Raw genomic sequence first — 127,914 nt, 5'->3', positions numbered from 1 at the left:
CACAGTCTAATTTATCTGTGAAAGAAATAATTAGAAAAAGATTAAGAAATGATTGTAAGATAGTGATTAAGAAGATTGTGTGTGAAAATGTAAAATTGGATAGCAGGAGTACAAAATGTGGAATGGAGAAGGTAAAAGGTAAGTTGGATGGGCGTGGGAGTTGGCGTCAGTATGTCATAATTTGTGTTGGGTGATTAAATTGGGTTTGTCCGCTAGCTTTTGCGCTCCGTCCAAGCCAACCAAACCAAACCTTGCTCTGTTTCCACTCCCACACTCGTCACTTTCACTCCTTCACACTTTTCAAGATAAACACACTGTGCATTCCTTCTGGATTTACAATGGCTAGATGCACATAAAAGCTTTTTACGCTAACTTCAATATTAAAACATTATTTAAATTGGTTTCAAAAATATGTTAACTTTAAATCATTTTTTAAGTCAGATTTTTAAAAGTATGTAAAAAAAACTGTTATTTTTTTATTTCAAATAAAATATGTGTAATATGTTTGATAATGAAAACAATACGGATGTAATTATTTTTAAAATGAAATTTGAGAGATTAGAGATATAAAAGTTGGATTGTTTAAATTAAGAGAAAGATGATAAGAAATGAAAGAAATTAAAAATAAAATATATGAAACTTTTGTGAATGATATGATGATTTTGATAAATTAAAAAAAGATATTTGAATTATTAAAATTAGAGTAATATTATTTTACTCTTAGTCATAAAGTATACACTATAATAAAATAAAATGTGAATTATTATTTGAAATACAAAAAATAAAATGATAAAATTATATTAAAATAAAATGAGATTGGTAAAACTTAAATTCAAAATAAAATTGTGGGCGAGTGATTGGTTTAAATAAAATATTTATTATTAAATGTGAGTGAAAAAGCATAGTTTAGGAAGTTGTAAAAAAGATGGTCATTCGAGTAATTTAATATAAAATTATATGATTTTCTCTTAAGTCAATTTTGTTAATCATTTCATCTAAACAATTTTGACACCAATTTTTCTTTTTTTTATTACAGTACATCATTCTAAACAAACACCATATAAATTAGAATACAAAATTTATTTCACTAATATTTAATTGTTTCATACGAAACATTTATTTGGGCATGTCTAGTTTTGCATGTAATATAAATTCAACAAATTTATGTATAGAGGTTTTTGCCAACTGATTCTCTAAATAATAAATAGGTAAATACTTAAATTCAATTGTTTAACTTTTTTATTTATCTTTCAAATGGTGGATAAAAACTATTTGGGTTAGATATATGGTAAATGTATGCATTAAGCCATTTCTTAATCTTGCATCTTATTATGCGCATATTAATCAATATAATTTATATAAAAAAACATATATATGTTATTTAATTATATAATTATAGCTCTCAACGAAAATAATTTGAATGATAAGTTAACTTAATTTAAAACAATATCATATGAGTAATATATTACACACATATATATAATATCATATGACTCTGAGCATACAGAACAATACAAGTTATATTAATATATTATTATTATCATTTATATGAAAGAATTATTTTTAATAATCAATAATAAATATTGAAACATTCTTGATAAGATATAACGTATGAAAACTCTCAATCACATCTCCAATATTTTTTAATGGATAGTGTAATCGTCTTTAAAAATATTCACATATATTAAACATGTTTGATCCGTACACGTTTAAAGAGAAGGTAACTTATGCACCTACTAGCTAAATTATATATAATTTCAGCTTCTCATTATATGATAATATAATCTATATAATTAGAATATCAATAAATTTATAATATAGAAATAATATAGTTAATATTATCACCCAAGTAAATGTTAGAAAAGAGGTGAAAAAAATTGAGAAATATTTTATATGAGATTAGAATAAAGACAGCAACATATCATGGATAAAAATAAAAAGGTCTGATACCTATTTTAGTCTATCGATTTTTAGAGTGTGTTTAAAGTTGTCTTTTTTTTTTTTTGAAAATTCATTAATATCTTATATTTTTAAAAACTGTTCACACTGGTCTTTTTTTACTTCCAATATTAATGACTGACAATAAATAATAATTTCGTGAACTTTGAAAAAAAAAGAACAACTTAAAACATACTTTTGGACTAAAATAGATATTAAACCAAATAAAAGAGATGAATAGAAAAAATTTAAAAATTACCAAACTTTATTATTACTTATATTATTAGTATTTATATTATTTTTAATATTATTATTATTATCTATATTTTTATTATTTGTATTTATTATTATTGTTTGGATTATTATTATAATAATAATAATTACTACTATTATTAGTTATATTTCAATCTATTTGTATTATGCTCCTTTCCATTCACACACACCTATTATGGACCCAACTTCTCCTTCCTTTGTTTTTTTTTTCTTTTGTCTCATAAGAGGACAATTTTGTCTTTCATTAATTGCGAGCTGGTTTTCCTTCTAAATATTCACACAATAACAAGGAAATCCTTATATTTCTAGAGTAAATTTTTCTTGAAAATCAACGTATACAAACAACTCTCTCCCTTTCAAATCCATCTACCTACTCATCCAAACGTAGATGGTGGCAATTATCAAATGAGATTTTATCCTTTTTTATGCAGGTCATTTCAAGGGCAATAAGAGTGTAATTATCAAATGACCCTTAACTTTTTTTCTAAAATTTACAATCATTTATTTATAATAACTAATAATCATAATAACAAAATTAAAAATACAATAATAACAATAATAATGAAATATAAAGTATTTAAAAATAATATTAATGGAGAAAATAATACATGATTAAAATAAAATACCAATAAAAGTTATCATGATTGATTAATAATAATATTAATTTTTTTATAATTCAATATTTAATTAAAATTATTTTTAACCAATTACATTTTATTTTAAATTAATTACACCTGTTAATTTTTTTTTTTAAATTCATTGAGATTTTATTTTAAATTAATAATAACTAATTACATTTTATTTTCTATTAATTTTAATCACGAGGACAAATATATAATCTTACGTGTTAATTTATTCAATCATTTCTTTTATTTCTCACATCTATCAAATAGTTCACAAACTTATATAAATTTTATCTTTAAATCTCTTTACTTTTTCACCTTCAAATTTTCTTAAAACGAACAATATCACTTTATCTTATATTCTTCCCTAAATATATTCAGCTACGTTGTGATGGAATAAATTTGGGCAAAGATTTTTTATCCATAGGGTTGAGCTCAAATATATTTATGATCTTTTCCTGAAAGTATATGTGAAGAATAATGGTAAGATATGTTGGTTTAATTTTTACTCCCTTTGTTGTAGGTGGAATGACAAATCTGTATCGCTATGACAAAATCTAGAAAAAAATTTAGGTATTAGATGTATGATACAAAATCTCAAATGATGATCATTAACAAAATCTCAAATGATGATTGTAACATCTCAAAAATACAGTATAAACCATATAAGAAAATAATCACATAGTAATAATATGACATGTCAGTCTTACAAAAGATCGGAAGCACAGTTATGACTGAACGATCTTACAAAATACTACAGAATTTAAAACTTTACAAATTCTACCGCCTAAAACAAACGGTTTCCAAAAATGCCAATAACGAACGGTACTACAGAACATAAGTAGCAATAATAACCGAACGTTCCTAAGGTTCGGCCTTCACTTCCACCTCTTCCAGTGCTTCTTCCAGCAACTCTTCTCCTTATGCTCACATCCACACGGATGATCATTGCAATAGGACAAACAATCGAACGCACAACACAGACAAGACAATAAATAGGGTAAGCTTATGTAATTTAATTAATTCAATAAAACATACAATTTTCATGATTAAATCAAACAACAACCAAATCATAATTCATACATCATGGCATGCAAGGACCGACCACTTGACTCTGAGTGTCCGGACTGTATGAATCATGTGTAGCTACGACGTTTGTGCACTCGGGTGATATAGTAACTGGGATACCCTCAACAACTGCCATCCGAGGTTAATCCGTTCCGTCCAAGTTAACCTTATGAACTAAGACCTCCTGTCATTCTCACACATGACTTACTCCTCTCTACGTGAGAATGAGTAATCACGGAATATCAGGATAAACGCCCGCTAAGCTTTGTCCACATTCATACTTTACCATTCAATAACCACTTTCTAAGATATTCCTCCCTGGAATACTCTTTTATAACCAAACTATTTCATTCGCATCACATTTCAAATTCCTTTATACTTCATCATCAATATATTCAACTGAAATAAAATCACACTTTCTCATCATAGCACAAGTCCGAATGGAATAACACTTCTTAGAAACTAACATGACCGAGCGCTATTTACAAATTTTTCCGCTTCAATGAACTGACCCTTAAGAGTTCAAACCGGACGCCACGAAGACTAGGCCGAGTACTAAGACTCTAGGCCGAACACCATTTATAGACCAATACTGTTTGACACCAAATATTAATAACTGATGAGATACTATGAAGAAAAAGAACGCTATTTATACTTAGCTTTTTGTATGAGACTAACATTAAAGAGACCGAGTGCTAGTCTTAGACTGAACACTATCAACTTAGTACAAGTAAGATATTGAGTACTAGTATAAGAACGAACACTCATAAGAGACCACACAACTCAATAATACCGATCGCTATTACTAACATAAATACTAATACAAAACCGAGCACCATATTGGATGAGCGTTGATCTAAGACCAAACACTTACCAAGAACGAGCGCTTAGTACAGTAGAAGCACTACGGAGACCGAACGCCCATTTACATATATTTAATAATATAAAACTGATCATCATTAACTAAATTCTCTATAGAAGAAGAATTTAGTTTAGACGGACGCTCAAAGGAAAACCGAACGGTCAATACTGACTCTCGGTTACAATTTACATAATTCTGCAGAGTATTACAAAGTGACTCTTAGACAATATCTCTAAAGCATGAGAATCCAGTTAAGACCCTACACTTTCATGAAGAATCTAACGATCACGAATGACGCTCGACCACAATTACAGAATTTACTCAGAATACTGCAGTTTGAAGATCAAACCCTATTTCAACTCAGTTCACACCATTTATCAATCATCCATCCACACATCCAAACATGCAGTAACACGAATATTTCATATTCATGAAATAATCAAATAAAGTATCATACAAACATACAACCATTCAAAACAAGAATCTTAATCAAATTATATAAGTTTCCCTTATCTCTAAACGTAACCGAACGCTCACAAATGCATAATATAGCTCACCACTACCAGAGACCTTAGTGTTCGACAGTCACGCTTTAAGAAACTAAAAATCAAACAGAAGACCATAAATACTCAGAATAAGATGGTCCACTCATGCAACCAGAAATCTAGGTTTGCATGTGAAATGAAACGAACCTGCTAAGGAGAAAGTAACTCATCGGCTTAGAACCACAACTCGATCGGTTTAAATGAAAGTCCTTGACGCCGGGATAGTTCAAACGGTGCCTGAGTGGTGATTGAAAGAAGAAAAGATGAGATTTTCTTAGAGAGAAGAAGGAGATTCAAAAGGTTGAAGATGAATGGTGCATGCAGAGAAGTGCACAAAAATTTGAAAGTTTAAGTTTTACTCCTACAGTCAAAACCGTTCGTCCAATCTGCATCACACATCTATCTTTTACTTTCTGAATTTCAAACACTCCTTTCACTTACACATATACTCCACTAAGTTGAGGTTTTAAGGGTTCTGACAATGATCTTGTCATATCTTTTGCTTATCGATCAGCCATCTCACTTGAAGAAGAGGAGATTTTATTTAATCTTTTTTAGCCCGTTACTCCTTTAATTTATAATTTTTTATTATTGACAAAAAAAAATATTACTCACAAAGATCATAATCTAAAGACTACCACGTATCAATATTAGTATACTTGAACAATATATACATTTTGCCGGACATTCAAAATTGATTAAACCACATAATGATACGTTTAAACATAGACTAAATTTTTATGTAAATTACTTAAATACTTGTTAATTTATATAAACAAAGGCAGAAGAATAATCATGATTAAATAATGAAAATAGTGGATAGTGTATATGAAGAAATATATCATCTAATTTTTAAATTATTAAAAATTAACTTTTGTTTTTATACTTTTCTGAAAGAAAATCATCTAAACTGACTGTTTATTTACTGCAACATGTAAATAGCAGGAAATCTGTCTTACTCTACGTTAAACTCAGAAGAACATTAAATATAAGAAAAAGGTGCATTTTACTGAAGACAGCATAAGAGTTTTTTATGAAGAAATAAAAGGCGAAATTGAACAGGTAAGAAAAGGATAAGACTAGAGTGAAGAAGAAGAAGGTAACATGGTCCAACTGTGTTTTCTTTGTTTTTGTTTACTTGAATGGCATTTGATGTAGCAGGAAATGAAGCATTGGATCTCCTCGGGGCGAGGGAAGATTTTCAGATGTACCGTGTTGTTTTCTATGTCACGTCGTAATCTTTCTTCTTCACCCTTCTCAGTTATGGCTTCGTTATCATCACCACATAGATACCTTCATTTTTCGCCAAATAAATTCTTGCAGTTCTTGCTGTGAGATGCAGAAGGTGTCTGGTTTCTTATATATGTTTTCTTTGAATTAAAGTTTTGATAATCTCATTTAATGAGTTTTAAAATAGTAGTTTTGGATGTGGTAAAAAGGAGCTGGCGAAAGAGAAAGAGATGATGCGTGTGGGTTTGCAATGCATGAGTTACGGTTAGGGTGGGAAGCTTGAAAGCTTCGTCATTGTCTCACTGCAGAAGGAAGATTCTTCCATTTCTGGCCAAATATTGCATTACTTCTCACGCCACGGAAAGTGCTGTGCCGTTAACACTTGGTATTATTTTATCATCAGGTGCTCTGCCTCCTCTTTTTTATAATAATAATTAATAACAGTAATAATTTCTCTGCTAAAAGACAGATCATGTGTCTGCTCTTGTTTTCTCTACTGCCATTTTGTTTGGTTTTTCAAAAATCATTAAGAAAAAAGGTGAACAATTTTATTCTTCAATGTTGAGAATTTAACCTTCATAGAAATAATAAACAAGGGATACTGGTAACTTTTTTTTGACGTTTCAAGTGATAATTATTTACTAATTTCAACTACGATAAATGTTATTGATTGTTTTATGACAAGAGAAACCTATTTTGAACAATAAATTTATAAGAATAATACAGTGATTGGATAAAAAGCTCATTAAATTGGATTTTCATAAACTAAAAATAATGCAATAATATATATAACATACTTTTATTGCAACAAAATCGGATAAGATGAAGATGAAGTCTATCTGGCCATACATGAGTGAAGCATTCTTAATATCAAAACATTTCTCAAAATATGCTCTGAATCAATATTAAATATAAGTATTAATTAGTGTAATTGATCAAATCTGAATCATGATTAGAATTTTATTAATCTTATATTCATTTTAAAAACTATAAATAAAAATAAAAAATAAGAAATAGATTATTGTATTTATTGTAAATTTAAAACTTTATTCTGTTGAATTTATTACTGACTTAAGGGAGTATCTTTGACTGTACCCGATCGGATTGGAGAATTAATGAAAGAAGACTTGAGCTTAAAACGGATAAAACAAAAGAGTAAAAACATAAAAACGTATTTTGTGGAGTCACTCGAGCCTTCTCCCGAAACAATTTTTTTTTTTAAATCTCAGAGATCATCCTAAACTATCCTTCAATCTTTTTCAAATATTCATTTCCCTGGGCAATAATCTAAAAAAAACAAATAACATTTAACTTTAAAGAAAAAAAAAGTTATCATCGTTGTTGGCAATTTTCGTTTCTAATATTATAAACAAATTGACCTATTAGAGCAAAATACTTTCCGTTCGCAATTTTCGTTTTTCACATCATAAATAAATTGACATGTGTTCTCTTAACAAATAGATGGAGTGGGTAGATTCACTTTTATATATATCTCACATGATATGTGATTAAAATAGTAGTTTTAGTAGAATGAGTATTAATATGTTTTTTTTTAATGAAACAAATTAAAATTTTAGCATAGCAATTTAATTATATTTTGGTATTTGAACTTCATTAATATTTAATATAATTGAGTATATTAAATATATTGTTTAAAATTGATATAAAAAGTGTCATTTTTATATCAGTTATAAAAGGATATAATATAGAAAGTGAAATATTCATTATCTATTTTAGAGTTGGTATAAATTGAATATCATAAAAAAAAATCAAGACTCGTGAATTTATTAATTTTATGGTTGAATAATATTATATCTCCATCAATGTCTTCTGAATTTTACAGTACACATAAATTAGTGTTGAGTGAAAAAAAAATTATATAAAAACAACTTTAGATAATAATGTGTTATGTTTTTAAATATAATTAATTATGTAAACATAATAAATAATATTGAAAAAGACAATCAATTATCACTCAACATTGTATTTATACATTGGATAAATAAATACATTGTTAATATCAAATTAAATTTGTCCTTTCACGTTACTGAAACTAAAAGTGGATTGTGTATTGAATATTAACATGGATAATCATACTTTGACAATATATTTTCACAACATTTTAACATTATTTATGTGTTTTTCTATGATTGGTCCATGTTGATGTTTATAATTATTATTATTGACTGTGAAGTAATTTTAGACCAAACACAGAATTACACATAAATAATGTTAAAATGTTGTCAAAAAATGTTGTCAAAAATATCATTATCCTATTAATATTTAACATTGTGTTCACTTCCACATATTTATTGTTCAAGAAGATGAAATGACAAGTGGATCTTGTTTTCCTTTAAGCAAATTTGCTCATGTTTGAGGGTGTTGATTTCAGGGATGGATGGGAGAAAACATCTTTGATGTGAGAAGGTTATTTAAAGGTAAATACTGTATATGGTAGGTGTTTTTACTAAAGTGACCATGCTCCAGGTAAGGGAATCGATTATGGCATAGGTGAAATCAATTATGGTATGTAGGAAACTTAGAGCTGTCAAAACGGGTAATCCGGCCTGACCCGACCCGACCCACCACGGGTTGATCACTTAGTGAGTCAACCCAACCCGGCTCATTTATTAGTGAGCCAAAAAAATTCAAACCCGACCCGACCCACCACGGATTGGTGGGTTAAACGGGTTGGCTCATTGGCTCACTTAATTAACTTTTTTTTCACCTTCTTCTTCTTAGATTCTTATAACATGTTACTTTGATCGATCAAATTGAAACAGTAATAATTGAACCAATTGATATAAAAGAAAATGAAACAAAAGAAATATATTGTTATATATATTCTAAGCTATCAAGCGTAAAATTTTGCCAATTTAATTTAGTGAGACATAGAAGAAACTACATATAGACGTTAACAAAAATATATAGTTGTCATGCTTGTAGATAGGTCTAAAAACAAGATAAAACAAATGATATATTCCCAAATTATCCAATGTATAATATTATCCATCTATTAAATTGGAGTTCTGAATGGATAAATCCACAACTCTTGAAAGATCTTCTTCTTTATCTCCATCTATAATATTATCCAATCTATAATCTTAGGGTTTTATTTGCTTTTGGAAAGACAGCAACGCGAAAGTAAAGGTTGTGCATTTTGAATAATTAATTTAATTAATTTGATTTCAATAAAAAAAAATAGGATTTGAATAATTAATTTAATTAATTTAATTTAATTAAAAAAATAGGTGGGTTGGTGAGCCAACCCGACCCACCACGGGTTCAACTCGTGTGAGCCGAGTTCTTAGTGAGCCGGGTCAAAATTGGCTCGCATAAAAAATTTTGCATTTTTTTCCAACCCAACCCGGCTCAAACCCGTGGTGAGCCGGGTTGGCTCACGGGTTTCAACCCATTTTGACGGCACTAAGGAAACTGATCCTTCTTATATTAAATCTATTTTTTTTATAGCGTTGTGTGTTATGATGTAGTTATTACGAAAGAGAAATGTGTAATATTTTATTTTTATATATATTTTTTTTATCTATCACATTAATTAAAATTTTCGCAGACTTTTCTTTTTAAATTTATTAAAATTATTCATTTGAATGACTTTACTCTTCACAGTTAGAAAAAACTTCAATCTTTTAATTAAAGAAACCTGTATCATTGTAACAAAATACGTAAAGAAAACATAATTGGTTATATCTCTTCTCTATTCAAACATTCATTTTGACGTTTAAGTACTCATTGCTAGAGATCGTTCTTGTAATCTTGGAGTAATGTATTTGTTGGACCTCTTCAATCAAGTTATATAACATGAAACGAAACGCAGCTTGAATGTCGTAATGTAATTGTATGGTCATTCATATCAATACTATTACTTGAACAACAATGAACAATAAAAACAGTCACTATACATCACTTAAAAGGGGTGAGTCATTTCTAAAAAGTAATATATGAATTTGTTACTGAAAAATAGAAAACTTTTTCTTAAACTTTGTTATGCTTGATAAAACGATATCCATGAAAAAGGTTAAAATTGGTGGGCGAAAGATATCGCTATCAAGTGGAAGAGTAATGGTATGATTTAGTTTCTTAAAATGTGTACCCGGCCAAGTCCAGAATCAGAAAACGAGAAATACAATGGGCCTATAAGGACCACTTTGCATACCGGGCCTTATTTTGCAGACCTAACACCAATTATTTTTCACTCTATTTTCTTTAAAACAAATATGACAGCACAAAAATTTAGCATTACGATGCCATGATCCTGCAACAACACAAAAACACTCGTAACAGAATAATGAAGGAAAAAAAATAAGTTCGAATAATACAAAAAAAAAATCTAACTCAATTAGTCCTGAATCACACAACTTACGTCACATGCTTTTAATTAAATTTCAGTTGTGAATTCTGGCACTGTACCATAGGCCTGCTGCACCTGCATAAAGATTCATATCTTATGCTTCACCTTTTCCCTTTTCAATTAATCAACTTCACTTTTATACTACTCACGTCACTGTGATGCATTAATTATTACTTTTAAACATTCTTAATTATTATTTTTAACTAATATAATTATTTTTTTAGAGTATAAATTAATTGATAGAATTTTATGAGGAAAAACACTCACCTACAATTACTCTAAATACGATGATATCGTTGAAGCATCATAATTAGAACATTTTTAGGTAACTTTTTATAAACTCGTGCATGCTTTCTGTCTATGGGTTACTGCTTTGCCTTCTGAACAGGAGACAGCGTCGTCCCGTCAATAAAAAAATGTTTACACTTGATATTAATGCTGTTGTTTGGATGCGTCGTAAGTTTTTAAATTTCTTGAATCTTGACTTGTTTAACAATTCATACTGATAATCGTTAAAAAAAATTATATTAACGATGGTGTTTTATCTATTATTCTAAAGATTTAGTTTATAAATAACTAATGTTTAAACAAAGTTAAAATCTCAAATACATGCTTTATAAATAAAAAAGGTTTAATTTAAAGATCCCTATTTTTGTACAGAATTTTAAATAGGTTCTTTTTTTTTTTGGCGTTTCAATTGGATCTTTAATTTTTTAAAATTGAATCAAATAGAGGTTTTCCGTCAAATTCAGAAGACGCGTTAAGGAGATGTTACATGGCATGCTAATAATATAGTTTTAAATGACGTGGCCATTAACACCCTTGACACATCATCATCTCCTCCAAACAATAGAAACTATAATTTCATCATCTCACCATGTCGCGTTGTCGCACCATTGTCGAAAAGTTGCCGCTGCAGAGTCGCCCAGCCACACTCCACGGTCAATCACCATTTGAGTAATCTTCGTCGCAACCACATTTCACGGCCTGCCACCATCATCCTTCGCGCAACCTGCAGAGAAGAATAATTCCAAAATAGAAATAGGAAAAACCCACAATCTCATCGTAGCCACACTCCACGGCCTGCCACCATCATTCTCACACATCTCCTTCGCGCAATCTGCAGAGAAGAAGAATTCCAAAACAGAAATAGGGAAAACCCACAATCTCGCGAGCTCCATCTTCTTCGCATCGCAACAGCGCCATTTAAATTACCACCCTGAGGGCAGGACATCAACCATGGAAGCATCTCCATTCTCACGTCTTCATCATCAACCTGAAACTCAGAAAAACCTGAAACTCAGAAAAACCAGAAACAACAGGGAACCCTAAATCAATTTCACCAGAAATCGCGAACTCCATAGACGCACAAAGCTTCAACCTCCATCGTAGTTTGGTCATCTTCATCGAGATGTCCTCTCGCGCCTCCATGGGAACTGGCCGTGGAGTGTGGTTATGCGACTCTACAGCGACAACTTTTCAACAGTGGCGGCCTTCGGCGGCGCAACATGGTCAGATGATGAAATTAAGGTCTACAATTTGGAGGAGATGATGATGTGTGAAGGCTGTTTAATGCCACGTGTGCTTAGTGAATACATTGATCATGCCGCGTAACCCATACTTAAACGACCGTTTACCCAATTTGACGGCAGACCTCTAATTGCTTCAATTTTATAAAAACAAGGACCCAATTGAAACGCAAAAAAGAAATAGGACCTATATGAGATTTCGAACCAAAATAAGGATCTGCCGAGAGATTAAACCAATACAAAATATAAGTCTCGTTGAAAAATTCTCAAACTTGAATTAATCATCAGTTATAACATTTTTAGAGGTAAAAATTCTAAATTTAATTTCATTAATGAATTTGGAGGTGTAATCAGTATTTTTTAAATATAATCCCTTCCTCTCACCATAACTTTTTAATTAATTCACTATTAATTTCCAATCACTTTTTTATTCTCAGTATAAGTAACAATTTATATCAAGTAAAAACATCATTATTATCTTTTAGTTTACTGTAAACGGCTATACTCAATAATTACATTATACTAAATCTTTCGCTAAGCATCTTAAATCACATAAATAATTATATAAATATAATTATCTTTACCGTGTTTTATCAATATTACTTTTCTTTTTTAAATACAATCTAAATTCACTCAGAGGAAATAAACATATATATATATATATATATATATATATATATATATATATATATATATATATATATAATAATAATAATAATTACATAATTATAGTCCTTTATTATTAAATATTTTCATCCACAACATCTTTTATTAGCGTGTAATACATTATTATAAATGACTTTTTTTTATGAAACAAGTTAATTTATTTTAAAAATTACGGATATTGTTTGAAAAATATTACAAAAGAGATTAAATCGTCCTACTTAATAGACATTGTTTGAAAGAAGTGTCAAAAGAATGTATGAGTTTTGATCATCGTAATGAAGTCGCAATATTTGATAACGACATGAAAGTTTAAGTAAGTTTTTCTCCACATACACAAACTTATGTGCGTGTATGTATTTTAAATTCGTTTTATAAAAGAAATAGTGTAAGACCATTTAGACGAAATCTCTTTATTGTTTTTTCTCATTCTCATTTTGCATGAAAGTTCTCTTAGCGATGAAGCTTAATCTTTAATCTGTTTCACTCTATGTTAATGTTGTGGTGATGGTTTGTGCTCAAGCTTTCATTCTCTTCTATTGTATTTTGCAAAGGTTGGCGTTTTCTCATATTCTTTTCCATTTTTAGGGTTTTTGTAAAACAACTAGAGTGTTCACATATTACATAGTCTCTGATTTAGAGTTATGGTGGTAAAAACTTCAGAAGGTCATAACTTTTGTTATGAACGTCAGATATAGAGACACTCCAAAAATGAAAGTTGTTAGAAATGTAGTGGGAAACACATTGACAAGTTCTCTAACATGCGAGATAGCTCAACCTGCTCTAAAAATACAAATCTATCTTCAGACTCACAAAATATAATTTTTTTAAAACATTTTTAATGTAATAATTAATGAATTTTAAAATAACAACCTAACTTAGATGTTAAAAATCATAATAATGTCTAACATAATGTTATTTTATTGTGAACAATATTTTTTTTATTAAGTTGTAATACTATTTTCACTACAAAATTTACCCATGAGTTATGTTTTAATTAGTGAAAAAAAACTGTTACATGAGTTTCGGTTTCTGGCAACTTAACGATGCATATAACTTAACCAATGGTTGATTTTTTATTGTTTGAAAGTGAATTCAACAAATATAAATTCAACTTGAGAACATGAATTATGCATATGCTACTTCAAAATACAATTTACTAAAATCCGTAAATATAATTAAGATCTATATCTATATGAAACTGAACAGAAGCTTTTAAGTTAAAAGATGTGTTGTGATAAATATATTATAGATGAGGATATTTGGACATCTATCAAACAAAACACATCTATTAATATCTCAAAATAATAATAATGTTTTCATCAAATTTATTTCATTTTTAATTTAAAATTCTAATATATGTTATATTATTAAAATGGGTGGTAAGATGAATGTAAATTTTGTCTAAAGTTTTTAAACTGTTATTATCTCATTTTCATCTTTAAAGTAAAAATTACATTCATCTCATTTTTATGTTTAGTGGACATAAAACTTTTGTTTCATCTCATCCCTACTACATAATGAGTGTCGCATCCCAAATATATAATAACCACAATCATATAATTTAGACGTCCACATTCCAATAAAGAGAACAGTCAGAGTAGAATAGTAGTTCAGTAGCTGATATTACTGTCATCCACAAAAGGACAGAACTTAAAACTTAAACAGTTTAGAGTACTTCAAAATAACACCAACTTAAATTTAGAAATCCTAAAAATACTATACTGCATCATCAGCATCCTCCAACTCTTGCTCCAAGGAAACCTCCTCAACAACATATGCTCCCATCCAAGTAGATGATCATCGCAAAGGAAAACATACACAAGCAGCACACAACAAAGAAGCAAGGGTGAACTAGATAAACAAGCAGTAATCATATAGTTCAATCAATAAATATCGTCGTGCTTAGATACATATAAAGAACAATCAAGGCATACCACTTTAAACCATGACTCAAACACTCACACGACTCATCCGGATTGGTATAACTGTCGAACTATTGGTCGTCTTTCCACTTACGTAGTTCAACTGGCACTCCCCAACACTATGCAAGGTAAATCCCCTATTTGTCTATGTTTAAACTCTAAGACTATAAACGAGAACCTCCCTCTACTCTCACCACTTACACTGCTCTCCTCTATTTGAGCATGAACAGTGCTTCGAGTGTAAGGATAGACATACCAGTTCAAAGCTCCATACAGTTATATAGAACAACCACAACACCCCACACATCACTTTCAATCATCTCACCCTGAGATGTCCACTTCATACTCAATTACATCATTGTAGTTCACATTCATATGCTTTACAACCACTCAACAACACCATACATACATCCTGGCAGTCAAACAACATCAATCAATCCAAACAGAAGAAGAAAAATGAGTGAGATCCCCTCCATGCACCAGTTTCCGTTCATATATATATATATATATATATTATGATAACAATTTATATCATACGTTTCATATGTTAATATAATATATATAACTTATATTTCCATAACATTTAATAATATACATACATATATATATATATATATATATATATATATATATATATATATATATATATATATATATATATTATATATCACGGTTCTTATTTGGTAAACTACTTGTCTAATTTTCATCATAGTAGAGATCTTACTTTCCCTCAATTGGTCACCAGAGAGGGTTCAGATGTCTGAATGCATCAGACTCACCTTCGGTGCTAGCACATATGACTAGTCACAACGTACTGGACCAATCAGGTTTTTAAGTCCCCTCTATCCTACCAACAAAGAAAGGCTTTTAACAAGTTATGATTTAATTATCTAAGTTATTAAAACTGTCCTACAGTGTTCTAGACATCAAATACTCAATTATATATATCACCCTTCCCCTCACAGTAACCATAAACAATACTTAACCATATACATGCTATCACAGAGCCCTTACTCCAAACCCTCCAACCAGAACAATTTCAACCAAAACAGATTAATTTCAACAGAGACACTTACAAACATAATTGCCAGGATCAGTTATAATTATCCAATAAAAATTAACATCTTAGAACAACTTCACAAGAACACACCAGTTCAACATTCAACCTGCATAGATTTGTATAAAATAAATTCATACAAAAATAATTAGCTCCCCTTACGTGGAAAACTTCACAGTTTACTTGACAGGGATGATCTAAATAGTGCTTCTCACAACAAAATTCAAAGACACCCTATAAATCACCCAATGGTGATAGAATTAACTTTTTAGGCTAGAAATTATCACAAATTTGAAGTAGAACACTTCTAGTGGCATGCATTCAGTAAAATAGCAATGCCCTAGGTGTTAGACACGGTGGAAAAAAGGAGAAAGTGACTTACCAGTTGGAACAAGAACCCGTTTCATCCGTTACAGAGCCCTTGACGCGGTGAACGTTTGAGCACCACCTATTCAAAAATTGAACGGTTTAACGGGGTGGTATTTTAGAGAGAAGGCAGAGCAATATTTAGAAGATGAGTTTTTAGAGAGAGAAGGAAAAAGTTGGCAAAGTGGAAAGCTGACTTACGAGAAAGACCCCTGCTAAGGTCATGTGCCTTTGATTTGATGGGCCTGCCTGGCCCACATAAGGCCCAAAGGCCCCTTTATTAATTTTACAGGCCTTTACAATGAGTATACCTAATTTGTGCATTCATACCTTTTTTTTTTCTTTGAACTATTTTCAAATGATTAAATTAATCAATTTTTAAAAGAAAATAAAAAAATAGAAAAAAACATATTATATCATCAAATATTTTACATATATAATGTAGAATATTTAGAAGAAAAATGATAACAATATAAATTTCAAATCAAGAGTAATTAATAAGAATTGAATAAAAATGAAAGAATTATATAAAAAATTACATAATTTTAAGTAGACAAAATTTTATAACTACCGAAACATTTATTAATATTGAATACATTAATGAAAGAAGGTTCACAAAGTTAAAAAATATTTCTAAGAAAATATAAAAAGAAAACAATTCAAGTTTGTAATATTTCAATTGTCTCTTTACATAATTTTTCCCAAATTATAATGATATATATATATATATATATATATATATATATATATATATATATATATATATATATATATATATATATATATATATATATTAAACTAATAATAACTTGAATATAAATATTGATATGATATTAAATTATTATATGATAGTAAATAAAAGATCTTTATATAATTTAGTTTTGGAATTAAATTTATGAGAATGAATTAGAAAATAAAAATTATTATTACAATATTTTAACTAATGAAAAATAATAAATAAAAATATTAAAGAAAAGGCAAAAATATAAAATGTGTGTTTTATAAACAATTTGATATATCATAAAATTAAGATTTAATCATTCAAATAATTCATATTTTCGGCTATTTTCCTCAAATAAGTTTCTAATTTTTTTTTCTCAATCGAGTTATATTTTTGAAAAATTGAAGCAATTAGGTTCTTGCCATTAGTTTCGTACTAACATCGTTAAAAAGGATGTCACGTGTCAGCCAATGAGTTTTTTGAATTTTTTATTTTTATTTAAAAAAAAATTGCCACTAGTCAAGCTCATATTGTGTCACATGAAATTGACTGCATGACATGGCATTGATGGTGCCACATGTTGTTGCATACTCAATTTGGTTCCTATATTTTTATTTTGTCTTAGTTTGATTTGTGTATTTTTATTTTGTTTCCATTTAGTCATTTTTTTTAACTAAACAATTTTATTACTCTCCAAATTCAAATAAAAATTAATTTTTGTATAAATCTTTACAATTTTTTTTATACAAATTAAAGTTTTATTTATGTTGTACTAACATTAAAAGATTAATAAAAATCACGAGCTGACACATGACACATCTTTAACCATGTTTGTACGAAACTAGCGTCAAGGAGCTTATTCTATTATTTTTCAAAATTTGGGATCCCAGACAAAAAAAAATCCTTATTTAAAAGAAGTTACAAAAAATATAGACATTTGAATAATTAATTCTAAAATTAAATTAAAAAATGTATAACTAAATATATTATAATATAGAAAATATATCAGAGATTTAATAAACCTTTCAAACACATGAATATAGTTAAGTCAATAATAAAAATGGTTTGAATGAAAGAAGAAATTATTCAAAATTATACAATAATTAAAGATCAAATAACAAAGAAGACAACTTTTTTATGTTAAGTAGTAAATAAAGAATTTACATAACTGAACCCTTGAAATTAAACATTCTTATGAGAAAATAAAAATAAATAAAAATAATAAAAAAATGAAAATAATTGAATGTGAGATCTAAAATTAATAAGATACTATTTAAATATAATTATACAAAGAAATATTGTAATTTATATTGTGATGATAAAAAAACCTTAAAAAAACAAATATAGAATAAATCAAATAATTAAAAGAAGAAAGAAAAAATATGTAAAAAAAATTACAAAATAAATACTGAAATAATTAATATATAATATTTTAAATTATCTAATAAATTAAAACAGTGAGGTATTATTCGTATTCATTCCCAATAATCTAAGAAATTTCTGTAAAATAGACTCGAAAAGTACTTACATAGAAATATATGTATTTTGCCATCACATTTTCCATATATTATATTTGAAAACGAAATTATAACATCTCCATGTAATACGAGTGCGATGAATAACATTGGATCCAAACTATTTTCCAATCTTCATTTCATTTTATTTTATTGTTGGCTGACCCTCTCAGAAAATGAAAAGACGTTTACTTATACCTCTGACATGTCTATATCTGCAACACATATAATTTAGTGAATATTTTTTAGGAGATAAATAACAATCATACACTTCATTTCTGGTAGAGAGATGAAAAGGTGAAAAGAAATTAACTGCAATTATTTTTGAAAGAAAAGGATAAATAAATAATCATAATACGAAGAACAGTATAACATGTCTATTTTTATTATTACTTTTAATTTTAGAGTCATAAAGTTTAATTGTAATTATGATTATATAACTTAATATTCAATATGCGATGTAAATGTTGATGCGAGTGATAATATAATGTGAGTTAAATTTTTTAAAATGAATAAAAATGTGAGAAATAAAATACAAAAAAGTACAGAATAAAAATGGAAAATTACTCAAATGAGGGCTTTGTTTGTTTGAAGGAAATTCATACAATTCACCTAGTTGGAACCCACCTATCACAATCATTGTGGAGTTTTGTAGGACCCATGCCCCTACCATTTGGGCCTTTTCCCCTAATACTCAAACAACTTCCATCTCTCTCTCTCTCTCTCACTGTCTTCTTTTTGACTTGGACTTTCTCTCCCACACCAACTCTCTCACGCAATAATCTTTTCTTCACTTCTGCAACAATAATACAACATCGCATACATATCCTCCCTTCAACATCGTCATCCTCCTTCTCGCTCTTCAACTCGTAACTCACATCTCTTTCCTAACCTGCGCACCCCCACCTCGCCCATAGGCGTAATGCGCCACCACCATCACTTCCACTGGTTGAAAGCCTTCACCACCTTCTATTTTCTCTTCTTCTATTCCGCTGCAGCCGTAACAACTCTCACCCCACAACCCAGTAAGGGCTCCCTTCAACAAAGAAAAACCCACCCCACTTCTTTTTTCACGCTTCAGTTCTAACTTCTCACGTATTTTCTTTTTTTTTTTGGTTTTCTCAGGTGGTGGGACTGTGAATCACCTCAGCCGGGAAGAGAAACAAAATGGGTCACCGGCGGTGACGGAGGAGAGACTTGTGGCTGGGGGAAAGAGATTCGGCGGGCCGGGGTCGTCGCCGCCGTCGTGCAGATCCAAGTGCGGTTGGTGCAGTCCTTGCATACCGGTTCACGTTCCAGTCCAACCCGGTTTAATAATTCGCCTCGAGTACTATCCAGAAGCATGGCGTTGCAAGTGTGGGAACAAGCTTTTTATGCCATGACGTTAATAAATTAGCATATATAGTTATGGATTATAAAAATCGTAGTACAAAAGATGAACACAAACGTTGGCAGAAGCGAGCAGGAGAACATTGCAGACACTAGCAGCAGCCGTCTTAAATTTTCCTTTTGGGGTATTTGTTTATTTTTATCTCAGTGTTAGTGCCTTTCATGCACTGATTAATGCTGCTGAGGTTGGGTTGTTTAAGAGTACTATGTTTATAGTATTATTGATGTTTATAGTATTGAATTTTGGATTAACCTTTTGAGGGAAGGAGGGAGGGACAGTCAGGAAGGGAGTGTTGGGAATGTAAGATGTTCAGGTGTGATTACCGAGACGAATATCTTAAACTTTCTCTGCTTTTAACACACTACACACTTCTACTTCTCTCTATCTATTGTTTCCCTTCTCCATGCATCACCCCACAATCCTCTATATATTATTACAAGTCAATGAAGGTTGTAAGCTGTAATTATGACGAGTAGTTTCTCTTCAGATAACCATCATACGGATACATAGCGGAGGACGGAGCTAACATGTATTTGAATGATGCTGGATGGCTACCAGGGTTAACTTGCTCAATTTTTGTTTGTATTTGTAGGGGTTGAACCTTACTGTTTTAAGGCATTTAGGTTTTTGAGGTTGCATTCTTAATTTTTCATTGTTTGGATTTTGTACTTTTGAGGATTTGTTATCACGCGACCTGTCTCATCGCTCTCAGTGATTGCTTCGCCGAGAGTGTTTAATTTGAACTATGTGAGAGTTGTTTATATGCGCACGCGCCGGTTCCCCCTTCTCCCCCCTTTCGTTTTCCATTAAATGTGCACATGCCAACAAGTGGTGTTTTCACCTCTGCAGAAAGCAACGTTTGACACAGCAACAAGTTCAGAGTGATATACTTACCATTATATGGGGAGAATGGACGACGAAGTAACAAAAGAAATACAGTCATATGGGGATGCATTTGTTTGTTTCATTAGTGTCTGATAACGGACGAGAGTTATTGTTTTTTGACCGTACAAGTTGCCATTTTTCCTCATTCTTATCCTTCTTCATATTCCTTTCATTCTCAGGCGACGTAACATTTAACCTAATGAAGGGAATTCCTCCTTTTCTCTTTGTTTGGAAGCATCAGTTTGAGTTTCCCACCGGCCAGAATGACCACTTAAATTCAAACCCTATATTTTAACAATTCCAAGTGCATCTGTTTGTGTAACATGGAAGCCTGGATTAGTTCAATTAAAAATATGAAAGTTTAAAAAGTACGTAATCATGTTTAATATTTACAAGGTGGGTTCTATTCTATATAACTCAAATGAAATTTATGCATAAACACTTGTTATTATGCCCAAAATGCGGGGGTTAGCGTTTTGTATCATAAATATTTTACACGATTATTTCTCGTTGTGTAGTTAACGGGCGAGACGGTAATCTTGTCGTAACCATCGATTCGTCTCCAATATAACGCTCTTATGATTGAAAGTGAGATTTGATTTTAAAAAGGTTTCAATTATTGTGAGATGTTTTAGCGATGAATGGAACCAATATTTCTGATTTTAGCTTGTTCACTTTTTGAACGGGGGTCCATGCTTATACTGAGGAAACCAAACACGAAGCTAGGCCCCATGATTCAAATTGCGTATTTCTGAAAATGCCATGCACATCTTCCTCCACCATTGCGTAACCTGGTTGACAAATGGATTAGTGATGCACATCAAACGGCGGAGAGACACATTATCGCACTCTTTCCTGTTTACTTTTGGGAGCAAATTGAAGTTGATGTGTGTTTTGAATGAACCTAATTCATAAATCCTAGATTAAGATATGTGTGACTTTAAAATTGATGTTTCCTAAAGAAGAATAAAATAATGGGCCAACAATTATGGATAGATGATAGTATTATTGTAGTGGATGACATGTGAGTGACGAGTGTTTCGAAAGAGAAGAAGAGAGAATTGGGGAATTCCCCCTAAAAATGCAGTACACACACGAGGGGTAGAAAGCTCCTTTCTCTGCAATTGGGTTGAACAGAGATACAGAGTTGCTTTGGCTGGGTACCCCTGTGTCAGTGTTGCTTGTATCAATTGAGGTAAAAGTAAAAACTGGCAAAAGGAAAGCCCTCATTCACAAAATAACGCAACAACTCTCTCTACCCACTTAACCCTTCTTTCTTTCAAACCACTATTTCATCTCGAACATTTCCACTCCTAAAACAGCAATCTTTCTGTAGGGATGGATAATAATTACTAACACCCATCAATCCAATAAGTACATACATTTTTTTCTCTATTTGCGTTACTATATTAATCATTTTGTGTATCCATTAACATATATGTATATATATGTAACATTTTTATGGTTTTAAAAAATTAGCTGGCACTGATACCCAGAGAGAAATGTACAGCCCGAGAAATGTGTCTGCTTTTTCACGAGGCCTGGCAGTGTTGTTGTTTTTTGTTTGTTTTTTTTCTTCTCTTTGCACTTATAATATGTCACAGTCCCACAGAAAAACATGTATTTAGTAGTTTTATTTCAGCGTTTGACAAGACAGATTGACAATGAGACGGGTAATGGGTGAAGCAGTTTTGCTCCAAAAATTGACATTCAAAATCCTGAGGCTTAATCAGGATGCCCATTAAACCACACACATGAACATGACAGCACCCCACGTTCTTCAAAGTCTGGTTAAGTTTCTGAAAAAGAGGGAGAGATAACTCGAGATGTGATGTCTGATTAGATTGTATTGTTGGGATTGCCGGTGAACTGGGAAAGTGGTTTTAGCCCTCACCACACTCACTCACTCACATCTTTATTCCCATCTATCAAAATCTATCTTTCAGACAGACCTCTCTTACCCACCACCTTTCCCAGTCCTGTTTGACCATCAAACCCTGATCAGATTCACCACACTTTTTTGGGTATTTCATCTGCTCGTCTTATTTCTAGGAAATTTCATTGTCAATGCAGTGAAACTGAATGCACGTCCTATTGTGTATACGCATGTTTCCTTTGAAATAGATGGTTCTTGCTTGTGCCTCTTTTTATTTCTGTAATTGGATTTTGCTTTGTGGGGTGGTAGTCAATGCAGAGGTCACAGTCTTACAGGACGTAGTATATACAACCATTGCCTTCCGACCCACGAAGAATAATCAGATAACATGTGAAGTGATTCGGATCCATAAAATTTGACAGACACCGAATATATGAGCATTTATGTTATTAGGTATCAATTGGACACCAAAAGATAAAGTTGGTTGAGATCACTGTCTGGAAACATTACATTGAAAATGAAGCATATTATAGTACTCACAAACAACGACTACCATTGCTCCCAAGTCTAAATTATTGAATTCCGAAATAGAAGTATACTTGCCCCTAAAATGATGGTTTAGCAGCACCTCTGGACCCCTACATGTGAGAGGCTTCAAGGTTTAACTCATCTTCCACCAAAGTCTAATGAAAGTCTCATTCCATCTATCATCTTCTGGACCCACATTATCGCAAATTAAAACAATTCTAAATTTGCTTTTATATATATGTATAAATTATAGTGGAAGATGGATTTCTTACAACTGAACTACTCGCAAAATCTCTGTCAGCAACATAATTCAAATTCACGAGTCTGATAATTATGAAGAGATAACATTTTTGAAAACTTCTTTCGTACCTTATTTGATCTATGTGAAACTTCTGACATTTCTTTTTCACGAAGTCTTTCAATTCTAAGAATAAAAACCATAACTTTTATTTAGAATATATATTTTTCTTCTTCTTCAAGCTTCATTTTTTATAAGACTTTTGATGTTTGTTATCAGACTACTAATGCTCCGTGCACTAGCAATTCTTGTGAAATATTTAAAATAATAAAATCAATACAAAATATATAATTTTTCTTTTAAAAAAAATACAAACCTTGTATCGTATAATTTATGCAATGAAAATTAAAATAAATAATTGAATAATAATAATTGTAACATCCAAAATATGAGCTAAATTTTTTAAATCTTTACGGATCAATACTCAAAATATCATACTTATTTATGTAGAATAAGTTTAAAGACTATTACAATATTTAATATTATATTTTAAAATGAAATTTCTTAAACTTATCAAAGTATTTTAAAGTATATGAGAAATAGGTTTGATATAATTTTTTAACGATAAAGATTTAATTTTCTAAACTATCGCTATCCGCAATTAGTGACTCCCGCTCCCAAACTACTTACTCGTCTACTCTTTAAAAGAAATGTGGAAAGAAATACATCATATTATAAAAGGTGTAAGAAATAATTAGAAATTTGTACCATTAAATTGTGTTCAAAATTATTTTTGTTAAATACTCACGCAGTCTTCTTTCTTTTTCATCCACATTACTCAATCACTCATTGAAAGATTTTTATAAAATCTAGCAAAAAACTTAAATGATTCAAAGTATAACATGACTTAAACGAGGAATACATCTAAAAGTTGTTTCTGTAATACTAATATATTAAATGGACTTATGACACTTTGCAGATGCTTGCTTTCAAATTTTAGTGATGTTCTAACAAGATTAATGTTCCCAACCAAGAGATAACATAGTTAACTTCAAATTTTAGTGATGTTCTAACAAGATTAATGTTCCCAACCAAGAGATAACATAGTTAACTTCACTAATGCTGTGTTCACTTTGATGAAAGACACTGTTACAGTTGATTATCGAAGATGGATTTGAAATGAATTGCATGTTTATTTTAACTGATTTGGGAGTAATTGGAAGCGCGGATTTGTGGGAGAAACGAATTTTCTAATCTTCTCTCACCTCTGCAGATTTGCAGGATGCATCACCCATTCTCATTTTTACCCTGCACATACAGTTGCACATGTAACGAATTTACAAAGATGAATAAAAAATAAAATAAAATAATAATAATAATAATAATAAAAATAATATTAATAATAATAATAATTATTATTATTTTAATTTACTCAATTACCATTTTTTTATATTTAAAATTTTTTTTTCTTATAAACATTTTTATAATTATATATAACATTAACAATTATCATTTTATATTACTTTTATAACTAGAGGTATTTTGGTAATCTTTAATTTTTACCAATTAAACAAATTTTTTAAAAGTGTCACATCAATCAAATCTTACACTAATTCTCACAAACTTTACCTCTAAATTCATTCTAAATTACCTTCAAATCCACTCAAGTAAACACAAAAAAATTTACCCTCAAATCCCCTCAAATTCACTCCCCCAAATCATCTCCTCCAATTACCCCAAGTGAACACACCCTAACTTTTTAATTATGATTCTCTTTCATCATTATACAATACAACAAAAACAAAAATATGTCCATAGAGTATAAAAACAAAAAGCACAAACTTACATTCAATTAGACTCCCAGATAATTTAAATATTTTGTATATTATAAACTCTCAATTTAAAATAAGATGATTAGCTTCACCTATTGATGACCTCCTATAATGACTTTAATACACTTCACAATTCAAAGGATCCTACACAAAGAAACATCCATTTCACCATTGGATCATACCATTCAACTTATAAAATAACATAAACTCAATTTAAGCATAAAATAACTATATTCAACCAAAAGAAGTTGCATGCACTAACATATCAAACTGAAACTCAATGAAAAAGAAAAATAAACTTACCCAAATAAAAAAAATTATCGATAACTTTCACAATATTCACCAATAGAAACATTTTTACAGAATGTGATATTCAAAAGAATGAAAAGTGATCAAGCAATTGAGAACAGAAAACCACAGAAAAAAATAGGAAAGGAGTTTCAGACATGGTTGTTTTAAGAGAAGAGAACTCAATTTTTTTTAATCTTTTTATAACTTAAACTTTTAAATATAATTTTATTTTTAGTATTCCTTCTCCAACTTTCCTATTGCTCTTAAACTAAATTCCCGATTTCTAACAATAATAATTCGAATTAATAAATTTGATGGATTATATAAATTTATAGTTCATACAGAACTTCTACTCTTTATAATTATTTTTATGTGTATTTATTGATTTTGTATAAATTAAAACTTGAAATTGTTAGTTTAGATTACAAACTTATTTAACCTTACTTATTTTCAGTTGAAAACAATGTTCGAAAATTTTTATAACAGTTTCCTCATTATTGAGTAATTCTTGGCAAGCCGTTGACCTTTTGGATTATTTTTTTTAATGAATTGTATGAGTTCTCGGAATTATTGACATAACTAATTCCGATTTAACCTACGAAACTAACGTACTGGTCTAATTTTAGAAACTAAACCACATATTATATTTTTGCTGTTTTGATCTAGGTAGTTGTGATCTTGATGATAGTACGTGACCATACAGCAATAAATGAAAGCGTTGTGCTTGCACATACAGTGGGTACCCTCAAGATTCTCTCTGGCAGCAGGTGGGCAGCATCATCATGCCTTGCATTTGGAACTACGCTTAATTAAACACCTTCAAAATACCATCGTTTGCTTTGGGAAAATTTTTTGTTTGAAAAATTAGTTTTTCGCCTCATAAGATCACAAGCAATGTAAAGAGCAAAATGAAATAATTTGGTTATCCGCAAAGGCTGACAATCAAAAGATGATGAACAAGTGTTAATGGTAGTTGTAAGGAAGAAAAGAAAACTACTGAGTGATTAGATGGAATACGATAGGAGCTAAGATGATGGAAGTGTAGTTTGTGTATGGCTATGGAATCTCTGACAGAGTGAAACATGACATTGAACCCACTCCTCATGTTTCTAGCACACTTTTTGTCTGCGAATTGAAGAGGTCATAACCATACCAAAGAAAATTCTGATTCTTTATGGATCGTGACAAAACCCCACCCACATTTTGTCTTCATCAATCTATGTAAATCTTCCTCTACCACAACCCTTCCTTACCCATAATCCAATGCATTATCAGTTGAAAATCCAAATATGAATCTAAGTCCTACGTTAAATAGAAATGAGAAAGTAAAACACTATATAAAGATAAAAGACTCGTTGTCTTAAAATTTTAAGTAAAGAGTGATGTTAATCTTTTATATAGTTCGATTCATATCTCACATTTAGTATTATTGTGTGTAACTCTATCCTAAATTTATTTTCCAATCCCTTCCTCCTAACATTTAAATCCTTCATTGACAATATATGTAGCTGTGCTTATTCAACATTTTTGTGATTTTCATCAATACTTCCAATGGATGTTCTAATGATCATTGCATGTGTCTTTGAATTCTAATACCATTTTTCTAAACGTCTTTTTTCTTTTCAAATAGACAATTTTCTTTTTCACAAGGTAACTATTATCACTAGTAAAAAAAAACAATAGATTTAACATCATCTTTACTTCAGTGGTTGTCCACATTGGCGTTGCCTATATTTGTTGTTTTCTCTTGTCTTCTTTCTTTTGTGTTAGTGTTCATGGTCCTACACAGTGTTCCAGTTATCTCTTTACTTCCTATACGTTATTAGAGTAATATATTTATATTTTGTTGTTAAAATTAATTCCAAAATTTAATTTCAAGATTTCAATTTCGAACAATGAATATAATTGATTGCGGTGAATTACACAAATTCTCTAACATACATCAGGAGCTTTTAAAATATTTTCGAGAAACTCACAACTAGCAAAGAAACTTTAAAACCCAAGATATAACTGAAGAAGAGAAAAAGAGAAGATTGAATCTGCAGCTATCATTTTAATAGCATTTCACTTCAAGTGGGAGGACCAGTTTTTATTTTATTTTTACTTCTAGAAAATGAGTCCTTTATAATTTTGAAACTGTATAGTAATTAGAATTTTTAAAGAATTGTTGATAAAATAGCGTCGATTTTCTTGATGGTTAAATTTCACGAAACATTTATTATATGTTAATTGGAGATTAGTGAGAGAGAAAAAAGAATGAGGAGAAAAATGAAAAAGAGAAAAAGAATATCATTAGATCATTCAAGTTCGAATGACATCAGCTCTTGATAGAAAATAAATAAGGAATTTCACAAATTAAAATAAACTACTCTATAATAATATGATGTGTTAATATAATAGTTATATAAAGGGAGAAACAATTTTTGTAGTGAGAGACATATTCGTGTTCAGCCATATAAAAAAACTCATTACACTAATTATTTTAACACAATAAATTAATCTCTAGTTCAATACTACAAAAATAAAAATAAAAACTATTTATGTAATGCTTAAACCATACAATTATCTGCCTAAAATTTTTAATTGTTTAAAAGGTGTATATAGGAATTTATAAGAAACGAAAAACATCAACACTGTTAAATAATTTAATCATAATTTTGGTTCCCAACCGCGTGAGTTTTATAGGATTCCCATCTTTAAGATATAAGTAGAATTTTATTTTGAAAGAGCTAAATTTAAGTTATAAAAAAGGAATTACAATTACAATTTATTACGATTTTAATGAATTATACTTAAAATTTAAGTATAAAGAGTTTCGGGTGAAAATGAACATGTCTCTCTCTACAAATATTGTTTCCTTCTTTATTTACTTTCTTTTAAAAGGAATTACAATTACAATTGAAGTATAACTAACAGCATGCGTGTGAAACCTCAAAAACTTGCTAGGGAATGTCTGAATGAAATTATTTCTTAATATTGGGCACAGTTGTTACGGTACTTTTTTTGAAAAATATTAATTTCTCTTAAAAATTAATCACTTTCTTAGTCTTCCATGAGTTTGTTTTAGTTTTTCAAAAAAAATTAAAAGCCAACAATAACATGAAATTTGATTAAAATAAAAAATTTATTTTAATTCCTTTCACAATTTTAGTTATAAATTTTTTAATTTGTAGGAAACTGGATCATTTTGGTACAAATGTTCAAATATATTTGTTAACTTAAAATAGTAATTCGTGATTATAGTATTAAAAAAAGAAAATTCGCAAGAAACATAGTGAATAGTGCCTGGTAAGGTTTTCTCTCAAATAAAAGTATTTATAACTTATAACAAAACTCTAACTTGTGTATTTGTATACCTTACAGAAACATGTAATGTTGGATATTAAATTCATCATTTACATATCCTTTTTAAATCGTTAAAAAATATAAAACCTTTGTTTTAGCCCAGAAAAAAACACAATGTTCTTTAAGATATTGTCCACAATTTCAGCATCGTAAATTCTTAGTCAAAGAAGCTTTCTAAAGCCCAATAATCCTTTCTGTACGTTGTCCAGCCCAACAAACTTCAGCATGAATGTTTGGGTTTGACACTTTTTCGTAGTCCATTGGGCCTTTATGATAGCAGTTTTGGGAGTGATGCTCCCTCCACCACCCCATCTTCTCTTCACACCTTCCTAATTTTTTTAATTCCAAATTTACCTTTTCTACTTCTTACTTTTACCAATTTTACTTTTTATTTTTTAAAATTTTAATCCTCTCTCACTTTCACTTTTCTTTTCACTCTCAGCAGCAAGTCCCTACCCCCCTCATTGTCACTTTTTCTTTTTTTCTTAATTTCCACTTTCATTAAGATAACATTTTTCGTTTCCGTTTCTTCTTTCTTTCTTCTCTCCTTTGGTGCGTGGTGCGTCGTTTCGCTATGCATTCAACAAAATACTTCCTGTTGGTATTGTCATAATTGTTTAATTGCACGTGATATTGTACCATGGAACATCAACCATCATCAGAGCTAGAGACATTGAAGCAATGCTAGTGTAGTTGCAGTCATTTATAACAAGGAGCTTTTAGATAGTGCAACAATTGGTATAATTAAAACCTGTTATAATAATAATATTAACGTAAGTGATTACAATAAAATAGGTAGTAGCATCATTATTGTGTTCCCCATTTTAAGGGATCACATGGAGGCCCATGTGGGAGAGAAATTTAGACTTTAGAAAACACAACCAGTGAAAACTCAACTAAGAGAATATTTATTTTATAGCTTATTTAAGTGCAGATTGTTGATTATTGAGATGATTTGAAAAAGAAATAATAAGTTATATGTGGAGAAGAAAGAAAGAAGAAAAGTGGAAGAGAAAAAGTGGCAGTGGAAGGTGAGAGCTTGTTGCTAAGAGTGAAAGGAAAAGTGAAAGTGATAGAGGATTGAGATTAGAGTTTTAAAAAATAAAAAATAAAAAGTAAAAAAAATAAATTTGAAATTTAAAAAAATTGGAGAAGTGTAGGGAGAACATAGGATAGTGGAGGGAGCATCACTCCAGTTTTGGTTAGGCTCTTCTATCTGAGAGTTTCTCCCTACACCACCCACATTTCCTCCTACACCCCATATTTTTTTTAAAATTTCAAAATCATCCTTTAAGGATTCTACATTTCCATTTCATTTTTTTAACTGATTTTGAATTTAAAAAAGAAAATTTCATAGATTTCAAAATTCGTTGAAAGATTTTTCAAACTTTTGACGAATTTCAAAATATTTTGAAGTTTTTGAAAAATCCTTGGATATTTTCTTCAGTGAATTTGAAAATCTGTTGAAATATTTTCTTTTTAAATGAATTTTAAAAGCTGTTGGTATCTTTGGAATGTGGAAATTCAAAGAAAAAGGGTGAAGAGGTGCAGGGAATAACTCTCTCCCATCCATGTTGAATTCAGGAATTGGGCCCTTCATCCCAAGCACTTTCTCTTCGAAGCCCAATATAGCATATGTTGCAAAAGCTGTATTGTTTATTGTTGAAGATGAAATATTATTTTAATTCTCTAAAGTTGTTAGTTTCTTAATTATCGTTAAATAAGAATTTTCAGATATATTATTTACGAAATTTTAAATGAATATTCTTCCACTTTTTTTTTTTAAATTCCATCGGAAATAATGTTTACATGTTTTATATACTGCAATAGCTTTTTCACGTCCACATCTTCTTACATAAATAAAACACGGTAATATAATTGAAAGTTTTATACAATTATCTATACGATTATACAAAATGTTTTTTATTCTGTTTTTTTATCCTTTAAAATTAAAATATCTATATGCAATAAAATTGTAAAAATTATTTACATTTACTATTACAATTATAGTAATAATAATTTTATTATTTTGTTACCATAAAAAAATTGAATACACATAATCTCATATATTTTCTCATAGTTAGGGTAGAAAGCAAATATTCAAACTAAAATAGTAACAACAAAAATTAATTTTATTAGTTGTTATAATTGAGAAATAAAAATATTCAGTTATATTGTAAAACCTAAAATATTTGTTAAGGGATAGAAAGTAGACAATTTTGTACACAGTAGCAGTTATATAGATATAAAAAAAACTAACAAAATTGTTAATTAGAATTAAAAATAAAACAAATTAGGAAAATGTAAATGAAAAGCAGTTATGAAAATTAATCCCATTATTAATAGTTATAGATAAATAAAAATTTGATGTATACACAAATAAACTTCCCATCCAAGATTTCCTTCTCTATTAAACATTTACTCTATTTTTGTTGGCACAGCAAAGGTATACTTTTTTTTGGTTCAGAACAAAGTCACCTTCTTGTTCACATAATAATTTTCATTTTTTATTTTTGTCTGAAACCTACTCATATAATTATGCTATTTTTTAATTGTAAACGGGATGAAACCATAAGATATTCTTAGTTTCCCAAACAGAATGTGAATAACATATGTAATTGCTAAACTAGATAATGTAGTTGATGATTACATAAAATGTGAATTACTGTTGGTTTCGCTAGCCAATTACAATCGGCGGCGTAAAAGATCAGTTCAAACCTCTAAACTAATCAAACTAAGAGCTTAAACTTTTAATCATGGATTAATTTGAACTCTATTAGGATTCAATGAATAAGGTAAATAGACGAGTTAGAAGAGTAAAACAACCAGTCAGCGAGAGGCAAAATCAAGCAGCAATTTGTCCTGGTACCTAACTTCACCCTTTGTTCCAGCAATTCTCTGGTTGTTCTTCCGAGGTTGTTTTATTCTTACGAGATTAAGGCTTTGTTTGGAGGAGATGATTTGGAAGAGAGTGAGTAGATGAATTTAAGAATAAATATTTTGTTATTTATTTGAGTAGATTTGAAGATAAATGATAATATGAAAGTAAAATAAAGTTTATGAAAATTAGTTTAAGATTTGATTGATGTGACATAAAAAAAAATTGTTTAATCGATAGAAATTAAAGATTATCAAAATATCCCTAATTATTAAAATAATATAAAATTATGATTATTAATTGTAAAAATATTTATAAATATAAAAAATTAACATTAATTATTATTATTGTTATTATTATTATTAGTATAAAAACAAATATAAAATTCAATTTAAAAAAATAATTTTATTATATTTAATTATATTTCGTTTATAATTTTATTGAGATTTGAAATTGAAAAAACGAAAGAGACAGAAATTGAATGCATGACTCTCCAAAATGCCATCACGACAAGTGTGAGGATAAAATTGATTTTTACTCAAATCTAAGCAAAGCAAATGAGCGAGATAGAGATCAATAAAAAGCGAGTTATCTCTCATAAATCCCTTCGAATCCTTTTGCACATTTTTTTTGAAACGAAACAAAATTTTCTTCAAATTGCAAAAATACGTAAAGTGAACACCACGTAGGAGAAAATTTCCATTCCAATTTCTCTTACTCTTAATAAATCACTATATATTTTCGGGTGCACTTTAAACATAAAATATAAAAAAAGTTGGGAGTACAATATAATGTTGGTTCTTCTTAATGTAGAAGCCATGATATAGTTAATGTAGAAGAAGCCTATGGCCAGAAATTATCTCTTGTGGATATCACACGAAAATCAAGACTTTTGACCACTTTTTTTATAAAGTCCAAACCCAAATGTACAAACAAGAGGATCAAACAAGGATGCATTTGTCCTCAAACATTATACTTTCCCTCCAAAATGATTCTTTCCTCTTCTTTTTGACTACCCCAACAATCCCAAGTTCAAGGTACTCATTTTCCTTCCAAAACAATCAAAGAGCCAAAGGCCTATTGGCTCACGTTGGACTCACATCGATTCCATGTTTCGCTTTCACATTCAAAACTAAATTACATCCAATTCCCCAAGATTAAAGAAAGAGTGACCCCATTTTGCCTTTAGTTTCACCTTTATACAATAATCAAAACCCACCATGTACAAAAAAGACCTATAATGCTTGCTAGTAGCACCTTCTTTGATCCGCCCATTCCCCACTGCAAAAATTTCTCATCCCTCACATTCAACACAGAAAGAAAGAGATGGCCATGCTCATATTCGGTTTCTGTTGTTCTTTTCTGCTGCAATGGAGAGAAGCCGTGAAACACCCCTAGTCCACACATCATATTCTCTCTGATCTCTGCACTCAAATTCCACAGTTCCACGCATCACTGTTTTTAACCCAAAGTAACGACGATCCTCGCCACCTTCCAGCAAGTGGCGCCCCGGCCAGGCCGGTACATCTTTGATCACTTCGACCACCACATCTGAACCAATTCAAAGGAAGGAATATATAAAAATTAGAGCACCCTTTCGATCTTTCACAACTATAGTAGTTGTAGCACCTACGACTTTCACAAATCCCCAAAACGGAACAAGACCCACCTCCAAATCTGTTGTCAAATAATTAGTTTGGAGCAAGACAAAAGTAATGAAAACTCACTCTTTTTCTTTTTCGTGATGGTCCCAGCGACGTGCCTGCTCTTCATTTTTAGTATAACCTTCACACCAAAAAGTATTTCCAATGAATTAAAGGTTGCAGTTTTCTAAGGAACCAAAGTAAACTAGATACCTTCACTTCATCATAAAAAATGCCCCCACCTCTTCACTTTTCCACACTCATGTTTTAAACACATCGTTAACAGTTTAATACTAATAGATGCCCGGATAATTACGTGATTAGTCATCCTCTGAGATCAAAAAGCTCATCATTCTTGAACGGGGAAACATAATGCCTACCTGATTCATCCGGTTTATATATACAGACACAATTTTCCAATGAAGATCACCTGCATATAAATTACCTCGTCAGAGCATAATTAAATCACAGAATTTATTTCCTCTGTATACAAGACACCATCAGAAAACAACAATATGATAAAACCAAAACTAGATGAAAAATATATTACCTTTCCGAGTGCGTTTCAGGAGCTCAACACCTCTGGCCAGTAATTCTCTACTGCATATACCCAAGAAATTTTCTTCTGGCAAAATTTCACCGCTGAAACTACCATTAGAATTTCCGTTGCTACCACTATTATTATTATTATTAACATTATTAATACTATTGCCTACACCAGCTCCCAAATTTCTCTCCACGGGAATTACCGCTGCAATATTCCAAACTTCTTTCAGGGCCCTCGCTTTCAATGTAGCAGCCCCACGCAAAGCTGCAATAAAAATTCACACCACCAATAAATTAAAATGAGGACAAACAAATCATTAATCAGAACGCATATTTTCCAATTTCCATCAAAATTCACACATTTTTCGTTAGCAGAATGTTCTTCGATATGTCATTCACACTTCATTCTCACAACCCGTACCTGTCGCAGCCCCCGCAGTTAGAGTCGTAATATCGCCGGCGGATCTCACATTCACGGCGGAGCTAACCACCGATGCAAGATGTTCGCGCTCGGCCCCCAGAGCCTCCGCTACCTCCACGCACTGTGCCGCCACCAGTGTCGCCGCCGACGCTACCGCCAGGTCCGTTTTAGCCATCTGGTCGTCTTTCCCAGACCCGGACGAGGCGGCGGTGGCAGCGGCTATCGCTGCGACTGCTGCGGCCACTCCGGCGACCGATACTGCCGCATGGAGCTGAGCATTGTGCGCTCTAGTCTCCTCCTTTTTCTTCTCCTTCCTATCCTTGAGCCACCTTCCAACTGTCTTACCGGAGGCTGCGGGCGTTGTTCTGAAATTAAGACTCAGACTGCTGCTGATATTGTTGGAGCGGTTGTACTGCAGAGATGATCCCACAGAAGCCATTCACATAAAACAAGAGAGAAAAGTACAAGGCATTAATCCTAAGGTAGTGGCCTGTTACGTGCGCCGTTTAAAAGATTGTAACTACGTATTTGTTGAAGGCTAAAGACAGCAGCGGTGAATGCAGCAGAGGGCAGAAAGTCAGAGGCTGTGGCTTGCTAAATTTGGATTTTGCAAAGACGGTTATTAGGTGCTACTCGACGTAGCTATCCCAACCAATTGCACACAGGAAATGGACCAGTTAACCAATTGGAACATACCCTAAAAATAGAGGATCCATTAAAATTTCACACACCTTCTGCTAAATTTATCCATCCCTTAGCGGTAGTAATAAATTGTTTATTATAATAGTAATGTTAGTTTTAGAAAAAAGAAATTTACAATGAGATTGGAGGGAGCTGATTAAATTAAAGGGGCTTTGGGTTTGCCTTGGTTGTAGAGAAAGGTGAGAGACATGTTGGTTATAACTGAGTGATTGTGTTTTTCTCGGATGGCTAAAAGTTAAAGATGCATGATGTATGTACCTTGATATCGTCGATTTCAGAAGGAGAAACAGGAGGGCTATCGGTTAGGGAGCCACAGCTTTGGGTTCCGTTAAGAGGGCCGCTGCTGTGAGAGAGTCTTCCTGAAGTTCGTGGAGACACTTCCTGCTGCGAAATACGCCACAATAAATACGTTAGCATTGGTTCTTTATCACGTTCGAGATAAAGATAACGAAGGATTGACGCACACGAAACCGTTTAAATGGAAACAGAGTGAGGTAAACAATAAACAGAAGAAACAAAAGAGGCGTAGAAGACAAACGAAGCTAGAAACCAAATAGCTTTGTGCGACTGACACAAACAACACTGCAGTCCATTCTTTCAGGTGTTTTCCTTTCCCAGAGACTGCGATATGATTCAAGTCCAACTCTCGCATGGAAAAACAATTACACCATACTATCGTGTTCGGAAGGAAGCCTTACGGATTGTGACATGATTCGTTCCATCACCATTTGAGAAGTCTCCGAGGAGGCAAAGGAGAACGGGTTCCCGGCAACCGTGGCGGACGCTTCCTCACTCTCACCGGCAACGTCCTCGGGTATGGCATCGGCAGCGCCGCTACAGGAGAGGGTGACTTTCGAGAGCGCCGGAGAGACAGCCTTTGAGACTTCGAGGGCGGAGACGCTCCAGGAACGGGAGAGGAACTCCATGGGCTCGCGAGGCGTCTCCGGTGGCCGAAATATGCCGCCGTGAAGCGGGTCGGGTCGCCAGGGTTCGGTTTGAGCTTTGTCCATTGGCAGTGTGAAAGAAAGAGAAATAAGACCGTAAGGATGAGTGGGAGAGAAAGAGAGAGAGAGAGAGTTGAAGCGTAGTGAAAGTGTGGGGTGCGGTGCTTATAAAGAGAGCGGGGTGTGCGTGGAAAAGAAAAAAAAAATGCGATACAAGAGAGACAAAGCAGCCGATTGTATTCTATTTGATGTCAGTCAGAGTTGCTGAGTACTCATAGAAAGGTCAAAATTTTGCATCAAAAAAGAAAGAAACAAAATGAATTAAACCAGAAAACACGAAAGGATCACCATTACATGACATGATTATAGGAATGACAACCAACTAGAGTTCGATATTTGTCTAATACCAGTACACTAATCTTATTATTCTTTCTCAGTAATATTTTCTTATTCCCTTTCTTGTCTTCTTCCTCTCTCTTTGTTATATTTATAAGCAATAATATAGTATGTTCTCCTTTAATGGTCACGTGTTGTTATGATTGTAAGCCTTGTTACTTTAGTGGGAGTAAGGTTCTCATCTCGTGATTCCATCATCCGGATCATCGACGATAAAATTAAAATGGTTTCGCTCTTAAAATACAAGATTAAACAATGATTTCATCTAACTTTTTTTTTTCTGTTGCAATTTAAAATGATTAGTACTCCTAAAAGTGTTAATCGAGTGAGCAAGAAGTGGGTTGGATGGCAATTATGAAAAATAAAAGTAGTGTACGTTTGCATTTTAGCATGAAACGTTTGAAATTGTGAATCGTATGAAAAAAAATATATCTGGAAGAGGCTCAACTCCACTCACACTTCTTTCCCTCTCTGCTTGTTTGTTCTCTTTCCTCTACTTTCTGGCGAATTTATAACCTTCTCGACCCCTCCCTTTCCTCCACCTAAACCCACAACCACCTCCTTCCCTTATTCATATTTCGAACCGAAACACCCTCTTCTTACTGCCAAAATATCATTCCCTGCATTAATTTCTCTTCACTTTACTTTAAAAATCAAAATTTAATCATTGAGAAACCATAAAGCATTAATTTCTCTCAATTTAATCTTGTACAACATTTTCCATTAGTCAATATTCACAATGTTTTAATGTGTCGCGTTATCTTTATTCCTCAAATTATAATTTATTCATGAGTTTGATTGTAAAATTCATATGTGCCTACCATAAATGCGACTTTGTTTAGGTACAGTAAACATAAATATACGCCAAGAGATGCATTCATGGAAATGTCATCATTCCTTGGTAGACAAATTCGTGATATTTGAGTCTACGGCGTCAAAAATACCACTGATTAGTTCGTAAGCCTTTTGAAATTAAGCTCAAAGTTGAATCTTAACCGATTTCCATTGAGATGATTGGTCAAAATGTGATAATTGTAACGAGAAGAAATAAATTGGTTCGAATAAAAAAGGTGTTTAGAAGGAAAAACTAAGATTGATGAAGAATAAGATGAAGGAATTGTTACTATCAAGAATGGTATGCGACTGTTACGTATTGATTTGTGGAAGGTCACAGAGGCCGGGGAGAGCGCATCTTGGTAGATTCATCAGATTCCTCACTGTTCACTCTTTCTAACTTTATTCTCTATGTTGTAATTATTTTCTCCAGACGTACTGTATCATTCCATCCACTAAAAAAGCGATGGATATAATTAAGACGAAGAAAGTTCATGATGAAATGTGTAAGAAAAAGGAAATGAATTGGGATAAATGAAGGAATTTGTACGTACTTGTTTTAAAACCATTATCTGACCGTGGTACAGCTTTAAGTATATGAATGAATGTTTTGGTGGTTGATGATTCTTGTGAGAATTGTTTGAAGTAGTAAGCGTGTGTGAAACTGATATTAGGTGTAGGGAAAATAATGGAAGAAAAATAATGGCGGTGGCATATGATTTGGAAACAAAAGGGAGGGAGTGGTGACTGATGAGTGATCTGTATCCATCTGGAGAATTTAATGAAATGGGCCCTAAGGTTTAGGGACGATACCTTCGAAAGAGATAAACCTATCAATTTAAATTCATCAATGATTGGGACTCACACTTTCCACACACACACGTTACTAACTTTACTCCACCCATCATTTTTCTTACAATTCCCCTCAAATTAATTCACATCAAATTCTTCACATATCTATATATATATATATATATATATATATATATCCTTATATTTTAAACTTATATGTATAATTAATTACCATGTCAAGATGTTTTGGTCAAAGAATTCAGCTTAATGATATAGACAAGAATATCCAATATCAACGTCACATTAGTGTTAGTGCACCGTGTTGTTCCATAGAATTTTTTTATTATATGATATCTAAACTTAAGCCATACTTGCTTCACTGGGAAAATCATTTTCTTTAGAGAAATTAAAAAACAATGTATTGTTGCTTTTTATTAAAGCAAATAGGAAAAATGGAAACATTTTAATTTACGAAATAAGGTGAGACATGTTAAAAGTGTGAGAAAATGTGTTAAATCACGAGAGGAAATATGGAAAAATATATGCCCACAATCAGAAAAAAGAAAATATTTTTTTTTCTATTTAAATTTAGATTGTAGTACATGTATGGGAGGATAGTCTCTATCAATCTCATAGCAGGGTTATGAAAGCTTCATTTTCGTATCATAAATCAAACATTAGTATTTAAAATCTCTACTGAAATGTTATATATGTTTTATGTAGTTATAAATAATTTTGTATCTTTTTATCAGCATCAATTGTATATAGGAAGGTACAGTGATGTCCACATTGTATATGACAGAAAAAGAATGTAAACTTCGTGTATGTACAAAATATACTTATCTTCTATTTAATAAAGGGATAGCTTAAATACTAAATAATAATCTTTTTTACTTCGACCTTTACCATAATATTTAGCACCTCCATCGTTTTTAATAAGCTTCACTAAAAATGTGTAGACTTGTTAATGCAACGATACAAAATATAGAAGAAGAAAAACTCAGCGTTGTATAGGAAAATGAATTTTCTCGATCAACATGCAGCAACTTTAAATAATTAAAGATTCCATGTCAATTAAATAAAAGATAAATTTAATATATAAATTAATGTAAATTTCAAGAATTAAGATATATTTAACATCTATCTCTTATAAGATATCGTAATTATTTAAAACCTTTTGCCACCAACATAAAACTTTATCAAATCACTGATAGTATTCATTTTAATTCTTAGGTATTTTGTTCACTTAAATAAATTTAAGGAAGAGTGATTGAATGGATTTGAAGTTAAATTTTTTATTGTTTATTTGAGTAGATTTGGAGGTAAGTGAGAGTGGTTTTGAAAGTAAAGTTTGGAAGAATTAGTGTGTGATTTGATTGATGTGACAGATTAAAAAAATTTACTTTCAATCTCTAAATCCACTCAAATAAACAACAAAAAAAATTACCTACAAATCTTCTCAAATCCATTTAATCACTCTCTCCCAAATTCATGTAAACAAAGTGTTAAAATCTATTTTTTAAATGGGTCACTACAAATCAAGAACCTAAGTATATGCCCCTCTTCATTCGAAACTAAAAATCTAAATTATATCCAATATATAATACATTAAAAATGAAGACGAGTGATATATTCCATTATTGCATAAACACAAAAAAACAGGTGATTCAGACACATTTTCAGTTCATTTCAAATAATTGAGTTCACAATCTATAAAAAAGTATGCTGAAAATTTATTCGATGGTGGGAGAATTTTGTTTGAATTAGAAAAAGATAAAGAGGAATTATTGCATAAAAAAACGGAATTGTTACCCTTAACTGCAATGGTGATTGATGAAAGAAAAAGTTATTGATATGATCCGATAGAAGTACAGTTGAGTCTAATGGTAGCATTGTGATTGAAATGTACGAGTGTCATATGAGAGTGAAGGTGTTAAATTTGGATGTATCGCACATGGGTACGAGCTATATGAGCAACGCCATGGCCAGATCGACCGTTTGCACATGCTGGTGCTGGTGCTAGGCTACGTAGAACCAACATATATATAGATGCAAGACCATTAGGATCATGACCTTTGAACTACTTTCTACACCCCATAAATTCAAATTATTTCTTCTTTCAAGTAACAAATATGCTAACACACAATCGTCATTTATTGCATGACGTTAAACAATAACAATTATAGCCTCTTTCGTTTCGCTTTCAGAATCACATATGAGGTAGTTTTTCATGTCTTCCTTCAAGCTTTCAATTTAATTTTTTTCTTCTGTTTTAGAATTCCTGTGATATTCTGCCCATCAACGTCTTTCCAAACACTGTTTAATCACGGGACATTCTCTTTGTTTATCTTTTAACCATAACAACGCATTTATTGGAAAACATTAGCATCACAATTAAAAAAAGGCTATACTTTGAAATATTAGCATCACACATTTATATAGTTATTTATAATTAATGTGGTGACTAGATAAAATTTATTTAATATTCCTGTTAAATAAATTCCCGCCATCAAAAGCAGAGTTATATATTGTCATTTTAGTATTGTTATGATGTTATGTTATTGTGAGAAGAAAATAGTGTTGGTAGGAGTGATTTATCATTTTTATCATAAATTTAAAAGGTAGTTAATTTATTTTAATATAAGTTTTTAAAAATAGTGTTGCAGTATAAGGTATTATTTTTGTTGTGGGTGATTTATTACAGAATATACGGCAGTACTTGGTGACCGACATAGTTGGGTGTGCAGCAGCGCGGGTGTCTAGTGCCACACCTATGGACCTACTTAATTTTCTGACATCTGTCAATACTACTCACACTGTACTTTTACCGCAACTTACTCTACACTACAAAATGCTACCATTCTGTCAGTTTTATTTCCAGTTGAAGTAGTTATTTCAGATTAAAAAATGCTGGCTTACGTAAAAAGAAGTCCTCAAAATAGTAATTTTAAATTTTATAAATACAACTTATTTCACCTTCATGCTTGTCCCTTTAGCTAAAACTAACAACATTCTAATTAATTTAAAAGGGAATTATAATAATTTTATAAAGCATTTAATTTTTGTTTTTTTATATATTTAGTAAAATATAATATGTAAAGCTTCAGATTTAATTTTATTAAAAATTGAATGTCAAGAATAAATAATAATCTGAAACATCCATCAATTTCCTTAATTTTTATTATTATTTTCATGTTTTGATGTTATTTTTATTCATCGACTTTTTTTTTAGTTTAAATATTTTTGTGTCAGAAACTTTAATTGTACTAATGAATTTAAAACATTGAAATTTTAACTAAATATTAAATTTGACATTAAGTGATATTTTGGTTTTTAAGTGAATTAGTAGATTTATTTGATTACATGTGCTTTTAATAAACTCACATAAGTTTGACCGATCTATTGGAATACTATAAAAAAACAACATTAATAATATTTTATTTTCATGTTTTTTTTGTATTAATTGAAATTTGACTAACTTGAATGTTTCAGAATTTTTTAGAGTTTTTTGGAAGGATCTTTTCTTATATGGTAGTGTTTAAAATATTGGAACCAAAAACCAAATACTAAAAAGGTCTAAAGATGTAGAGATCAGTCTCAGGAGAAAAAAGTCTTAGCAAAATATATTCATTTATGAGAATAAATTTGATTGTTCAAAGTAAAAACAATATATATATATATATATATATATATATATATATATATATATATATATATATATATATATATATATATATATATATATGTATATATATATATATATATAAGATAGATACAGTAGGGTAGATACTACTTTGAAAATATATTTTTTTTTAATTTTTTACCGTGTTTGTTTAGATAGAGAAAAAAGAAATGTATGAAGTAAAATAAAATTAATATTATAGTTATAAAAAAACAGAAAAGGACAACAAAATTTGAACTTTAATAAGATTTGAACTTTAATAATATAGTTTATTAAAAAATTGAAATTAATAAATATCAAAATGTCCTATGTTTGTAACACATTTTAATTGAAAGACTTTCAAAATATAATAAATAATCATATATACAACCTTTATATACTTTTATTTATTTACACTTTTTAAACCGACATGAGCTTCAATTTGATATATTTTCAACATTGATTCTCTTTATTTCCCTGAAAACATTATTAACTCAATTATAACATATAAAATTATTGTTAGTTTGGAGTTTAAACTTTTCTCATAATTTTATCTTTAAAAATATTTGAAAAGGTTATAAAAGAGATATATATTTAAATTATATTTTTTTATTAGAAAAAAAAGTCAAATAAATGATGCAGACACTTTGATGTCATAATCTTTATAGAAAACATGCAAAAGCAAGTATATCCATTAGAGTTCCGTCAAAATTCATTATACAAATTACACAAAAAATCCATCACATGAAAACAGTGGTCATTATCAACTAAAAAAATAAGATACACCTTGGACTCTAAAATTCCAGAAAATTACAGGTTTGAAATGTTATTCATAAATACAATGCTATTCTATATTCAATTTATATTTTTGATGTATAGAAATATATATTTTAAACCTCTTGTGCATTCTGACATGTAACATTCATGTTGTTAGAATTAATAATTAAACTAAAAATATTCTTGACCTTGAAACTCACGATTTTATTTACAAGAACGTGAAATAATCAAATAAAATTCGCGATTCAATATACAGTACTTTCCCTATTCTCTCTTTTATTCAACCAAACCAAATCTCTTCTCTTCTATTCTTTGTTTTCACTCACTATGACGTTTGAATGAGATGTTTCCTGTAAAAAAAATTGTAAAATAAAAGTGATATTCTATTATTAGAGCAACAACTTTAGTTATTCCCCTAAAGACCCTCTCGTGATATTCTTTTTAAATAAATAAAAAAAAGAAAACAAACAGAATAGTATAAGAAAAAAATAAGTAATTGTGTAATTTTATGTAGAACAACAAATTCATAGAGTTCTTATTTATCAAAAAACTCAAAAAATTTAAAATTATTATCAAATAAAAATTACAAACGTTCTTATTTCTTAATTCATTATCATATATTAAGATTTAAATTAAAACTAATTTAACTAACCTTTTTTCCATATTTTAAAGATAGATTACAAACATGAAGTAAGAATGTTTGGTGAAGACATCAAATTTGTTAGATTTGATATTTTTTTTTATAAATTATTTAATTGTTGTACGGTGGATTGGTGGTGGTATTAGAAGACAGTGTCACTGACACACATTCTATGCTTTTTTTTTCTTTTTTTTGGGAAGTGAATATGTCACCAAAAGACAAAAGAATGAAAATCTATAAATTAGAAAGTTGAAAACCTAAAACATAATTAAAACTTTACACTTTCCCAACAAATTAGGTTGGCTTGGGATTGGGCAAAGATTTAAGGGGGGGAATGAATAGAAGATTTGAGGAATTGTGAAATTCTTTGAATTAAGGAATGAAATTTGAAGAAAAAAATTATAAAAATTTGTGTATAATGTAATCTGTACTATAAATTAAAAAATATTTTAATAAATAAAGTTAAATGATTATTAATTTGTTCGTAAGAATAAATATGATATAAAATTAAATATAAATAATAAAAGTTAAGCTAAAATAACATTAAAATTGTCATTTAAAATTATATAAATATCATAATAATAATAATAATTAATATATAATTTAAAAAATAAAAATAATTATTTATATGTACATAAGAAAAATAATGAATTTTATAAATTATAAAATATTATAATTATAATAATTATTTTTATTATTAATATTTAATAAAAAATTATTTATATATATAAGAATTTTTTTCATAAATTATAAAATATTATTATAATAATTAAAATAATATAAATAATATTAATATAAATATATATATATATATACATATATAATAAAATATAAATAGTATTAAAAAATCAATAAAAGTTTAATAGTATTAAAACTTACACGCTCAAATAAAATTTATTTACATTCTCATTAGATAATTTTATTTCAATAAAATTACATGCTCAAATAAAAATATATAACTTAAAAATAAATAATAGTATTAAAAGAATACTTGAAAAATGTAAATCAGAATAATATAAATTTATCTAAAATTTAAAGAAAAAAAAAAAATATATATATATATATAGTAAGATGTATGTTATTGTTTTCTCTTATTTCATTTTGCATTCTACCTATGTTTCCCTTTTTTTTTCATATTGGAATTTTTAATTTTATTGTTAATGACTTGATTGTTTGAGAAGGAAGTGGCAGTGCCTCTGAAAACTGTGCGTGTTGGCGTGCTGGGCTACGTCATTATCTTCTCCTTTGCTTTCATCTCACTTTCTCCTTCTCTCTTACGAATTTCAAAACCTTTCCATTGCACTACTTACCATCCACTTCCCAGTTTTTTTCTTTCCCCTTTTCAAAACTTCTCATGTCTTATCCTTCAATTCTTTTTAATTAATTCTTATAAATATTTTTGTAATGCATTTATGAAAAATAAAAAAAATAGTTAGAATTTTTATATCTATTATTTTATATATTATATAGATATTTTATTTTCTAACTTATTATTATAAGTGTAATTATATCATTATAATTATATAAAAAAAATTCATTTATTAAAATATAATTTTATATAACTGTGATAAATATTGAAATTTAAAAGATCAATTATTTATGTTAAATTTTAATTATTATTATTTTAGTCTTTTTTTACTGTGTGATTTTATCAGAGTGTTTTTAAAATACGGAGATTTCATTATAATTCAAAAAAATAAAAAGGGAGTACAGATACATTTAAAAAATTTTAAATTTGAATATTTGTTTTTTTTAAGTATTTAAATTTTATCAATTTCTTATTAACATTTTCAAATTTAAAAATATTTTGTTCAAATTTAATAAATATTTTAATTTTCATAAAGTATTATTTGATACTCCAATTCTAATTTGATATGTGTGATATTATACTCTCTTTTTTTTCTAAGTACTCTATAATAAAAAAACAATTTCTTTTTCATATTAAATATTTCACAACATCGTACTTTTTTTTCTCATAATTTTATTTTATTAAAACTAATTAATTAATATCGAAATATTAAAAAAAACACACAAACAAGTATAAATAATAATAATAATTATTATAAAAATAATTTTTATCACAAAATAATTAGATTATTTTATAATTTCATCTATAATATAACTTTTTTTATCATCACATAATCAATTTAATCAGAAATTTCTATAAAATTTTCTCTCATTTCTTGTATTTTTTTTATTTAAACATAGTCATTCTCACTCTTCTTTCTCGTAACTTTTTCTCTCGTTTTGAGTCTCCCAACTTCATATCTATAATCCAAATAGAAACTTAATTTTATAAAAATAATATAAAACTTCTTCTGTATATCAACAATAATATTTACAATATAGAAACAAAACAAATATATAATTAATTTAATTAAAAACGAAACATAGTTTTCATAAATAATTTAAATATGAAAAATATATTCTTAAATAAAAATGTACTCATATTACATGATCTTATATCACTATAATAATTATAATTTCTTATTTTTTTTTACCTTTTAATTCTTTTGTTATATACTAAAACAAATTCATCAAAGCTAAAAGATTTTTTCCTTATTTATATTATTTTAAATTCATTTTGTTTTCTTTGCACTCCTCTATTATCTCATATTAAACCTTGAGCAGAGTATTATTTCATGAAGATAAATTGTTTTATTTTTAAGTATACTTTTTCATATTTCTTAAAATTTATAATAATACCAAAGATTGTTATTTTTATTTAATAATCAAGTGAAATAATGAAAGAGCAAACTCTCAGGTATAATATTTAAAACTTTTTAATTTTAGTTGTACAATTTTAATCGTGCAATGAGAAGATATAGTATGAAGATTTAAAAGTGATAAAAATATTGTGAATGGTAAAATAATAGTAAAATGTTTGTTTACTTGGAACTAACACCATATAAAAATAGTAAGTGCTAGCATTGATTTGCCAACAGTGAAGTACTGGGTTGTTAAATGATGTTGGGAAGAAGACGGAATGGTTTGATTTGATCTGAATATCTTTGATACAACTTCAACTGTTTTAAATGAAATTGTTACAGTGTCGTATAATTGTAGAGAAAGAAGAGCATGTGATTGTGATCTCCTTTTACTGTGCACGCGGTAGCAGCCACTTAATATATGGTTGGAATTTGGGAACCGAAATAGTGCATTTATGTAGTGTGAGTTATTGGTAAGTGTCGTAATAATATTTCGCATCGTGTCATGGAATTTTGTGGTTGAAAATAAGGGACGACTAAGGGGTTCAGCATTCCTTTCTATAAACTATAAATGTCACCAAAATTGCCAAAAATGTTCGCAAGGGAAGTTAGTGATAAAAAGCATAAACCAAAGTGGCAAAAATGTTGGTACAACTATCAAAGTAGGGTGCCTCGGTGGTACAAATTCTCTTTTAAGTGCATGTGTGGACATTTTATGGGATATTTGGAAAGTTAAAAAGTGAAAAATTTGGTAAATGCATATATAGGGTCAAGGAAGAGAAATAAATCATATTGGACATGTATATATTTTGAATTTGATAAACAGAGATATTTCTGGTTGATGTTCATTGCTACCTTTCATCGAATCTGTTACTTATCAGTCATCACAGTACCAATTCCACGCACCAACAACTGAATCAATTCATTTAACCCGTGATAATATTAATGCCAATGGACCCATAAAGTTGCTTTCATTTTTCTGTTGAGTTTATCTCATCGTACGTGCCGAGTATTGATGAGTAACCAGATAGATATTAGTAGCAGAATATGAGTAATTACTGATGCATTCATTGATGGTTAAAGTTTGCACCCAGGAATTGTGTATGCATGCATTCAGTGACTGACACATACAGGAGTTGAGTCCCTTTGCTGGTCTTTGAACATGAAAATCAAAGTACCATAATTGAGTGCAGGAGCTGGAATAGGAATGAATATATATATATATATATATATATATATATATATATACCTAAGCCAACTACAGAAATTTGCAACAAAATGGAGGGAGCCAATAAATTCGCAGTGGCTACTCCGAGAAGGGTCTCACAACAGTGAGCCCAGTCAGAGGTTGTGCCATGCTGCTATGTGACAAACAGATTAAACTCACTCATTAAATGCTTTTTGTATAGCATGGTCCCACATGACTCGGACCTTTTGCTTTCCTCAAGGTAATGACTTCTTTTAGTTCTTCGAGACAAGCCAAAAAGAACATCTATAAAATAACATATATGCTTATTTAAATAACTATTTATCTTAATTCTGTAGATTTTACAATATCACGTACGTAACACTTTTCTTATAAATTTATTTCAGAAATTATTAATCGGGATAGCTAATTTAATTTTAGAAAATTCTATCATGGAACTTCTTGTTATATATTTGACTCTTTAAATGTTGGTAATTTCTAAGTTTTTAATTTTTTTAATTTATTTTGTTTTTCTTATCTTATATGCAAAACTCCATATTATATTACAGGTCAATCCCATTAAGGAAATAAACACGTTTTCGGTATTAAATTTATGTTGATGTCACTCTCTTATGAATTGAACTTGTAATGTTATACTGACTTTAATTATTTTAATTGTTAGATTGAGTGACAGCATTGCATTAGATTATAACTCATACTTGTATCTATTAAAATAAAATAGATACTTAATTCGTAAAATTTGATTCAAATCTCGTGTTTGATCTGACCTAGTAAAATATCTAAAATGGTCGAACAAAATTATAAAATTGGGTTTGTCAGAATCAAGAATAAACTTCAAACTTTCCTTTTTACAACGTCTTAGTCACCATATTAATTTCATTATCATTAAATTAGTAATTTTTCTTTTCATTTAACTCTTCTTGGTCACAGATTTGCTAATTGGTCGACCTTGTAACCAATTCTTGTAATGACATAATATTTTGTTGTGAAAAGAATCCTGATAGAAACACCTTTTTGAATTGAAATGTAAACCTTGGTTTGGTTTGGAAAACAGTCTCATCCACAAAACTCAAGTGCCATTTGCGTTTGATTATTATCTTTTTCCACGGAAACAGGTTGTTCTGGTGGGTGGGTCAGTGGCGCAATGAATTTATATATTGCAATGGTGCGAAAAATGAAGGACATGAGGGGACACAATGAGATGGGACAGAAGTGCATCAACTGAGCAAGAATTTAGAAGAAGATTGAAAGCCACCCTGCAATTATTATCAGCCAAAAAGAAATTCAACAATGGGATAGATAGTTAGATAGATACTGCGATTCTTCTGACCCCCACTTCTCCATGAATCCAACAATTAATCACAAAGGGTTATTTATGCAGTCAGTTGTTGGTATAGCTTGCAAATTGCTTTATTTATCCATTAATTCCAAAAGGCAACACTGTAATAGACCCTTTTTTTGGACGATAGAGGAAAAGCTTCCAAAATTCTTCTATCCATCTTCTGTACCTTTCCAACTCACACCTAAGGGTCAAAGCTACAGTTAAGAGCATGCACTTCTTATTGCAAGCTTTCAGACGGAACTCAATAGTTAACAAACTTATTTCCTGGAAGACTTGAGGACTACTGTTTAAAGGATTCGCAAATTGCTTCTGTTTCAAAAAATATTTTAGAAAATTAAGAATTATTATATTAAGAAAAACAGATATTTTATAAAAAATAATAGTAATTCTACATTGGATAGATATAGTTGATGACACCCTTACATAGCAAAAGATTCGATGTAGGCAATAAAAGTGTTTGATCATGCGGATGAGATATAATTATTGTGCACATTCTAGGGTAACCTAGGATTAGTCTTCAATCAAAAGTATGTGCACATAATGAATAATCACTATTTATCTATTGCATTATATAATGCAGTGGGCCTATACCACCCGTGTGTGTAGTATTTTCTTTTGCTTGATGAAGCAATGAGGCACAACCTTATTATCAGATTGGGATATCCCATCGTGTCTCAAAATAGAAACTTGCACAACCAAACGTCAATACAGAAATAGGAGTGTTATGGGATTCGATAGAACACAATTTTGGGATGTCATTACAGCATAGATAAGTAAGTTTGCTATTTCGGGAGTGTTTCTACTTTATAGTAAACGGTGTTTGTGGTATCATTAAAAAAAAACCTGAGTTTGGGCCAATCCACAATTTCTTGTCCATTAGACCACAGCAGTCAAAATTGGCTTCTTTATATTCTAATTATCATAATAGGTCTACTATCGTTATTATCACTTTTCCTTTTGTAAAAAAACATAGTTTCACAACTAAAATCAATTCAATTTAGTTAATGAAGGGAACCAAACTCTTAATTAATGTTGTGATGAATATGTTATTAAAGTTATATTGTAATAGGATTTGCTATTTTTAGATTGAAGATAAATGTTATTTATCATTATGATTATCAATATATGATTACTTTTAAATTAAAATTAATTTCCATTTTAGTCAAATTTGAAACCCATTGTGTTGTTTCTGCAGCATTATTAATATACTCACAGTCGTGTACATGAATTTAAATTAAAAAAAAAAAGTAAACATTATTTTGGTAGTGATTGATTCACTAGGAGCTGTAACAGTAGTAGATAATAGCAATAGCCAGTGTTTAGGTTCTTTTAGACACCTTTATACTTCCATTACAGGCAATAAGTTATCTCACTTTCCTTACATCATATCAAGTCTTTCTTTTTGTTTTTCTACAGTAGACTTCTATTTTTTGATTTAATTTATCTATTTTTTTATAATAATTACAGAAAAATAAAATAGAAAGTCCAGTGAACTCTTAAACCAAAATGTCAAAGGAGTGGGTGTAACTTAAAATAAATAAAAATTAAAAATCACTACTAAATACAAAAATAAAACATATATTAAACTCAGAGTTATATGCACGAGGCTCCTTTTAGTTATTAAAAATTTAAGTTAGATAGAATGTTTTCTTAAATGTACTTATATTTTATTTTATATATAGTTCATCGTTTCATAATAATATCAAAAAAATATTGTTTTTTAGGGGTGAGAAAAAAATCCATACAAAATCTCAAATTCAAATAAATTTAAAATAAATTTGAACACACGATCAAATTAGATTGAATGAATGGATAGTGTTGATGAATAAAATAAATAAAATAAAAAATTGCGATTAATTTCGTAAAACAGGTTAAAATTTTATAAATATTTAAGTCAATCCAAATTTATATTTTAAGATTTATAAATATATAATTATATTTAAAATTTAAAATTTTGGTTTTAGTGTGATTTTATTACATTAAAATTTAATAATAAATTACATAATTTCATAATTTATTATAGTAATTATCATTAAAATTATACATGTAATTTTTAATTTTAATTTATAATATTTATGTCATTTATTCAAAATAAAAATATTTTTTATTAAAAAGGATTAATCTAATATAAATATCTCGATCGAATTAGTCTACAATATAAATCATCTGAATTCGATTAACCTAATAAATTAAATTGTTACATGTAAATTATAAAATATTAAATTAGAGTATTGAAATCAATCCAAAGTGACGGATGTTTGGCCGTAATTTTTCTTAGCTCACTGACCAACCTAAAATTTTACCAACAAACGGTTATGCAGTGGATGGAGGTGAAATTGTAAACTTATTCAATTTAAGAAATTATGGTAAATTTTTTAAATAAACAGAAGTGTGAGGTATAAGAAATTTATTTGTTGAATAAAAATTGAAATTGTTTATGCACAATTTGAACTTGATCATAGTTTGACGAACTTCAGTTATTTTGTAAGAACAATCCAAGAAAGAAAAATCTGAAATGGAAACAATAATTGAGGCAGTAGATTGGAAGATGGTTTATGAGGCAAAATAGAGAACAGTAAATATGGGCCCCAGAAGTTTAGGGTTTGTAAGGATAAATATAGGAAGTGAAATGGACGTAAAGAGAAGTGTATGAGTAGTTGGGTGAATGAATTGCAGTATAAGAAAGAAAATTGAAGTAGCTAGAGGGTCTAAGTCAGTGATGTTTGTTTGTGCCTAGAACGCAATCCAGTAATAATAATGGTAAGAAATTTGGGACGTATTTGCCGCCGAGAAAGGAAGCGCCGTACGTTGAGTAGTGGCGGTGAAGGGTGTTGGCAGTTCCCACTTCAGATTTTCTTCGAGATTATGAGATGGGACAGAAATAACTCTCTTGTTTTTAGCTTAGGTTAGCTTTATCAGCTACCTGGCTTTTCAAGAGAACTCAGTTTTTTCCTTTTTTCCTTTTCCAATTAGTAGTGTAGCAGTAGCTTCGTGATGGATTGATTGAAATCAACGTTTTCATAGAAAAGGACTGCCACTGCAATGCAATGCAATGCAATGAAATCCCTCTTCTCTATTTAACTTTATTGAATCAAATTAGTTTTTTTTAACCCTCTTTTTAAGAATATAGTTTAGGGTTGACGTAGATGTGTAACCGAGCTCACTAATTACATTTCCTTTTAAGTTGTAGCTAGTTGTGGTGTGGATTAGATGGAGTAGGTCAGGAAGCTTAGAAGAGTGTGCCTAATTTGGGTGTGGTAAAGAGTAAGATTAAAATATGTAGAAATGATTGATAGTGGTGGAGACGTATTTATCCAAAAACAGAGAAGAGAAGAAGAAAGGAGTGAAAGAAAGAAGGGGCGGAGATGGGACAGGGACAGAGACAGAGACAGAGATGTTGGAGGTGAGGATTCTGTGATCTCAATTTCAAGATCATTCACAACACAACACACAACCCACCAAACACATTAATTCCTCTAATAATTCCAAACAACCAGCCTGTGCCATCACCTATTTCAACTTCAATTCAAGATGTGACACCTTTCTTGTTTTTTTCTTAAAAAAACTAACCATTTTTTATACGTCTATGGCCCAACATTTTCCTATGGGCCCTTTTATGTACCTCTGGCCCATCTTATTTCATCAGTAGGTGCACCTTCACATCCTCACTGTAATTACCGTTACTAAGTTAGATGGGCCTGTGCCACCACCCATTAAATTTCAAACCACTAGCCCATCTTCTCATCTATACAATCATATCTGCCCAAGTGGGTAACTAACTACTGTTTCTGCCACTTTGATTTCCACTTAACACCTTTTCTCGTTGTAATATTAGACCTGTACTCTTGCTTGCATCCTATGACTTTCTTCCCATCGAATGATGTTTTGTTTCATGGCATTATGACATGGAGGATCTTTCATGGCTTCTAAGAAGGGAACTGTTACATGTCTACACTACAACATTTGGTACATTTAGTAATGTTTACCAAAAACAAATACGTTTACAAACATTTTCTTGGTTAGATCTATTGAAAGTGCAATCATGAATAAATTTAACATGCTGCAGCAACGTTTTTTTAAATAAATGTCATTGCATGATTTCTTTCACTGTATTAATTTATTTTTTGCTATACACAGTTATCTAAAATTTATTGAAAATGACATTTTATTTTGTTTTCAAATAAATAGTTTACAAAAATTTATTAAATGTAACAATTTTATGATATGTCCTCTATTAAAAAGAATTACTGAAGGATTTTTTTAGTGACGTGTGAACTGTTACAGTTTTATGAAAAAATATTACTAATTTTTTAAATAATATTCTTAGAAAATTACCTTTCTATTGAAAAATATTTCTAAAAACTTTTATTCATATTTTTATAACATCACTTATTTATTAAGGATTAGCAAAATTTAATAACACTTTTAAATTGCTATCTTCTTGTTAAAAAAATGTCACTGAAAACTCTTAGCAACATTTTTTTTTTGTAAATGTAACTATTAATATTATTTTTTTATTATTATGAAAAGTCATTAATAATATAGAAAATGCCTCTAAACTATGTTAGTAACATTTTTTCATGATTTAGTAATGCTTTTTTATGCTACTAAATATAAATATAAAGTGCTAGTTCTGATCATTGCAAGAAACTATTTACATCTTACAAAAAATTTGCAAGTTACATAGTGTGGACAAATTACTCGAGTTGATGAGGGTGAGTGAAGGTCATTAATTAGTGCAACACATAGTGTGTCGGATATAGTGCTTTAGTCTGCCCTACGACAATGCCCGAATTGTTCACCGTCACAAATTCCTCGCTCATCATGTCCATACAATTCTTCAACATGAGACACTTAATCGATCCATTCCCTTAATCCTGCATTTCACAAAAATGCTTGATGAGTCATCATGCATAATAGGAGGATCTATAATATAGGAAAATTCATGTTCACATAAAATGATATAGTGAGAGTTAAAATACACAGTTTTCAAAGTCGTAGAGACGACAATTCTCTGTAGGGATACCCTACAAACACACACACTGACTGTTCATAAAAATTATCCTTTTGTGTAGGGTGATTGTGTTAGGCAATTTGAAGTTCAAATACAAGAATGGTAAATGCCATGGCCACACTCACCCTAGAAATTTAATGGCCAAATTTGCTTGCAAGAAATGTTTGTAATTGGCATAGGTTTCCTCTACAATTCCCCATCGGACGAGGGGTATAAACCAATAAGATCGATTGTTTAAAACCTTTTAAACTTGGTACCATTTTCAATAACCTTTTCAGCTAACAAAAATATATCGAATAATAGATAGAAAGCACCACGATAGGAACATAAATGATAAACACCCCACGCATAAAAAATGTATCAATTCAAGAGGGTTGATAGTTTTGTTATGATTGGAACTAAAAAAAAAATGTGTTGTTTGCTTAGCTGTCGAAAAGATATGAAGCAAGTTGATGCTTATCATTGTGAACAGTATGAATACCAGGAAGCACATTGACTGAGTACTTGATTGCAATGGCACCCCATGCGTTGGGCCACAAGGTGAAAGAATCAATTCCACTTGCTTCATAATAATAGACCCCATTAACCAATTCTCACCCATGCCACTGTCTCCAAATACAATCTTGTATCATACGCCATTTATTAGTCATGTACTATATTTGGCACATGACGTTTTCCAATATCACTCCTTTCACAAAGTTTATTTATTGCTCCTTCATTTACTGCAATTACATTTTTTCCATGGACCACTCTAACAGCTGCAATAACCTTCTCAACTTCTCCAACAATCAATGTTTTTTATCTTGCTTACCAGTCAGGTTTTTAATGGACGATACTTATGCTTTCGATGTACATAATATATATTTACACACTTTCCCAACGGGCTTTAACAATTCCCAGTATACACTGATCAGATACAAATTCATTGCTCTTGCATTCAAACTTTCTAAGGGTTATCTTCCACCATGTGTGTAGTTATATATTTAAAACGCATCAAACCAGCAAAGATTATGCTGAACAAAATAAGGGATTAAGTTTCATGTTCTGTGTATCAGTTAAATTACATGTACGTAAATCTTATGATGACCACATTTAACAGAATACTAAACTGAGCTGCTTTAAGAAATTGGGTCATGTGATGCTCACTAAACATTTATACAGTATGGCACTTAGGTCAAGGTCATGCTAGCCATACTTTGCCCAAATATTTTATTGTGGAATCTGCCAAACTTTTCCTGCTCGTCTGCTTTTTATCTTTTGCCTCTCCATAAAGGGAAAAAACAAATACTTTTTGACCACTTTCTTTAATTTTCCCACACTGAGGTCCCTTTAAGCAGTATTAGATCCCAAAATAAAAAAGAAAAATAGTATAAAGTCAGAGAAAGAGAAAGAGAAAGCTCTCAATCAGTAACTTTACACTTATATTCTTTGAGATTTACTAATTATTTTTCTGAATATCTCTTTTCTTTTTTACTTTTATATTGATCTATCCATAGTTCGAAAAATTATTACTAACACCATCCTTTTAATCGTTCAAAAACAGTAAACCTTACTATACGAGAGAAGTTCCTAAAAATTGTAAAACATGTAGACAAGCGATCTTGAGAACCACACGCAGTGCTAGTGATTTACTCTATAAAAAGAAACGAAGCATCGCTACAAGTATATTTCTTCTATAATTTGTACAGAGGCAATGAAATACAAGACAAGAAAAAAAGTTGCAGGTGTGAACTCATAATGTCTCTTCTTTCCGAAATAACGTTCAACTGTAACGCGATGGAACTCTCTGCTGCTGCCCTTTATTTATATGACTAGGAACACCCATTTCTCACTGAAAAGGCATATATGATGAGATATTGCAAGAACCAGCAGGAGTAACCAAAGGGAGGAGCTTCCTCGTAGAATTAAGCTATCTGAGAATAAACCAAAAAGAAGAATGCCGTCATAAAACGTACAGACAATGTATAGTAAATAACTACTCATGGTGCTTAATGATCGGAGATAACTTAGAAATCATGTGTCTCGAGACAAAATGATCGAGTTGGTTGGTTTATAATAACAATTGGACCATATTTATGTCAAAAGAGTCGCATACTCTGATTTTCCGACTGTCTAATACTGATGCATCTAAGTATGTATAAGCAGGGTACAAAATAAAGGCCAAGTCATTTAATTTCTATCTGTTTGTTTTTTGGATGAGTGAAAAGAAAAGAAAAGAAAAACCCAAATGCAGACCTAATCATACAGTTGTGACTTTACACACATTCTTACCATTCTCATTCAATGTTGGTGGTGGTGGTGGAGCCCTGGATGAGTTCATCAATGTTATTCCAAGGTTGGAGCAACTCAAACCAAAAGCACCTTGAAGATAAATTTAAATTAATCTCAAGTTTTTTTGGACGAATTCTGGGAACAATGAAATTACAGTAAATAAGATTTTTCTCTCTAAGGCAGATTAAACATAGGACTTCCTCCAATCAAACTGATTTAACTCTAACTGAGGTTTTATGTTCTTACATTCTTTGAAGCAAGGTAAGGCAGTGGCATTGAGAATATTGTAATAGCCAGCATCACATATGCAACTATAAGAGAAGAAGGAGGTCCTGTTGCACGAGCCACCTCCACAATCAACCCAATGGCAAGCTACATAAACATACGACAAAAATGTTACTACATCTTTGCAACAAAAAAAAGCTGAAAACGTTTGCTGCCAGTGATTATATAAGTTCATTACCATTAAATATTGATGCATTAGCTTTACTTTCGTTCTGTGGATCGGGAGCAGGGGCACTGGAGCAAGAGTAATTCATAGTACCTACATCGAGGATCACGCAAATCTTTCAGCGTCTGGTAAAATAAAATAAAGTATCAATAGTCATCAAGAAAAACCGAGAACTGTTCTAAACAATCACAATTCAATTCTTAATCCATGTGGAGCTTTTCATTAACTTATTTCATACAGTTGCAGTATCAGCACCGTGCTTTTCTTTTATTGATGAATTAACCTGTTCACTCAATACTTCCTGAAGTTAAAAGTTTACACTTGAAAACAATCGGCCATATGCATAACATGGCAGGTTTGAGCAATTTATACTGATCCCAAAATTGAAATAATCATTCAATATGTAGTGTTTGTTGTTTGAACACTGTGATTCCTCCGTATAGTAGCGTAGCAAATAGTTTCACCAAAAAAACAAACGAACAACATAACCATTCACGCTTCCTAAGATCTCATGTGTCGATTGTGTTAGTATACTTTTAAAAGCAAGCTTTCTATTAAAATGCATTGTTTAAGATTGAAACAACCAGAGAAGAACCCATAATAAAACAGTAGCGAATACATAGCTTGTTTTAGAAGGAGGGAGTTCTTACAATTAGGAACTATGCAAGGAAGAAACTTTAAGCCCTCATCGGGAGAAGAAAGAGTTTGCCTCCAACCTGGATCGCAATCGCATTCAAACAATATAGTGTCATTCTTAGAAGGCTTGCAAGTTCCCTTTCCACATTCCACTTCTCTGCACAAATCCTCTGAACTTATCTCACATTGCAAACAGAACAGGAAGTCAAAACCAAATTGTGAAGTCTAACTCAAATCAATTAAAAAAAAAAAAAGAACGGAACTTGAGAAGACCCATAAGAATTAAAGCCAAGGAACTTCATGCCAGTGAATCAAAAGCAACAAGTCCAGAATCCCAATAAAGAAATCCAATCCAATCAAATAAAAAAGGGTGACGTTCACAAACCAGATAATGGAGAGATCAGAGGAGATAAGAAATCACTTGTGGCCGAAAGACTTTGCAGAAGCAGAAAAAGAATGACACTTGGGAATCCCATCTTTAACTGTGACGAAGAGTGTTAGGATCCGATTTCATACGACGTGTGCTCTCTCTCTCTCTCTAACTACAATAGCTATTTTTTGTGACTGTTTGCTCAAGATTCTTATAAATTGGTATCAGTTTTTTTTACTATATCTCTGATCTGCAAAAGAAGCGGCGCAAGTGGTGACCCTGGCATTATAGTATTCATCTTGGACCAGTGCTCACGTTCTGAAGAATTTATAAGGTCTTGGTCTCTCTAACTAATTTTTGTCGCTTAATTTTCCCAAAATTCTTATATCACGAAGAGAGAGGGTCAAAATCGCACGAACAACGTAGCAATCTAACACTTGGATACATGATGTATCTAACCGTAAACTGTGCTGAGAAAAAAAAAAGAGTAAACTGTTTGAACCTAGTAATATGCAAACAAAGTCAATAGTGAGGGTATTTAGTGCACTAATGTCATGTCTGGTCTTGAAGTGAGAAAAGAAAGATAAAAAGTTAATTAAATAATTAATTATCTGACAGAATAAAAATATATAAAAAAGAAAAGGAAGTTATGTAATTTGATAACAAATAAATAAAGATAAGAAAGACAAATAAAACTAGATAAAAATTAATATATTATATTATATTATCTTTTAAAAATATTTTTTTTCCAAAACATACCAGGTTATAATATACTATAAAAATATACTATATTTCAAAACACCCCCACACTTTCTCATCTTTTTTCATTTTACCCAAGTTCTTTTCCTTTCATTTTTCTGTTCCAAATATAAATTCTCCTAGTATGTGTTTCGATCCTACCAACTTACTCCACAAAGTGATATGACACCAGTTTCATTGTTGAGACGTCATTTCAACCTGGCATTCATAATAAACATTAATTTGCGGGCCAATCTGGGAATAGAAGTACATTCCTCATCAAAATTTTGGCCTTTTGAATGTTGTGTAAAGTGAATCTCAAAGTTGAATTTAATGAGTGTTGCAGTCATAATTAGATGCATCTAATGATCTGTTAGCATGCATAATTAGATAATAGTGACAACAAAATTATCAGCAGTTTAAGAGTTTAATGGTTGTTTATATTGTGGTTTTAGTGATTGAAAAGCGCATTACAAAGTGCTGTATTTAGTAGTTAAATTATATTAATCAAAATCAAATAACTGTGTAATTGGTATATATTTACAAAGTCCTTTGTCCTTGTTCAAGAAAGCCACCCATAGCAACTCGCCCATTATTTTTTCTCCTTTCTCTTTCACTAACTAATTTTGCTCAGAGTTGATGAATACAAATTTGCAAATTAGAGAACTGACGTCAACTTTGTTTACCCAATCTTCCGAAGAGGGAGATGATTATACGCTTTCTTTTGTTGCTATGCGGCTGCACCAAAATGACTTGCCAAATCATAATAATTAGTGATTGGATTAGCTGCCAAACCACAATTTAAGGATATTTTGCCTCACTATCTGATCACACTTATGGTTGGACTTAGATAAGCTTATGGAAAAAGAGATATGAGGACTTGTCCTATCTAAGGTTGCATTTAATCAATCTAACAGTCTAAATAATACCAAAGTTATGTTTATGTTTTTACTTTTTAATGTTTGCCTCAAAAATATATTTCAATTTTTTTGTTATTCTCATACTCATGAATAAATTCTTAAAATTTTGAAAATATATTATTTTAATAATTTTTATATCTATACTTAATATTTAATGGACACAATTTCTCTATCTTTAAAAAAAAAAGACAAAAACTACTTTTGACAAAATATAGTACCACACAAAAGACATTTGTTCCTGTAATCTTTGAAAAAAAATTATTTAAAAACAGTGCTTTATCAAGAACAGGCTCTAAAATAAGAAACATTAGTATTGTAATAACACTTCATTAACATGCTGAAAAACAAATACAATGTTAGTGTATGTTTTAATATTAGAGAGAAATAACCTCTACTCTTATCACTTTAAACTGTCAATTCACCATTTTCATCTTCATCAGCTTGAACTTGGTTCTCCATGGTTGAAGTGAAAAACTTGACGTACATATCTCACAAAAAGTACAAGAGATAATAATGATTAAAATTTGTTAATATCTTAATAATAATAATAATGAAAAAAATATTACCTATACAAGACTGAAAGATTCACCAAATCAGTGTTTAATTTATATCTGTTAAATATTAGTTAACAAAAGAAAATCCACACACACCAAAATAGCAGTAATGTAAAATTTAAAAAATACCAATCAAAAGTGTAAACGTGTTTGTAGAGATTAAAGTATTTACTAATTAATGAAGCAAAATGGTTTATAGGGAAATATTTTTTATATTCTATTTTAATATTGTTTGTTAAAAGAAAAAAATTTACTTTATGGAAGGGTTGCTTTTAGTTATTTTAAATATATAAGTTTATCTCTCTCTATATATAACAATAATAAAGAGAAAATTTTCCATTGGTTTAACTTCTATTTTCGTAAATTCTATTTAAACAGATTTTTATTTTTAGTAAAAAAAATCAAAGAAAAAAAAATCTAAATAAAAAAAACATTCTAAAAAATAAGTAATTATTAAAATATAACTTGTTTAAATAAGATATTAGGATTAAAATTGAAATATATTAAATTAAACAACTTGCGAATGTAATGTTTTAGCATCAAGATAATAATATTTGAGTTAGAATGTCATGTTTCTACATCCCCTCTATATATTAATTTACGTAATGTTTAAAATTTATTTATAAAAAGACATTTATTTGAAAAAAAGAAATGTCAGAATTAATATCAATGGAAGAAGAAAAGTCGATGTTTTGTCGCAGGTGGTTAGTTGGGACAGTAAATATTACATGTACTAAATCTGGAACACATAAACCAACATCTCCACATTCAAACAAATAAAGTTATTGAAGTAGTTACTGAAATTAAGTGTTGAGCCCTTATAGGAAGGTGTATATACGAAATCAGAGTTGTACTGGAGTTCGACAATAAGGGCAGTGGGGATGAGCAGCAAGCCATGGAAGAAGACATGCAGAATGATACTTGTGAGAGCATGAAAGGTTCATAACATGTTGTTCTTCTCCCAACTCTTCAAGGCAAACAGCACACACTTTTCTCTCTTCCTTAACCTTGTTGCCACGCAATAACCACGAACTCTCTAATAATTTCCGACCTAATCCTCCGTCCTTCTTCTGGTTACTGTTTTCCCTCACTTTTCCCTCTTTTTTTCTCGGATTCTCACCTGATCTGTAATATCATGCATGTGTTAACCACTTATGCTATCAGAAAGAGATATATACTTAGTTATGAATAAAGGCTATTTTTTTATTAATCAGTAAGAAAATCCGATGTAATGAACTGTCTCAACTAGTAACACAAGGTTAAAATTAGCCTTGTAACCTACTGGATCATAGGGAAATTTCTATAGCAGTAAAAGATGTCTTGGATTATAAAGTTGATCGAACTTGATGTTCAACAGTCTAAGATTCTCTGAGTGAGTTTCATAGGACATCACGTGGGTGCATCCATATATTAATATTCTAGTAGTCTGTGAGATAGATCGAATCTAAGAAATATCCGAATCCGGATGCCATTGAGTTGGAAGAGGAAAATGGAAAATTCCTTAATTAGGCATGAGGAAGTGGAAAAGGTATTAAGAAATGCAGAAAGGAAGGTAATAGTAGGATATACCTGTAGGAGGAAAAGAAGTGTCCAAGCTTGTGGTGAAGCCTCTGCCTGGCCTTGAGAGCAGTTTCATCTAAGACAGTGAGAGGAATGGAAGGTGGGTGGAGGGATTCCTTTAGGTAATAGTTGTGTCGATTTTCATGTCTGTGATTGCTCTCTGCTCTCTTCCTTGCAAGCAACCCAACACCAGGCAACCTTCCAGCCATGAACCAACCCTCTTTACCTTCTCATTCTTATCTCAATTTATGGCCATAATAAGAGCCTCAAATAATGCATCCAAGCTTTTTATGCTTACTTGGGTGTGACAGCTGAGTAGAGTCAGTGAATTTGTTACCTATTGGTAAATATCAAAAGCTGAGGGCCCCAATTCTCATCACTCTCTAGCCCTTTCTAATCATTTCAATTATGTGTCATACATGTGCATTGCATGACACCTGTCTTAGTGTATGGCTCTTGGACAGCATCACAGTATCATGTTCTGTGATGTGGCAAATTGGTAAATGTTCTTTCTGCACACCAAATTTACTGGATTCATTTCATCCAGATTAGGCACGTGTTTCTCTGTCACCACCTTAAAGGGGCACACATTCTTATGGACCAACTTGCATTATAATTTGCACAATAAAATATTTAAATTATTAAAATAAAATTATATTAAATATATTAAAACTTAAATTTCGTAAAATATATGTTACCTTTCAGTTTAAAGTTGTGAAGTCTATAACATCTTGATTCTTTTGTTTGTTCAGAAATCTCATCCCAAACATGAACGTCGGTATAGTCTCATTTATGTTGTGTTTATTTGGAGGGGATTATTTAATGAGTGGATAGATTTGAGGGAATTTGAAGATAAATTTTTTATTATTTATTTGAGTAAATTTGGAGGTAAGTAAAGATGGATTTGAAAGTAAAGTTTCTAAGAATTAGTATAAGATTTGATTGATGTGACAAATAAAAAAAATTGTTTAATTGTTAAAAATTAAAGATTACTAAAATACTCCTAATTATTAAAATAATATAAAATGATAATTGTTAGTATTATATTTAATTATAAAAATGTTTATAAAGAGTAAAAAAATAATGTTAATTATTATTATTATTATTATATTATTATTATTAAAAGTTAAATATACAAGCAAAAATATACAATAGATGAAAGTAAAAGAGAAATAAAGTAAAAAGTTGTTTTTGAATAATAGAAATAAGGAGATGAAGAAAAGTTGGAGCTGCTGCATGGATAAACATCAACACGTAGGGAAAACATGGATAGGTGTTCAGGCTCATGGAATTGGATAAATCACCATGGGAATGAATAAAGGGTGTAGTGGAATTGAATAAGGGGTGGAAGGAACCGAATAAAGTTTACGGGAACTGAATACACATGTATTTGTTCTTTCTATTGGAACCCAATACTCAAAAATGGGAACCGAATACAGCACCATCAGAATCAAATACAACTTTTCTTCAACTCCTTCAAGCTCTGATATTTCACCTTCTTCATCTTTAATACGACAGTAGCCATCAACCTTGAATCACTATAGACCAAACCTCCATTCTTGGTCATCATCTCCACCCTCTGGAATCGAATTACTTGCATTTTTACGTGGTATTTTGCACTTACATTTTTACGTGATATTTTACAAATAATGAAGGGCAAAGTTGAGATTTCAATCAACATCATCGCAAATCCGAACGTATTAGCGGAGTGACGAAAAGGTGCATATCCTGCAAATCTGTCCAATTTCATCGTCTTGTATCCACTGAAACAAACACGAATTCACTCGCAAATCAATCGTCGCATTTGTTCTTGAACATCAATGGTCGCATTTGTTCTTAAACAGTGTTATACACTGAAGTCAACACAGTCTTATGGAGTTTGCTTTTTAGTTTGATGAATCAAAACTTGACGAGGGGTATGAGTGAGTTCCTTTCCTCTAATAGACTCCCAACCGTCACAATCTATGGAAGTTCCCATGGATTTGAATTCATTGAGGTGACTCCTTCTTTGCTTTAAGCAATTATTCTTGCTTACAGGCATCTTTCATTTTTGTAACTATTCATGTGCTTTTTTTCAGCAATCACTCGTGACTAGTCTGTACATTATCGGACCGAGCATGAGTTTCTTTGGACAGTTGACGCATCTGTAAGATTTGTTGAATCTCCCACCGCATCTAAATGGTTTGTGAGATAGGACAACTGTCTGTTATTCTTCTTATTCCTTGTTATAGTAAGTGTTTTAACTGTAAGCAAGGTTGAGATCAAGAGGTATACGCATACAAATTACTTTTTTTCATGTTCAAATTTATTTTTTAGTTTGACTATTTGAATAAAAGTTTTTCAAATTAAAATAATTATTTTATTAATTTATCATTTACATTATTTTTTTATATAACGATTTTTTTTAAATTTAATTACTTTTTAATTATAAAATTATGTACAAAATAAATAGAATCTATTTATAATAAAATTATAAAAATTATTTATATTTTCAATCAAATTATACAAATTATTAATATCTATAGTAATATTATAAAAGTTATTTTGTATTATTATAAAAAAAAATAACACATGTATGTATCTGTTTTAAATGTAAAGGCAGGTGAACAAACCGGCCACAAAGATTGTTTGGAATTAATAGTTGACTTTAAATAGGAAAAAACAAGGGTAAAAAGAAGAATAACTATTTTGTGGTGGAGTTGATTACAGTCACTTTTATGCATTTTATTGTAACAAGACAGGAGGGAGCAAAAAATAATGAAAAAATAAATAAAAACTGATGTTATTTAAATTAGAAAAAAAAATTGAAAGATGAAAGCGAAAGAACTATAAATTACCAATATATCTAAAATATATATTTTTATATAAATTTAAATTAAATAAATTATTTTATTTATATTATTATTATTATTTTGTGAATTTATTTTGATTATTTTATTTTTAAATTTATTTATTTATATAATTGTTATTTTTGATTATATTATTATTTTTATAATAATAAATTATTGTTATTTTTATTATTATAATTATAAAATTGAATACAAATAATTTTTATAATTTTCCTGCAAGTAGTTTTTATTTATTTTATAAGTAATTTTTAATTAATAAATATTAAATTTAAAATATTGGATAAATAAAAAAATAATTAAATTTAAACAAATAGTCATTTGAAATATATTATTGATAAAATATTTATTTTCGTTTTGAAAAAATATTTAAAAAAGATAAAATTGAAAAGTAATTGTGAAAAAAGAATCTCTTTTATATATAAATGTAAATTATTATTATTATTAGTTTATAAATTTATTTTGGTCGTTACTATCATTTTAAATTTTTATTGGTATAATTATAATTATTTTATAATTGTTTTTTATTATCATTACTAATTTATTAGTATAATTATTATTGTATAAAATTTAATTGTATTATTATTGTTTATTATTTAAAATATTATGATTAATATTGTATTATATTAGGTAATAACATTATTATAATATATTATAACTGATACAATTTAATAGGTTATATTTATATTATAACATAATAGTTATACCTAGAATAGATTATGTTAGTTATACCTCCAATCTCTTACAAATCAATTTCCTTATTTATTTATAAATCATTGGATAGAAGCTGAAAGAATACTCATTTTCTTTTCTTTCTTTCCACCAGAACAATACTTCTTGAAAACAAACAGAGTGTTATATATTTGTTTGAATAATTCATGACAATTAAAAATTAGTAAAGTATGGGAGATAAGTTTTTTAGTTTATAGATACCAAAGGAACAAAGAGCTTTAAATAATTGAAAGGTGAAGTTTTTACTGTACATAAATTGGAATTTATCTTATTTTCAGAAGATGGCACTTCAATAAGTGAGTGTGAATGACATGATGATTTTTAAGGAAAGAGTAAAAGAGAAGATATTCCAGTACCTACCTATATGCAATTCGTGGCAGAGAATAGCTCAAAATTGTTGTTGATAAAGAGTGAGTTGTCTCTTACATAAATTACATGAAAATGACTCAACTGTTAGATTTTGACACCTACTAAGACATCAATAAAAGGAAACGTGGACTGCCATTTTCCTGCTCCATTAAGGTTTTCTACAATGTGGTTAGGAGAGTTATTCTTTACACCATCTCATGTTTCTTCCTCCACTTTCATATTTTTTTAAAATATCAAAATTGTATTTCAAAAAAATTCTACATTTCTCTTTTTTTTCTTTTTTAGAGGATTTTGATATATGTTAAAAAAAATCCCTTCAATTGAAAGACTTTTTTTTTAACAAATTTTAGAATTGTTAAAGGTTTTTGAAATTTTTTTTAACAAATGTTGAAATTTGTCAAAAAAAGAAATTTTCAACTAACTTTAATATCGATAGAAGATTTTTTTTTTTTCTTAAATGGATTTTAAAATTTATTGAAATTTTTTTTAAAAGCTTCAACAAATTTTAAAATCTTTTAAACTATAATATTTTTGAAATGTGATAATCAGAGAAAAAAGTGGAGAGGTGTAGAAAGTATCACTGTGTGATCATTTATTGGTGGGCTTTAAAACAGGCTTATATGCACTTATGCTCTTTCTTTTCTTTCTATTCCAACTTATGTCTCCATAAGGTTAGGATAAGAGTACTCTTTCTTCCCTCTATCTTCAACTCCTTCTCAGAACAATATCCACATAATACAAGTTTAGGGAATAAGGTTCCACAAATTCATCAAATTACTGGGAAAATGGCTTAAAGAATAAACTTTACTTCTTATGTGCAAATGGCTTAAAGAATAAACTTTACTTCTTATGTGCAAGTCTATCATGTTACTAATAATTCATGGTAGAAATTTAAACAGTAAAAATTAAAGATTAAATAAAATATAAAAGAGTAAATTTATACAAAATATTATTTTTAAAGTTTTAAGTTAAAAATACTACTGTCAATGAGTCTCTCTCGTAAGATATCTTAATTATTTTAATACTAGTTATTAAAACCATTTTTTTACTTTAATAGAATTGTTGAAAAATCCTACTTCTTTTTTATGAGAGGAAAAAAAAACGGAAAACCAAAAAGTCAGAAAAAAAATCACACAGAAACCTCTAAAACAAATATGGTACAAAGTGTTCTGTCATCTTCACGTAAGATAAAGACTCTCAAGTGCTCAGGATTGGAGAGATATTATGAAAATAAAAAATACTGTTTAAAAATTAAAATAGGAGAACAAAACTTATTAAGGTTAAATATTATATAATCAAAGAAATAGAGAAATCAAATAAAAATAGACTGAAGGGAGTGTGTTGGAAGTCCCACATCGACTAGACATAAGGCCAAATTATAATATATAAGTGAGGTGCAGACCTCACCTTACAAGTTGATTTTGTGGAGTTGAGTTAAACTTAAAAAACCCACTTTCTAACATATGGTATCAAAGTCAGGACTAAAGTTTATCCTAGTGAATTCTAATTGGAATAGAAGTTTTAGAATTTTTTTATCATTTATTGTTCATTTAATTAAAATAGGTTGTTTATGGTATCATATGATAATATGTATAGTTTTTTTTTTTTACCTAAAACAACTTTTGAAATGAATGTAAAAATAGTTAAAAATATAAGTATGAGACTAAAATTCATATTAAAATGAAAAAATTAAAAGAAAAACTTATAAATCTATTATTTAAAAAAATTAATTGAAAATAATACTAATTTTCTACATGTATCGGGTTTAAATCACATTTATTTAAAAACAAAACATAAAAAACTTGTAACGTTTTCCTTTCTTTACTCAAAACGAACAAGGGCACTTCCTATATGTAAATAAACAACTCTTTGAAGTTCATTTGTATTTGTTGGATCCCTTATTATGGGTCATTCTCTTCTATATGTTTTTTATAAAGTTATATATGTTGTTAATACTTTTAGCAGTTTCATTGCGACCAAAGTTTTCCCTTAATTTTGCCTTAAAAAGTTGTTCAAATTGAAGTACAGATATATTTTCTTTCCAACTTTAATCAAACATGGACTAATATAAGTGACAAACAAACTTCTAATTTGTGTTTTTTTTTTTTCATTTTGTTTTATACCAGTATTACGTGATGAATAACAGAATGTCTTTGAAGAGATGGAGACTGTATTCACATGTGAAGAAACGAAAGGCACAAGAGACACTCCTGAAGCCCACCTAGAGGATCTCCTGCATCACAGATCATATTAATTAAATTTTAGATAACGTGTCTTTACGTGTTCCATATCAAACTGCTGAATTTACATATTTTCCTTATTCAGATAATGCAAGAACCTTCCAAGAAAATACATCATTGATGTTCTCTGATCAAGTGCCTCATTATGGTTTTAGTTTGGATTCATTGAATCGTCGTTGATTAATATTTTAACCATAACAAGACAACCTTCTTCCAGAAAACTTGTTACCAATAAAAATACACTGTGTTCTGTTTTTTCTCCTCTGTAATCTTATACCCTAGGACCATATTTGCTGGAATTACTGATACTATTTCTTACTTTTTATCTTGCTTTGTTTCAGTTAGACTTGTCTACATATTACAAATATTCTCTAATAGATGTTAAAATAAAGTACATCTAGGTGGGGTGGTTTTGGAATTAGAATAGGAAATATACTTGTTCTGATTTCATCTATATCCTTTGATTTAAATATATACATAAATGACTTAACAAATGTTCACAACTTACAAGGATTAGTAAGGGTAGATGCAGCCATTGGGGACTTTGTTTAGTGATAACATCCACTAAAAGGATGAGAATCAGGCAGAGAAGTAGAGAAGGAAATGAACCAAATTCCAAGACGGTGTTTCCCCTAACAAAACACCAAGTCAAATGAGGAGCATATAAACATGCCATGTGATTGCCAACTCGTTGTATGCTAATGAAAAGATATCATTTAAAACAATGCAAATCATCATTGAATGATGGCTAGGACGGGCCCTGTCCCTATTAATTTCATATTTCATATTCATGTATTGGAAACACTGGTTTACTCACTTCATCTCTCGTGCTACCTTTGGTTAGAATACATTATTTGCATACAATTTATCATACATCAATCATAATCTTGTTCATTCACCTACTTTTGTATATGCCATTACTCATGTAAATAAAATGATGTGGATAATGCCTCATCTTTGTATAATACATCATGAAAATTGCACTTTCCTTATATCGATTTCTCAATCTGAAAACCCACACGTTATAACACTTCACTGCATTCAATCACCACCTAAGCCAATCACTTCTGTTGGTTGTTGTCAGTGGCCTTTGATTCATATATGAGTACTTTTTTTTTTTTAAGTTCATTTATGCAGTCTTGCTATGTAGTAGTTCTTGACATATGAAGCATAAAAGTTCTTGAACCCATGTAGTAGTAGCCTTTGCTTATGAGAAATGTAAAAGTTAGATGACTTCTCTGAAGGGCTTGGTATCAGGGCAAAAATTGGGTAGGGTCAACCGGGAAAGCAAACAAACAAAATTTAGTAGAAAAAAAATGTTAACAAAAACAAACACAGGAACATTAACCCTATGTCTTAGGCTAAGGGAGAGGGCACGTGCACATCTTCAGGACCGCTACTCAATCATTTATCAGTGGATCCTGCAAGGTCTTTTAACTTTCTTTAGTTCATGACCCCTGTAATGGACCCTCAATTGAACACTCTCCTACCCAAATAAGAGTATTTTACACGGATGCTGCATGTTCTTGATCTATTATCACATGGTTTCTGATCTATCCCATTCCAGATTAACCGACAGCATCAATTATTAAAATACCCTTATGGCTATGGATGAGGAATAGCTAACTATAGGGATAGCATGGGAAATGAAAATTCTTTTTAACTTTAGACTATGGAGGGCAAGGAATCTTATTATCTTAATCGGTAACAGTTGCATAATGCTCCAGATTGTGGCAAGTGGCTTATGCGGGGAGCTTCCTCTTGGCTTTTTTTTCTTTCACACAGCCAGGCCTTACCTGTTGCATGGCATAGAGACCCCCAAAAACATATTCTCAAAATGGTGGTTAGTAATTAGTACGGAAAAGATGTCATGAGACAGTGAGTTTAAGCTGTCAAATAGCGTTGTCTATTTTCAATAAGGGGGCCATGATGTTGAAAGAAACTTAAAAAATGTAGATATGAAGAGATCTACAGATCGTTTTTGTTACTTTCTTTAAGTTTGTTGCTACTTGTTAGTATCCGTATCAGCTTACTAGGAGTTTGAAAGAGATGGGGAAGACGGGCAAATGGCTTAGAAACTTGTTGACCGGTAAGAAAGACAAGGAAAAAGAGAAGGAAAAATCTACATCTAACCTGAATTTTGCTTCAAATGGAACAGAAAACTCAGCCACTCCAACTTCCACAACCCCAAAGGAGAAAAAGAGATGGAGTTTCAGAAGATCATCAGCCACTTCCACAGCCACACTAGTATCAGTTTCCAAGGAATTGAATTTTGTAGAACCAACTGTCACTGCTTCGCAGACAGTGCAAGCTGACACGGATGATCAGAATGAGCAAAGGAAGCATGCCATGGCTGTGGCTGCTGCCACCGCAGCAGCAGCTGATGCTGCGGTGGCAGCTGCTGAGGCTGTAGCTGTTGTGATCCGTTTGACTTCTGCTTCCAATGCAACATCTAAAAGCATTAAAGAGGCTGCTGCCATTAAAATCCAATCAGTCTTTCGGTCTCATTTGGTATTTCAGTTATATGGAAGCTAGTTTTGTCTTTCATTCACTAGGGAATCGTTGGAATTTGAGTGTGTGGTTGTGTGATACGATATGTATCATTGTTTATATATGACAGGCAAGGAAAGCATTGTGCGCTCTAAGAGGACTGGTGAAGTTGCAGGCACTGGTAAGGGGTCATTTGGTGAGAAAACAGGCCAAGGAAACACTGAGATGCATGCAGGCTTTGGTGACGGCACAAGCTAGAGCTCGTATTCAGAGGATCCGAATGGGTTCAGAAGGAATTCCTAATCAACAACAAAGAAAAGCCACAGATGATGATCTGTTCAGGCAAATATATAATGTCAGTATCATAACTGCTCTCAATTATCTTTTGACAGTTGAAAATGAAATTTCAATCATTTATGGGATATATAATATACATGATGGTGTGAAATTCTTTGTTAGCTGTATCTTTTCAGCATAATAACGAAATTTTGCACTGAAAGTACAAAAATTTAATGTTGAAATATATGGCGAAGCACTCAAGGAAATGTGGGTATCATTGATATGAAATATGGATTTTTGTACATATAGGAAATGGAGAGAGGCTTGGAAGACAATATCAAGATTGTTGAGATGGATGTGGGTGAAACAAAAAGTGATTGCAGAAGTAGAAGCAGCAGTGTATATCATCATGGGCATCAAGAACAGCATGACCATAGATTTTCCACACATTATTCAACAAATGGTTTCTACTCAAAGGAAGAAAACTACAAGGTGTCACCAGCTCCATCAGCATTGACAGAGTTGAGCACAAGAGAATGCAGTGGCCATTTTGAGGACTGTTTCAGCACAGCCCAAAGCAGCCCTCAGTTCCACTCTGCTGTGTCAAGAACAGAAAATTCAAAGCACCTTTTTTCTTTTCCAAGGCCAGCTTATGCAGAGTCTATGTGCGATGACTACCCTCTGTTTCCAAATTACATGGCTAACACTGAATCATCAAGGGCCAAAGTCAGATCGCATAGTGCACCGAAACAAAGACCCGATTCATTTGAGAGGCAACCAAGCCGCCGAAGAGCTTCAGTAGAGGGAAGAAATGTCCCAAGGCCAATTAGGATGCAAAGGTCATCTTCACATGTGAGTGCCACTGCTCAAAACTATCAATATCCTTGGTCAATCAAGCTTGACAGATCCGCAGTTTCACTCAAAGACAGCGAGTGTGGCTCTGCAAGTACAGTGCTCACTAACACTAATTATTGCAGATCTCTTGTTGCATTTGACGTGAGTACTTTCCGTTCTCGCACTCATACCATAAATTTTGTCATAAACTCGAATACTAAAGTAGATATAAACAAGAAAATTAAGAGTAACCATGTTTGCTGTTTAATAATATACTATGTGTATTCTTAATATCGGTTTGTAACATTGTTGGTCTGACAATGTTTTTTCGATTGACTGCAGCCACGTGGAGATAGGTACTGATGACTTAGCATGAACCTTGTCTTAAATCAAATAAAAGACAGTTTGCAAGATCACCAAGTCTAGACTTACGAGTTTCAGTTTGCTGAGTTTTTCCTTCTTTTGATTTCAAACAAACTAAATAATAACTTCGCTTTTGCAGTAGAGTTGTTGTGAGAGATTTATTGCTGTCCAATGGTTGTAGAGTTTCTCCTTCTATCCATTGTGTGCCATGTTTCTGGATTACTTTGTAATAAAACGTTGTAACAATTCACAGACTGTGTAAATTTACCAAGTAAGATGATGATAGATATGTTAGTGTTGAGTTTTCTTTTTTCTTTTTTACCCAAGTTACTCGTATCACTGACGGTAGTGATTTTTTTTATTATTATACTGATATTACTTTTCACTCTATGTAGGTTAAGGATTTTCACTTATTCTTATTAGTGTATTTTTGTCAATTTTATTTATAATTCAATAATAGACCAAATTTGTGACTAATATTTTTAAGTAGATATCAACTGAATGTTCAATTAACATTTATATATGTCAAAATAATTACTCTAATCAATTTCAACTAATGGTATCAAGTTAAAATAATATTAATTGAGAAAATATTTTGTTATCAAACTAAAATATTACAAATTTGATACACGAGTGGTATCAACGAAGCCATGAAAATTGGTGAGTACAAGACCGTTTGCCAAAAATGATTTTACACATACTATACATTTGAAAACCAATGAATATCATAGTTGTATCAATAGTATTAGGAGAGTAACAAACCTTATCTACATACATGGATAGACTACCGTCATAAAATATCATAGTCAAAAAGTGCAACAAAATATTTCTTCTAAAAAGAGATAAGTTGTAACTTTTCAGAATCTGAGCTACTATACAATTAAAGGGTTTTTCTTTTTTATCAACAAAATCAGAATTTGAATTTTCAATCAGCTTAAATTTTTTTATTAATTTCCTCCAAGTATATTAAAAATTTGGTTAAAATCTTCTTTTTCAATTTTGTCCATACTATTTAATTTGGTTCTTTTATTTTTTTCAATTAAATTCATTTTTTTATTCAAATATCGATTATATTTAATAATTTCATATTTGTACAAATGTGTTAACATTAATTTGTAATTGTCATTTAGTAGTACTTTTAATTTTAATTTTTTTTATCTCATGTCAAATTCATATCACATTTTATTCACGTGTCAATGTTGTAGGTAAGGAAAATATATAATATATTTAAAATTTAGACTCAATTAAATTTCTTTTATTAGAGGAATGTTGTGCTTTTCTAAAATAAAACCAAATTAATTATAAATTTTAATTACAATTCAAATAGACATCTTACGTCGTTTCATTTAAGTATTGAAATTGATTTTATTTTTAATTTAAATTTAAAAGAGTACATATTTTAAACTTTTAAATTTAAATAGTTTTAAACATCTGTTACGTTTTTTTAAAAATAATTTTCATACTAAAAACATAAATTGGAAATCTGTAGTGACACTCGCATAATTTGAATGTATGACACGAAAAAAAAATAGATAAATTAAGTTTAAAGATGTAAAATATATTAATTATTCCGTTTAAGTTTAATGTGAATTTATTTTGGAGGAATTAAATTTATAAACAAACTAACAAAAGGAAAATACATCTTTATTTAAATTATTGCAAATATTCAAATTTAAAAATTACAATATGTGACTTTATATTTTTAATATATAAAAAAAAGTATAAGTTTAAAATAGGTATTTATTTAATTTAAATTGTGAAATAAAATGATTTTTAATATTTAAATAAAGTGATTTGATGTATAAATTTTAAAAAATATTTTAATATGTACATATAAATTTTAGTTAGGCTTAATTATGAATTTGATATAATCTTGAATATAATCTTGATATAATCTTGAATAAATAAAACCTCTTTAAGTTAAAATTATAGAATGAAGTGTTGAGAAAATAAAAAGGAAATTGATAAAATTTTGTGATTAACAATTTTTCAAAAAATTAAAGGATGATGCAATTGTTTTTAAAGATAATTTTTTTATATTACTTAGTAAATAAACAGTTTAGACAATCAAACACTTGAAATTAAGAGCAAAACTTTTCATATGAAAAAAAAAATAATGAAAATATTAAAAAAATTAAAAATAATACATCATTTAAACATAACCACACAAAAAAGAATTATAAGTTGTCTCATAAAAACAATTTGATACACCATAAATGAAATTACATAAAAAACAACATATATAATTAAGAGTATAATAAGATGAAAAATATCTTGAAAATATGATCTTTATTTCAAATATCAAACTACTAAAATCGTTGAAGGATAATAAAAAATGTTTTAAGGAAACAAAAGTTGTTAAAATGAAAAATAAATAAGGATAGAAAAGATAAGTTTTTGTATATACTACTTTGTGCATTAAATATTTACGTGTATTTGAAATTGAGAGCATAATGTAAAATAGATAAATATAAATAAAATATTAAAAAAGATTATAAATAATCAAATGTGAGACATAAAAACTAATTGTTTCCTTAAATTTTATAATATACCATTTAAACATGAAAACACAACCAAAACAATGTATAATCAATATAGTTATATAGAGCTATCAAAACAAACAGGTAACTCGGCTCGACCCGGTCCGACTCGCCACAGGTTGGTCATTTAGTGAGTCAATCTAACCCAACTCACTTATTAGCGAGCTGAACAAATTTGAACCCGCCTCGACCCACTACGGGTTGGTAGGTTAAACGGGTTGACTCACTAACTCATTTAATTATAAGTTTTTTTAAAATAAAAAAATTACAATTTTTTTAATTCAAATATAAATAAATGTCACACTAAAATGATGTTAAACTCCAAAAACAATTCAAAATAAAAAAGAATCATACACATCCAAGCGTAATCCAAAAACATGTATAAAAGAGGAACAAATAAGTTTTTAATATTAATAATTTTTGTATCACTTGTCCATTTATAATATTAGAGTCTATAAATCTATAATATTTCTCTCTCTTGAAACATCTTCTTCTTTATCATCATCCACAATATAATAAAAATAATGTTACTAATAATATTGAAACACAAAATAATAAATAATTAAATTAAATTAGGTGGGCTGGTGAGCCAATCCGGTCCGGTGAGATGGGTTCTAAGTGAGCCGGGTTGAAAACTAGTCCGCATAAAAAAATTACTTTTTTTTCAAACCCAACCTGGCTCAAACTCGTGGTGAGTCAGATTGGTTCGCGGGTGACAACTCATTTTGATAGCACTATCGTGATATAAGAAAATATATATTAGAGATGTAAAAGACTTTTATGAATATAGAACAAATTAATGTTGTCAAAATGGGTCACCCGGCCCAACCCGATCCGGTCCACCACGAGTTGGTTACTTAGTGAGTCAATCCAACTCGATTCACTTATCAGTGAACTGAAAAAATTCGAATTCAGCCGAACTCAGTAGGGGTTGATGAGTTAAATATGTTGACTCATTGGTTCATGACAAGTTTTTTTTTTTAAATCCAAAAAAGGTAATAATTTTTTTCTAATTCAAATCTAAATAAATTTGAATCCAAAATAATGTTAAATTTCAAAGACAATCCAAAATAATAAATATATAATACAATCCAAAATCATCTTAAATTCTAAATATAATAAAAAGAATAAGCACAAAAAACACAATTAGGTGGATTAGCAAGTCAACCCCACTTACTCCAAATTAGTAGATCGTATTCAAAATTGACCCATATCAAAATTTCAATTTATTTTTCAACCCAACACAAACTTATGATAAACCGGATTAACTTACAATTTCAACCTATTTTAACAATACTAAAACAAATCAAATAATTAAAATAAACGGAAGAGACACTTTAATTTATATATATATATATATATATATATATATATATATATATATATATATATATATATATATATAAAGTATTGAGTTTTATCCATATTATATACAATCAAAATTAAAATAAATTTAAATAGTATCCACAAGTTATTTAACCCAACCAATAAATATGATTCAATTATAGTTTGTATGAAGTGAAAAGGTCACACGTGATGCCAAAAAATTCAACATATATCTCGTTAAAAAAAAATCTCAAAATTTGCTTTAAATTCCGCTCAGGATCCGCACTGGCTATTTAACTAAAATGTAGACTTACACTAATGATCCACGTGACTGGAACATTGCAAAAGGTTGCGTTTCTTGTTTTTCTGAATTTATATTGTTATCCCTTTCATTGTCTGGAAGAACAAGAAGCTATATAATCTTGTGACCTCTCCAAAACAGATCTATTCTCTCGCCAAAACTCACCCTTTGTGGTCCATCACTTTTATGTCATCGGTTTATTCTAGGCGCATGTTTTTTAACTTAATTGTATAAACATAAACGCTATGTTTGAGTGCAGTCTAAGTTATAGATTCTCAGCTTCAAAGATTTTGATGACACTTGTGTATAAAAAAAAGAAGTGGGTTGAAAGATTCTTATGCTATCTACCAACAAATAATGTACAAAAATTAAGTCAAAAGAAAGAAAATTAACAATGTGTAAGATCGAAACCTTTTCATCCTACCATATTTCACTTCCTATTCTAGTTTTCGCTTTTCTTATTCAAAATTTTACCTGCTCGATGGAACAACTTTATGCTTACCGAACCCATACATAAATATATGAATCTCTCTCAAACTTCCATAACCTTTAGTACGGTTTCATAAATTCTCTCACTTATAATTGTTTATTGGCATATGTCTTTAATTGGAAATTTAAAAAAAAGAAGACTTCAAATGATATATCGGCATCGTGTTGTTTGTGTTTTACTTGGTCTAATTCGTTCTGGTATGGTACATTGACTTCAAGAAAGCAACTTCTAGAAAACATACGCCACTATAGGCCACTTTTTCTCTTGTTTTGTGCAAAACAATGCAAATACTTTATATATAGTTTACCCTGTGATATCCACATTTCACTTAACAATAACAAAATTTTGTTATCACACGTAATATATTTTAATTTCTGAAAAATATGCCCTTTTGTCCCAACCAAAATCTCATAAATGTAAGAACTATAATACATTTTTTATAAGGATTATTTATGGACGGCAATTTGACATATATAGCAGTGCAACCTGTGGTACATATTATTATATAAATAACAGTGTCATGTGGTGGGTTCATCAGTTTTTATCTTTTTTTTCTTCGTGTTCCCCTTTAATTTTTAATAAAATAAAATGATGAGAAGTTATGTCTTCCTTTGCTATCTTTTGTTTGACTTTGATGGCTCTCTATCCTTTATGATAAGTATATATTATAAGTAAAAAAAAAAATTAATATTCGGGTTTCTTATCACGAGAAAAAATTATTTCCACATAGAATTTTTTACTTATTTTTGAAGCATGCTTGAATAGACCATGTAGCTAAGTTTTATTCTGATCTTGAAACTTATTACATACTCTACCGTCTCAAGTCTAAATCATTATGAAGACTTAGTTTCACGAATTTCAGTGTGATTTTAAAAGAAATTGAATTATATTATATTAGAATAAGCCACACCTCTGTTTATGCCACTTGAATTACATGAAGTGGTCACATTAATTGAATATAACAAGGCAACAAATGCAAGGGTTACTCTAATTTGGTGAATGAAGAAATGAAAAGACTGAAAGATACCTGAACAAAAGGGACGTATGGAATTGAAGGGAGCCAAGTGAACTTAAAAACCATCTGATAAGTTCTATTCTATCAAACTCAGTTTTGCTTTCAGACACAGCATAAAAAATTGTTGACTTTGGGTACACATTCAGTGTAACATAGGGTTTCCATCATTTGCTCAACTTCACCAACCACCACTAAAAATTTCATTTGTATAAAGCTTAAATAGTCATTGTTTGTTTTATTTTATATATTTTCTCATTTTGAAAAAAAAAAGAGATTAAATTCTATTTTTAAATATTAACCGAAAAACAAAAATTACTCTTTTTTAAATTACGTTAGAAATTTTATATCAACTAAAAAGAATGCAAATTTACAATATATAAATAAGTATAAATTTTATTTTCTAAATTAATTTTGTAAAATTGAATTAGATTTCAAATTAATTTTTTAAGTTATTTAAAGTTTATTTTAACAAAATTTAATATTTATTAAATGTATAATATATTATGACCATTTTATAATCTCATGCTTCAAAAGATATATTTATTTCGACAACAAGAAATGAATTGAAGATCTCATATTAATTAAATATAAAACAAATTTACAAGAATATAAATAGGTTTCATCAATACAAAGCAACATGACAGAGTCTCCTGAAGAGATATTATAGATTATATTTTTCTTAACCTCATTGTTGTATTTATTATCACATTAGTACAATTAATCAACTATTGCTTTTGGGAAGCAAGTTGTTGTTGCTGTTAAACATGGGCTTGAATTTTTTTTACTCTTCTATAATTTACACTCCAGAAAACATAAAAATAAAAACCAACAAATTATATTACGTTATATATATAATTTAACTTAATATGGAGATTTCTTAAGAAATTATATAAATAAAATTTAACAAATACCATTTTCTAGGTCAATAAAATCAAGTTGCTAATGGCTGGTTTGTAGTCAAAGGGTATAAAAATATATAATTTAGTGATAAAAAATAGGAAAAATACGGTAAAAACCGTGTTTTTGGTGAGATCAGCCACCAACAAACATCAGCATTTGCTATAGTTTACAATGCATGCCAGTTCATTGGCAATTTGCCAGGATGTGTACTATTAAAAAAAGTGTAAACAGATTAGGAAAGGAAGTTTGATTCTGGCTTATTCAATTAGGATTATAGTCAAACCAAACCATACTAATATAAAGTACATTGTAAAAGTCATACTAATGTGATGGCGTTGTTCCATATTGGTGTATAACATAACAGTTTTTTATTAGTTGTCTTTTATAGTTTCAATCAAAATTAGAGTTGTTAATTCAATTTCTTATTTTATAAATTATTGATATATAATTAACAAAGAGCATTTGATAGAGAGAAAAATATTCACGACTGATAATTATGTCGTGATTCCTGTAAATCATGAAATATTGTGATTCTTGAAAATAATATAAAAAATTTATTAATTAGTCAAGTATAAACATATTAAAGAATGTAGGAATTCCATGTTAGCCTTATACAGAAAAGAGGTTACATTTTAATATTATATTATATAATATTATATCTTTCACATTTATTTTTATTCCTTTTCAGTTAATATTATAAAGCAGTTAATATATATTCTGAAAGTGGTCCATTTATTTTTAAGATAAAAAACCATTTTTAAAAAACGTGCCCATGATTCAGAAAATTTCATATCAGGTCACTGAGCCTACTCTTTCCTTCATATATACATCACCATCGTGTTTTAAGAGCAAGGGTTCAGAAACCAGAAATTAGGCAAGCGTACAACAATGGCTGGAGGTTGGTCTTTCTGCTTCCGCTTTTATTCTTGTAAATCTCAATATCATTAAATGTGTTTGTTTGATATATTTAGATTTATTGAATCTTCAGTATGAATTGTATGAACATGTTTTTACATTTGGTATCAGAGCATGTTTATCCTCTGCCTTGTTTGGTTCACTCCTTTGCGTATTGTGTTTTCAATTTTATTAATTGTTTTGAAACTGGAGAAAGAAGAAATTTTTGGTGAAATTTTCTGTAAAGTTTTCCGTGAAAATTTTGATGCTGAAAGGTTGAAGATGATTGAAACGGCATTTGGCATTGCGTTTCATTTTGGGTATCTTTCATAAACCTATATTTCAATTTTTTATTTTTCTTCTTTACCTGTTGGATACGTACGTGCACTGGAGGTTTGGAAGTGAAAGTTACGCTCCTGCTTCTGGTTTTAATTCAGATTTTAATCCAGAATTGTCTTTTCACTCTGCACACTGATTGCTTTCCATACATATATCTTAATATATATTATTACGTTTTATTGGATGTCTTTTACGGTTACTGATATATGCACGTTTGATAGGCATTTAATTATGCGCGTTGAACATTTAGATTGAAAGTGAATTTCGCTGCTTTTCATGTTACTGTTACATGCTTAATATATTTGTATATATGTTACGCACTTTTATAGGCATGTTATACACTTTATTAGGATTAAAGTGCGCGTGGAATATTTACTAATATTTTATATTTGTATAATAAATTTTGAATATTAATTATATTTATAATATAATTCTTATATTTAGATTAAATATAAGACCTAAAGATAATTTAATGTTTAGTGATAAATATAATTTTTAATAATTAGAGAGTGGCCACAACATCTTTAATTAGTTAAATTATATTATAAAGATCACTTTATTAAAACATTAATTGTAGTTAATTATATATAGTGTGATGAAATATACCCACAGGATTTTTGTTACATTTGTATAATTAATTAGGATAAAATATTAATTATAATTCTTAATTTTCCCACAGGAATTAGGAATGAAATATAATTTAATAGTTTTATCATAAAGTTAAATGAGTCTAATTGAGTAAGACTTTAGCCCACAGACAAGTTTTATGTTAATAGACTTATTAGTAAAGACATGTTTTGCATTGGTAAAACATGACATTTATTTTAGTCTCAAATTATGATAATGAACATGATTTTGGATTTGCAGTTTCTCAATCTGCGAATTTTTCTGATATCAAATGTGGTATTCCCGAATTGAAAGGAGATAATTATAAGATTTGGAAGGAGAGAGTTCTTCTTCATTTAGGCTGGATGGACATAGACTATGCTATTAGAAAACCAGAACCACCGGGTATTACTGAGACCAGCACTCCAGATGCTATTGAACTTTATGAAAATGGGAGAGGTCAAATCGTCTCTCCGTAACGTTCATAAAAACTAACATTTCTGCTGGAATTCGGGGTTCGGTTGATCAATATGAGAATGTCAAGGATTTACTGAAGGCTATTGATGAGCAGTTTACGACATCTGATAAATCTCTTGCCAGCACTCTTATAATGCAGTTTTCATCCTTAAAGCTCACTGGAATTAGAGGAGTGCGTGATCATATCATGCGCATAAGGGACATTGTGGCTCAACTAAAAGCTTTGGAAGTTACCATGTCGGATTCTTTCCTAGTGCACTATATTTTGTGCACTTTGCCTCACCATTATGCTCCTTTTAAAATCTCTTACAACACACATAAGGACAAATGGTCTATTAATGAATTATTGACTATGTGTGTTCAAGAAGAAGAAAGGCTATTGATTGAAGAAGGGGAGAAGGTGAACTTGACTACTTCATTTAAGAATAAGAAGAACCAAGTTAATAAGAAGGGAAAGATTCCTGCTCAGCCAGTTATTAAGAAGGAGTCCAGATGTTTCTTTTGTAAAAAGAAGGGACACATGAAGAAGGAATGTCAAAAGTTTAAGGATTGGCTTGAAAAGAAAGGTAATTTGTTTGCTTTTGTCTGTTATGAATCTAATTTGACTAGTTTTAATCATAACACATGGTGGATTGATTCTGGTTCTACAATCCATGTTTCTAATACCTTGCAGGGTATGGAAAATCTAAGGAAACCGATGGGAAGTGAACAACACATCTATTCAGGAAGCAAGATTAGTTCACATGTTGAAGCCATTGGGACGTGCAATTTAGTTTTAAGCAGTGGTTTTGTTTTATGTTTAGAAAAGACCTTTTATGTTCCTAGTTTTAGCAAGAACTTGATTTCTATTTCACAACTTGCACCTCTGGGTTTTTCATTTAATTTTACGGATTCTGGTTTTACTTTATTGAATAAATCCAAGGTTATTGGCTTTGGGGAATTATGCGATGGTCTTTACTTTATTAAATTGCAAAACAACGCTGCCTATAGTTCTATGCATGTTTCCGTTGGGTTAAAAAGATGTGTTATGAATGAGGATTCTTCTGTTTTATGGCACCGAAGATTGGGACATATCTCCATTGAGAGAATTAAGCGATTAGTAAGTGAAGGAGTACTTAGTACTTTGGATTTTACTGATTTTGAGACTTGCGTGGATTGCATTAAGGGTAAGCAAACTAACAAGTCCAAAAGAGGTGCTAAGAGGAGTTCAAATTTACTAGAAATTATTCATACAGATATTTGTTGTCCGGATATGGATGCAAGTAATCCGAAATACTTTATCACCTTTATAGATGATTACTCACGATACATGTATCTGTACTTACTTCGTTCTAAGGATGAAGCCTTAGATGCCTTTAAAGTTTTTAAGGTTGAAGTAGAATTGCAATGTGGAAAGAAAATTAAGATTGTGAGATCAGACAGAGGTGGAGAGTACTACGGTAGATACACGGAGAATGGACAAGCACCTGGTCCGTTTGCTAGATTTCTTCAAGAACATGGGATTGTTGCCCAATATACCATGCCTGGCTCTCCAGATCAGAATGGTGTAGCAGAAAGAAGAAATCGAACCTTGATGGACTGAAGCACTTAAGACGACTGTGTATATAGTAAATCGGGTCCCAACTAAGGCTGTTTTAAAAACACCTTTTGAGTTATTCAAAGGTTGGAAACCTAGTTTACGACATGTACGCGTTTGGGGATGTCCTTCTGAAGTGAGAATTTATAATCCACAAGAGAAGAAACTAGACCCAAGGACTATTAGTGGGTATTTCATTGGATATGCTGAAAGGTCCAAAGGGTATATATTCTATTGTCCAAATCATAACACTAGGATTGTGGAATCAAGAAATGCAAAGTTTCTTGAAAATGACTTGATTAGTGGGAGTGATTTAAATCAAGACGTTGATCTTGAAAAAGATCACTATGAAGCTCAAACCTCTCAATCAAATGAAAGATTGGTAGTCATTCACGCTCCTTCAGTTCAAAAGCGTATTGAACAACCAATAATTGATGTTCCACAAATTGCTGAAAATGATAATATAGATCAAGTTGTTAACGGGGAGCAACAAGTAAATGTTGAACAACAAGTTTCTCATCAAGATGTTGACACAACATTAAGAAGATCTACTAGAATCAGAAGACCAACAATTTCTAGTGATTATGAAGTGTATTTACAAGAATCGGATTACAACATTGGAGCCGAAAATGATCCTGAAACGTTTTCACAAGCCATGAGTTCTAAAGAATCAAACCTATGGTATGATGCTATGAAAGACGAGATGGATTCTATGGCATCTAACAAAGTCTGGGATCTCGTTCAGTTGCCTGATGGTGTAAAATCCATTGGATGTAGATGGGTCTTCAAAACCAAGAAGGACTCAAAAGGCAACATTGAGAGACATAAGGCAAGACTTGTTGCCAAAGGATTCACTCAAAGAGAAGGAATTGATTATAAAGAAACTTTTTCTCCTGTGTCTAAGAAGGATTCTTTAAGAATAATCATGGCATTAGTAGCTCATTTTGATTTTGAGTTACATCAAATGGATGTGAAAACAGCATTCCTTAATGGTGATCTAGAAGAAGAGGTTTACATGAAACAACCTGAAGGATTCTCTTCTAAAGATAGTGAGCACTTGGTATGTAAGCTTAATAAATCCATCTATGGATTAAAACAAGCCTCCCGCCAATGGTATCTAAAATTTGATGATGTTATCACTTCATTCGGTTTTGAAGAAAACATCATGGATCAATGTATATACCAAAAGGTCAGTGGGAGTAAGATTTGTTTCCTTGTTTTATATGTGGATGACATTTTGCTTGCAACCAACGACAAGGGTATGTTATATAAAGTGAAACAATTTCTCTCAAAGAACTTTGACATGAAGGATATGGGAGAGGCATCTTATGTCATTGGCATTAAGATCCATAGGGAAAGATCTCGAGGCATTTTGGGTTTGTCTCAAGAGACCTATATCAACAAAGTTTTAGAGAGGTTTAATATGAAGAATTGTTCACCAAGTGTAGCTCCCATTGTAAAGGGTGACAAACTTGATTTAAGTCAATGCCCGAAAAATGATCTTGAGCGGGAACAGATGAAAAATATTCCATATGCTTCAGCTGTCGGAAGTCTTATGTATGCTCAAGTTTGTACTAGACCTGACATTGCATTTGCAGTTGGAGTTTTAGGAAGATATCAGAGTAATCCAGGTGTTGACCACTGGAAAGCTGCAAAGAAAGTAATGAGATATCTTCAAGGAACAAAAGATTTCATGCTCATGTATAGACGAACTGCTAATTTAGAAGTGATTGGCTACTCCGATTCAGACTATGCTGGCTGCGTTGATTCACGAAAATCAACGTCTGGTTACATTTTTATGTTAGCTGATGGAGCAGTATCTTGGAGTAGCAAAAAGCAGACCTTGACTGCTACTTCTACTATGGAAGCTGAATTCGTTTCTTGTTTTGAGGCTTCTTCACATGGTGTATGGTTGAAGAGTTTTATATCTGGGCTTAGAGTTGTGGACTCAATTGCTAGGCCACTGAAGTTGTACTGTGATAACTCTGCTGCTGTTTTCATGGCTAAGAATAATAAAAGTGGAAGTCGAAGTAAGCACATCGACATTAAATATCTAGCCATAAGAGAACGTGTTAAAGAAAAGAAAGTGGTTATTGAGCACGTTAGCACTGAGTTGATGATTGCTGATCCTTTAACTAAAGGCATGCCACCAAAGAATTTTAAGGATCATGTAACGGGAATGGGACTTGGTTCCATGATGTGACAATCATTGTAAGTACTTTCATTTTGATAAAACTCTTATTCAGTTTAATGTTTTCTCAATTATTTGTGCACATAATTAATTATTTTGAGAAAACTCATTTAGTTGTGACCTAGAATAGACATATGGTTTATTCATTAAAGTTAAGAGATTGTGATGTGAGACTAAATACATCGTAGTACATGGGAGATAATACTCATTATTAGAGGAACTATCACCATGATTCATATATTTGGTCTCTTATTAGGTTTGATGGTTGAATAAAATGGACCAAGTGGGAGAATGTTAGCCTTATACAGAAGAGAGGTTACATTTTAATATTATATTATATAATATTATATCTTTCACATTTATTTTTATTCCTTTTCAGTTAATATTATAAAGCAGTTAATATATATTCTGAAAGTGGTCCATTTATTTTTAAGATAAAAAACCGTTTTTAAAAAACGTGCCCATGATTCTCCACCACAATCTCTTTTAACGTTATATACTCTGTGATGGTTTTTGGAGTAATACAGACTCTTTCAGAAAATTTCATATCAGGTCACTGAGCCTACTCTTTCCTTCATATATACATCACCATCGTGTTTTAAGAGCAAGGGTTCAGAAACCAGAAATTAGGCAAGCGTACAACAATGGCTGGAGGTTGGTCTTTCTGCTTCCGCTTTTATTCTTGTAAATCTGAATATCATTAAATGTGTTTGTTTGATATATTTAGATTTATTGAATCTTCAGTATGAATTGTATGAACATGTTTTTACATTCCATACTATATTTATTTTTTATAGAGTATTATTGGGTATAAAAGGTTTTTTTTATTATTAGTAATTCACTAGTAAACTGATTTTATTAGCCAACACGTGATAGTTTTTATAATAAAAAATAAACGAGAGTAATAAAGTTATTATATTCAGCAACTTATTTTAATAAGTTAATAATTAATTTTTTGGTAAGAACTGAATTTAAGAACAGTTAAATTTACGTAACAAATTGTTTTCCATTTTGTGTAAAGTATTTTAGTATTTATGTAAATTATTTAAATTTTATTGTTGCTATATCCCAAAAAAAAAGCTATATATACAGATAATAAAATTTATGAAGTATATAGCATAAAACTACTGAGTAAAATAATGTCAATTTGAAATATATTCTTTGTTCATAACGAGACCTTATTTAGAAATATATGATTTAACCAAATTACAAGTTTGAACAAGTTTTGTTGCAAAATATTTTATAAATTTTAAAACTAAAAAACATGTTGGTGATATTATTGATAAATATTTTCCGATAGCATTAAAGAATTTTCGATTCTCTTTACTTTGCCCTTTTTAAACTTGTACTTTAATATTTACTGTTGGAATATTGGATATAATGTTCTAAAATGCTTTGTTAATTATTGACAACTTTTAAAGAAACCGGAGAAGTCTTTGATAATGATATTTAGCATACTAAAAAAATAAGCTGTATATTTTATAAATTAATTTTGAATTCCTTAAAGATTGTGAAAAGTCTTTTGAACCTAATTTAGGCATAATATGAGTGAGTAGAATATAAAGAAGAATATATAAGCACTAGGAAACGAACCTATAATAAAAAAAATGGGAAAAGAATGAAGCAAAAGTTAGGACCAGAAAGAAGAAATTATCGAAAGCAAGAATGTGTATAATCCAACAAGTCACATTCGTCGTTATTCGAAAACAAAAGTCTATAATTATAAAAAGTTGTCCAAAGAATTTAGATGTAATGTAATAGTCCATGTAAATGCAGAACCAAACCTCCCAAGATTATTTTATTTCAATTTGCATCTCACCAAACTTGAGAAATTTTCCAAACACCTTGCGTATATAAATCCAAGGTCCCATGACACAAAATCACTGGTAAAGTAAACAAGCAAAAATAAAAGAAGGAAACTGAGCATCATTTATGGCCTCTCATTCTCCCAAGAGAAAAGGCCCTTATCTTAATGCAGTCTCCCTCCTCCTTCTCATCTCCTTCATCAACCCTTCACACCAAGCTGAACACCCTTTTTCACCTCTTCCCCCTCTAAATCCAAGGCTCTCCAAAGCCTACACAGCACTCCAAGCATGGAAACACAAAATCACATCAGACCCCAAAAACTTCACCTTAAACTGGTGTGGCCCCAATGTTTGCAACTACACTGGCATATACTGTGCACCTGCCCCAGATGACCCTCACATCTACACTGTTGCTGGGGTTGACCTAAACCATGCCTCCATATCTGGTTCGTTGCCAGAAGAACTTGGCCTCTTAACTGACCTAGCACTTTTCCACATAAACTCCAACCGCTTCTGTGGTTCCCTCCCCAACAGCTTCGACCACCTAAATCTCCTCCATGAACTAGACATAAGCAACAACCAATTCTCAGGACCCTTCCCCGATGTTCTTCTCTGCATCTCCTCGTTAAAATACTTGGACATCAGATTCAATAACTTCTACGGCAACATTCCCTCGCGCCTCTTCGATCTCAAACTCGATGCCCTTTTCATCAACAACAACAACTTCAAATTCTCCCTGCCTGAGACCTTCGGCAACAGTCCTGCTTCTGTTGTTGTGTTTGCAAACAATGACCTCAATGGGTGTCTCCCTTCGAGTTTGGCCAAAATGAACGCTACCCTTAACGAGATTATCATCACCAACAGTGGTTTAACGGGCTGTTTGCCTAGTGAGATAGGGGATTTGAACAAAGTGACCGTGTTTGATGTGAGCTTCAACAAGCTTGTTGGAGATTTGCCCCAGTCCTTGGGGAAAATGAAGAGGTTGGAGCAGTTGAATGTGGCGCATAACATGCTTTCTGGCACCATTCCTGAGAGTGTGTGCATGTTGCCGAGGTTGGAGAATTTCACGTACTCGTACAACTACTTCTGCAGTGAGTCACCGGTGTGTCTCAAGTTGAAGGATAAGGATGATACCAAGAACTGCATTCCTTATAGGCCATTGCAAAGGTCACCCGATGAGTGTGCAGCTTTCTACAAATATCCTGTTCATTGCAGTGCCTTTGGTTGTGTATCTCCATCGCCGCCGCCGCCACCACCTCCTCCTCCTCCACCACCACCACCGCCGCCGCCTCCACCACCGGAAAAATACCACCACTATCCCTGATGAGCCGCGGAGAAGTAAAAGTTTGCATTGTTTAATTTACTTTCTTTTTTTTTTGGAGATTGAAATACATATTAGCTCGGTGAATATAATTACAGATAGTTTTCATTTTTGGTCATACGTTTACCTTGTACAAATAAAAAAAAAGTGTGGAAATTAGCTATGTATTTCCACTATTTATTTTGAAACTGGTTTGATTTGGTTTGAGAACATTTGGGTCGTGACTTATAATGTTCTATGTAGCATTAACGAAAATATAACCTCTGTTTTTATTTTTTATTTTTATTTTTATAGAAAAGCAGCCATCAGCAATAGTGGCTTTCCCATGTAAGTGGAATTCTATTGTTACCTTTTCATGTGTGGTAGTTGCTGTAATAACAAATATAAAGGGAAAATTTTGTTGAAAACAATCGAGAGGGGATATTCGTGATTGTGATCTCCAAAGCATCATTAGAGGTGAAAAAACTATCACTACTTTTGGTGCGGAAATTGATAGTATGAAAAAATTTGAAGTGAAGATGTTCGAGGAAGGGACATAGTGGGCACTTGTTACTTTCTTCCTTTTGGATGTTTTACTTTTTATGTTGTTTGTGATCAATAACAAGTGGTTGTATGAATATTTTTAATCATCATTTCATGCAAGATTTCTTTGTACGATATATATAGCATTGTTTTGATATTAAAGACAATTCATCCCTTGCCCAGTCAATGAAAATGATTTATCTTAATATTATAAATGTCGGATGGCAAGTCATTATCAGTTATCACTGTTAATTGTCATTTTTTATATTTCATGTGGACAAATATATCAAAAACTTAGTGAGCCAAATATCATTAAATATTTCCAATGTTTTATTTTTCCCTTGGAAATACCTAGCAAATCACTTTCTTTGTGTTTTAAATTTCTGGAATATGTTATTATTGCCACTTTTATTATTATTACTGTTATTATATAATTACTATATTCAAAGAGTTAAGAAAGATACTAAACACAAATCTAAGTTATTGCATATGATTATCAAAATTGGTGTAATAAACTGATTGAGAATACCAGTTTTGAAAAGTTTTATATGATAGTGATGATACACAAAGTGATTGCATGTCATGTGGCTGAAAATATAATTAAAATCCTATACCATTTTTTATTATTTCCTTTCAAATAAAGCTTCAGAGTAAATTTTTATTTTTCATTTTCAAAGTTTACCAAAACCATTTTATATTTTATTTTTACACTCATAACAAAAAATAATTATTTGTCACCTGTCCATAATGTATATATTATTCATATTCATTACGTATGATTTTACGTATTTTGAATACTTTAACGAGCTTTTAATAGTTTTATGTTGATAAATGAGAGAATATATAATTCAAATATTTAAAACAGTAAATATATAAATAAATGTGTTGTTTTTTAACGATATCTAGAAATATATATATATATATATATATATATATATATATATATATATAAAATAATAATAATAATAATAATAAAATATATTATTTCAAGTTTTAATCTATTATATATATATATATATATATATATAATGGATTCTAAGTTTTAAGGTTAACGGTATTTTAATAATTTTCATTCTCAAAACTAAAAAAAAGAAACCCACAAACCCTTACTCACCTTTCTCATTCCTCTCATTCTGTCGTATCCAATCTTTTCTCTGTCATCCCTACTATAGTTCAGTAAAAAAATCAGAAACACTGTCATCCCTACTGTAACCTCAATTGAAAAAATCATAAACACTTGCCGTTAAACAATTTGTCTTTGTAAAGAGTTGAGTCATTGACGTATTCACCTTCAAGCAAAGGTTCATTCAAGATTTCTTCAATTTCATCATCTTCACTAACCTCTCTAATTTCATCATCTGCATATGTTGAATCATCATCTCTAAAAAAACCCTCCAGGCCAATTATCAATTTCTTCGGATGTCATTATGCTTCTGAAAATTAGATAAAATTATATACGACAAAAATTATAAAATAAATATTATAAAATCATTTTTTGTAAAAAATTGTTTAACAACGAGTGTTTCTGATTTTTCCAGGCCAATTACCAATTCCTTTGATTGTGAAAATTAGTTAAAATTAGATAAAACAAAAATTATAAGAAATAAAAACTCATTATAAAATCAATTTTAGTAAGAAATTCTTTAACGAGTATTTCTGATTTTTTTTCCAGGTTAATTACCAATTCCTTTATACTTGTGAAAATTGGATAAAATTAGATAAGACAAAAATTATAAAATGAAAACTCATTATAAAATCATTTTTTGTAAGATTGTTTAACCGCCACTGTTTCTGATTTTTTTCAGTTGGGGCTACCATAGGATGACAGAGAAAATGTTGGAGCGAGAGAGATGAAAGAGAAAGGGTTGAGAGGAATGAGGAAGGTGAGCAAGAGTTTAAAACTTAGAATTCATGATATATATATATATAAGGGTATTTTTGTCTACTAAAACCTGGTACACATTGCTAAAATGTACCAACTGAAAAATAGGGGTTCGTGCGTGAGCAAACCCACATGAATTCTTAAGTTTTAAGGTTAAAGGTATTTTAATAATTTTCATTCTCAAAACAAAAAAAAAAAGAAACCCTCAAACCCTTACTCACCTCTCTCATTATAACATTTTCTCTGTTATCCCAAAAAAATCAGAAACACTTGTCTAACCCTAATCCACCTTCCTCGTTTATCCAATTTGTTTCTCTCTCATCTCCATACTCTCCCTCACCCACACAGAACAACCCGCGACACCGCAATTTATTGTTTTTGCTCTGTTCGTTCATTTGTTTTTCACTTTAATAACAAAATAATTGATGATGTTGACGTTGATTTTTGATTGGAGGACTGTGTTATACATTTTCCCTTGTTATTATTAAATTTCATTTTTAAATTAAGTCACGGTAGGGATGACAGAGAAAATGTTAGAGTGAGAGAGATGGTTGAGCAGAATGAGAGCGGTGAGTAAGGGTTTGAGAGTTTCTTTTGGTATTTTTGTCTACTAAAACCCGATACACATGTCTAAAAATGTACTAACTGAAAAACAGGCGTAACCCTATATATATATATATATATATATATATAAAGCACACGTGTTATAAAAGTAATGCCCTATTTTTTCTTCTTCTTTTCATTGGTATATAACGGGATATATTTGTAGATTTTGATTTGATCCTTTTTTCTAATTGAATGGACCTGTTAAAAAATGAAGTAATGTTTTTGGTCGTAACTTCATTTTGAACATGCTTTCCGTTTTTAGGATAGAAAAAGTTCACAGTTTTAGTTGAAAATAAGTGTATTAGTGTTGTTTAAAATATCATTGTTCGAGGTTTAAATGAGTATTTTTTAAAATAAAATTTTAATTCATTACACCATAGTTAGTTTTGAAGCTAAAATAAGTAAGTAGATGTTAGACAGAAAAATTGATTCGAGAGTTTGAGTAAAATGGAGATGTGGTCGCAGATCCTAGAATTCAGGAAATCAGAAGAAGCAAGAGAGAGAGTTTAACAGAAAAAAATGATGTAAAGATGATATATAAGTAGGCTAGTGACATGATTCTGTTGTTCCCTTCTCTCACCTTTTACCCTTTGGATCCTTTCTTTTATATTTTCCTTTGTTATTTTGTGTATTCTCCATAAAAAAGTAGTGATTTGAAGAGAGTCATGCATGTTATGGAGATCCATTAGAAGCACACTTTCACCATTGTTATGGTTCACTTTGAGAAGGAAGATGTAACTATTTGACCATGAAGAATAGAAAAGTGGTTGATTTAGTCAATTTCAAAATTTCACATAATAAATGCTTCTTCTTTGTTAGTTGTTGCCCACGTTTGCATCAATTCAAAACCTCTTAATACAATGCATTTCTAGATTTTATTATGTACATAGGGTTCATTTTTATTAATCTTTCGATGTGAGACATAAACTAATCCAAGTATGCGGAAGCAAGGTTATTGCGATCTTAACTGTAGTCACAATAGGCAGGAGCTAGGTTTTTAGTCTTTCACTCCAAATCTTTTGTTTTATAGGCTTATATTTAAAACACAATAAATTAAATGTATATCGCGAGATCTGATTGAAGATTCAATCAAAATTAAATATTTTTATAGTTTAAAAACTAAAATTACGCACAAAAAAGAAAGCCAATTAAAAGAGACCAAAATTTTAATTTAGGAAAGAAATAGCAGAATCGATGGCTTGATGTCTTTTTTTATGCATTGGGTTAGAAAGAAAGTGTTCGGCTTCCTAAGATGGGCCTTATTATCTTGAGACGAGGTCCACGATTTAAAAGCCCAGGTGACATTGATCTTAAAGAGCCCAAGCCCATGCAATCTTGGCATCAGAAAAACCCTAAATTATTCATAATGAAGATAAAAGGAGAGAGGTATATAAAAGGTTAGGGTTTGAGGTTTATTCGGGTGCCATTGTTGCTCTTGTTGTCATTCGCAGCTGCTGTCACTCACACCGCACACAGTGAGCCATGGCCGTTGGAAAGAACAAGCGCATCTCCAAAGGGAAGAAGGGTGGCAAGAAGAAGGCGTTAGTATCTTCCATTTCTATCCTTTGTGGCATGTTTCTTCTCTTTTTAGTTGTATCAGTTTTTCAATTGAAATATGGGTTTCGTTTGTATATGAATTTGCAGAGCTGATCCCTTTTCCAAGAAGGATTGGTATGACATTAAGGCTCCCTCTGTTTTCCAAGTAAAAAATGTTGGCAAAACCCTCGTCAGCCGTACTCAGGGTACCAAGGTATTGCTTTCGGAATATGTACAAAGAATTGGCATTTTTACCATTTTAGCGAAAATTTGTTGGCTTTGTGTTGTGGATCACTTGTAATAGGTCTTTCATTTTTGAACTTTTCTTATGATATAGCTCGGACATGAATTGTCATATTGATAAGATGGCTGATACACATGTGTTGCTTTTGACTGGGGATTTTCTTTCTTTGTAATTCTGGTGCATTTCGTCGAATGACTAGTTCCTATATTTACCGTGTAAACCGGGAGAACTTAAACAGAATGTCAGCTTCCTTTTTTTCTTTCTTAGATCTCTATAATATATGGGAAAAATAAATATAGGTTTAAACTTTGAGGTGTGTGTTTATTGCATTTTTGGTTCTATTGGGAAAACAAGGGCCTATGAATCTTCTAAGGGTTTGCTGTCTATCAATCGTCAGTTGCTTGTCTACACGCGTATTATGGACAATAATTTGATAATGTTTACCGTGGTTGTTTTAAATTACAGATTGCCTCTGAAGGACTCAAACATAGAGTCTTTGAGGTCTCATTAGCTGATCTTCAAGGAGATGAGGATCATGCATTCAGGAAGATAAGGCTGAGAGCTGAAGATATTCAAGGGAAGAATGTCCTGACGAATTTCTGGGTATGATTGATGACTGTACCATTTTTGTTCATCATACCATCCTGCGTTGTTTTTTTTTTATCAAATATGAATCCTTTAATCTTTCATTTTATAGGGAATGGATTTCACCACAGACAAACTGAGGTCTTTGGTTCGAAAATGGCAAACACTTATTGAAGCCCATGTGGATGTGAAGACAACTGATAGTTACACATTGAGGATGTTTTGTATTGGATTCACCAAGAGAAGAGCTAACCAGGTGAAGAGAACCTGTTATGCCCAATCAAGCCAGATTAGACAGGTATACGCACCAATATTGTAATAAGATTCTACTGTTGAGCAATATTTTTGTTTTGTTTGTCAATACAAAGTATGTACTCCGCATTCAATATGGTTTACAGGACATGTTCTGGTTGCACTTCTCTGTATACAGTGCATAGTGGTTTTTAACTGTAGACTTTGTGGTTTTTGCTACGCTATTGCAGTTTAATAATTGGTATCGTACTTTTAACTTTTCAGATACGTAGGAAGATGAGAGAGATCATGACCAACCAGGCAACATCCTGTGATTTGAAGGAGTTGGTCCGAAAGTTTATTCCTGAGATTATTGGAAAAGAAATTGAGAAGGCAACGTCTAGCATTTATCCGCTGCAGAACGTGTTTGTCCGAAAAGTCAAGATTCTTAAAGCTCCTAAGTTTGATCTTGGGAAACTGATGGAGGTAATTTTTAAAATTTTTTTTTTTCATCTTTCTTCTATACCATACGTCATGAAAAATATTTCAAAAATTCATTTACCTGAACAAACTTTGATGTCTACTGTGTGTGCTTGGTTTACCATTAGGAGATAACTTAATGTGTGTGTCTGAAATAATAGTTGATAGACGATTTGTATTGTTAATAAATCTGGCAGTCCTAGTTGATCATACCAATGTCCAGGGTTTTTGAATTCTTTTACTGTGAATAGATGGATCAGCTGAACAAATTGAGCATGTTATCTTTCTTATCTATAAACTAGTTCACTTTCTTATAGCCACCAAAATAGAAATTTTGTCGTACTTAAATGTTATTTCTATTATTCCCTTGATTAAACCTTATGATTTGTTGATCACGGCAATTATCATGTCTTGCCAAGAAATAAAGTTTTTACTGGTACATGTTGATGACACCTTATAAGCGGATTTATTTTCGGTTTGGCCCTTGTAGGTTCATGGTGATTACTCAGAAGATGTTGGCACAAAGGTAGACAGACCTGCTGATGAAACAATTGCAGAGGAACCCACCGAAATTGTTGGAGCTTAATTCAGTGATACTGCATTCAGCTTGTTGTAGTTTTCTGTTTCCTGATGTTATCATTGAAAATTAAGTTTAAAACTTCAGTTTAGTGTTTGTGTAAGCCGAGTAAACCAGTTTTGTTTTGACAATCAGATATTTTTTGCTCGTAATACATCTGGGTTTGTTGAGCACCCAAAATCAGATTTGGTTGCTTTACCGATATTGAGTTATTGGCAGATTATATTGTTCTTTTTAATATTGTATATTGTCTTGTTAATTTATTTTCTTGTAATTATCATTGTATCAATGTCTAGATTGTCAGTAATTGTAGAAGATTAATTTTTACAAGTAGGAAGTGAAACATGAGTGTTTTTTGGAATACCGATTCATTTTCAGTCAACGGAGGCAACAGATAAGGCCATTAACATTTCTCGTTTTATCGGAAAGTAAAATTAAACTCCTGTTGAAAGTTGGTGATATGATTTATTGCTTGTTTATTGTATTCTTATTTAAGTGATGTCTGAATTAGTTGTTATTTAGCGCTTGATTGTATAATTTCGCGTAACCTAGGCGTAACATCGTCATAAAAAAGCTACAAGCTTATAGGTGAAATGTGCTACAACGCATAAAGATCGTATGAATGTTATGGATGCCAGGGATGTTTGTAGCATCTATTCTAATATTTGATACACACTTACGTATTCAAGGTGGCTCAAAACTGGAGTTGAGACATGCTTGAAACAAATCAACTACGACAATCATTGTTGAGAACACTGTAACTAGCCAGATCTCTACGTTTTCCTTTAATGATGGCATACATCCTGAGAACGCCCTTCCTTTGAAAATCAGCCTTGTCCAGCAGCACCCTTTGAGAACCCACATTTTCCACAAAGATCAGAGCTTGAAGCCTTTCCAAGTGTGGAAACTCTGTAAATGCAGCTTTAACAACTTGTTCCACAACATGTGTTGCAATCCCTTTACCCCAGTATCTGGAGCCTAAAGCGTAGCCAAGTTCGGCAGATTTGTGCCTGTTCCTACCCTGCCCCTCACATAAGAACAAATTAATACACCCAATTACACGATCGTTGAGGCAAATTGCTCGGAACCATAGATATTTACTTACTATATTTTGATTTAAAGTTGATGCCTTCCTCTTTGATAGTGTAAGGTTCCCAAGTGCAATATCTGGCTACTTTTTCATCTGTGGTCCACGCCATTACATAATCAAGATCATCAAGACTAATGAGTCGAAGAGAGATTTGGGTTAGATCGATCCCCTCATCTCTGATATTTGTTGTTGCTGCACATATAGTATCTCCCTCCATCATCTGGGCAAGAATGGATCCAAGGTTTGGCAATATTTATATATGAGCCACTGTAGAGAATGATATAGTTCGTGCTATGCTTGGAGTGGGGTCCAAGAAAACAATACACCAAATTACAGTATTCTTGCAAGCCCCCTTGATTGACTATGAATTGATAGGTGTTCCAATACGATTGCAGGGAAAAATATTGATTTTGGAAACGCCTATCAACAGACAAATCTTGAAATATTTTTATTTTATCAGAAAACATTACTTAAAGTGCTCCCTTGAAGTTTTTGTTGCCGTTATTTTAAATATAAATAAATTAATCTACATTATGTTCTGATAAGACAAACCATACCACCGACTATATCTTACATTGGAACACCTGGTTCTTCTCTCTCCTCACTGCACCTGAGTTTTCAAAACTCACTTTCAACAATTTTATTTCAATAATGCTGATAAATTTATGTGTTGATTTGTCAGTGGAAACTCAAAAAGTTCTATTGGATATATATCTGTCGATTGATGACCCATGTTCTAGCAAGCTTATTGATATTGGCCTGCATAACCTTAGAACTGGTGGAAGGCACTTGCGCCTCCGTAAGTTTCTTTCTGCACTCATTTAAAAACACTTTTCATTGTTGTTTTTTTTAATTGTATAATTCCAAACTATTTTTTTCTAAGAATATTGAAATGAATCTTATATTCTTGCACTAAAGCAAAAGTGGTAAGAAAATATTCAAAGTGATAAATTATAATGGAAATAAAAAAAATTAAGAAATGTTAAACTTTTGTATTAGAGATAGCTTAGCTAATGCAATTTTTGAAAATCTTAAAAACTTGTTGCATGTTTTATTTAACTTACTCTTATATTATTGTTGCTGTATGAAATATCATTGTTTCATATTTACCCATACTACACATGATTATTTATAATTAGTATTTTAGAATTTGGGCTATTCTAATATACGAAATTATATTTAAATTAGAATGAGATTAATTTTATATTAAAACTGATAGACAATTCAGAATATCATTGATGTAAATGAATATGAACAAATGACAATTTAATATGGCTAGTTTGTGACATAGAAGGTATGTGAAACACGACTTGTTTAAAAAAGGTGCTAGAAATCTTTGTTAACAGTAGATTATATATAATTGAAGTTATAGTTTGTATTTATTTATCTACTTCATAAACAATAATTTAAAACATGTGCATTCTCATAAATCAATTACATGTAAACAAATTACATTTTCTTTGAAATTCTTTTAGAATGGATTAATCAAGATAACATGCTTTGAAAAATAAATAGAAAAGGTGTCCTACCACGTTTAAAAATCTTACATAGTATAAATGTTTCTGAATTATATCTCGACTAAACAATGTATAGCATAAAATATGATAGGAACAAAAAATAATAATACATTATAAATGACATTTTAATTTTTAAATAAAAAGACAAAAAATGGTTTCAGTCTATTTATAAAAAACATATAATAATATAGAAAAGAAACATATAATACACTTCAGAAAATTTTTACTAGCTCTGATTATTTTACTACAACAAAATAAGAGGATTCGTTGATTGCTTTAATAAGAATCTAAAACATTTCTCGTACTTTATGTAAAATATATTTATTTTTTAACTTAAGAAAAAGAAAATAAAATAAATTAACTTAAATTTTCAGAATTGCTTCTTTGTATGTAGAACATTATAAATTCTTTAAAAACCCTTAATTTTCCTCTTCATTTGTTAATAAAAATAATATAAACATATTACTGATGCAGGACATTAAAAGAATTAAAACAGTAAAAATATTTAGGGAAACAAAAAAAATATACTTTTTAACATTTGGAGAAATTAAAAACAAATTTGATATTATTGTAAAATATTTGAACACACAAATTCATGCAACACTTCAAAATATTTCCAATGCTTTAAAGAGATACCTCTGTTTCAAAATGGTCAAAGAAGAATGGAATTAGCCACAACACTGCATAGTTGCATGCATAACTTCATTAGTTATGTCATGAAGTAATGCAGACAACATGTGAACGTGTTAAGAAACATTCCATTTCATTAGACATCAAACGTTGAAGAAAATAGTGAAAAGCTTTATTTCCTGCTCATTGCTTTCACAGCTTAAGCACTGCCAAACATGACAGAGCAACTTCTTGGCTAAAATGTGGCTCAGTACAACTCCTTTGAAAGCTACTGTGATCAGATAAAGCCTAACAACATTTTTACCAGCTAAAATTAAAAATTATTATGCTAGATTAGACACATACCAATCAGAGAAAGTAGTTACAAGAAAATGGTTCTAATTTTCTGACTTAGTCCTCATTAGTTGAAGGCCTTGAACATCCACAAAACCCCTTGCTGCGTTTTTTACTACTTTTCTTCCCACTGTGAATGAAGTCCCTAAGCAAGATCACTGTTTTTCCAGTGAATCTGTTCTTCCCTTTGCTCTTTTCATCAGCCAACTTCAGCAAAGTGTATTGTATGTTCTGCACATCAAACTGCAGCCGTCCAATCTGTTCAGAACCTTTTCGTGCCTGCTCCGTTACTCTTTTTCTCTGGATTTGTCTACTCTTTTCCAACTCAACGGAAGTTTCCCTGTTCAAAGATGGAGCACCCTCTTCAAGATCCTTTGTCAGTTGATCATTAGTATCTGCTAATTTCACAACAGCTCCCTCAACTTCTTCTATCTGTCTTTTAACTGTTTCATATTCAGTGTAATCTCCCTTCTTGTTTCTCTTCTTTGTCTCCATTTTCTGTTTCAAATCTTGCACGCTTGTCTTAAGAATGGACAGTTTCTGCGCGTCCGAAGAAAGCCTCTCCAGTATCTTTTTCCTCTTGCCATCTTGAGTTCTCTCTTTTATGCTTCTTGATAACTGAAACCTGTCAACACCCAATTCCTTTTCTACATCCAATTCTGAGGAGGTATTTAGGAATTTACCAGAATTGTCTGACTGATGGTATGTGATAAGATCCTCTGTTGGTACAGAACTTTGCTTCATTGCTTCATTATCTATGGAACTATCACAGCAGTCCTGCTCGGCAGTTTCCCATAATTCAAGCATCTGATCATCAGTCCCACTATTCACTCTCCGGCAACTTTTGGTGGCTGGAGTGTCTGAGATATGATCAAGTGGAATGTCTTTCATCAATGACCCACTTTCAGGTTTTGTTCTCCATGAGTTGAGATCAAAAGTGCTCCCATCCTTGAGTACCTTGTCTTCTTTTCTGCTGCCATTCTCTTCTACGTATGGTGAAACTACCACGTTTGACACATTTCTAAGAGCTCCTGGATTAGCTTTAGTGGTTAGATTTTCTTCCTTCACATGCCTCTCAATTTCTTGCACCAGCGACATCTCAACCGCTCTAATCCTTGCCTTCATGCTCAGCAAATCTGAAACCCCATCCGGTATCAAAGTGCTTCTGTTATCTGCTGAACTTTGATGGCCATTTTCTTGGAGACAAGTTTCAATTCCTGCGTCCTGGAAAAAAAACAAACATTCATGGTAAACAGGGATAAGTAGAATTCATGTAATGTCTCCCGTATATGCTAATTGCATCATTTAATGAGAAGAAAAATAATAAAGAACAAAACAGAAGTTTAGGGTAACAAGTCAATACAGAATACTACCTTTTGTTCATGATTGCATTTAACAGGCACTGTTTTTACTCGAAGCAGAGCTGTTTGTTCTAAAGAAGCAAAATCCTCTTTCAAAGAACTAATGACAGGTGTATACGCAGATAACCGTCCTTTCAATCCTCCAACTTCACCTTCCAGTAGACTGACTCTTTCTGTCATCTGTTTAATCTCCATGCTTTTTGCATCACGTTCTTCTTCAAGTCTCATGCAAACTCCAGAAAGTTCGTTGACCTTATTTTCCAACAATGCTTCACTAATAGACGAAATCTGAAGATCAAAATAGAATGTAGCAGCCTCAGCCTCCCAAAGTTCAAATTCGTTTGTTTTATCCAGCAACTCTGAACTCAATGTTTCCTCCCTTGCCCTCTGTTGTTCAACTTCTTGACGTAAGGACCTCATCTGTGACAGTAAACTCCTGTTTGCTTCCGTAAGGTGTTCAATTTCTTTTTTGTGATTCATGCAACCTTCTGATAGTTCAAGAATCTGCCTCTCAAGATTCTCATTGATCAATCTTAATTGTTCTTTTTCCGCCTTCAATTTCTCAATATTTCTGCAGAACTCTGCACTTAATGTTTCTGCAGCCTTTAGCCTTTCCAACATTTCTAACAGCTCCTCATCCTTCTTCTCGAGAAGATTCTCTGAACTTTCAATTTGACAATTTAAATGCTCATTTTCAGCTTTGGATTCTTCCATTGCTTTGCCCGTCCTCTCAACTGACTCCTTCAAATAAACATTCTCAGCTTCTTTAACCTCAAACTTCTTCCTTAATAGACCAAGCTCCCGTTTAAGGTCACTGTTCAAAGAGTGAAGATCACTGAGATTTTCAGCAAGTGCACGTTGTTCCAAGACCTTCTCTGTGAAGAAGCTCTCATAAACCAAACTAAGATTTTTCAGAGACAGTGCCTCGTGGAGGATTATACTATTCTCTTGTTCAGTGGCAGACTTTGCATCTTTAAGGTCTAAAACACTCCCCATTAGTGAATTTTTCTCCTCAAGTAACCTACAATTTTCTTCCTGACACAATAGATTAGTTCTTTGCAAATCTATCAAGTCCAGATGAAGGGCATCTAATTTGGACTGTAACTCGTTCTCCTTTGCTTCTCCCTTGGTCACTTCAGATCTAAGCTGCATGTTGATCTCCAAAAGCTCAAGCTTAACCTTTTGCAACATTGCATGCTGCTCTCTTGTGTTTTCAAACTCTTGCTCTAGGATCCCTTTCTCTGTCACCAGTTCTGCTCCCTCAGATTCCTGTTGCGAAAGTACAGTTAGGAGGACAGAATTCTCTACAAGTAGCTGAAGCTTCTCCTCCTGGGTTTTCACAAGAGATCCTTTCAAGCCCTCAATATTACTCAAAATATGAGATATAGGCATTTCCTCTTGCTTGATCCCTTTGCCATGACCCCCACCAGAATCAACCTGAAGGGCTCCTAGCACTTGATGAATCCCCATTTTAAACTTTCTGATTTCATCCAACAAGAACTCTAGCTCCATTTGTTGCATAAGGTTTTCACTCTCCAACTCAGAGATAACTTTATCAGAAAATTTTGATTCCTCCACGTGTTTTTGACATTCAAATAATAAACCCATGTTCTTCTGCTCTAAGTCTTCAACACACTTTTGCAAAATAAACATCTCAACTTGAGCGTTTACAGCTTTATCAAGTTCTTCTTCAAATTCTATCTTACCCATTCGACGTTCTTCCTGTAACCGAAGAACGAGATTTTCCAAATTTGCCATGCGGGCCTCACTTGAATTTTTATGATTAGCATGCTTTTCTTTTTGTGCCAAAAGCAGCAAATGGAGTTCTTCTACTTGACTGACCCTACTTTCTTTGTCTTTCTCCATATCAGCATATTTTTCTTCCAATTTTGTAAACCTTCTTTCCAGGTTACCTAGTTTTGCTTCAACACTCTCCAATTGAGATACCAGGACACTCCTTTCATTCAGAAGATTGTGCTTTTCATCATTCAGTAAATTGCAAAATTCTTCCAAGCTACTTGATTTTGCCCTTAAACCTTCAAGTTCAATTTTTGCATCACAAAGGGACTTCTCCAGCAAGGTATTCTTTTCCAATTGATTCTGCATACTTTCAGTGATAATTTGTAACTGTGAAAGTAAAGCTGATTTTTCAGCAGCAAGACTAGATTTTTCTTCCTGCAGGACACCACAGGATTCTTGAAGTTTCTTCATCGTAACCCTTAATACATTCAGCTCATCATTCAAATTTGACAGGGAGGACTCCATGAATGCTTTTTCACTCAAAAGCTTATCCATATCCTTTGACTTCTCACGAAGAACTTCTTTCTCATCTTGCTCCAATTTGCACACCTCCTTTAGCATTGTGATCTCCTTCTGTAAATCCTTCACAGATGCTGCAAAAGATTTAGGATTTAAACCTACAGAGCCTAGTTCTTCCAATATAGTCTGGTATCTATTATTCAAGACCTGAATTTCTTCCTTTACTTGGCTAGATTCCTGTTGGAGGACATTACTTTGTTCAACCTTTATGGCAAACTCTCGTTCAAGTTTCTCTTTGATCCTCTTCAACTCTGAAATTTCTGTTTGCTGATTTTTTAATGATCTGGTGGAAGAGAAGTTAAGTTCATGCAAAGTTCTGTTTTCTTCCACAATCTGCCGCATTTCTTCCTTAAAACCTTGTTTGGAAAGCTCTACGTCCTCCAATAGCTGAAGGCCATGTTTAAGCTCCAAAGCAAGAGATCTTTGCTCCTCTTGTGATTGAGAATACGACTCCTGTAAAGTATGCAGAGTAGTTTCAATTTGAAGGAAATGAGACTGCTCCTCATGCATCAGAGTCTGCAGTCTCTCTAACTCCGTATGCTTCTCTAGAAGCTTTTGATCTTTCACAGAAATCTTCTGCAATAGAACATCAGCTTCTAGCTGAAGAGATTGATTTGATTTCTCCAACATATCACACTGCTTTTCAGCAGTCTTCAGTTTTTCAACCCCAAACTCAATTTCTCTATTTAATCGTTTTGAAATTTCTTGAGCATGTAAAATTTCACTCTCCATTGTTGATACTTTCAGCAAACACTGCTTGTACAGGGCAGCTACAGATTCTTTCTCTTCATTCAGGTCAGCAAGATTTTTCCTCAATGATTTAACTTCCAGCTCTGTTCTTTCAATCTGCTGATTCAGTTTCAAGGAATTCTCCTCAGCATGGGTGATCTTGGCCTCCAAAACAGATATCTTTTCAAGACATTGTTTATATTGAAGATGAGCAGCATCCTTTTCGGCCTCCAATTTAGCAAGTTCTTTTCTGAGATTTTTTGCTTCAGTATCTGCTTTAGCAGCCCTTTCATCATTCCCCTTTGCATCTGTCTGGGCCAGATATAATGTAGTTTCCAGACTAGCTATCCTTTCCATGCACTGCTTGTACTGAACTAGACCAGCATCCTTCTCATATTTAAGCTCAGAAAGGGCTTCTTTCAATACTTTAATTTCAATTTCAGCTTTGCTTGCTCGCTCATCAAGGCCACCAGCATCTTGTTGCGCCTTAGTTAGCTCTCTTTCCAATTCAGATAACTTCTCCAAACTCTTCTGATACTGAAGAAAGATAGAATCCTTGTCAGACTGTATAACTTCCAGTTCTTTCCTTAAGGTTTGAACTTCGCTTTCGGCTTTCTGTGCACGCTCAGACTCAGAATGGTTCTGGGCCTTCACATTCTGATTTTCAGCCATTAAGGGAGACAACCCAAACATATCGTTTAGCTGCTTTAGACCCTTTCTGCTAAGACCGCTTGGAGATTCTTCAAAACTCTCCCCACTCGTTTTTGAAGTATTTTGGATGGAAGAAAATCCAAATGCATCTTTCTGTAAGGCGACTGACTCCAATAATGAACGAATTGGATGTGGACCTTCTGGTGTGTGCGGCTCAGCTCCAGTGCCTGAAGAACCACATGGTGAATCATCATTCAGCAAGTTGGGGAATGCTTCTGAAATGGTTTTATGGGCCTGGCGTAGCTCCCCTGTCGCATGATCATACCTCTCTGCTAAAGCACGGTATGCTCGATAGAACTCCTCAACTAATTTCATGAGTTCTGGCCGCTTCTTATAATACATCTCTGCCCTCCTTGCAAATGAGTCCGCATCTTCTTCAATAAGCTTGATCATTGCTTTTACTTTGGCATCCATGTCTGCATAAAGTGTAAACACTTAATAACACCGCTTAAAAGGCTACAGAAGCAAGGTCTTTTATGAATTTCGTTAGTGTAAATCACTGTTTTGGACGAAATTTGGCTTTTGAAAAAGGGCCACAGCATAGTGTGCACGACAATGGTAGATATAGAAGACGTAGAGGAAGAACACAGACCTGTAAGGTTCTCCTGAAGCCATTTTGAATTCTTTGGGCTAATGTGGCTGTCCCACCACCAAGAATATAAGCGCCTGGACTCAGAATGTAACAATGTTGCCATAACTCCAGCAAAGAACAGCAGTAAAGCTGGATTTGATTTGGCAAAAGCTTGATATGGGATCCAGGCCAGACTATCAGCCTATAGATTTCCACCAGCTATGTTGATCTAATTTCAGACTCTTAAGGTATTTTTCTCCATTTATTTTACCTGACATCATATAAATGATCACACAGTTACTTCAACAAGAATAACTCGTATTCATGAAGTTCAACTTCACTTCTATGGTTTAATCTACAAGAAAACTGAACTGTCTTACCACGAGGATCTTTAGGTACGCCTCCACCCCCTTATTGTTTTATTGAATTTCTTGCTCCAGCAACCCCAGTTCAAAATCAGGGAAACTGCCAAAATCATAAATAAAATAAATAAATAAATATCAGAAAGAGTTCAAAAGAAATTAACAGTAACACCCCACCCCTAAAATTCACAAACATTTTTCTCCAAATCCAAGAACATACATAAAATTTTCGTTTTTCTTCTACGTTATTTTTTAGAATTATCACAAACCCAGAGATCCTGAGAATAAAATGCAAAAATAACCCACCAAATGACTAAAAAGCACAAATTAGTCACTAGAAAGAAAAAAATATATATCACAAAGGTTAGTAGAGACTGAGCGAGGCTAAAAACACGGAAAAGCAGGAAACAGTGAGTGACATCCAAAGGAAGAAAAGACATTGTTGGCTCGTGAGTTATGTCATGATCAAACAAAAGATAACCTCGGCCAAAAAAAAAAACAAAAAACAGAAACACCTACGAGATCAAGAAGTCGCCAAGCAAAACGAACTAGACGAGCAACCCCGACTCCACCAACCACCGAAATGAGAAGAAAACACAAAACTAAGCAAATGGGGATGGAGTAAACAACGAAAAGCACTGAACTTTAGTCCATTTCAGATCACTCGCACCCCAAAAACATGGAATCTGGCAATGGGAAGTGGTAAACTCGTATGAAGGTGTGATAACCTTACCCCATTTTCTCTCTCTACATCTGTAAGCCACAAAGTCACACCTTTTCTCTCTCCTAGAGAGAGGCTCTTGGCATTATATTCTGGGCAGCAGGTTCTGACACTCCAATGAGTCATTCACTGTAAAAAAAGTACAAGTTTTTCAGAGAGAGGAGCCAAAACAAGAAAAAGAAGAGTTACTCTTGTTTTGTTTTGTGATTTTGCTAATTTCTCTTGTTTAGGAATAGTGGAATCATCAGTGGGCAAAGTGAATCCAACAAACCACAGTGAATGTGGGATTACCGCACTTAATGCTCTCATTATGTTTCAGTTAAGCGTAAAATAACTTTTTTTTATGGGAAAACAAAAACGTATTCCTCAGGTTTTTCGCTGTCTTTCATCGTTATTTTCAAACTTTGCAATGGAAATTACTAACTTACCCTTGATTGCCCATTCTTATTTCGACCCGTGTTCCTCTCTTGGCTTTCTTTTATCCTGAGTTTTTTGCCCAACATTTCCTCTCTCTGCCCCAGGTGTAAAATATTTTTATCACTTCCCCTAATACTATTTATATAATATATAATACATGCTGACAGCTAAAAAACTGATACTTAAATTCCACTAATTATAAGTTATTTGATTTTTATAATAATTATTTTATAAAACCATTTCAAAAAAAATGTTTAGTTCCCGTTGTTGACTTTATTTCATGTTTTAACGTTTATTTGTGAAATTCTGGTGCTGATTATTGACTTTATTTAACCTATTAATATAAATTTGGACTTGTTAATGATGCAAAATAGGCCAGGATTAACACATAAAAGCTGATAATATTTAAAAAAAGATTATATTAACCATCTATGTATATTTATATATCAACAAGTCTTAACCTGTTGCATTGCGGTTAAATATCTTAAATTCACATCAAATTATTCATTATCTGTAAAGTATGTAGTCAAATAAGGATTGATGAAAAAATATATAACTTATTAATATATGAATGACATTGTTTTTAATTCATTAAAAGCAGTGATTTGTTGTATTGATCTCAAAAAATAACTCCTTTCTATAAATATTTTATACCATTTAAATTAATTACATTTGTTCAGTCAAAATCACTTAATTACAATTATAATTATCACTATCTGTTAATTATATATGGGTTTAAAAGTAAGGATATTAGAGTATTGAACTTGTGTACCGTTGAGAACTTCAATTTACATGTTATAATTTGATTACTGCAGTTTCGTTTCAATTGTAGATCGAAAAAGGTTTAGAATAATTGTTAACATGTTCGTGAACATCCACCTTCGTGGATAAACTTTTTACAAAACCGACAATATGGGCGGTGTTGTGAGAAAAAAAGATAACATATCAAATCAAATATCATATTTGTAATTTAATTAAAAAGTTATCTTGTTTTATATATCCACACATTTTCCATCATGCACAGCTAATGTCACCTTCGCAAAGAAATATTCATAAAGAAACCGTTTGCAATAAATCTTTATACAAAAAATTGACTGCTTCTTCTTTATTAAATTTTACTTCAATCATATATTTTTATCTAGAAATTTAGATGTAAGTTTTTATATAATAAATTTAGACATATTTTACTAATAACATGTTGATGATAAATTCTGATATTTGTCTTGGGGTGTTATTTATATGTTAGATCATTTCTTATAATAGTAATATTGATTTTGATAATAGCCAAACGTGTTTGGTCTGAAAATGAAGGTGTCTTTAAGGAAGTGGCATAGGGGTGGGTCATTTCCACAGAGGAGGTGGCCATTAACCTTTTAGCTCACATACCATCATGATTTGGCACAAGTTAAAATCACAATAAATGCAATAAGAAAGGAAATAAAAGAACAGTGGGAAAGTAAACAAAATCAAAGGTTAAATTATTAATGAGGGAGATATTGAATTTAAAGGCTAGAATTTTTTTTTCTTCACATTCTAAAAAGCATAAATATTAAAATCATTTTTATTAGAAATTATTAAATTGTTACCATTTAGTTAATATTGTCACTTAATTTTTCTATAAATTTTAATAAAAATAAAAGATACTACAATTTTTTCTATTAAATTTATTTAATGAAAGGTAACATATAGTGATTTCTCATTAATGTAACACTCCGTATCTTCAACTAATATAAAGCATTTTTACATTTCAAAATTAGTACAAGCCTTTTAATAAGTGTATATATGCGTATTACTGTAGAAAGTCTATTGCTTTTAATAATTATTGATATTCTCTCATCAAAAACAAAATTATAATAAAATCATTAAAATCAAAGTAATTCAAAAAGGTAAGTTCACGTTTCAATTAAATATATAATAGAATCAATGGTGTCTACTTTTAATACTTGCCACTCAAAGATCACATCTTATATTCATATTTAGAAATAAAGATTAATAATTTCCAAAGTTAATATTAACTTCAGACTCATGAGTTAACACTTATTAACAATTTTGTATGGCTAATAATTTCTTTATAGATCTTATTTGACAACATCACAAGGCAAATATTTTTAAGTTTAGCTTAGTGTTGATTTTAATGTTTTAATTAGTAGATAGAACTTTCATGAACTTTTAACCACGTAATACTTCTTTACCTGATTTAGTATATTATTAAAATCTAAATATCTTAACTATTTACCCACGTGTAATAATTTATTCAAATAATATTATTCTTATAATTACTTACAATTACAAATTATATATTATCAAACTTCACATCATATTATCAATTATACATATACACTTACTCTTATTCACCGTGATTCATCATAAAATACGTATAAATACATTAATTAAATAATACAATATATATATATATATATATATATATATATATATATATATATATATATATATATATAATCTGATTTTGATAAAGTACTTTTTAAGGTATAAAATTTATAATAGCTAAGTTATTATCTCTTGGTGAGAGAATTTTATGTTTCAGAGAGAAGAAGAAAAAAGAAAAATTTACATAAAAAACTCTTTAATGCTTAAGTCATTGTTAGAAGTAGACTTTAAATTTAATTTAACTCCACAAAAAATAAATATTATTAGGATAGACTTTAACTATAACTATTATATATCATATTAAGAAGTAAACTTTAAGCCTAACTCAACCCGATAAAACTGACTTATAAAGTGAGGTTTGTTCCCATTTATATATTATAAATTGACTTATTTCTAATCGATGTAATGAGTGCAAACCTCACTTTATAATTCGTTTTTGTGAGGTTGAGTTAAACTTAAAGTCTATTTCTTTACATGGTATCAGAGTTAAGATTAGAGTTTATCCTAACAATATTTGTTGTTTATTGAGCATGTTGTTCCACTCGCTATCGGATCATTATCAAACCACTAATTAGTGTCTAGTATCACACTCAAGATGATAAGTTTCACATTGATTATAGATAAGACTAATTTATAATATATAACTGAGTACAAATCCTACCTTACAAACTATTTTTTTGAGATTGAGTTAAGTTTAAAGTTACAGTAAAAATTTGTATAATAAAAACAAGTGTAGAGAGTATGAATTGAGTCACTTAGTGTCAATTCATTATACACTCATTATCATTATACATATCTTCAGTCTCTTATTGAGTTAATTATCAAAATAGTCTATTGAAAAATCACCTTTACCTTCTTGTAAATTCATCTTCACTTTTCAACAATGGAATCAAAAACAAACTCACCATAAAAGTTTTGCCACTTTTCCTTTTGTCTTATATGATAAAAATTAATTTTCACTTGTATAAAATTAATTTAAAATAAAATTTGTCAAGAGTTATTATTTTTAAGCACAAACATGATAATTAATTCTTCACCTCTGAATATTTTATTAATATCAATATTTTAGAATAATCATAAAATATAATGCAGCATATTTGATCTTTTTAAGATAAAGTGAGAGTGGACAAGTAATCCAAAATTGAAGAAAAGTAGAAAGTGAATTATTTTGGGGAGTGGGGACAAGGGGTTTGAACAGTCAAGAGTTTGGCATGTGATATCGTGGTACCCTAATAAAGAAGGCCAGTGGCCACCCATGTGTCCTTCAAAACGTCCTCGACCGTCGATTCAATGGACGTCACATGCAACCATCTACGCGGATCTTGCACCTACCATTTTTATTTCTCATATGTTATAATCATACATTACATAAATATATATATATATATATATATATATATATATATACATAATACAAATTTTATAAACAAGAGAGATAATAAAATAAAAATAGGTGAAGAAAAAAAAAATATATAGTATATTTTACATACAATCAAGCGATAGTGTGGGGCACACTATCCACATGGTTTGCTAAATATTTATTTTTCAAGCTGAATTTGCATAAAAACATTGGTATTTCGGTTACTTAAAATTTCATGATACTATTTTATAAAAAAAATATTTTTCTCTTCATCACATAGCTTGTAAAACAATATTTTTATTTTGTTTAAGTTTAACTAAGTTTTAATTAAATAATAATTTGGGTAATTTTGATTTAATTTTTATCAATAAATTTTAATCTATTAGTCATTTAAAATGGTTTCTATTTTTTTATTCAATGATCATGTTATTTGATTTTTTTAACGGAATAATGTAAATGTTGCTTCTTCTTTTTTAACTCATCAATAAACTCTTTTGTTCTTTTGCAAATTTTCTAACTCCTTTATATAACTAATTTTTTTCTCCTTAAAAGTGAGTTATTGATTAACGAGAGTGTCAAAGAGGAAACACATAAATTAATAGGTAGTTGTAAACAAGAAGACGAAAAACAATCACACAATCCTATTAACGATAAAAATACTTAGACAAAAAAAAATAATTTTGAATTGAAAATACTTCAATTTATAATGTATTTGAAATTTAATCAAACCTTTTATTTATTATATGAAAAAAGATGTCAAATAACTTGATAGTAAAACTGAAATTATATTATTTTTATGAGTATCATTAAATTTTAAATAATAATCATTAAAATATTTAAAATAACAAAAATGTGTTATAAATACTAATTATATGTGTCCCAAGTATTGTAATATCATGAACTTATGATATGAGGTTGAAATTATAGAATTGTATTAGGAATATATAATTCATAAGACCAAAAATATTTTAATAATATATTTTAAAGTGACTATGAAATAAAATCTCTAAATATAAGTTAGACATTCATTTTTCAGTTATTTTCAAATTTTTAATTTAGAAACTTTATTAGAAAAAGTTTTCGAAGAGCTCGTGAATAATTGATTGATTTAGACTAGTCGAATTTGGTAAGTAAAATTAGTCCTACTCAAGTTTTAGTTTTTTTGTTTTTCTCTTCATGCATAGATGATCAAGAGATGCACATATAGTTGGTTTATGATTGATTTTGGAAGACTCAGTTGAACCAATTGAATTGCTAAAAGATTTTATGAAAAGGATTTTGGAGTGTATGAGAAAATGGTGAATTGTTAATAGGTTGACTTTATGAATCATACAAATTTTGTATGATATTTATTGAAGTGGTAATATTGTATTTGTTTTTTTTTTCACGTGAATACGGTCAATTGTCTAATTTAGAGATTATACTTGTTGATGATATGAAATTTTATACTTGTTTATGATATGAAATATGTAGAAATATAGTGTAATTTAATTTTGGATTATTAAGTCATTATTAGAAATATTAAATATAATAATGAAAATTTATTGATGGATTTTGATTCTCCATAATATATAATTATTTTATATATTAAGGAAAGTTATTGATAAGTTTTAATACTTTATTTATTAACAAAAATTTTCACAAGTTAATAAGTTTAGTTATTATTGACTAATTATCTGTCAATAAACGTCAATGAGTTTGTTGAGATTATTTATGAGAAATGCAAGTTGTCGTGGAAGAATTAAAATGAATTTTTCATATTTAAAGAAAGTGTTTCCTCCATTATTAGTTTTCGATCTCTTTCCAATTCTCCTCATCCCCAAAATCCTCATTTATCTAAAATTCTCCTCAAATTCTTCATTCCGATTGTCCCAATTTGCTAAACCTTTGTTTCTCACTCAAAATTGTCTTTAAATATCCAACTTTAAGTGAGGATTCATGTGTCTCCAAGTTGAGTCTTCAGTGCAAACAACAACATTGTGAGATGAATTATACTTCACCAATGATTTGGTATGAGGATATGGAAATTTTTTTCTTATTTCTTGCTTGTCCTCTTTTACATTTAGGTTTTATTGATTTATGCTTGCTTATGCTTTCTTTCACATGGTATTTCCCTGCCTCATCCTACTTATACTGGTCAAGTTGTTTTATGACGAAATGTTCAAATTCAAATCCAGAAGATATTTGTTGAAACTATAATTAAGATGATTTTGTTATGCATAGTAATTGAGAAATCTTAGTTTGTTCACATGTCTTCATACTTACATGCTAAGAACTCGTTATTTAAATTCTTAACATTCAATATTGAAAAAAGTAAAACCATGAATTTGTCTAAGATTGATAGAGTTTCTCCTTAAATATAATTGTTATTTAAAATTGTTCGAGTTTAAAATAGAAAAATTAATTTCATCTTAATAAAAGAAATTCTTAATCATAACAAAGAATTGGGTATCTTAATATCTTAAACCTAATAATAATGATATATAAAGTTCACGGTGTTAATTTTTTGAATGATATCCCCTTCGCTATGCAATGTATTCGACATTCTTTAATTTTATATATGAATATTATTTAAATATTACTTAAAAGTGAAAGTAAAACATTATGGTAAGCACTGGTTTCGTTTGAGACATAAATCTCGTAACTGAGAGGGTATAAGGGAAAAATAGACAGATTTGATCCAAAAACATTCGTTCCTTCTTTCTTTAGATGTTACTCCCAAACAAACAAACCTACCATTCTTTCGAGACAAACACTTGCAAGAGTTGTACATCATTACCGACTCACATGATGTGATTTTCCTCCACTCTTCCCCACTCTCTCTAACATTATTGGTCATGAAAACGTAGATGAATGAAACGTGTATATTTTAGCCCACCCACCCACCCACACAATACATAATATATCTTGCATATTTTCTCATGGAAATGAAAGCTTTATCTACCTAGCCAGCACTCTTAATTCACACTCACTAGCACAACCCCCACCAACCATAGAGAGGTGCAATTTGTCTTCGAAAACCACAAATGACTTGTAGAAAAAAAGGTCACCGATATATGGTCCCATTCTTAGCTATTTCAACAAAAGATATGAATCATAGTATTGTTTTTTCGTTTCTTACTTGTGTTAGGCATGGCCACATCCCTCCCTCAAAGATTCTGAAAAGTTTCCATAAATTAACTCAAAAAATTTCTTTGTCAATTCAGCAAAGTATCTAAAAGTCAGGGGAAAAAGAAAAAGAAAAAAAGTATCTAAAGGGGATGTTGGGGACGATGATGCTAACACTTTCGATTATGCATTACAAAATTAATGGCATATAGTTTAAAAAATGGACTCCACATTTCCATTTCTTTCTCATCACCACCGCACGTGGTAACAACTAGCATATCATGATATATATATTTATCTTCTCTATTTTCTATTCCTGGCATCTCATAATTGTTCACTGTGGTTGTGTAAGTAGCATGGAGTGATTTTTCCTTTGCTACTTTTAAATATTGACTTTTTTTATATTGATCTTACATATATTAAAAAAATGTGAAAAATATTTATGATGTTCAAGAAAAGAAAACGGTTACCCTAATCATAAAAGAAATATTGAATATTGATGCAATGGTTTGAAATAGGAGAATAGGTAGAGTGAGTAATGGCGGTGGTAGCAAGACGGTGGTGTAGGATGGACACAAGCAAACAGTTGGATAGGAATTAAGGATGACGAAAAGAAATGTACAACCCTTTCAAGAAGAGACCCTGTACAAAAGGTAACCTATTCCAAATATAGTCAAACGTTTTACGCTGAATTCAGATAAAAATGTCATGGTCACGTTTTTTTAAATAATTGAAATTGGTTTATGTTAGATTCTCAACCATTTGATATAAAATCAATTAAATTCGGACTTTCAATTTCTACTTTTTTTTTATTTATAATTTCTCTTCTCTTTCTCGTGTTTGACAATAACTACAGTTGTGATTCCACGGGTGATTGCGAAAGTTTTGGATATTATTATTTTATGATCTAAATTGGTGATTACGGTGGTAAATGATTTTCTAGAATTAATATTGGAGTTTTTGTGAATCTAAGTGTTTTATTGAGGAAGACGTTTTAAATCTTCACTGAATTTATGAAATTGAAAATGTAATTATTTTTTGGATTTGAATCACGACGATGATTGAATGTTTCCATTTATTTTGTGTTTCTAATTTGTTATTGTTTTGTTTTCCGTATTTTGAATTTGTTATATCCACTTTGTTGTATTGTGGTGTTTTTACTATTCACCAGATTTTATAAAAATCATTAAAATCAAGTAGAAATTGATTTTTAATCATAATTTTTTGTGGTATCTTCTTTTAGTGTATATTTGATAGGAAAGTTCTTACATATGCTAAAATAGTCGTAGATTTTAGGATAAAAAGATTTGGTGGAGAAATTTTTTAATTTCATGTTACTTTTGATATATACCTCATATTGATATGGTTCTAAATGAAAGTTACTTGAAATGAAGAAAGAGACCCACTAGACAATGTGAAAAGGGATTATTGGATCAAAATCTCCAAGATTACTTGGTTTACTAATAAATTCTTACTTTTTTAGTATTTTTTAGCCATTTTTCTAATTTTAGGCATTTAGTTTACAATCTTATATTAAATTTTCAAATGTTTTTAGGTGTTTCCTTATACTAAATAAAGATTTATCAAAACTATACATCCTATATATTTCATAATTTCAAGTTCAAATTTTTTTATTTTGTGATTTCATCATTTTACATTATGTTGACATTTGTGTTTGATGTATGCATAACAAGGTCATACTATTTTGTATTTCAAGTTTTGTTTTGAAGTCAAAAATCAATTTAATTTAAAAAAAATGTCAAAAGTTCATATCGAACTTGGTAAGGTATAATGTAAATAATTTATAATGTGGTAATGATTAAAAAAATTTAAAATAAAAATATCATATAACTTTTTTATAACAGCATATAACTTTCTTATTTCTAAAATAACTTGTCTAAATATGTCTAAATATTTCGCAATATTCAAGTTTTCCTAAAATTAAGATTTCGGAATATGACAAAAGAAATCTATAATAAAAACCTATTCCGCTCGCTACTTTTTGAAGTAAGGAATGGCTTTGTAAAAAAAATACTAGCAAGCTCATTACTCCTATTCATGGTTATCAAGAACGAATGAGAAAAAGGCAACGAGAGGTCGCAGGACCAGACTATTGTATCAGGCATTCGCTTACCTCGTCTCGTCCATGTCCTTCCTTGTAGCTGACTCCTATGTCTTCTCTATGTAGGAAAAGGAAAGAAAATGCTATTTGATTAGAAAGACAGTTAAGAATGATTAGCGGTTACTCAAAGTAACTTCCAGTCAAACATTTCAATTCAAGAAAACCGGGATTTAGCTTTCATTACGGTGATATTCCAGATATCATGCTGCAAAGTTGCTAGTAACATGCCACCTTGTAAAAATATTGGAACTAATATTTTATTCCCTTGTAGGAGCAGCATTCACCAATACAATAGTGAAAATGTAATTGTAAATTAAATTATGCTAAATTCGATTCCAAGATACCAACCACATTTACTGTATGTAACATAACAAATCAAATTGCTGTTCAAAAGGAATAGTCCAACACGACCAATAAGTACTTAATAACAAATCATTCTCCAAGTACTCTTAGGATAGATGATAACCGGTAGTTAAGATATAATACAACTGAAGTGAAGTTGTACAGTATGAAATGAAAGCAACATATTATTACGAAAGTAAAAGAGAGCTCAACATTTACATTCATTCACCTACGCATACAGCTCCAACTGCAACAAACTGGAAACGGGAACCAAGAGGCTAACTTAAGAAGATTAGATCCTCAGTCACTCCGAAGATTGTGAGGGGTGAGAGAAGGAAATGAAGGGATAGATTGTAAGATCAACTTCCTCCCACCTCTGCGAGTAGGAGATGATCCCACGTCACAATTAGGAGAGGAGATCCTCTTGCCATTTGGAGAAGAAGTTTTGATGCAGGTGACAGGAGAGTCATCATCCGGAACAGTTTGCACAGGCATTTCAAATTTAGGTTGAGACCGCGGAGCACTTGATTTCCCGAGCTTTTGGCTGACAAACAATCCAGAACTGGAGATGGTAGTAACAAAAGATCTTGGTGGCTTACCCTTTGATGAAAAGGGTAATGGGATCAATGATCTGTGACATAAAAATCAACCAACATAAATATCGGACAATTTTTATCATCAGCAGACAAAAACACAGTATATCAAACCTGGAAAGACGTAATGGTGTTGTAGGAAGAGCATGATCAAGATGGTCTTCAGTATTTTGTGTTTCAGTTTTATGTGAAGCATTTTCCATCACACCCCTTTCACATGCTTCTGTTTCTTCTTCGGGCTTGGCTTCTATTCCAGAATGAACAGAACCTGAACATAAAAAAAGAAGTTGCCATAAAATACTACCATTAACAGAAAACAATGTTTAGATGAATAATATAGAGAATAGGGGTTTAAAGAGCAAAATTCATGGCTTTGATTGGCAATGCCTAACTCCAATTATTGCAATACACAAGAGACTTACCATCCTTTCTACCATACGTGTTCTTGCATCCTTCACATCTGCAGCTTATGGAGCAACCAACACCACCCTTCAAAATAAAATAATAGCTGTTCGTAATTCAAGATAATACTGCAACTGGTGTAGCATACATGATATAACAATGGAGAAAACCTGATAACATTCACAGTATTTCTTTAGGCAGCTTGATTTCTTGCAATTACATCCTCTTTTGTGTCGGGCTGAAGCTGGAGTTTTGTTAGGGTCATCCTGCATGGAAAATAATTGATATAGGAGAAATATGGTTTAAATTTGAAAGTGAAAAATAAAGCTAATTTTATTTTCTGACCCCAATTTCAGGTACAGAATCAGAACTCCGTATGACTTTAGGAGCAAAAGCAAGTGGATTTCGAGACTCAATCTGCTGGCGAGTTTGAAGGACGGTATCAACATGAATAGGTTTGTTAAAGCAATCACGACATGAACAGGGCTCTATGCAGTAGACTCCCGCAGCAAAGCACTCACAATAACTGGTAAAGTAAACATAAAAGTTTAATTAGAAAGACATTAAAGCCAGATTCCTTCCCAATCTTTCATGTCACAATATTTTAATAGTAATAAAACACAGTATTCAGAAAGCTCAATGAAATTGTCATCATAAGCAAGGCCCAATATAACATGGATAACTGACCCATTTACTTGGCAGAAGTATATTTAAATTAGAGGATACAAACTTTAGCTGACGTTGTTTTTGAAGTTCTAGTCAAAGGGACTGGGTCAAAGGATATTTTCCAAACTACATCATATGAGAATACCATGAGATTACGTATTAAAATCATTTTAAACTAAACATGATAGAAATGGCTATGGAAAATCATAGCATCACCCACATAAGCTCAAACAAAAGAAGTTATTCAAAAAAGCATACTTCCTGGATGATGAAATTTAGAAAAGTACATTTTCAATTCAAGAGATAACCTTTTTAGATCATTTTGACTAAGATGCCATCTGTCAGGACTTTTACTCCCCAAAACCAGATCAACACAAAGGTAAGCATTATTTTTACAAAACAGCTAGGTCAATCCTTAAAAGTTGTAGCCAACCTTTTTAGGACAGAACTTAAAGGAGCTTACATAATCTGATAAACAAGATTTTCATATATAGAAGCTCCTAGAACAATCACAGTAACTGAAAGGAGCTTAGAAAATCTGATAAACAAGGTTTTCATATATAGAAGCTCCTAGAACAATCACAGTATTTATGAAAGCCAACAGCTCACTTTAATAACCAACTGTCCCTCTCCATATTAAGGCTTTCAGTAATTCCTAACAAGTCAATTGAGTGATTTCAGATAATATCTGGCTGACAATACTTCCTAACAAGTCACTCGAGTAATTTCAGATAACATTTAACATGAGGAAAGGCCAAGTGGCAATATTAAGAAGCATGTCTTGCAGTGTGGACTGAAATTTAGCACACTATATTTTTAGGTGTATGTGCAACTTCGGCAGGATTTATCTAGCTGACTATATAAACTCAACGCATAAGTTCAGTGAAAGTCTACATCTACATCTTCAACAGCCAGAACTCAATCAAGTCATAACTTCATGAAAAAAGAAGTAGACACACTAGACCCCTTGTTTTATTCTGAAAAAATAAATTCAAAACAAACCAGTTCATTAAAAGAAACTACAAAAATCCAAGGTCGTTGCAGATTGAGATAGTATGCCAACCCAAAAGAAAAGGGGGTGTTTCTTTGAACTTACAGCTTCAAACACTTTGATTTCTTACAATTACAACGCTTGCAAGACTCCCCTTCCCCATCTTGTTCCAACCTGCGCCTGTAGATCTAGCTTTAGTACCAAGCTAATGAAGAAAGAAAAAGCTAAAATATAATGGAATGAAGGTAATCAAGCACACTAGATAATGAGCAACTATACTTGCCTTTTCTTTTTAGGGCTATTCTGCTGGAAATCTTCACCAGGCATGTGAACCAAGGGCTGGGTACAATCTTCACCAGGCATGTGAACCAAAGGCTGGGTGCAATCTTCACCAGGCATGTGAACCAAAGGCTGGGTACAATCTTCACCAGGCTGAACTTCATTATCTGATTGCTCCATATCTTTTTCCACTGATGTAGGTACCAAAGATAGTTGATGATCTTGGCTTGCAGAAAGTTGCAAGGATGAGGAGGAGCTGGGAAGGTTAGGTTGCCTTCCAGATAGCAATGTCTCAATTTTTATGTTTTTGCAATCATTTAAGCTAGCAAGGGCATTCAAGTGCAAACCAATTCCAGGCAAAACACACTTCCGTGAATCCCCACTATGTTTAATGGGGAGCAGTTGCTTTCCTTTACTAACATCCATCTCATCAGATTTTTCTGCACTGGAATTGGTGTTTGATTTACCATCTAGATTCTTCCTTTGGACACTAGCCATCTCAAAATCTAAACAGCGTCTCCGTATACCACGGTGTGTCACATAAACAAGCTAAATACAAAGACAAAAGTAATTTTAGATTGATTGATGTGTTCAACAGTAAACATAATGGCAGAGAAAGAAAAATATTCAACTTTCGTCATAATTTTGTAAAACAAAACTGAACATAAAAAATTGTTTATCACTATACTATAACACATGTTGGGGAATGCAAAATGTGCAAAAGGAACAAAATAATGATTTATTTTTATAGGATGTGCTTCAAAAGTAATGAGTGACTACAACCAACAGTCATAAAACATTTTCCTAGAATTATAAATTTCATAAATAAACAATGCAGGAATTGATTTACAAATATAATCAAGTGTGTGATAGCGTACATGAACAGTAATCAAGAAATCAAGGTGTCTTTATAACATGAAATCATGAACATCTAACTTCAAGTAAGAAAAGCTCTGCATACACGTAGCTCACTGCATATCAAACAGACTTCATTTTCCTACCTTATCATCCACTTTCTCAATGGGATTGCTAGCCACCAAAGCAACATTGTTATGTTTGTCTTGTCTCTGAACTGTGTCTGTGGCTGCTCCTGATTCACAAGGATGATTTTCAATTTCATGTTCTGAACCAGAAGCAACTGTATCAACAATGTGCATTTGATGACCATCATTGGTAGCAGATTGTCGTAACAAAGTCCTCAAATTGGTAAGCTTTGTTGAAGGATTTAATTGTTTATTTATATCCTTAAAAGCTTCTTTCATATTTGGGGGACTAAACATTAACAGATCAGAGGCTTCATTAATTAAATCATCCACACCACAATTTGGTCCTTCAATTTTTTCCTCATTTTGACATAAAGCTGGAAGATGCATTTCACCCTCAATTGAATCCTTTTCAGAGTCATCTGGAACATAAGAAACATCTGATCCTGGTTTGCCTGGCAGTTCCAAAAGAGAGTCAGCCTCATCAGCACAGATCACAGGTTCATATCCTGGGCTAGCCAAATTATACTTCAAGCCTTGTGGGACCTCAATTGAGATATTTGGGTTTTCATCACATGGCTCGATTGAGGCATCTCTTATGGAAATATTTGGATTGGTATTTTCCTGTGGCTCACTTGATTCATGACATGGCTGAGTTGAATCTGCGGGAGTCTTTTCACATGAATAAACATTGTTTATATCTTCAGATGAACCCTTACCTTTGGATGCATCCAAAAGGTTATGCCTAAATAATCAGAGAATAAACAAAATCAAATTATTAAAACATCCACAATTCTGTACACACCAATGTCACTTGCAGTCATCAAAAGTAACAAACAACAAAAAAAAAATTTAGTTACCTCCTGAGGAATCTGGATTCTCTGTGACAATTGACATGGGGTGATGTGAAAACAGATGGAGGAGATGAGAAGCTAAGCGAATTGAAGGTCTGGGTAATGTGAACAGACTTAACAGGCTCTATAGGAGATAGATTACTGATATAGTTAAATACAGGTGAATCCTGCATATCACCACCAAGCATAAGAATATGGTTAATCCGGCTAAACCAAAACAAAACTATGCATGCAAATCACAAGGGTTCATCCAACTTTGCATTAAGAAAAATCAGGAAAAATCAGGAAATAGGGTACAAAACAATCTGTTAACAAACCAGATCACAAACAGGTTACTTTCATAACAACTTAAATTGTACAGATTAGCCGAAAAAGAAAAACCTAAAATCTTCAAAGCACAAAACCCTCAGCAATACGGCCATTGACCACAAAACAGTATACAGAAGAAACTTAAAATGAGTCCTAAATGCAAAATTAATCACATTTGAACAGAAAAAATCAACATAAACTTCAGTAAAAGTCGAATCTGAGTTAGAAACTTCACTTTCCTCACTGGCATATACCTTCGGAAACAGGCACAAAATATAAACCAACAACAATAACCTATTTCCCAAATTGGTTATAGACATGGGAAGCGGTCAAACTGAACATATGGGATGATCTAGAACACAGAAACTGAACATTTCACTACCACTTCATAGTGAATTAACAGAAAACAAATTTAACCTAAAAAAAAGTAGTTAGATTGCTAAAGAGTGAAGCAAGTGCAAAGAAGAAAGTGGAGGAGGAAGGTAAACCTCAAACTGAGAAAGAGGGGTGTTGATCTTGCTCCTATCTGGCGTGTCCATTTGCAGAGAGAAAAAAGAGGAGAATCAACATTCGATCCTCTCTCTGAGACTGAGAGTGGTGAATGTGAAAATGAAGGGTTTGCTTTGCTTACTTTACTGTTTCAGGGATTCAAGAATTCAAGAGGCGGGAGAACCCAGTTTCTCTCCCCGACCCTACCACCCCACCTTCTGCTATTATTAATTCATCTTTCTACAGTTACTGTGTTAACACTATTATTATCTAGTCAAATTTTATATTTTCAATTTAATGCTACTACTCTTTATATTTTTCTATTTGTTTATAGTTTAAATCAATTTTATAGGCAGAATCAACCAAAAGTATTGGTGAATAACTTTTTAAGGTAATTAATAAATAAAATTAACAAATCAAAATAATTATTATTCATGACAGTACGTATTTAAATATATTATAAAACTGTAAAATAAATTTATAGTATATTGTCCCTATATTTAACATATCAATATATAATTATAAAATTGTTAAACCTATCTTAAAGAAATTAATGTAAATAAAAGCATCCTACATAAACGTATGTAATTGTTATGATAGAAGACTTTTAGTATATAAATTTATGTTACTAGACTGGTTCTTTTATATATTATAAAATTATATTTTTGTGACTTGTTTGAAAATTCTCGTGTTACATTTAATAAGACTTTGTTTAATCTTTCTAAATGAACAAGATTAAAGATTAGTATGCATGTAAAAAATATTATATTTCATTATGATCATATCATTGACTGAAACTCTATTAATAATGAGTTTTTTTTATGTTATGGATGTGGAGAATTGGATTGTCTAATACAAAGTAGTAAAACTGAAACTGAAAGTTGTGCTGTACCCCGTTTTCAGCAGTGTAACGCATCATCATCATCATAGTTTCTTTTTTTATATTTTATAACATTTCTTATTTCTGACACTGGTTATTGTTGTTGTGTTTTTTTCTTATTCTCATGGCTTGCTGAGTAGATTTTTGTGGTTTAGTGTGCAGTGATAGGAGCATCAAATACCAATTATCATCACATGGTACCTGTGGAGGAGCGTTGTATGATAATGACGTGCGTTTATACGACAAAACAAATTTCGTTAATTCTTATGTGCTAAAAATTACTCGTTTACAAGAATAATATGTGAATTATGTGACATTTCTTTTTATCAAGTTACTTCAATATTTTCATTACATTATTGTGTTATATATACAATTGTACTTAATCTATAATTCAGATAAAATTATATTTGTGTTGGGTTGCATCTATATTAAATTCAACTCAAATAAACTTAGTCATGAACAAGTTAAATTAGTGTTGTTACTTAGACTCAAAATTTTATAATTTTATAAATATATTATTAAATTAAGAGTTTAATAATTTAAGATAAATTAGATTTAATATATTTTAAATATGCATGTATTAATTAAATTATATTTTATTAGTGAAAACACAAATTTTCTTAGATGATTTTTTCTAGTAAATAAAGTACAAAGTAGAATTAAAATATAATAATTGTAAAATATTGAATTGTATATTTTTAATGATAAAACTCTTTTATATAAATATTAAATTGGTAAAGGAGTCTTTGTTACATAGAAATATTTTATCTATTTTAAATCCATTCATTAATAGTTTTATTTTTTCTAAGATTTTTTTTTCCTTAATCCTTTTTTGAAGATCAGAGACAGTAAAAATTCTCTTTCTGTCTAGTTCGTCAAAATCAATCAATTAATTTATTTTCTAAGGTAAGTTAATTTTCAACTTTTTTCCTCTTCTTCTATGTGTTATTTGGTTACACGCTGATGTATTCTACTCACATGTGTCTATGTGTTATGTTTCTTGAATCTATGCTAATAAGTCTTTACTAACATGGTTAGATAGTTTGATATTGTCTCATAGTGTAGAAAGGGATACTCTATGAGTTAAAAAACGTTTTGTCAAGGTAAGAAAAACTAGTTGTTTTATCATGCTTAAGTTTGTTAAATATAATATTTTTGCATGTTGATTAAATTTTTTGACTGTTGTGTATACCTGAATTGAATTGTACAATTTTGAAGATTTATTCCTGTTTGGTGGATTAGGTTTGTGTGACTAAAAGAACTTAAATATGAGCAATCGAGTAAATTGGTATAAGTTTTAATGTATAAAAAGTGTTCTGAACCAACTAACTTAGAAAGGAGTACCAATTTAAACAATTAATCTGGTTCAAGTTCACTTAAAATCACAAAAATGTGTTTTGTTGTCAACTGATAAAGCATTGAGCAATACTATAATGGTGTTGAATGTCAGCTTCGTCTGAAATCATTTTAACTCCAAGGCATTGAGCGCCAGAAAGTGTTGCTGACCGCTAAGTGTCATTTTTGTACTATAGGTTTAAAGCATTTTAACTCTAATGTATTGAGCTTCCATTTTTCAAGAAGAATGAAGTTAAGTGACAGGACTATCGTTGAGCACAACCTCTTACCAAAGGTTTGACATTAAGCATCATCTGTGAGCGCTAGTCCGAATGTTGGATTTTTTTTTCTATTTGGTTGTTTAAGATCGATTTATGTAATTTATGAATGTTATAGCGTTTAGTTGAGAGGATGATATTGTTGTGGATATGTGTGATGATGATTATTGATGAGATTTCAATGAGAATTTCTTTGTGGTAATATTGTTAGTGCATGCATTGACATATGGGAGGTTAATAAAGAGGTGTCATGAACTCTAATAACTATTGTTAGGAACTCGGCAAGCATATCGAATCATATCAAGTAATAAACCGGTAAGACCAGATATCATATCCCAAGAGACTCGTGTGACACTAAACAATCCTACAATTACTTAACTAATTTAGACTAAGAATAACTCCATTTAATGTGATTTCGGTGCAATAAAAAATAAACATAGTTCACAAGTTGTAAATTGAACTTTTTAGGGTTAAAACACTTGGAAATGGAATGATTAAAGATGATATGGAATGGAAATGTTGGAGAATGGTTTTACCTACTGCACTCTCATGCAAATGCACATAACTTCTTCTTCATTTAAATGTCCATGTCAACCTACTAAGTTACTCAAACCCAATCCCTTGGTAGAGAGAGTCTAGACTTACTCATTAAACTCTAATTCCTTGGAAACCTAACAAGTTCATCTGCATTAAGAAATGGGGTTTAAGACAACTAAAGGTCCAAGCTTTATCCTAGATACAATTTTCTTTAGGTGTTTAGTCCAGTTCAAGGTCCACACAATATTTCCCAACATTAAGCAAACCAAATAATCATGTTATGGTTGATCAAGTCACAACAAGCTTTAAGCAAAGGAAATAAACACTAACAATCAATGAAAGAAGCTTGTATTCATTCAAGACAAGTGCATTTACAAGAGAGTTTCATAGTTACATCATTCCCCAACAAAATGAACTTAGCTCTCCATTGTCATGGGGAGCTTGAGCTTACAATGGAAGAAAATGGAAGAGATTAAGACCCAAGGAAGATGAATGGAGAGCTCTCACTGTCCAAAACTAGCTCCTAGAGGTCCAAAATGGTGTTTTCGTGCTTCAGCCACCAAGAAGATCACATAAATAGGTCTAAGGTGCCACATCAGCAAGTGACGCGCTCAGCCCCCTTTTCTGGGCGCTGCGCGAGAGTTGCGCGAAGACTGACGCTCAGTCCCATTCCTAGGGCGCCTAGGCGTGAGGATTGCGAACCAAATGGGGCTCAGCCCCCCTTTTTGGGGGGCGTAGGCATGAGAACTGCCTTTGTGTATCTTCTAAACAATTGCTTTTGCAGCTTTTCCCCGAGTTCCAACTCTTGATGGTTTTGATACTCTTTCAATGCACACAATTTGCCTACAAAAATTGGAGGGAATTAGTAATGAAAACCCCTAAGTGTAACCTAAACTAAACTTATTCACAAAGTTAAATAAAAGAGAGGATTAAACAAGTTTCAAGCTTCAAGAGAGTTGATTTGGTATAAAAATGCACCATAGATAATGGTAGGAATTACAGTCATCAACTATTCACGCTCAAATATAGTGGAATGAGTTATGTGTTAAGAGTTACAGAATGTCCTAGTCACTAGACTATGTTGTTCTAAGCTCGAAGGGACTAACTTTGTAAATAATATAGAGTGATAACTCCTTTGTTTATTAATTTGCAAATTATAAATATTATTAGAAGTGTATGCCTACAGTGAAACTTAATGTCAATGACATGTGTCCAGATAATTGAGTCCAATATTAACTGTTTGTGTGAATATATAACTTGTTGTAAGTTTGTACATATTTAGTTTGTAATTGCTATATTTTGACTAACTTTATGATAATTCTTTGTACACTAGCTTACATCCTTATTATTCTTCTGCAAAGATTATTTTTGCAAAGATTATTTTTGCAGATATCAATAATGGCGAGGTAAGATGATCATACGCCTTTGGTTGGAGACAATGATGAAGCAAAATAATTTTATAATTTTATGTAGATGTTTAGTATAAGAGTTATTTCTGTTTTGAAAAACTCAAATATTTTATAATTGGTATGTATAACTATAATTACTGGGGTTGATAACTTCATAGGTTTTTAATTATCTATTTTATTTTATAAATTTTATAATATATTAATAGTTTTATATTATTAAATGAAACGTTAGATATTAGCTAATGTACAATGTTATTTGAAAAATTGAATCATATTCTTCATATTTAAATATCATTTTTGTTATATAAAACTGAAAAAATAAAATAAAATCAATAATGTAAGTTATCAAGATTTTTTAAGCTGAAGAAAGAATATTGATGATCAAATATGATAAATTATGATAAACTAGATTCTCATAAAGTTATTGGAATAAATCTTATCAAGCCTTTGATGAAAAAAATAATATTACCCATATAATTCTAAATTTAATACTTTATAGAAAAGTGATTTTTCTTTTTAATAATTTTTTATCTAATAAAAATTTATGAACTTTGAAATATAACATAGTCAAAATTTATAATAATATAACATTATTTGTTTGAAAATAAAAATTTCTATTTTAGATTCAACGCATATTCTATTAATATAATATGTTTAATTACTTTTAATTTAACAATAATAATAAGTTCTTAACATACAATTATTCATATTCAAAATATTGGATTAAAGATAAAAAAAATAACTATATAAGTCTTTATTTAATTGAGTGATGCTAAATGATATAATAAAAACCATCCACATCAAGACCAAAAAATATAGAAATTGAGATGAATCACATTACTGCAAATGTCCACTGCTTCAGTTTATTAAAATTTTAGTGTAAATAAAAATATCAGTAATGTTACATATTCTTATAAAAATGTTATCCGTCAATTCCTTTATTAGACATATTATTAGTTAATATTATCCTACTTAAATTATATGCTGCTTCGTATTTTTCATGAAATTAGTTGCTATTTTTTCCAACATTTTATTCTCAAGATCAATTATGTGCATATTACTTTCTTATAAAAATATCAACACTCAAAAGTTAATAATTCATCTCTATAACTTTTCTGAATTATAACAATGGATCGTGATTGTTTTACTGTGTGTTTTTAAAGTAAATATGCATATTATTTTCATTTTTAATACGAAATTTTTGTTTTATAGTTGTTTTCATTTTCATTAATAAAAAATATATTTATATTTATACTTGTATTCATACAATTTTAAATATTAATTAAATATATTTTTATTTTAGAAAAATAATATTATTAATATGTCATCATAAAATCACATGCTTCTTTTTTAGTGTCAAATTTTAACAGAAAAAAAATTATAAATTATAAATAGAATATAAAATAACAATTATATAATATCAAATAATTATAAAAGATCATGAACAATTAAATATAGTTAAAATTTGAAGATAACTACAATATTTATTATTATTTTTAAATGCTATAAAAAGATGTAATTTGTGAATTTAAATGAATTTGTAAATATATCATTGAGGGAGAAACAAGAGTAATGTGATTGAAAAAAGAAAAAAAAAATTATTTTGTATTTTATTTAATAAACTAAGAGTTTAGTTTATGGAAATTGATAGTAAAATACTTTTGCATGACAAAATAAATAATAAATAAAAAATTAAACATATATACATGATTTAAGTAAATAATGTTAAAATTTATGTTTGGTGAAATATGATCTATATATTTTATTTTTTAAAAATAATGATTATTCTAAAATATAAATTCAACTCCAACAATTCAATAAACCACTAATCATATCTTGATGATCACATGTTAAATTAAGATGTTCCTCACCGTGTTTCTGTTCCAAGAATGTCACTTTTATAATCCATTGTCACATTCCTTCCATTTCAAAAATGGAATACCCCTCCTTCAATAGGGTAATCGCACCTAAAACCTGCTTTAAACTCATTAAAAGGGATGTGTTAGTGTTAAGTCACGTGACTTAGTTTAATATATAGAAGAAAAAAAAACAGTGAAAGAATGATGAAAACATAAAAGGTGAAGCATGGTGTGGGGTGTCTTTTAACATGGTTTATTTTTCAAGCTCCTATGATAGGTGTATTTCGTGCAATCATAGTGTTTTCTACTTGAGTAACATGGGTACTTTCAATGTCACGTGCTCTGTGCTTGTCACTTTATGCGTTCTTACTGGTTTCACCATTTTTGGTCTTTTTCTACATAACACTCAACATTCAACTTAACTTCCTAGGTTATATCTGTCTGTATAAACACAAGTGTGCATATAAAACTTCTTATTGGATGTATAAAAAATATTGCAATATGATCCCTAATACATGGACATAGATTATATTAACAAAATAAATTAATAAAGTTGACTGAATATTATAATGGAGACAATTTCACCATTTCTTAGTGCATGTTGTTTCTTATATATATATATATATATATATATATATATATATATATATATATATATATATATATATATATCCATTTCTTAGTGCATGTTGTTTCTTTTATATATATAATAAAAAGAAAGTTCAAACCTTATTATTAATAGATTATGTGTATCTTCAAAATATATCTTTTTTAAATAATATTAAAATGTTTTACAGATTGAGAAGGGTTTTAGAGATTTTCATATTAAAATTAGAAACGAAAATGTAACAATTACAAGCGTTTATGAATTAAATTTAAATATTTAAATATTTTATAATCAAAGTTGAGTGGAACACATTCGAAATACTTGGGATTATTGTGGACAAAGACAAATTGTTAAAAAGGTTTTCATTTTGTTATGGTTCTTCGTTTGTATTGTCTTGTTTAATGTAGGTTTCTCAAAGAAGTTTCGCGTATGTACATCTCCATAGATGTAAAATATTTTCCAATATTGCGTATGTAATAATAACGTATGTATAGAAAAATATATTACAAAAATAGTAAACATAAATTATCATGTTATATTTAAAACCATAAATACGAAAATATTAAATAAAAATTACTAGATCAGGTACTTTTATTGTATATAATGTTATTGCCGAAGAGAGTAGACCAAAACAAACTTTTGATGGAAAAACAGTTTGCTAAGATTTAAAAACTTGAATTATTTTATTTCAATAAAATTTGTATTATTTTGATTGGACACAACGCAAGGATAAATATACTAAACATGTAACAACACGGTGTTAATTTTTTATTATAAAATGGTTTCAAATGGTTGCAATTTGTATTGTGTCTTGTAATTATTAAAATTTGTGTTTATCTTTCTAATATCTATTTATCTTAATAAAACATTGTCAATTCTATTTCGTACTTTATTTTTCATCTACTTCACTTTTAAGCGGAATAAAGTATTAAACTACAATTTAGATTTGAAATTCCTACGAACAGTATTTAAGATGGGGAATTGAGAACATGTAGGTACGCTCAAAATATATATGTGACTTTAAAGTTATTTCTTATCGTGATTGTACGTATTAAAATTATATAAACATTAATAAAAGGGTTAGAGTGTTTGAATAAAGTTGTTCTAAGACTTACTTTTTGAATTTTGATATTCCTTAACTCAGAAGACAAACGTAGCTCACACTTTTAGGTGTACTGGTAGAAGCGTATTGGTAGCTGATAAGTAGTTATGAATCTTAAAAGATTATGGCTGGTAAAGGAAGGAATAGCTAGTTATAACAAGGCCTACGGGTATACACACTCAAGCTTTTTTAATCTTTAAATTGTTTATAGAAACATTGTCGTATTCTGAAGACTTATTTTTCTAAGAAACGCAGTAAAACGATGTCAATGTTTTTTTATTCTTGGCTTTTTATCTCTAAGTGTTTTAGCTTATTGTACTACTTATCGGTATATGTTACTAAGGTGACTCTAGCCACGTATATCAACAATTATCTAGATCACCTTAACCAACACCAACACTACCATATGTACTGCACATGAAACCGTGATGATCCCGGCTAAAGCCACACACACCACCAGATTACCTTAGTCTGATTCAATGTAAAGTAGACGACACCCCGGTCATAGGTCGTTGGACTCGGAGCATGGGACATATCAATTCAACCTAGTTGGCATCATGCCGGACTTAATAATTAGGCCACGAGCCGTT

At 30.7% G+C, this 127,914-nt stretch overlaps 9 protein-coding genes, 1 long non-coding RNA gene and 1 pseudogene across 14 annotated transcripts; 5 read left to right on the top strand and 6 right to left on the bottom strand.

The window, feature by feature from the left end:
• Window positions 1–19,418: 19,418 nt before the first annotated feature.
• LOC108325583 (EPIDERMAL PATTERNING FACTOR-like protein 5) lies at window positions 19,419–20,437 on the top strand. The gene is made up of 2 exons (XM_017558680.2): window positions 19,419–19,708; window positions 19,809–20,437. Exons 1-2 carry the CDS (start codon window positions 19,606–19,608, stop codon window positions 20,063–20,065), a joined length of 360 nt encoding a protein of 119 aa, XP_017414169.1. The 5' UTR covers window positions 19,419–19,605; the 3' UTR covers window positions 20,066–20,437.
• Window positions 20,438–32,816: 12,379 nt separating this feature from the next.
• LOC108326297 (VAN3-binding protein) lies at window positions 32,817–38,156 on the bottom strand. Of its 3 annotated transcripts, none has more exons than XM_017559706.2 (7): window positions 37,987–38,156; window positions 35,517–35,642; window positions 34,557–34,968; window positions 34,140–34,400; window positions 33,970–34,019; window positions 33,674–33,731; window positions 32,817–33,497 (listed from the first exon to the last, which is right to left on the bottom strand). In XM_017559706.2, exons 1-7 carry the CDS (start codon window positions 37,999–38,001, stop codon window positions 33,283–33,285), a joined length of 1,137 nt encoding a protein of 378 aa, XP_017415195.1. In that variant the 5' UTR covers window positions 38,002–38,156; the 3' UTR covers window positions 32,817–33,282. The 3 variants fall into 3 exon arrangements, with proteins under 3 accessions (XP_017415195.1, XP_017415194.1, XP_052730353.1); XM_017559705.2 differs by lacking the exon at window positions 37,987–38,156 and adding an exon at window positions 35,957–37,054; XM_052874393.1 differs by lacking the exon at window positions 37,987–38,156 and adding an exon at window positions 35,831–35,866.
• Window positions 38,157–55,229: 17,073 nt separating this feature from the next.
• On the bottom strand, window positions 55,230–57,874 carry LOC108325143 (uncharacterized). Its single transcript, XM_052874353.1, has 6 exons — window positions 57,317–57,874; window positions 56,946–57,101; window positions 56,308–56,388; window positions 56,091–56,216; window positions 55,845–55,934; window positions 55,230–55,486 (listed from the first exon to the last, which is right to left on the bottom strand). The coding sequence occupies exons 1-6, from the start codon at window positions 57,405–57,407 to the stop codon at window positions 55,377–55,379; spliced, it is 654 nt and encodes a 217-aa protein (XP_052730313.1). The 5' UTR covers window positions 57,408–57,874; the 3' UTR covers window positions 55,230–55,376.
• A 2,344-nt stretch (window positions 57,875–60,218) lies between these two features.
• On the bottom strand, window positions 60,219–61,425 carry LOC108325339 (RING-H2 finger protein ATL32). The gene is made up of 2 exons (XM_017558397.2): window positions 61,083–61,425; window positions 60,219–60,638 (listed from the first exon to the last, which is right to left on the bottom strand). Exons 1-2 carry the CDS (start codon window positions 61,280–61,282, stop codon window positions 60,356–60,358), a joined length of 483 nt encoding a protein of 160 aa, XP_017413886.1. The 5' UTR covers window positions 61,283–61,425; the 3' UTR covers window positions 60,219–60,355.
• Window positions 61,426–68,959: 7,534 nt separating this feature from the next.
• On the top strand, window positions 68,960–71,532 carry LOC108325501 (protein IQ-DOMAIN 19). Its single transcript, XM_017558582.2, has 4 exons — window positions 68,960–69,771; window positions 69,881–70,105; window positions 70,339–71,025; window positions 71,206–71,532. Exons 1-4 carry the CDS (start codon window positions 69,310–69,312, stop codon window positions 71,224–71,226), a joined length of 1,395 nt encoding a protein of 464 aa, XP_017414071.1. The 5' UTR covers window positions 68,960–69,309; the 3' UTR covers window positions 71,227–71,532.
• Window positions 71,533–85,748: 14,216 nt separating this feature from the next.
• Window positions 85,749–87,537, top strand: LOC108325393 (leucine-rich repeat extensin-like protein 6). Its single transcript, XM_017558462.2, has one exon. It carries the CDS (start codon window positions 85,814–85,816, stop codon window positions 87,008–87,010), a length of 1,197 nt encoding a protein of 398 aa, XP_017413951.1. The 5' UTR covers window positions 85,749–85,813; the 3' UTR covers window positions 87,011–87,537.
• Window positions 87,538–91,396: 3,859 nt separating this feature from the next.
• Window positions 91,397–93,908, top strand: LOC108325814 (40S ribosomal protein S3a). The gene is made up of 6 exons (XM_017558893.2): window positions 91,397–91,558; window positions 91,662–91,767; window positions 92,263–92,400; window positions 92,495–92,680; window positions 92,899–93,099; window positions 93,584–93,908. The coding sequence occupies exons 1-6, from the start codon at window positions 91,500–91,502 to the stop codon at window positions 93,677–93,679; spliced, it is 786 nt and encodes a 261-aa protein (XP_017414382.1). The 5' UTR covers window positions 91,397–91,499; the 3' UTR covers window positions 93,680–93,908.
• A 142-nt stretch (window positions 93,909–94,050) lies between these two features.
• LOC108325815 (uncharacterized) lies at window positions 94,051–95,386 on the bottom strand (annotated as a pseudogene).
• Window positions 95,387–97,057: 1,671 nt separating this feature from the next.
• LOC108325812 (protein NETWORKED 1A) lies at window positions 97,058–104,198 on the bottom strand. Of its 2 annotated transcripts, none has more exons than XM_017558891.2 (5): window positions 103,813–104,198; window positions 103,312–103,396; window positions 102,953–103,202; window positions 98,614–102,776; window positions 97,058–98,464 (listed from the first exon to the last, which is right to left on the bottom strand). In XM_017558891.2, exons 3-5 carry the CDS (start codon window positions 103,053–103,055, stop codon window positions 97,298–97,300), a joined length of 5,433 nt encoding a protein of 1,810 aa, XP_017414380.2. In that variant the 5' UTR covers window positions 103,056–103,202; window positions 103,312–103,396; window positions 103,813–104,198; the 3' UTR covers window positions 97,058–97,297. The 2 variants fall into 2 exon arrangements, with proteins under 2 accessions (XP_017414380.2, XP_017414381.2); XM_017558892.2 differs by having other exon boundaries at window positions 104,027–104,198.
• A 5,799-nt stretch (window positions 104,199–109,997) lies between these two features.
• Window positions 109,998–113,897, top strand: LOC128195770 (uncharacterized). Of its 2 annotated transcripts, none has more exons than XR_008247615.1 (3): window positions 109,998–110,189; window positions 111,806–111,940; window positions 113,476–113,897. It is a non-coding gene; the product is annotated as an uncharacterized LOC128195770 (long non-coding RNA). The 2 variants fall into 2 exon arrangements; XR_008247616.1 differs by having other exon boundaries at window positions 113,358–113,897.
• On the bottom strand, window positions 113,790–119,557 carry LOC108326442 (protein tesmin/TSO1-like CXC 3). The gene is made up of 10 exons (XM_017559954.2): window positions 119,317–119,557; window positions 118,526–118,686; window positions 117,684–118,410; window positions 116,687–117,231; window positions 116,509–116,583; window positions 115,092–115,272; window positions 114,917–115,012; window positions 114,767–114,833; window positions 114,459–114,612; window positions 113,790–114,382 (listed from the first exon to the last, which is right to left on the bottom strand). Exons 1-10 carry the CDS (start codon window positions 119,365–119,367, stop codon window positions 114,052–114,054), a joined length of 2,388 nt encoding a protein of 795 aa, XP_017415443.1. The 5' UTR covers window positions 119,368–119,557; the 3' UTR covers window positions 113,790–114,051.
• Between the last annotated feature and the right edge of the window lie 8,357 nt (window positions 119,558–127,914).

This window comes from Vigna angularis, chromosome 3, assembly GCF_016808095.1.
Source record: "Vigna angularis cultivar LongXiaoDou No.4 chromosome 3, ASM1680809v1, whole genome shotgun sequence".
Taxonomy (NCBI): Eukaryota; Viridiplantae; Streptophyta; class Magnoliopsida; order Fabales; family Fabaceae; genus Vigna; species Vigna angularis.
Note: the sequence above shows the minus strand (reverse complement) of the source record. Positions and strands in the feature narration are given on the sequence as shown.

What these genes read in the sequence shown, in the direction of transcription:
- LOC108325583 (XM_017558680.2), top strand. Translation starts at nt 19,606, where the DNA reads ATGCGCCACCACCATCACTTCCACTGGTTGAAAGCCTTCACCACCTTC. An exon ending in AACTCTCACCCCACAACCCA is followed by an intron (nt 19,709 to 19,808) that starts GTAAGGGCTCCC and finishes TGGTTTTCTCAG; the next exon opens with GTGGTGGGACTGTGAATCAC.
- LOC108326297 (XM_017559705.2), bottom strand. Translation starts at nt 36,268, where the DNA reads ATGGACAAAGCTCAAACCGAACCCTGGCGACCCGACCCGCTTCACGGC. An exon ending in AACGAATCATGTCACAATCC is followed by an intron (nt 35,643 to 35,956) that starts GTAAGGCTTCCT and finishes CGTATTTCGCAG; the next exon opens with CAGGAAGTGTCTCCACGAAC. An exon ending in CTGAAATCGACGATATCAAG is followed by an intron (nt 34,969 to 35,516) that starts GTACATACATCA and finishes TCATCTCTGCAG; the next exon opens with TACAACCGCTCCAACAATAT.
- LOC108325143 (XM_052874353.1), bottom strand. Translation starts at nt 57,407, where the DNA reads ATGGGATTCCCAAGTGTCATTCTTTTTCTGCTTCTGCAAAGTCTTTCG. An exon ending in TCCTTGCATAGTTCCTAATT is followed by an intron (nt 56,389 to 56,945) that starts GTAAGAACTCCC and finishes TCCTCGATGTAG; the next exon opens with GTACTATGAATTACTCTTGC. An exon ending in ACCAACATTGAATGAGAATG is followed by an intron (nt 55,487 to 55,844) that starts GTAAGAATGTGT and finishes GTTTATTCTCAG; the next exon opens with ATAGCTTAATTCTACGAGGA.
- LOC108325339 (XM_017558397.2), bottom strand. Translation starts at nt 61,282, where the DNA reads ATGGCTGGAAGGTTGCCTGGTGTTGGGTTGCTTGCAAGGAAGAGAGCA. An exon ending in CACTTCTTTTCCTCCTACAG is followed by an intron (nt 60,639 to 61,082) that starts GTATATCCTACT and finishes ATGATATTACAG; the next exon opens with ATCAGGTGAGAATCCGAGAA.
- LOC108325501 (XM_017558582.2), top strand. Translation starts at nt 69,310, where the DNA reads ATGGGGAAGACGGGCAAATGGCTTAGAAACTTGTTGACCGGTAAGAAA. An exon ending in CAGTCTTTCGGTCTCATTTG is followed by an intron (nt 69,772 to 69,880) that starts GTATTTCAGTTA and finishes TATATATGACAG; the next exon opens with GCAAGGAAAGCATTGTGCGC. An exon ending in GATCTCTTGTTGCATTTGAC is followed by an intron (nt 71,026 to 71,205) that starts GTGAGTACTTTC and finishes GATTGACTGCAG; the next exon opens with CCACGTGGAGATAGGTACTG.
- LOC108325393 (XM_017558462.2), top strand. Translation starts at nt 85,814, where the DNA reads ATGGCCTCTCATTCTCCCAAGAGAAAAGGCCCTTATCTTAATGCAGTC.
- LOC108325814 (XM_017558893.2), top strand. Translation starts at nt 91,500, where the DNA reads ATGGCCGTTGGAAAGAACAAGCGCATCTCCAAAGGGAAGAAGGGTGGC. An exon ending in AAGGGTGGCAAGAAGAAGGC is followed by an intron (nt 91,559 to 91,661) that starts GTTAGTATCTTC and finishes ATGAATTTGCAG; the next exon opens with AGCTGATCCCTTTTCCAAGA. An exon ending in ATGTCCTGACGAATTTCTGG is followed by an intron (nt 92,401 to 92,494) that starts GTATGATTGATG and finishes TTCATTTTATAG; the next exon opens with GGAATGGATTTCACCACAGA.
- LOC108325812 (XM_017558891.2), bottom strand. Translation starts at nt 103,055, where the DNA reads ATGGCAACATTGTTACATTCTGAGTCCAGGCGCTTATATTCTTGGTGG. An exon ending in GCTTCAGGAGAACCTTACAG is followed by an intron (nt 102,777 to 102,952) that starts GTCTGTGTTCTT and finishes CACTTTATGCAG; the next exon opens with ACATGGATGCCAAAGTAAAA. An exon ending in AATGCAATCATGAACAAAAG is followed by an intron (nt 98,465 to 98,613) that starts GTAGTATTCTGT and finishes TTTTTTTTCCAG; the next exon opens with GACGCAGGAATTGAAACTTG.
- LOC108326442 (XM_017559954.2), bottom strand. Translation starts at nt 119,367, where the DNA reads ATGGACACGCCAGATAGGAGCAAGATCAACACCCCTCTTTCTCAGTTT. An exon ending in ATTCTGTACCTGAAATTGGG is followed by an intron (nt 115,013 to 115,091) that starts GTCAGAAAATAA and finishes TTTTCCATGCAG; the next exon opens with GATGACCCTAACAAAACTCC. An exon ending in ACACCATTACGTCTTTCCAG is followed by an intron (nt 114,383 to 114,458) that starts GTTTGATATACT and finishes TTTATGTCACAG; the next exon opens with ATCATTGATCCCATTACCCT.